General features: G+C 35.7%; 2 protein-coding genes and 1 long non-coding RNA gene across 5 annotated transcripts in view; all 3 read right to left on the minus strand.

Moving 5' to 3' along the window:
- Positions 1 to 5,297: 5,297 nt before the first annotated feature.
- Positions 5,298 to 86,784, minus strand: LOC100261601 (probable LRR receptor-like serine/threonine-protein kinase At1g56140). Its single transcript, XM_019217935.2, has 24 exons — positions 86,507 to 86,784; positions 75,755 to 75,938; positions 29,904 to 29,975; positions 29,629 to 29,700; positions 28,004 to 28,075; positions 20,917 to 20,988; positions 20,727 to 20,798; positions 20,552 to 20,623; positions 20,314 to 20,385; positions 20,146 to 20,217; positions 19,998 to 20,069; positions 19,826 to 19,897; positions 19,648 to 19,713; positions 19,105 to 19,167; positions 12,336 to 12,380; positions 12,119 to 12,180; positions 11,153 to 11,550; positions 10,858 to 11,053; positions 10,606 to 10,746; positions 8,028 to 8,146; positions 7,684 to 7,894; positions 6,983 to 7,214; positions 6,196 to 6,346; positions 5,298 to 6,092 (listed from the first exon to the last, which is right to left on the minus strand). The coding sequence occupies exons 1-24, from the start codon at positions 86,619 to 86,621 to the stop codon at positions 5,724 to 5,726; spliced, it is 3,072 nt and encodes a 1,023-aa protein (XP_019073480.1). The 5' UTR covers positions 86,622 to 86,784; the 3' UTR covers positions 5,298 to 5,723.
- On the minus strand, positions 70,043 to 75,747 carry LOC132254527 (uncharacterized). Its single transcript, XR_009466817.1, has 2 exons — positions 70,633 to 75,747; positions 70,043 to 70,518 (listed from the first exon to the last, which is right to left on the minus strand). It is a non-coding gene; the product is annotated as an uncharacterized LOC132254527 (long non-coding RNA).
- A 5,778-nt stretch (positions 86,785 to 92,562) lies between the features above and the next one.
- LOC100259773 (peroxisomal ATPase PEX1) overlaps positions 92,563 to 144,179 on the minus strand; it is a 63,623-nt gene continuing 12,006 nt past the window's right edge. For 2 of the 3 annotated variants that reach the window (XM_002273731.4, XM_010647659.3), the window contains 13 exons: positions 141,631 to 142,386; positions 139,628 to 139,719; positions 128,558 to 128,631; positions 128,169 to 128,391; positions 121,671 to 121,764; positions 121,373 to 121,527; positions 105,880 to 106,110; positions 99,485 to 99,685; positions 98,635 to 98,760; positions 98,495 to 98,556; positions 95,153 to 95,270; positions 92,819 to 93,100; positions 92,563 to 92,735 (listed from right to left, as the gene is read on the minus strand). In XM_002273731.4, coding sequence (XP_002273767.1) covers positions 92,697 to 92,735; positions 92,819 to 93,100; positions 95,153 to 95,270; positions 98,495 to 98,556; positions 98,635 to 98,760; positions 99,485 to 99,685; positions 105,880 to 106,110; positions 121,373 to 121,527; positions 121,671 to 121,764; positions 128,169 to 128,391; positions 128,558 to 128,631; positions 139,628 to 139,719; positions 141,631 to 142,386 — 2,453 coding nt within the window. In that variant the 3' untranslated portion in view covers positions 92,563 to 92,696. Of the gene's footprint in view, positions 92,736 to 92,818; positions 93,101 to 95,152; positions 95,271 to 98,494; positions 98,557 to 98,634; positions 98,761 to 99,484; positions 99,686 to 105,879; positions 106,111 to 121,372; positions 121,528 to 121,670; positions 121,765 to 128,168; positions 128,392 to 128,557; positions 128,632 to 139,627; positions 139,720 to 141,630; positions 142,387 to 144,179 lie in introns of those variants that run through there. The other variant, XM_010647660.3, reaches the window with a different exon arrangement.

Consider the following 144,179-nt stretch of genomic DNA (forward strand, 5'->3'; position numbering starts at 1 on the left):
GTAGCAACCATACTATTTTTTACGAGGACCATAGATATAAAGCCTTCTAGTCACAATATGTTCTATTATGGCCTAACCTCCCGACTGAGAGAAACATTTGTGTTCTGTTGTTATAGTTGTCTTATGTTCCATCTTTGGTTCTTCTATGTCTATAGTCTAATATGGTCTTTTTTCAAAGAATTATAAATTTTCTTTTGTTGTAGAATGTAATTATTGTGGTTTGCCTCTTTATCCTTTAATCATCCACACAACTTTTTAATAAATTATGGAAATACAAATACAAATACAAATATGTCAACTTTAAGAAGGTTGCATGTGTAAATTCATCCATCGTTGGCTATGGGTTTTCTCAAGTAGAGAACAATTAGAGCTACCATACTTTGCAATTCTTTTTGGGTGAATTTCTGGCTCATTATTGACCATGTTTGTTAATAATGTTAAAGTGTTTATTCCTATGATTAGGTTGCTAAAAGGAAGCCTTGCAATCTGTCAATAACTTTGTAATCTTTCAGATCTCGAAAATACCTTGTCTTATTGTTTTTTATTCTCCTTTGTGGAATCCTTAATGAACTTTTTTTCACTCTTTTTAGCTACATAACATAGATTTTTTATTTGTGTTTGAAATTTTTTATTTGGGGTAGAGAGGATTGGAGGACTAGAGGAGTGGTGTGTGTTTGTGTAGGGTTTGAATTATAAGTGCACTTAACTTGATGTAGTGAGCTCTCTAGATATATTAACAAGTCAGTCAATGTTGCACCTAGTCAATACTTGACCCGCCCCAGCCCGCCCTACCCTAAAAACACATTTGGGACAAGGATGGGAAAAAAATTATATAATTGGAATGGGAATGGGGTAAGGGTGGCCAGTCCCAAACCCGTCCCATTGCCATCCCTAATCAATGCTCCTTGATTTTGAGTGAAATGCATTTTATGTATGAGATTATTGCTTGTGAACCAACACTTTTGTTTTACGGAAGTGTTCAATATGCTATTAAGGTATGCCATTTCCTTTCCTTGATTATTGTTGTTTTTTAGTGTGCATAGTTTATTTGAGTGTTTCTTGATTGTGCTTTGATATATTCTTTGATTCATAGTATCCACTAATTTACATATCAATTGCCATAGTTACATTAACTTAAATAGTTATGTATCCACTAATATATATATATATATATATATATATATTAATTAACATAATTACCTTAATTTAGGACTTAGAGGGGAGCTACCTTATAGTATCTTCCCAAAGAGTAACTTGACCCTTGGACTTGGATTTGGTTTTCAAATACATGTTTTTCCAAAATAAGGAGTCATTTTTTTTAGGGTTTTATTTCTTATTTTGTTTTCCCTTAAAATAAAATAAAATAAAATAAGTAGCAACTCCATTTTTTTATACAAATACGTTTTTCACTATAAAAAAAAATGTCTTACCAATGAGTAGGGACAAACATGAAAAATATGGGTCCATAGATATAATATAGTAATTGAGGTAAATATTTGTATGATTGAAAAAGTATCATTGGCATTGTATTTTTTGTATAGGAGATGTCCTACTTATTTGGGCCTTAAAGAAGCAATTTATTGTGACACTTTGATAGGAATCTTGGATTACTCCATTCCTAGGCCCTAGATCTCATTAAGTGCATGCAACTATTCTTAGGGTCACTAGATTCTATGCACAACGGAAACAAACAACATTAAAAAATTTAATAAGATATAGATTTATAAGTTAGCAGTGGTTACTGAAGATCTGGATGTTCCCAAATTAGACCCTTGAGGTAAAGAGAATCGTTGAATGTCACGATAGTCAAAGATGATATTGTAAACCCTTAATCTTCTACCCGATGATTCTTCCTTGAAGCTTGGCATTGAGATGGTGGAAATCTCTAAAGGTTAGAGACTAGGATTCTCTCTCTGGACATATGAGAGAGAATAAAAGAAGCAAAAGTTTGAAGCCCTAATCCTTATGAGTGAATTTATAGGCTTCCCATCAAGCTTAAGTGACTTAAGCCCGCCTTGAACTTAGGTCACTTAATCTAGCCCAAAAAGGGTTTCAATTGATTAATTAACCTAACGAGATTTCAATTAATCAATTAGTGCAGTCCAAAGATATCATTCACTAACTCGTGTGTAATCTTATGTAATTACCAAAACACTCTTATGCACATAAATGAACTAAGAATCGACCCAATCTTCATAAATTATGCCATCAAGGTAAATGAGTTCAAGCGGGGACCACTAAGACTCATAGGACAATATTGGTTCCTTTATAATCAAATTCTAAAGTTGACTCAACATCCTACTATAAAGAGTCAACTACACTCCTTTACTCTATGCATATTATAATGGGACACTAAGTGTTCGGGTTCGTGACCTGTCATCTATTATTTACAGTATCCTTATGAACTAGTATTTGTAATCTAATAAGGTGAAAGTTATCAACCTCTTAAGATTACTCCTATTATTATTGAGTTATACATCTTCCTATTTTGTGATCAATTGACATGTCTTAGCTTATAAACAACTTATGTCAAGTTTCACTTAAGGAACTACTATGACCATAACTTACCTGAACACACTTCCTTAAAGTCACCTAAGGAGACACACTATCTCAAAGTTCATGAAATATCATGGTTCCTCTACTGAGAATACTTGTCACTACTAGTTTATCAGCTATGACTTAATCTATAAGCAATATATGATCACTGTAGGATTTTACTCCTAAGTTATAGCCATTGCTAACTTCGGTACAAACTTAGTATTCTGTCAAAGTTGAGAGACAATACAACATAACAACTATGTGAATTTATAACTATCCAATAAACTTACATCATGACTCACCATAGGTCTTGTCTAATGTGTAACCATACACATTAGTGCATTCACCATAAAAACCTTATCCCAATACTAAGACCATTCCCCCTTCCAATTAGGAGGTAGTGCACAACAACCTCAAATGGATTGCCTAAGTCTACAAATCGACTGTGAACAATTCATTAACTTGCAAAGAAGTCATGATTTGGATCTTCTGTACAACTCCTAATGCACCCAAGTCATGTACAAGGCAAAAGATGCAGACTTGAATGCTCATAAGAATATAATGCATGAAATAAGAATATATAAAAGTGAAATTGGAATATAATTAAATAAATAATGAACTCCAACAATTTGTTACATCATGTCATGCTTTTAAGAATTCTATTTTAACAACTTTCAACCTAGGACATGGAATTTGTTTTGGCAACATCATGTGTATGTTGTGCAATTTGGCTCAAAAAATTGTCCATAAGAGGAACCTACAAAGATCTATGTGGACAAAAATCAGAGATTGCATTCTCAAAATATCCAATTTTTCATTATCAAAGAAAATACACTGATACAAGATAAGCTTATTAGAGAACCTATTATGAAAAAAGAAGTGCAATTAAAATATGTAAAGTTGCATGATCAAGTTGTTGATACTTTTACAAAGCCTCTTCAGTTTGAAGATTTTAGAAAGTTAAGAATTCTACTTGGAATTACAAATATTCAATTTTGAGGGGACATGTTGGAAAGTTAAATTACTTGATTTAGAAAGTTTGTAAAAAATAGAATTTAATTTAATTTATAAGTTGATTAGAACATATGTGTTTATTTTGAGTGTTTGATTTAATTCTAGAAGGCTTTTATATTTTTGTTACTAGGAGTGTCTATATTTTTATTTTTAGGAGTTTCTATTTTGTTAGATTTGAGTATATATAAATGAGATATCACATAATATTTTGAATAAGAGTGATGGAAAACAATTTTTTTTTCTCAATTACTTATCCTTTTTTATGTAATTATTTGTGTGTTTCTTTCAACTTCATTAGTTGACTCTCTCTCTCTCTATATACATATGAAAGGATTGCTATGTGTTTTTATGTTTTTAAAATTCGCTATCCTAATCCTTGCTGGTTTTAAACTTAATTATTGGGCTTCTGAATCACCCCTCCTTATTTCATGTTTTTCAAATGAGGACGTTTCAATTGGGCAGCTAGACTCCTGACTGTCAATGCAGCTGCTACCTATTGGGAGAACTAGTGGAGTGGATGACTATATTATGTCATGAGGTTTGGGTTGGGCTTTTTTGGATTATTTCAAGCCTCTTAAGCTTGATTAATTGTTGTTCCAGTTAATAGACAGTTCGTCTATATTATCCTTTTTGTCACTGATTTTTGTTTCTAATTACTGTCTTGCTGGAGGCTATGGGTTCATATTAAGCTTGGGTATGGTTGAGCTAATGACCACAATGGTCGTCTGGCTTAGAGGTTGCTATTAAGGCCCATGTCTTAATGTGGTGGATTTGTGAAGTTCCTTCTAGTTTGTGCTTTAGCAGCAGATATGGGTCCGTCTTTGATCTCCTAGCTTAATCTTCCTCTCAGAAAAGGGACACCAAAGTCGAACCTCAAATAAATAAAGAGTTGAGTCTCCTTTCAGATGCCAACAGACAAGCTTGGGATATTCTATTCATAACACAACCTTAGGTACTGTTGGGAATTTCTAGAAGGGTTACGAAACTATATACCCATTTGGAAAGCAAAGTTCAACCTTCCCGGATTGTGATAGTCTTACAGTACTTCAGTGATGCCAATCACGTGTAACTCATATTGTGTGTTACTAACAAAACAATCACAATATTTTCCACAGTTCAAAAACCTTCTTAGAGGGTCACTAGGAGACTAAAACAGAGATTGGAAATTTTGTTTTCAAATAGTAGGAACTTATTATCGAATCCCTTCTATTATACTTTAACGTAAAATAAAGCTTTCAGGTTACCTTTTGAGATGCCCAAGAATCTCCATTGGTTATTTCATTAACCAATTTTCTTGCCTCAAGTTAGGAATGATATGAGAACCACTCTATTTCCACTCTATTTCCATAGTTCTTGACTTTTGTTTCCGTAGAGAAAAAAGGAAAAAAACTTCAAAAGAGAACCATTTTTTTTACAAGTGTGTTCTTTTAGATTGTCACAGAGAGAGAGAGTCTTCTCACATACTTGATAGAAGGAGTAATTTTAATTGTGCTCACAATTAGATCAATTGAGAGTGATAAAGAGCCCGTTTGTTAGTGATTTTAGTAAGTGTTTTTTATCTTTCTAAAACTTAGAAAAAAAAATTATCATTCAAGTGTTAAAAAGTTTATAAACGTTTTCTAAAATTACTATCAAACGCACTTGAAGTTTATCTCAATTACTTGATAGTGATACTTCTATTCATTTGAGTTTCAACTTAAGCCCATTAATCATTGATGCTCCTCTGGGACAAAGCTCCAAGGGAAAAAAACAAAACGAGTCCTTCATTTTTGACAGATACACAAGGACATAGAATCCCATCCAACCCAACCCTAATCTATATGGAGTTTGTTGAACTCGTCATTCCATACTACTAGACCACTTTCTATATGGAGCATAACCTTTTCATGACCATAATCATCAGATGCTTTTGTAATCTTTTCCAAAATCTACTTGTGTTTGTAGCAGAAGTTAATATGTGGTCTACCAATCTGATAGGACATTGATACACCCATACATATGACTAGCTGAAATTTAAAGTCTAGCAGTCTTCAGAAGTACAAAAAATTCCTCCCTATGATATATTAACAGGCTCCTGATAACAATATGACCAGAAGCAGTGACAGAAGTTCATCACCAACCTTTTCCCGTAGTGCCATGGTGCATGGATACTGTGGGATTTACAGAAGGCATTAGGTCACTGGCAGATGCAACAGATATTTATCTTGACTGCAAAAACTCCTATCTATCTCTTTGAAATCCCAATCTATTGGACTGCTTGTGGATGCCACAGATGTTTGAGTATCTTCACTCAAAAAGGTGCTTGTCTTATCTTTGAAATCGCAATCTGTTAAATAACTGGGTTTTGATGTAACTGTACTTACTTCAATGTCTCCGGAAAGCATTGCAACAACACGGGACATGGTTGGCCGCAACATTGGTGATCCCTGGGTGCACAAGAGAGCCACTCTTACCACTCGACTGACTTCATTTTCATCCAATGCTGTTAACATCGGATCAACCAAATCCAAACTTTGGTTATTTTCATGTAATGTCCATGCCTGAAAACAGTATAGAGATCACCACAGAAAGAATACGTTATTTAGCGATGCTGTTTTGGAAAGGTCATGAAAAAGGGAAAATGAAACACCATTTTTTATATACCCATTCAAGAAGATAGATCTTTTTGGCATCCAAGCTCTTGTCTGTGTTTGGCCTCCCACTAAGGATCTCTAGAGCGACGACACCAAAGCTGAAGACATCAGCTTTCTCTGTCAGGTGCCCAAGCATTGCATACTCTGGTGCTAGATAGCCACTGGAAGGTAAAATAACAATGGCTTAATTGTATAGTTGAGATCAGTTAGATGATAGTTTGTAGAACCACTAAATTAGGAATTCAATAATGACCCCTTTAAGTCTTATATACATTAGATTTACCAAAAAGGGGGAAGGAATTCAAATTTCATACCATCATATATCAGAATTTGATTTCTTTTTATTTTCTGGTGCATGACCCTCAATTTGATAATAGATAGAGAAATGAAATAAATCATCCTCAAAATAGATATATATATATATATAACCAAATCGTTACCTTTCGAATCCCTCATCTCAACCTTCTAATATATGCAATGAAATTTAAGTTAATGGATGAGGATACAAACAAATGAAAACAAAGTATAACTGTATTAGTAAATGACACTAGAATATAAAGCCATGGGACAGAAGAAAAATTAAGGTGTATACATGTGGTGCATTCTCGATAAGTACAACAAGAAGTACCATTTACTATTGTATTCAGATCCTAATACAAGATCGACATAGTTTCATTTCTGTTGAGAGACAAAAGATATTGTATATATTTGCATCGTTTCATTTATTATTATGGAGAATAATATAATGCTAAATTAACAAGTAGAATTTGTAGAAATGGTCCAAGGAGCTTGCTTACATGGTTCCTGCAATTTGGGTGCTGATGTGTGTTTTCTTGTCATCGTACAGCTTTGCTAATCCAAAATCTGATATCTTGGGACAGAGTTCTGCATCAAGCAAAATATTACTAGACTTCACATCCCGGTGTATGATTCTTGGATTTGATTCCTCATGAAGATAAGCAAGTCCTCTTGCTGTTCCCAAGCATATACCGAAGCGGGTTGGCCAATCAAGAACCAGACCACATTTTCCTGCAAGCAATACTCCCTAGCTGATCAGAAAGCCTAAAATGAGTCATTACAAAGATGAGGGAAAATCTCGGACACCAAATTCATTTGCAGCAAAGAATACTTTAAGATTTTCTGAAGAACATGTATTGAAAACATATGAAGTGAGCACTTAATAATCATATGTACTTCAGACAGATCTTGAATAGCATGACAATTATCAGACAACTTGATAGCTTTCATAATATTGGTAAATTGGTGAATTATGCAAGCTAAAATAAGGTAATGTAGAGTTATGTTTACGCTTTCTGTATCCTCTATTTTTGTTGCAAAGGAAACCAACAAAAAATGATCCTCAAATCTATTTATTTGTTGTCCGAAAATTTTTCATCAGCCATGTACGCAGCAGAAACGAATCAGTTTTAATTTGAGGCTTCTCATGAATACACAGAAAATTAAATAGTGCAAGAAATAGTATAGCAATTTTCCTTACCAAAGAGAACATGATCAAGGCTCTTGTTTTCAAGATATTCATAAACCAGGAGCCGTCTACTCCCCTTGATGCAGAATCCATACAGTTTCACAAGGTTTCGATGTTGAACTGCAGATATGGTAGCAATTTCTGTAATAAATTGACTTTTTGCTTGATAAGACGCTATTGAAAGTTGCTTCACAGCTACAGCCCTCCCATCAAGTAGAGTGCCCTATGAAAAAACAACAATTCAATAATATGAAAAATTTTCTTTGTTTGGTCAAATGCTCAAATTGGCTTGCTTAAGCAATTATCTCACTAACAAAAGCTATTGTCATGCATTATTTGAGTGTATAGCAGATTACCTTGTAAACGGTTCCAAATCCACCCTGCCCCAGCTTATTTGCAGGACTGAAGTCTTCTGTAGCAGTTCGCAGCTCAGCATCGCTGAAGGTGTTCAGCTTGGGGCCTATCTCAAGAAGCTCTACAAAATTCATACAAAATTATTGGTAACATTTGTTTTCCAACATGATAAATACAGCAAAATATTTTCTTTGTCATACTTTTCTAGTATGATAGACAAAACGTTATCAAAGGATTTTCCAAAGATAATAATAATAAGGTTGTTCTCTTCTTGCCAAGTTATTTGGTAAGTACTGTCATCCTGAGTGTAATAAAGCAAAGCCATTTTACCTTCATTTTGGACAAGTATGTATGTTTTCATACCATGCACTAACCATGGACAATGAATATGTAACACAAATTACATAAGAGAAATGTGGAAAACCGTGCCTACCTTAATGGACCGGATAAGATAAAGATTCAATTGAGAATCGTATGAACACTTATAAACACAAAGAATTTAAACCTCACTCTTAATATCCACACCCAAATACAAATTCAAACCACGATTACTTCCATGGATGAAACTTAGATATAAATTTAAAACATGGTTAATGAAAAAAACGAAGTCTAGTAAGGAAAAACTTAGGGGGTGAACAAGTGTATTTTAAAAAATTTTAAAAACTAATTAATACCTTTACCCAAACAACCAATTATGAGATTAATTTAACCCATTTTAAAAATAACTTAAGCCTATGAGACAATATGAATAATCAATGCAAGAAACAATCACATAGGGGACATAATTTCTTATATGGAAAACCCCTACACTAATTGTGGATATAAAAAACCATAGGACTAAAACCTCAAATCTGAAGCCTACTATATAATATCAAGTCACACATAATTACCTAATAGCTTACCCCTCAGACTTACTTTCCAGAACTTACAACTTGATCCATATCTATGACGTTGCCATCTCCAATTACTCCGATGAATTGTCCTTAACCCAATTGAAGGGATGTAAGTCTTTTAACAACCCAAAATTCAAGTATTGGATCTTTGAGGGAATTTGGAATGATATGACAAGTTAGGGTGGAACAATTTTTGAGTGATCCCCAACTTGAGGTATAACAAGGTATATATCGGACCCAAAGCCCTAGAAGACCATACTTAGAATTTTCCAAAAAGGGGAAATCTACCTGAATGGTAGATTCTGGAATAGCCACTCGAGTGGCCTTACACTACTTGAGCACCTTGGGTGCTCGAGTGCTAGGTCCAACACTTGAGTGCTTTGGTAGTTTTACAAAACCACAATTTAATTCGATTTAAATTAAAACTTAACCAATCCTCATAAACCTTATTAAAACCACAACTTGCCAAAGACACTTACCAATTTAGGCGTACATGTGTCTATTCGATTGAGCGAGCAACAACCTTGAATCTTAAAGGAGAGTAAGTCATTATCTAAATGGTTCCTATGCCAGAAAATATTAGAACAAAATTGTCAACTTACTATATGCTAGGTCCATAGTCCTAATAGTTACTGTCATCCATACCTTAAATTACAAAAAGTAGACAATTCAAGTCTCACTTCTATGTTCTAATATCTACATCTTAATTGAATAGTAGACGCTTGAAGTCTCACTTTCAACATCTGCATTTGAACTCAAGCCATGAACAAACTCATTTTCCATACTTTTAAGCAATGAAACAAACTTATATCCATACCTTAAATTAGGAAGAGTAGTAGACAATTCAAGTCTCACTTCTATGTTCTAACATCTACATCTTAATTGAATAGTAGACATTTGGAGTCTCACTTCTAACATCTACATCTAAGCTCAAGCCACATGAACAAACTCATGTTTCCATACGTTTAAGAAATGAAACAAACACTTATATCTATATATATATATATATATATATATATATATAGGTGTTTCCTTTGTCTTTTTCATGTCTTCAACTTATGTTGTCAAGTTATTTCTGCAGTTCGCTCTTAAAGCATTAGAATATGTATAGAAATTTTAAAAGTAATTTCTGGTTTGTTAACAGATCTTGTATATATAAACAATTCTATCCCCGCAGGAAAAAAAGCTCAAGGTAAGTTTTGAGTTTCAAGAAACTTTAAATAAAAGTGATTCCAATAACATTTATATAAACTAAACGAAAGGAAGATTTTGAGACATTCTAACTATCTACATTGTGGCTCCCCTCAATTTAAGCTTCCATCTTTCCTACTACTTCCAGAGATCAAGGCTATATTGTCTTTGATACATTATGGCCAAGGCCAATAATAGCTACTCTCCAGAAAAATTGTCTTAATAGTACTCTTTGTTCTTTCTCAAAATGATCCTCATATAAATGCCTCACCCAAATACCTACACTCATTTTGGATAAATGTTTTTCACCAAATTAGTAACTTGAGATGGCATTCAACAACATATTTGACATTAACAAAATACCTATAGTTCTTAGTGCTCCCAGCACAACTCAGAGCTTTCATTTTCCATTTGAAGCATATATTTGTGCCAAACACCAGATAATAATAATAATAAAAAAAAATTCCCATATATTTTCAAACGGGCTATATTATACCTATATCCTCGTTGGCATGTAGACCTTTCCTTTTCATATAACAAGCTGCCAATACAAGCATAAAGCTTACGATCCCAGCAGCGGCTGCAAAACCAATAATCAACCCGGTCTTGTGCTTCTTTGGTGGAATTCTTGTTAAATCTTAACCAAATAACGGTACCCAGTTGTCAGCCATGATAAGAAAACAGGAGCATCATTCAGAAAAGTTTTTACATTAAATGAAAATGATGAACCATCATTCAAGTGCATTACCTGGTACAACCGTAAGGGCCGAAATGGATGGTCCATAGTAACCTTGGACAGGAATACAGCAGGTCCCTTTACCAGCCCAAAACAGATGGATTTCAAGATAGTTCTCTGACACAGTAGCTTTGAATTTTTTCTCTAGTGCTTTCTCAACCCCACCTGCCTCTCTTGATATGTCAAAGTCCTTATATTCAAGCATCCCCTACAGAGGCAATCAAGAAGGATTGAAACAGATCTTCCTCTTTGCATCTGTGGAAAGTTCTAAAAGGTTACAGTTAATGGTGTTAAATATAGTTCTTGCCTGAATATAAATATCAAAAACACGCCTTCCTCGACTCTGCCATGTTTGTGTACTCGGATCTTTAAAAGTTGTTTCTGCAAATAACAAGCTTACAGTGTAAGGTCCATTTACCAGGCCTAGGCCATAGTATCTAAGTGAACCCGGCGATATCCTTGAAGTCTCGAAAAGTTTGGGGTTTTTAGTGCCTTTCACTTGTGACAAGGCCTTCTCTACAGATGACGTATTATATTCAGATCTGTCATTATATAAGCCCACATTGCTAACTGCCCATCTCTCCATTCTGCTTACAAAATACAATGCTGAAGTGGTGCCAATAGTAATTGAGTTATCAGCCTCAAAGACTGTTCCATCTGAGGTTCTCAACTCTGGTCCACCACACTTGACCGAGAAGTTAGTATCTGTAAAATAGGAATTGATTTTACTTTAAAACGAAAAAGCAGATCTCTTAGAAGTTGTAACTTTTAACACTAACAATGGAGTTGGGTTTTCTCATAGGCCCAGCACACAGCAGTTCATAGGTTTGTTGAGTGCAGATATCAGCGAAGGAAAGAAATTCTGTTACTCAGTAACGTGCCTCAACTCTCTCCTTACAGTTTCTTATCAAATTTGTACACCAACAGTATGGATTTTTTATTAAAATTTTGACCTGAGATTTGCATGTTAAAGTACCAAGATCATGTTTTAGATTACCAAAGCAAGTTCACTCAATGAGGCAATCCCTTAGAAAGGCAAACTGAAAATGATTGTCTCATTATCCTGAAAAAGTTCATTATGCTGGTGCTGGAGGAAAATGCCATCCCTGCCCAGTCTCCCACTCTTGTCGGTCTAGCAGTATCACTATTAGAAAGAATAATGATGCTTGAAAATCCATATTAATCAACCTAAGTTGACTTTTGTAGTGTTGCCTTCTTTCTAGGTAGCCCGTCACATTAAATAAAGAAATATAGTTCAGTAAAAATCACTTACATTGTGGAGTGCCCTTATTGCATGGGAAGTCTCTCTGAAGACAATTCAATCCTTCCAAAATACTGCAAGCAAAAAATAATGAATGCTGTTCATCTACCTTGAAAATTAAAGTCCGTGTTCAACTTTGGAAACTATATTGCACGCCTACATTGCTTCTCATATTTGCTGTTTCTCTGAACTTCCCTTTTTGAAAAACATTAAAGATTAAACAACTCACCTGCTGTTTGAGCTATCAAATGTGAAGTTGTTGGCTACTAAATTCCTGCATAATGTACATTAGTAGTCAATCAGCACCTAGTGAATCTTCCATAACATATATTGAAGCAAAAAGAATTAATTAGAGATACTAGTTAGAGCCATAGATAGGAACATGATTTGATTGTGCTTCAAATCATAATGTGTTCTACTTACAGGTTATATATAAGTTCCACAGGGTAAAATAAGAAATTTCATATTCATATTGGCAAGAGCATTACAATTTATTAAGACAAATCAAAAGTAATTAGATATGAAAGGCTGCCACATTGATGGGAAGCAAGTCCGATTGTGATAAGGGAATTCCTAATGCAATTCCACAAGGGGTGCAGGAGTCCACTAATGAAAGGCACCATGACCAGCTAGATGAGATGGTGCTGGTTGCACAGGAGTACTAGAGGGGAAACTCCAACTAGATGGAAGGCTTTGCTTGGCATGGAAGTTCTAGTTTAGAGAGGAGTCAGGAACATCATATGGCTGTCCAAGGAATTGAAGGTAGCTTATGTCAACAAGGGCATCGACTTCTTTAGGTGTGGGTGGGTTTGTCAGTACTCGTTTCAGATGGTGGAGTGTTTGTGGCATCAAATAGACAAAAGCGTTTCAACACTTGGGCGGGTACAAGGAGCTGAATGCACAGGCCACACACATGGAGCACATGAATAGACCGTGTGCACGGGGCGCGAACACAATAGGTTGTGAGCACAACTGGTTGAGTGCCCACTTAGGATGCACGCATAGCAACAGGAGGCTTTTTGGGAAAATTATGGATTTTGGGGAATTATTAAATAAATCCATTATTCCTCCTTGAACACGGATGATGACTCCTCCGAAAATTTCCAAAACGACTTAAAATGATCTTTAAGGTGGGGAGAGGGGTAGCTGACTCAAGGTGAGGCATTGTGGTCTGGGCGTGACCACACCAAGGGGCCTCGATGCAAGGCCTTCGACACAAGCAAGGCACACAGGGCAAGACTTGTTGGAACCTACACATGGGCTCTACGACATATGGTGGTGTACAACCAGTGACCACAATGGCACAGGCGTGATGTAGACTCCCCTCCCAATAGTGGCACAAGGGCACAATGCCATGATCTGTTGCTTGGATGTGGCATGGAGATGCAGCAACAACGAAGCCGAGTCGAGACATGATGTGAGATGTGACACATGAGGGCATAATGCCTCATGCACGAAGATTCATGGGCTCAATGCAATCAATCGTTGTTGTGCACCAAGAAAAAGAAGGAACATGGCATAGTGCCATAGCAGCAACATGAAGGAGTGTGGGCTTGATTTACAAGCAAGGGGTGGTAGAGACTCTTGCTAAAGCACGCAATCATGGGCAAGGAACCAGGATTCAATGCAACCCATGAGTGCAATGACATAGGGCATAGGCATAGAGATGGATAGAAGCCTCGACATAGCTTTGACTCAGATGTGTGAACCAAAGGGGAACTTGGAAGGTGCACGAGCTATGTATATCTGCATGGGCAATAGCATGAGAGAGATTCTTGATGAACGAGATTTCTAATCCTACTCAAAGTCCAAATGAGAGTGGTTGGTGACACAACATATGAGGAAGAGTCCTAGTTGATCTAGGATAAGGAGTCCTAGTCTAACAAAGGGTGGGTGGTAGCCACTTTATAAAAGGGGATGAGAGAGCCTCCTCGAACATGTACATTCACACATACACACAATCAAAGGGCTTTAGAAAGGGAGATCTTGAGAGAGCGTGAACTCACCAACGCTATTGTGGGAATCTTGCTAATCTGTCTTGTATTCTTATTCAATGAAGCAATAAAATACAAGTTGGGGTTGGTGCCTTATAATTTGATGTGTGCTTGTGCTGGTTCCTTGATTTAATCTCATGTGGGTATTAGAAGGCTAGCTTAGAGGGGTGTCTAAGCATTTCACAAACTCAAAAAATTATAGGAGAGTTTTTACACTATGATAGTTGGTATCAGAGCTTGATGATGCAAGGAGTAGTGCCATGGAGGCAATTCATAAATAGATTGCACACCCGGAGGCATACGTGGGAAAATCTCTTGATAGAGACACCACTGTATTGGTAAGAACGGCTAATGCCTTCAATGAACTTAGTGTTCAACGGGATATGCTTAAGAACTGAAATAAGTTGTTAGAGGAACAAATGATGACCCTAACAACAAAATTGAAGGGTTCAAGGGCAAGATTGAGTCTCTTAAAGTGGAGATTATGATTTTGAAGTGAGTTGTTGTTCAAAGAGCACCTATTGCTTCAGAACCAACCCTACCTAAGGTGCGAGTTCTTGAACTCGAACCCTTTAACGGGGTGTAAAATGCTAAGGATTCAGAGAACTTTCCTCGGGACATGGAGTAGTATTTTGATATTTCCATATTCCTTCGAAAGAGCAAGTGACCCTCACCACCATGTATCTCTCTGGAGATGTGAAGCTATGGTAGCATACAAGATCAAACGATGATGCTGAATCAGGAAGGCCAAGGATTCACACATGGGAGACACTTAAAAAGGAGTTGAAGGGTCAATTCCTTCACTCTAATATGGCTTGGATGGCTTGGGAGTCCCTTAAAAGGCTAAAACAGATAGGAACTATTAAGGACTATGTCAAAGAGTTTAGCTCTTTAATCCTCAATATCAAGGACATGTTAGAAGTTGATAAGCTGTTCGAATTCATTCCCGAGCTATAGAACCTACCTACATCCATGGAGGCAAAAGATTGCCTAGTTGATTATTGATTGGATGCTTCATCTTCTACAAGTCACAAAGAGAAAGGACAACAGTAGAGACAAAGCGAAGAAGGGAAATCCAAAAACTCTAAGAAGAATGGAGGCAGAAAGAGAAACAAGGTTAAGGCGACTCCAGCCTAGGTGGTAGAGAAGTCCACCACGGGACAAGAAACCAAAGTAGTGGGTTGTTTTATTTGCAATAGTTCACATGGGGCTATATATTTTTAGATGACTTTTCCATATCTTATTTTTTATTTTAAACTTTCTATATTTGTAATGTGACAACTAATCAGATTACACTTATCCCATTCTTATATAATAATCATGCTAGAAAAAAATACTCAGGACTTCCTCAGCAATAGGTTTGTGATTCCCCTCAGTCTTCCACTTTTGACATCGTATCAAAGCTATATATGTCAATCTTGCCTATGTAGTAAGGGCCATCATGTACCATTTGGTCAGTAGTCTTCCAAGCCTATTCCTCTTGATCTTATTTATATGTATGTCTGAGGACCCTTTCTTATCGATTTAGTCCATAGGTTTAGTTATTATGTTATTTTTGTTGATCATCTTACAAAATATGTTTGGTTGTACCCATTGTGTTTGGTTGTACCCACTGGATCTTAAATCAGATGTACATTTGACTTTTCATCAATTCAAATCCATCGTTGAAACCTATTTCAAAATGTTTATTATTTCTACTTATATTCTAATGGTGAAAGAGAATACACTACACTTAAATATTCTTTTTCTAGTTCACTTGGTATTTAACAGCTTAAAACGTTGCCTCTCACATTCCTTAACACAATAATTTGCCAATCAACATCACCAATATATTATTGAAATTGGTCTCACCTTATTTTACAATGGCTCTTTTCCTTCTCATTATTGGATCTATGCATTTCAAATGGCATTATCTAATTAATTGTCTTCTGATTCTTCATAGCTCCTCACAATTTCAAAGGTTGTTCCAAAGTACATCTAAGTTATGGGAAATTAAAAGGTTTTTTATTGCTTATGCTTTTCATGGCTGAAGCCATACACATCAAACAAACTTGAACAAAAATCATAACCTTACATCCTATCATGCCCAACTTGTAGAAATAACCTTTCCTATATCTAATCTTTTTCCCAAGTCTCTTTCCTCTCCTCAATATGTATCTCTCATTTCTTCTCTTATTGCTCTTATCTCAACCATCTTTCTCATCCCATGTGTGGCAGGCACCTCAGCCATGTCCCATGAATATCCAGTCTCTTTCTTTCCATGCTCAGTGACATTGCTACTATTACCATCCTTTGCTCCTCTAACTCCCAAACAAGGTAATACCATGTTGCTCATTCTTCCATCTCTAAACCTACCATACCTACTAAGACCATATCCAATCCAAGACCTTCCCATTGCACCTATCCACCACCTCTTTCACCAAGCCATGGCATGGTAACCAAACCTAAAAGTAACAATTTTCAAACCTAAAACTCTCACTGCTCCTGAACCCCTTATTTTGGAATCTAATGAACCTACTTATGCAACTCTAGCCCTCAACTCCCCTTATTGGTGTCAAGTAATGGCAAAAGAACTCAATTCTCTCTTTCACAATGACCCTTGGGAGCTAGTCGCTTCAAGTCCCACTCAGAATGTTGTTGGTTGTAAGTGGGTCTTCTGTATCAAATGAAATCTCGATGGATCCATTTACTAGTACAAGGCCCTACTAATGGAAAAAGGATTTCATCAATATCTAGGATTAAAGTATCACAACACATTTAGTCCATTTGTCAAGCCCATCATAGGATGGCTTATTCTCAATATTTCACTCTCTAATGGTTGGCCTATTCATTAATTGGACATCATCAATTAATGCTTTTCTACATGGTACTTTATCTAAGGAATGTTTCATCGAACAAGCTCCTAGTTTTTTGGATTCCACCTATCCATTACATGTTTGCAAGCTCACAACAACCATTTATGGTCTCAAATAGGCATTGAGGAGTGGTACAATAAACTAAAGGGCTTTCTTCTCTCTTTTTAATTTATTAATTCAAGCAATGATGTCTCCTTATTTATTTATAGATTTACTATTGCTACAGTCTACTTTCTTGTTTATATCAATGATCTAATTATCAAAGGAAACTATGAGGGTTCACTACCCATTTTCTAAAATCTCCTTACACCAAATCTTTTATCAAAGACTTGACTGATCTTCACTACTTTCTTAGTATTCAAGTGTTCTCTACACCCACTTGTCTTCTTCTCACTTAACATAACTATATTCATGACCTGCTCCAAAAAACTAACCTGTTACGTGTGAACAAAGTCACAACACCCATGTCTACTTCCCTGCCACTTACGCTTCATGATGGATGACCTCTTTCAGATGCTACTTAGTTTTTTCAAGTAACCAGTGCCTTAACCTTACTCTAATGTGCCTTTACATGTCCTATAGAGTAAATAAACTTTCCAAATTCATGCTTTCACCAATTGAAACTCAATGGATTGAAATAAAAGGTGTACTATGGTATTTGAAGCATACATTCCAACATGGATAATTTCTCAAAAGAAATCATGGTCTTCACCTTGCTGCTTTCTTAGATTCCAATTGGGTGGCAACTGAGATGATGACGCCTTGACAACTATATACATTGTTTACCATGGTGGCAATGGTCTTTCATGGTGTCCAAAAGAAGCAAAAATCTGTTGCTTGGTCTTCTACAAAAGAAGAATATGAAGCCCTAACCTCATGTGCTAGTGAAGTTTTCTAGCTTCACAATCTTCTTAGTTAACTTGATGTGTCTCTAACTTAAAAACCCATCATCCATTGTGACAAAATTGGTGCTACTTATCTATTAGTAAGCTTGGTGTTCCATTCCAAAATGAAAATCATATCTTGATAGCTATTATATTGTATGAAACAATGTTGCTCGCAGCTCCATTGGCTTGCCCTATATCTCTTACAAAGATCACATGGCAAATGCTCTCACAAAGCCTCTATCATCTCAGTCGTTCTAGTTTTTACACACCAATATCAATATTGCTAATGGGAGTAATGTTTTGCAAGGGCATTTTAGAGACTCTCATTCTAGTTCCTCAACTCAAGGGATTTGATTTGATTTTAATTCAATTGTGTTTACATTTAATTCGAATTAGTCCATGTGATATTCTTTGTAAACTAATTTCCTAGTCTTTAGGCATGTATTCAAAGGCTTACTATAAATAGACTATAGCTTTAATATAAACATCTAGGCATCATTGAATGAATTGCATAACATTTTCTCAACTCTCAGATTATTATTAGATATAAGCTAATGATTCTTCATTGATCAAACTTACCTAAGGGAGGACCTATGATCTTTGTCCAACCCAGACGAGATCTTGTTTGAGTGATCTTCCCTTCTTATTATGATTTTCAATTGTTGTGTATAGCAAGTTAGGTTTATTTTCTACAGAGTGCAATCAATGATTGCTAGGTCCTTCTATATGTTGGTCAGTAGAAGATGGTGGCACAATTGTAACAATTGACAATGTAATAATGTTAAATGCATTCAATTATTGAGGAGGTGAACTACTACACTGGGGCGACAAGCTATGATTTCTAGTCACATTTAGATAATAACTAAGATGATACTCAGTAAGTGCTGAGCAGTGAGAGAGAAGAGGGCACGTGTAGCGGTGAGCTTCATATTTTCCTTCACAACTAGTGAATTTCACTTCATCAACTGTAAAATCCATGGATTTTAGCTCACCACTTCATCAACTATAGCTGGATGACGCCTTCTTCATTAAGATTAAGATTTGAGATTGAATTTTAAGCTTTGCAAGCCAGTAAATTGATAGGTAAAACAGCTTGATGAAGATCAAGATGCTCTTGTCTCAAGTAAAATCAGTGCAATAAAACTAAGGAATAAGAGTCTACATCAGCACACAATACCTAGCTAATTAAGAGAGCAAGTTATAGTATATATCTAGAAAATTAAGACGAAACAAAAAAATGCATCATGAGTCAGGAGACATACAATTGTAAATCTGAGTTTAGCCAAGAAGGAAAACTCCCTGATATTTCATTGTATGACAAATCTCTGCATGCAAAAAATATATTGAGAAAGTTAGTAGGTCTATAAGTGCAGCATAAACAAGAATATTGAAGATATTTGCAAAAAGGTTGTATAGCTTCTACAAAAGAGAACAAGTCAGAAAGCTTGGTCAAATGCTGACAAGATATCTGAGGAGCTGGATCTACAGTATTAATGAGGACTAGTTTCAACATCCAACAGTAACAGAAGCAGTTCATTTTGGTCTCCAGATCATTTGGTGAAAGTAATCAAATTCTAGAATTGAACCATTGTAGAATAGGAGCTGCTACCATAGTTACAATGTTAAATATCAATTAATTATTGACAAGTAACATAATAATCTGTATCGCAAATGGGAAAAGGAAAGGAAATTGAGAGAGAACGTATGTATTCATCTGCAACCAATATATTAACATCTGTCCAAAGGAGTACATATTATGCCCTGAACATACTCACGGTGAAATGGCATTAGAAAACAGCACTCACATAATTTGAAGTTTTTCACTCTTCTGTGGAGGAAGTGTTCCAGTTAGTCTATTGTTTCCAAGAAACCTGATGACCATTGAAAGAGTAGTAGAAGAGAAATCAAACAGAAGAGAATGCCGAGTCAGTGGCATAAGCAAAATCTTGCAGCTGAAGCAGTAAGGATTTATTTGATTCTTACAGGGCAGTGAGATTATTCAGCTTGAACAAAGAACTTGGGATTCCTCCTATTAAGTTGTTGAAACTTAAATCCCTACAAAGGTAAATTTAAGAAAGTATATTAAATAGATAAAATAAAACAAAGTTTGGTTAATAATTGACATTTTGAGGGTTAAATGTGCATTAGGACTTACAGTGTTTGTAAACTTTGATATTCTCCAATATAAGATGGAATACTGCCAGATATCAGTGTGTTCCTTAGAACTCTACAGGAAAAAAGATGTATTAGGGATCAGCTTAAGTCAGCTAATCATGTGGATAAGGAATGGAGGATTTTCATACAATGAGGTTAAGTTCTTCAAACCCTTAATGAAATCAAGGGATGAGCTCACTTCGTATATATCGCTTATATGCCTAAAAGATTGCTCATTGACATCAAAGAAACTAGTCACAGAGAGAGAAACAGAGAGATCAAAAAGGAAAATTTTGAAATGATTGAGGAAAACTGACAGAGTCTGCAGTGAGGCCAAGCTAGAAAGACTGGATGGTATTGGGCCTTTGAAGGAGTTCCCTTCAAGTCTCCTACAAAAACATTTGAGAGACTCATCACTGAACAATATCTCTACTAGCTAGCCATATTTGTCTTGAGAATATGGCTCAACTCTGGAGAGAATAGAAAGAAATTTTGCCATATCATCTGCAAAAAGTGCCTTAAAAGTTAAAATCAATTATTTTTCATGTAGCTTACAGAGACCAAAGCTTCGTCCAGTTCCCTATGAAGTTTGGTATTTTTCCTGTGAATTGACAGTCTGATGCCCACCTGAAATTGAAAGAGGCTACTCATACTTGGATAGGAAAAACACAAAATTCATATATAAAAGAGGAATTAAGCTTAAAATCAGAAAGTAACATGACTTTCTTACACGGTTTCCAGGTTATAGAGGTTAGCAAATGTTGATGGAATCTCACCACCTGCTCCACAGCTGTTAATATAACTGTTGAACTCACAAAACAACATATATTTAAATTCTAATCATATATATCTCCTCCTGAAAGTGAAAGTGAAATATATTTTTAAGAGATGTGTGAGAGAGAGAGCGAGACAGAGCTTACATTTCTTGAAGTTTGGCTAAATTTCCAAGCTCAGGCGGAAGAGCTCCAGAGAAGTTATTGGAACCAAGAGCCCTGCACCGAATAAATCAATAAGGTAGGTAGCACAAAAATTCTCAAGATCAATACAAGGTTTCAACCGGAATTGCTGTATTATGACTACTTCTATAATTTAATTATAAAAATTATATTTTTTAAATTCCTTCCAAACTTAACAATGCATATACCTTTTATCTTGCTCATAAAAGCACACAGAGATATAGACATTGCAGGTCATGTTGAGTAAATTATTGAGTTAATGCTGACCAACAAACAGGTTTAACAAATATAAGGTTGTGTTTGGTTGTTTAGTTTTTCTTTTTTTAAATATGAAATCTGGATGGAGTTGAACATTGATAAGTGTTTAATTCATTTTTCTTCATTGATGCTTAATATTAAGGGAAAAGTAGGTTTTGAGTCACTAATATGAAAATATATGCAAAAAAGAACCCCAAATTTTTTAAATCAATATTATCTTCATCTATTTAAAAATAATTTGAAATACATACACTCTTTAATGAGTTATTTAATTATTTTCTAAAATGTCTCTTTTACTTACCATGTCATTAACATCAATCGACAACTAAACTCTTCCACGTAAATATTTCTTTTCCTTTTAGATTTATTATTATTATTATTATTATTATTATTATTTTATTTTAGATTTTTTTTCCCTCCAAAAACAAACACCTTATAGGAACAAATATCACATGCCAAAAATGAAACAATTTGAAGAGTATGGACATTAGAAGTAGTGAAAAAAAGTCTCAAATAAAATAATAATAATAATAATAATAATAATAATAATAATAACAATAATAATAATAATAATAAAATGAAGGAAACATTCACATGAAGGAGTCTAATTCTCAATTGATGTTAATGATATGACAAGTAAAAGAGGTATTTTAGGGAATAATTAGATTACTCATTAAAAAGTGCATGTATTTTAAATTATTTTTAAATATATGAAGATAATACTGATATAAAAAATTTCAAGTTTTTTGTTTCATATATTTTCATATTAGTGAATCAAAACCCACTTTTCCCCTCCTAAATTTGTTTTCACTAATTTTGATTCATTGACTACACTTTTGTGATTTGTGGAGGTGAGAATTCCATTTCAAAAGCTTTTAACTTTTGCAATAATGTTTTCCATATCATGCCCACTTAAGCTAGTGAGGGAAATGGAATGAATATTCAACTTGGATCAAAATTGAGGAAACAATTAAATGAAATGGCTTTGGTGAATACTTTAGCTATTTGATCATGTGATGAAACAAAAAGAGTAAGAAGACCTCTAATAGCAACCTTTTCTTAAACAAAATGGTATCCAACTCAATGTGTTCTGTAAAATAATGGAACACGATATTGAGAACACGATATTGATAGTTAGGTGTAAAGAACTCTTATTGTCACAAAGAAGGTACGAAGGTTGAGTGAGATTGACAATTATACCTTGAAGCAAAAAGGATAACTAAATGAACTTAACAATCGTAGATCCCATAGATCAATAGTTGACTTCAACACTTGACCGAACTATAGTAGGTTGCTTATTTGATGACCAAGAAATATGATTTGCACCCAAAAATATAAAATAACCAGTAGTAATTCTCTTGATATTTGGACAACTAGCCCAATCTACATCACAAAAACTAGATTGTGAATGAGTTTTGAGCAATATATTGTAAGCCATGTGCCAAGTTACCTATTAAGGTAATGTAAAATCCTTCAACTTCATTTAAGTGATGAAAAGTAGGAGATTGGAAATGTTGGCACACTTGTTTGACAACATGATAAGATTTGGCTATGTGAAGGTGAGACATTGAATTGCTCCTACAAGACGTCAATATTAAATTGCATCCATAGTCTTTTCATTTTCAAAAGAGAAGAAAGATTTAGTTGCCATTGTGCAGCCATATAAGAGCACTAGCAAAGTTTAAAAGATCCTTGACATATTTTGTTTGCAATAAAAAAATTCCTCCTAAAAAAAAATAGTTTGTCGAGTTCTTTTAGAATAAACTCTTAGTTCACAAATGAGTTGATTAATAAATACCTCATTGTATTTAGTAAGGATTATATTAGCAACAGATATTTAAAAGAGCAGAATTGTAAGATAACTTTTAAACACTAAGAGAAATGAATCATCCTTACAACAATGAAACAAAACTACAAGAGAAATTGTAATAGTCAATCAAACAAGGCTTATGGAGCTTGTTCAAGCCTAAAAATGATTTTTGTAGAAGACATACATGATCTGGAAGTGATGACTTTCAAAAGCCCGAAGGTTGTTCTATTTAGACTATCTCCCTAAGATGTCCATGTAGAAAGATATTTTTTTACATGAAGTTGATGAAGATTCCAATGAGAAGTCACAACAATATCAATGATTAAAAAGACTGTTGAAGGCTTGAAAACTAGACTAAAGGTTTCATTAAAGTCTTGTATGAGAGTGTTTAAGAAAATAATTGCGCTAAAAGCCTTGCCTATATCAGTCCATCATCCTATCTTCTTTATATGTAGTTAAAAACTAATAATAATAATAACAATATTAACCCATTTTGAATTGATCACATTAGTGTTGATAGGTCATGGAACAAGAACCCATGTGTTTTTTTTATGCAAACCATCAATTTTCTCTTCCATTACGAAGAACAAGGAGGAATTTTAAGAGCTTACTAGGCTCAACACAAAAAGAAAGAAGCGTCATTTGAGACACCATCTTTGGTTTCATGTGAAGCTCTTATCTAGTAATCATTGGGTGAGTATTGATATAAGTGGGAGTTGTTGGAGCTTGAGTAGGAAGGTCTTAGGAAAAGAAAGATGATCAACAATCAATTAATAATCTTTCCATTAGGATTTTGCACATTGAATTGAATAGAAGAATCGGCATATGAGTTGATGGTGGAAGGAGTGGACTCATTACTAGGGAGCTCACTTATGAAAAAGATTGCATCATTCACCATTATATGTAAAGGCTAATCATTTATAATCTCATGATTTTCAATGAGAGTCAAGAAATCTATGGATGAATTATTGACTCCGATGCATTCTCTTTAAGCAAAGGTGAGGCATAAATCAGCTTCCTTAATTGGTTTGATGGCTTTCATAGGCGATTCATTGATTGTCTAGTCATTTAAATTTAGAAACTTAACTATCTCAAGATCTTCCTACAAAGAAGATTATGAAGAATAAGGAAATTTGTTGTCATCAACACAACATGGCCGATTAATAGTTGGGTGAAGACATGTATATTCTTTGTGCTAAGATCTGTATCCAATACAAATACAAGGCAACTAAATATATTTTCTCCATAATTAGGTAAATAAGAATAGTAATCATAGCTAAAAACCCATATTCCATTGTAATTGCATGCCTTTTATACAACTTTTGAAAATGAGTATTTGGGTACAATTTTGAAGATGTTAATTGATTAATAATATGCACAATAGTTAAAAAAGCATTAACCCATAATTTTTGTGGAAGATTAGCATGAAGTCAAATTGTGAGTACCATTTCCACCATAGCTCTATGTTTAAGTTTAACAACTCCATTTTGTTCTAGATTTCCTAAGACAGAAATTTAATGAACGTTTTCCACAATTACTTAAATGATCATTGAAGCCTTTACGCTAAAATTCACACCCACCAACACTTTGAAAATTTTAAATATGCCTATTAAACTAATTTTCCACCATCTTTTGAAATTCAAGAAAGCATTCATAAATTTCTAACTTCCTTTTCAATGGAAAAACCAAGTATGATGAGAGTAATTATCAATAAATACTTCATTGTACTTTTATTTTTATGTAGAAGCAACTAGAGCAGGCCCCATAAATCAAAATGAATTTTGTCCAAAAGAAAAGTTGAAAGTTGAAATTTTATTAGATAGTGTAAAGTGAAGCCTACAACTTTTTCCCATTTGACAACTAGCACAAACAAAAGGGTTATTAATCCAACTAGAAACATCAATAACTATCTTTTCTTTCTAGAACTTTAAAAGCATTGAGCCACGATGACCCAAGCTTAGATGTCATGTTTTATAATAGGCTTAATTTCTTCAGTCTATGCTTACAAATGCCTTCTTATAGTCTTCATTTAAAGCATATAGTTATCCTTGTTTATGCTTGTCATCAAAAAAATTTTATTGGGATCCTTTATCACAAAACCATTAGATGAGAACTCAAAAGTGCAAGAATAATCATTTGTTAATTGTCCAACTCACAACAAATTCTTTTTTCTATGCCTGGTATCCAAATAGATATAACCAATATGAGAAATACTAAGCTAGTTGTCATTACCAACGTAAATACCATCTCATTCCTTATAAGGCTGGAATTGCAAATTTTACCTGGATTGTTAGTTAAATGTGCAATTAACCCAAATCTGCATAGAACTTTGAGTTTGATTCTTCCTTCAAACTAAGATTGCCAAGTGCTAGTGAGACATCCTTCACTTAATAAGCATAATCAAACTTGTGCCAACATTTTATAACACTGTGATTAGTTTTTCCACAAATTTGACAAATTAGTTTACCATAAATATTTTCAGAGATTTGACCTAACAAATTGTTATATATCCTACTACTTGTTTGTATTTGGATTCTAAGCAGCATTGTTAGCTAGGGGTGTTTGCAAGACTTCGACTCCCTATAGGTGTAAACCCTCTCCCTTGTGAACTAAAATACTCTCCTCCCCTTCCTCTTGTACCTTGATTATTCTGTCTAAGAATGGCTTGATTATGATTCATCTGGCTTTTATTTTTTTTCATTCATTGCTACCTAAAAATTATCATGGTTTTGTAGATCCATTGAGAGTTGTTTGAATGGTACATTAAGGCAGTTTCGTCAACATGGCTATTTGAAAATGACTGTGCTTTAGTTTGAGTTCTCTACAAAAAGCAAACACTGTGTCTAGATCAAATAATGATTTGTTGATGTCTACTAAACTATCCCAATTCTACTTGAATTTTCATTGATATTCTTCCATCGATCGAGATCCTTTACTAAAGATTGCAAGTTGATCTTTTAAATGGAATTCTTGTTCCTTTGTCATGGGCAGTAGTTAGTCTTCTGCCAATTGCCATACTTAGAAGGTGGTATTGGTTCCCAGGAATAGACTCAAGGTTTCTTTGGTCATTGTACCTAGAAGCCATGAGGTGAGTAACCAATCCTTGTTAACCGACTTATGATAGTCCGGGTTTGGTTGAGGCTTTCCACCATCATCATTAATCTCCTTGGATGATTTTCTAGCATAAAAAATATGGTGAAAAATATCAAGATGTTTTAACATTGGCTAAACTTGAGAACGCTAAAGGGTGCATTGAAGGAATACAATGATTTTTTTCGTTCATAGATCGGGTATTGTAGAATCAATATCTATCTATCTATCTATATATATATAATAGAAGATATATTACACAAATTTAGGAGGCTCATAAGGAATTTTATTTCCATTTCCACTTATTTTAATCGCCTAATTTTGCTTCATCGACTATATTCCAATAATTTGTAGAGTTTAAGATCCATTTCAAGAGCTTTAACTCCTACAATATTATTGTCCTTATCACTAAGAACACTCTATTGACTAACATCCAAAGAGATTTACTAAAGCAAATATTTTTCCACAACTTGACATCACCAATCTAGGAAGAATGCCACTATCATTTCGTAGATCCTAGCTAGTATGCTTTCCAGCCTAATGATCTCTATAGTGTTCTTACTAAAACCATGAAAAGAATAGAACACTTTTAGAAAGCACCTAAGTTATTCGCATTGTTGAAAAGAGTTTCCATAATAAATCTAAAGCAAAGGGACGATGAAGGAAAATAGGATTGCAAATTTCTCATTCCTCAAGCACATGATACAATAATCTAAGAATCACTAGTATTTTAGGTGATATCCGGATTTCCAAAATAAGTATGGCTTGAGATATATAGAAGAATCAACTCTCAGAAAGGGCTTAAAGTAAAGAATTGGGGAGAATGAACCATAGAGATCCAAATCCAAATACCTTTCATATAAACTCGTGAGTAGAGGAGAGAGAACTTTCAAAGCATATTTTAATTAATACCTCATAGCGAATACTCATGGAAATTGGAAACTGGTTCAAAGTCTTTTGTAAATAAAGGGTTCAAACTTACACCAAAAAATTTTGAGGCCATCTAGTTTTACCTTGTGAAGTCCTTTTTGAGAATCCCTCACTCTTTCTTGATGGTAGTAATGTCAAAATTGCCTTTGCTAATGCCTAGGTGGATGAGATAAAGAGCCTCCCAATCATCCTTCCTTGCTACTTTCTTTAAATTAAACCATCCTCATCATCTTATGACTTCTTTTAGTCTTTCTCTAAAAACTCTTATGATTTTTTGAACCAATTAAGCAAGGGCTTTTTCCATGTGCTATTGAGGAACTTGAAATTCAATGAACCCCATTAATATCTTCTTTAATTAGCATAAAGCTTATATAATCTCCATAAAATGCTTTCTTACCTCTTCACTACCATTGCATTCACTACAATTAACAACTACTTCATTAATTAGTTTGAAACTTCATTGTCTTGACCATTTTTCCTTATTTGTCATACCAAGGACTTCTCTTAGAGGGTATAGTACTTCATTCATAGACAAGCAAGTTTCTAGACCATGACAAAAAAACCTAAAGACTAAGAATGAGAAATATGCATGAGATCTATCCAAATAGATTAGTTACAACTTACAACTTGACCTCGCAAGTTTTAATGGTTCTTCAATAACCAAAAAATAAGGTTTACCTTCCAAAAATATTTTGGTTCTCTTCCCTACTTTCCAAGTCCTACTTCCACTGTCAGAAAAACATGGTACAATGCACATCCAATACTTGAATAATTTAATTTTCATTTTGTGTTGATCCAGACTTAACTAATGACCAATGATTTCTCCATGTAATTAGCTGCCTCTGCTGTTTGATTATCATAGTGGTAATACTCTTTCAAAAAAGTATTGCAAGTTTTGTTTTGTTTTCCCACAATATTTGATAGATAGTTACAAAAGAAAAATATAAAGTTCTCAAAACTTACAGGATTTTTAGCTCTTTAAGCTTTCCAAGATCCTTTGGAATTGTCCCAGAGAATGCATTGTGGGCAATTGAACTGGTCAAGATGAAAACAACATAAGGCATCCACAGATCCAAAAAACAATGTTAAACAGAACTGTAATTTTAAATTAATTGGCCATTCTTTATTGCTCATCAAACAAGCACAATACTGAGAAAAATACATTAGCACTTACTATTACATGTCAAGTAGGGATACAGATGCGTATTAGAACTATGTCCATAACATGTATAGATCGATGCCTCACCATGATTAAAATATACATGACAAAGAAAGAGATATAAAGCAGGAGGATCTTTATATTTCGACTGGGAAACTAATAAAATTGCATCAGTACTTTCACTGAGAGGGGTAGCCAATAGGAGAAATAAGAAAGGAATTTCCAATGTCTTTTTTTTCTTTTCATGGGCTACAAGATAATTACGAATATTTACTCTTGCATGGCAAACAGTTCTATTGTTACAGATTAAGGATCTTTATTGGTTTGATTATTTGGTCATGGAAACCTTCACCTGGGTATTATATAAGCTCACATGATCTGTCCAAAAGTTGGTTTTCCCCTAAATTATGGATCATTTATAAATGTAGAAAATTGAACCACTCTCTCTATTCCTCAACTCTCTAAAACTTCTCTCAATTTTTCATTAGTTTGTGCTATTATTTTTTATTTCTAATGCAATTGATCATGACAGAGTAGTTAATTTGAAAATTTTCTTCACATGAATGTGTGCAATGCTTTACCTTAAAGTAACTATCGGCTATCAATACTTGCAGCATAGCAAGGAAGATTTTGACTGGCTATGAGGAAGACAGTAAAGATTTATAAAAATATGGTTATCATGTGTTTCTTTGGAAGTAAGTAGTAAACAACTTTTATTGCTTCGAATTTATTTCAAGGAAAATTACAACTCCCCCTCATGAGGTTTGTCCTAGTACATGAATTTATCTTCCCAAAATTAATCATCCCCTTCTCCAAGATTCTGACCATATAATATGACCTTTTCTTTTCATCCAACTAACTTTAATTAACTTATATGTGCTACAAAAGCTTAGAAGATATGAGGAAGTGTAGGTGAAGAAAACAGTAAAAATGGTGTCTAACAAAATCGAATAATACATATTTCAAAACATTCATATTAAGGAAGAACTAAGAAGGAAAAGATGACATTGGAAGAGATCATCTTCATCACACCACCCACAAAACGATCATCTTTCAAGGTGTTATGCCGTAGATGACCTCTTTTACAACCATAAACACTGATATTTTATTATGACAATTTTAGTGCTAAATTATTAAAACAAAATATCTGTTTGTAGCTGCCATTGGAGACTTGTTAAATCTGTTTAATAGACTCAAACATGATCAAAATAATTCGTATTTGATTAATGAAGTATACTAACAATTTCATTATTAGGGTAAATCAACCCACATCTTTTTTCTCCCAAGTCCTAACTGAAAAATAACCTAAAGAGTTGACCTGATTTTGGAATTTAGAGGGTCAGGTTTCCTTATTTCTTAATAGGTACTCTATTAAAGAATATGAAAAAAAAAAGTTTCTAAAAGAATGAAAAATCAAGTAAGAACTTACAAAAACTGCAATTTAGATAAATTTCCAATAAATGGAGGCAAGTGACCCGTGAAGGAATTTCGATCAAGTAATCTGAGAAAAGGAAAAAAAAATGTTAAAAACCAACTAATACCAAACCATCCATGCTAATTAAAGAAGTGTCAATTTTTTTAAATTTCCAAATGACCTTTCTCACACACTCAAAAGGGAAATCCATTGAGCTTGAAAACTTTTCACTACTTCATCTTAAAAGCCATAAATTAATGAGCAACAAAAATTGAGAAAAATATTATTACAAATAGGTGAGGTAAGTCAAAGCTGCGAGCTCTTTAGGAATTCTTCCCCTTTTGTTCAAAGCGTATATTTTCCTGAAAAGACAAAAACATATTCAAATAAAGAGGAATAGTTAGAATGCAATTTATATTTGGAAGACTTTCAAACTAACGGTGTGCTAATAATTTAAGGGTTTAAGTTGCATAGAGTTGTAATTATCCTAGTGTAACAACTCATTCCCTTCCATCTAGGTATTATCCACTTTAGGTGCAATATGTCAATACAACTTTAAAATACATCTACATAATTAAAAAAAGTCTACCACATGTACAGTGTATGAACTTCTTCCCCTAGTCGATGTCAGATATCACATTAACTCCTACCCATGTAGAAAAAATTCTCATTGTGTTTTATAGGATTATGAGGCCACTTAGATAAATAAACACCCCTTATGGGGCCAAACAGATAGAATCCCACATCAAGGTAGATGATTCGCTTTAATATCATTTGTAATTACTTACTCTCTCTTATGTAAATATTGTTTACATGATTACAAGATATCTACTACATGTAGTTCGATGAACTTCTTCCCTTGACTAGTGTGGAATATCACACCTAACTTGCTAGATTAACCATAATTATGAATAAACTCAATTTAATAATGAAAGTACCTTTTTAGATTCTTTTAAATTGATTAGTTTCAAGTTATGTGCTAGCTAAATATTTCTTTCATGATCCTTTTCAAGGAAAATAGATATAAACTAAAAGAAAATCAACTAAGAGGCTAGACAGTAATATTACTCAAGCTTTAGAAAAATCATTTGGGTATGCTATGGTTTCAGAAGTGTTATGAGTTAAAAAATTAATATTTATGTGTGTCAATGTATTAATTTAGGTTGTCAAGTTTACTCGTGTGTCGACCTATTAATTTAGGTTGACAAATTTACTCCAAAAACCAATGGTTCAAAACTACATCAGTTCTAAGATCTTTACATGTCATGTTCAAGTTGAAGACTATACAAGTTTAGGTAATTATATTTCAAATTTGAATTTAAGAAAAAATAATAGTGTGCTAAAATGCACATTTTAGTCATAATCGAGCATGAAAGACAAGCAATGGACACTTGAAAGCAACCAGAAGCTATATATAGAAAAATTGCACGTGAAGTGAGGAAAACTTGGTCAGACGCTCAAGCCCCACATAATATTTTTGTTTGGAATTTTTTAAAAGAATTGCTAGAAATTTTATACTTTTGTAAGAAGGACTTTTTTAGTTTGACATGACTAAAAATTTAAGATTTTTCTACAAAAAGAAATTGAAAAACATATTATACAACACCCTTATAAAATTCTTAGAGGCATCATTATATTGACCTGGTTTCTAAATTGTCAATCAAGAATTACCAAAGGAAATGTTGAAAATATTTTCAAAGAGAAAGGGCTAAAGTTGAGGATTTGATCCATTAAACCTAAATACAATTTTGAAGTGATCAATTAAGGAGCACAAGAGTGTATTACATCACAAACATGAAGAAAGATAGGTTTTAGACGATATAAGTCTCATAAGATAGGTAACATCCAGACCAAGTAAATTATTTAATTAATTTTCTTTCATATTTAAGGGATTATGGTTGTAATTAATAGACTTGTTTTTAGCTTAGTAGAAGTCCAAAATAGTTCTATAGGTGATTTTCTACGTATATTTTGTGACAAGTGTGTGGTTGATGATTATTGGTTCACTACTACAAAAATTGAAATTAATGACGCTTTATTTTATGACGCTTTCTAAAAGCGTCATTATTGAGGTTATACAATGACGCTTATAAGAAGTGTCATAGTTGTATTATTTATCTTGATACTTATTATAAGTGTCATTATTTGATGTCATCTTTTTCCTTATAATTGTGTATATAATGACGCTTATAAGAAGCATCATAGTTTTATTATTTACCTTGATACTTATTATAAGCATCATTATTTGATGGGTATGTAATGACGCTCCTGATAAGTGTCATAGTTGTATTGACTTTTAAAATTTTTGTTTTTAAGTTAACTTATACAAATTTTGATATTAGAATTTTATTCTATAAATTAATTATGGTAAATTGACATTAATATTAATGACATAAAGTTGCTACATTAAGGTTTTTTAAAAAAAATTGGATATAAATAAAATAAAATCCTAATAAATTATTTTTTTATTATTTGATATTAATTTTTTAAAATATCAATATTCAAATTAAACCAACATCAACCTAAAATATCAAATAATTAAACAATATAAATTCATTATGAGTTCAATATATAAAAATTATTATTGGAAGATGAAATAAAGAATACTATTTTTAATTTATTGAAAAAGGACATGCATGGTATTTTAAAATTTGTTATAAAGTCTCCATTGAAAACCCTAACTTTTGGAAGACAAGAAAGAAGGGAGAGAGCCACCGTTTTTAGTGAGAAAGAAGAGAAGAGAGAAAAACGCAAGTTTTTCTCATCATGCTCAGATTTCATCAAAGGTCCGATCCTACTTCGTCCGTGGTCCGATTGAGTTGAAATTTGGAGGAGAGTTTCGTGACTCATTTATCTTTAATCTGAACGGTGAAGATCGTATTTGGAGTTTCGGAAAGTCATTAGAAAGAAAGAGGAGAAGAGAGAAAAACGCAGGTTTTTCTCATCATGCCCAGATTTCATCAAATGTCCGATCCCACTTTGTCCGTGGTCCGATTGAGCTGAAATTTGGAGGAGAGTTTCATGACTCATTTATCTTCAATCTGAACGGTGAAGATCGGATTTGGAGTTTCGGAAAGTCATTAGAAAGAAAGAGGAGAAGAGAGAAAAACGCAGGTTTTTCTCATCATGCCCAGATTTCATCAAATGTCCGATCCCGCTTCGTCCGTGGTCCGATCGAGTTGAAATTTGAAGGAAAGGTTCATGGCTCATGTATCTTCAATATTAACGGTGGAGATCGGATTTGGAGTTTCGGACAGTCATTAGAGAGAAAGAGGAGAAGAGAGAAAAACAGCGGTTTTTTACATCATGCCCAGATTTCATCAAAGGTCCGATGCCTCTTTGTTCATGGTCTGATTGAGCTGAAATTTGGAGGAGAGGTTCATAAGTCATTAATCTTAAATTTGAACGGTGAAGATCGGATTTAGAGTTTTGGAAAGTCATCTTTCAGCCAAAAACATAACCTTTATTTTGGATGGCTAAAAGTGTCATTGTTGCCTAAGACATACAATGACAGAGGCGAAGAGGACGCTTTAGAGAAGCGTCATCTGTTACCTTTCTTGACGCTTAAAAAACGTCATTGTTTCCCATTTTTCTTGTAGTGGCTTATTTGATTTATCATTGAATACCTATAAGGCTATCTCAATAATCAATTGATGTTTCTTTAGAACATTTTTTCTGTTGGTTGAATTTTAATATCATAATATTACCTGAACAAGAGTTTAGATATTACCTCAAGGATCTATAATTTTCATGATGATTTATAGTGGCCTTAAATTTTGATCTTACTTGATCTCTAAAATTTCTACCCTAAGGTTTTTTAATTTTCATTAATAATTTGCAACATTTTTCAAGGTTTAGGTGCACTAAGAAATTTAGTTTCCCTCAACCACTTAATAAGAACAAACTAGATCTTGAAGAATTTTTGGCAACATGAAATATATAAAAACACATAAACAAGGCTAGGGTTTGGAGAACTACGAGAGAAGACTTTGGAAAGAGATAAAAATAATAACAATAAATAAATAAATTCTAAAATTTCTTTCTCACTTCTCTTATATAAACAATCTAGAGAGTTGCCCCAACCCACAACTTTATGGATCTTTCCTAATCCAACTAATATTCTATTTATTTTAAAATAAGATACATATTTTTCTAATGCAATATGAACTCATAATTAGACTAACTTGAAACCTTTGTTTAAATATTTGATTTGTTCTCTGAGAACAATTTGTAAAAGTCTCCAATTCAAATTTTCAGATAGATACTTAACTTTATGCAAAAAATCAACAATTTATTTAATCAATCCATAGATAAATTTCAACAAGATCTCTCATGTCTAATCCATACCAACACCTTTCGTAACCTTTACCAGCATATTTGAGGAAAAAAAATGCTCCAAAAAAATGCCATATATGAATATAAAATTAATGGAACTAAGAGGAAATCCACCTCTACTAGTGTGGGACAAAATTCACTAAGTGTACTACATAAAATCCACACCTTAAATTTGCCTAAGGTGAATTTTGCTAGAGAAGGGGATGGATTTGGCTGCTTCTTTTCATTTCATCCCCTTTTGATTACAATTGTGATCCCATGTGTTCTTGAGTGTCCTCAATAATCCTCTATGCATCTTCTATGCATAAACATCATTTCAAAACCTCTGTATAAGTTGTGCACTAAACCATATGAAGACAACTAAAGATCTAATCGTCCTCTTATGTTTTGGTTTTCTATTGAATATCAACATTCTAACCAAACTTAATGGTCTTGTTGGTACTAATCATAAACTACAAACATATTCTATTAAAATGTTGTGGTCACATTCCAACACATAATGAAATATAATGCTAAGAACCCACTTGTTAGATAAGTAGAAGCATACCCCTTCATGATAATAATCAATGTAAGGGAGTTTAGAATTATCTTCTTTATTAACTTATTACCCATTCATTCTTAAATCCATGTCTCAACCATGTATTGTCACTAACATAGAACTCAAAATCTTTTTTTAGAAACTATGTATCCTTTATATGTATAATAGAAAAAAAAAATCATAATCCATTTTCCCTAGATGACACTACTAAACTCAAATTTCTATGATCATACATCACAAACCAAAAGCATACTTCTTGCATGGACTCGTTATATGAATCTAAGAAAATAAGGCTAATCTTACATTAGGAAAACACCTAAGAGATGGGATGAATTGGGTTTTAAAAAAATCTTTTTAAACACAACAAATTCAAGCAAAAGAAGTAAAAATATAAAGAGATAGAGTTAGAGAAAGCAAACACAAATTTTATAGTGGTTCGACACCCCTTGCCTACGTCTACTCTCCTCAAACTCCTAACCGAGTGAGAGTTTCACTATCCTTGAAGCTTCAACCAAGCTTCTAACATCTTTACACTTGGATTTCAGCTCCAATGAGCTCTTACACAATCCTTTAAGTATTAACCAACTTGAAACTCTCTTTTCATACAATCTCATTTAAAAATAATGATGGAAACTCTCAACCTAGCTCAATAGAGGCTCAAATACAACATAAATGCTAGGACGAATGACAACGGTGCACTAAAGAGTATGCAAGTGAGGATTTAATGCACCAAGGAGAGAATGAGAGTTTTTAAGAGAAGAACAAGTAGTTAAACAATTGAACGCAAGTGTTCTCGTACTCATAAATGAAGTGGAGCTCTCAATTTATAGGTTTCTAGCCTCAAGAGCCAAAACTACCAAAAAGTAACCTTGATCGGTCGCGTTGTAGGTCGATCAATTGACTATTCGTTGGGCAATAAATGCATGGCAAGTGACTGTTGGGCCTCGACCAATCCTTGACCGAACCTCGATCGGGAAGACCTACCCATCGATTGGGAATGAATAGCTACTAGAAGAAATAAAAGATTTTTTGCATCCCTCGATCGGTTCTCGATCAAGAAGGCATAACCAATCCATTGGTACCCTAACCGATTGAGTCGATTGACTAGTCCCTTGATCAGTTCACCTACTTTGGCCCGAAAACCTGTCTTTTTCTATTCCTCACTACAAGAAAAAAGGTCATTGTTGACATATATTATCTTGACTTAAGGTGATATGTGTCAATGTTGCTATTTTAATGAACAACTATGACATATACAACTTGTTTAAACCAATAATGACATATATAAAATTTGTTGAATTCTTTCATGACTTATATAATAGAATCTTGACAGATAATTTATAAGTCAATGTATTCAAGGTACTTAAATAAAAGCAATAATGATAATAATTTGTTTGATATGTGTATATCTAATTTACTTACTAAGTATTATAAATTGAAGTGACAACAATCAATTTTGATTAAGGAAGTTAATATTTAATAAATTTTTTTAGTAATGTTAATATCAATTTTCATTATGAGTTTAATATATAAAAATTATTATTGGAAGATGAAATAAAGAATACTATTTTTAATTTATTGAAAAAGGACATGCGTGGTATTTTGGAATTTGTTATAAAGTCCTATAAAAAGAGAAAGGAAGGGACGGAAAGACATATTTCATACTTCAACAAGCCTTTACCATTTTCTTTACTGAAAACCCTAAATTTTCACTCTCCATTGAAAACCCTAACTTTTGAAAGACAAGAAAGAAGGGAGAAAGAAGGGAGAGAGCCACCGTTCTTAGAGAGAAAGAAGAGAAGAGAAAAATGCAGGTTTTTTTTCATCTTGCCCAGATTTCATCAAAGGTCTGATCCCACTTCGTCCGTGGTCCGATCAAGCTAAAATTTGGAGGAAAGTTTCATGACTCATTCATCTTCAATCTGAACGGTGAGGATCGGATTTGGAGTTTTGGAAAGTCATTAGGAAGAAAGAGGAGAAGAGAGAAAAACGCAGGTTTTTCTCATCATACCTAGATTTCATCAAATGTCCAATCCCGCTTCGTCCGTGGTCGGATCGAGTTTAAATTTGGAGGAGGGGTTCGTGGCTCATGTATCTTCAATATGAACAGTGGAGATTGGATTTGGAGTTTCGGACAGTTATTAGAGAGAAAGAGGAGAAGAGAGAAAAACACAGGTTTTTTACATCATGCCCAAATTTCATCAAAGGTACGATGCCACTTTGTCCATGGTCTGATCGAGCTGAAATTTGGAGGAGAGGTTCACAACTCATTAATCTTCAATTTGAACGATGAAGATCGGATTTAGAGTTTTGGAAAGTCATCTTTCGGCCAAAAATAGAACCTTTGTTTTGGTGGGCTTTTCTCTCCGAACTGTTTTGATCATTAGCTTTGATCGAGGTCAATTCGTGGTCCGATTGAGTTGCAATTTTAGGAGCACGTTTAGGACGCATTAATCTTCATTCTAATAGTGGAGATTGGATTTGGAGTTTGGAAAAATGGTATTTCAGTCCGAGAACCTTGACAAAAGTGAAAGAAACATTGACATATGTCATAGTAACAAAGATTTGATCATTGGTAGAAATAGAAACAACCTTGACATATGTAAATGTCAAGGTAGATTTAAACTTTTCTTGACACTGGCATAGATGACATATATAAATAGTAACATACCTTAACAGATATACCCTACCTTGATGGTGAAAAACTGTCAACGAAAGGCTTTTTTCTTGTAGTGCCTTTCACTTCTAACACTTAGGCAAGGTCTTTAGGAGTATTAATAAGACAAATTTGAAACAATTTGCCTAAAGTTTTGTATAAGAAAACTTGAGTTTTAATGGAAATTTGACTTTAATGCATAAACTGAGTTTTTAAAGATGTATGAAAAGATATGAAAATCCTAAGTGCACCCATGCATTCATCTTACATATGTTCCCTAAGATTAAAGGTCTTCTATATGTCTCGATCTTGCATCCATTAGGTCATTTGATGAATTTCTTGTATATCCTTTTGAATTTCCAAACTAAAACTTTAAATTCTTTAAATTCAAAATAATTAGCAACTTAACTATGGTTTGTTATTATCAAAACACAATTAGGAGAACCCTTGGGTTAACAATTTTTTTTTTTTATGATGACAAACCTTGGTTATCTAGGATGAAAAGAATCTCCTTCTCAAACCCAATGTTTTCAAAAACAGATCAGACATTGAATCGAAAAAGTTACTGGTTCATAATTCACTATTCGGACCGATGATCGGACCACGGTTGAACCAGTGACATCATAAATATATAAATTTTATTTTATTAAAATTAAAATAATTATAAGAAAGTGAAATATATATATATATGTCAAACTTTATATTACATAACTTAAATATTAAAAAACATACTTATAAGGAGAAACAGGGGAAGTAATATCTTACAATGGATAGGATAGGAAAGCTTATGAAAAAGCTTTGGCTTGGGGATCTTACATCATGAGAGAGGAAGAAGAGAGAAGGAAGAGCTTAATATAGAGAACGTGGGAAAATTAACCGTGCTTACAACTGAGGAACTAGCCTCCTTAAATAGTTGAAAGTAAGAATCTTAAATAGTACAAAGTAGATGATAGGGCCCTGAATACTCTTTGACTTTGGCTATGAATAGTAACCATTTGTGAAGTGAATAGTGAATAGTAAAATTGACTTTTACTGTAGCACTTTTGACTTTTCAGCAAACGAATCTTGCTTTCGATGGAATACTGAGGGCTGTTAGACTACTTTTGAACTATCAAATCACATGTAGGAGACAAACATGCTTTTGGTGTTGAAATGGCTTAAAGCTTGTTGGTGGAGAATCACCTTGTCGATAGAGAGTCACGAGAAATCTTGAATGAAGTGTGCTTAAGGGAGAATATAATCTCTACAATGCTCCTCAAGTAACTTGACGTCTTCAGTAACAGACTCGGTTGGTAAATGATCAATTTTCTTGCTGCAGAAAATCTAATGAAAGAAATCTGAAGCGATGAGATTACCCATATTCTTAAGATACGCCTCAAAGTCTCAACTGATAATCCTAGCCCTCTAGAATTTGATATGGTTAATAAGAGGTTCAGCACAAATATCCAAATGTTCAAGAAGATAGACAATAAGGTTGGCCTTCTATTCTGATAATGGAGAGAGATATTATGTTGCGCTGGTAACAAACAACCATCAGAAACCCATTCAAGAGCTTTGTTAATGATGATGGTATCAACAAATTTTTTGTTCATCTTAAAGCCCTGTAAAAAAACCTAGGTCTAGCTTTCTCCCAAAATTAATAGTATGACTAGGATCAGAACAAACTAGTTGATGAACTAGACCATAGTCCAAGAGTAATTCTGGGGTTAGGATTAAATCTTCACCTCTAAAAGAGAGACTGATTGGCTTATAATACTACAAGTCTAAACAAACTTGACTAATAGTGAAATTCGTGTTGCTTTTGCAGAATAGTTGTTTTGAGCCTTGCTAGTAAAGAAGAGGATCTTCAACAATTCGACAAAACTTAGAATTGTCAAATTCCATATCTTTGACCAATTTTAAACTTAAGACGCGAAGACCAAGGACGACTAAGAGGTAAATATTAAGATCTTGAAGATATGAGGAGATAAAAACTTGTTTTTCTTCTACCATGGCATTGATCTTTTCTTGGATCAAGAAACGGACATCCTATTTAAGATAATACAACATCTCTTTCTTATGAAAATACATCCTTATTTTAAAGTTATTCCACTCATCCTCACTTAATTTTACTTCATCCGCCAGTAGGGTGGATTGCTTATTTCACCATTTTCCAGTGGGGAAAAAAGGGCTTAAATCTTAAGCATATTTTGCTGACCTTGGAGAAAGTCAACTATTTCTAGTTTCCTTTCCAAAGTTTTACATCTTTCCTGCAAATCACAAAGACTTTTGAGATAAAAAAATAAAGGGTTAGTATTATTAGATAATCGATTTGTAAGGAAAGAATCCTCCACAGAAGGCAGAGAACTCGAACTTGCTCCTTTATCCCTATTAAGAGATAAGGAAATCTTAAGAGTTTCTGAAGGAAGAGAATCTTTGGAGAAACTGCAGAATACTACAACATCAAAATATTCATAGTATAATGGCATGAATTTTTCAGAAAGAGCTAAATAGGACTTTTTAGAGTCTGAGGATTTCTTAATAGGCTTAAGAGGTTGTTTTTCTTTTTTGGGGGCTATGGTCTTATGAATCCTACAAAAATTCATGAGTAAAGAAATCAGGGATTGAGTTATTTTCTTCTTTAATATACTCAATTTGAAAATCAAAATTACTTAAAATAGTTTGTCATCTAGCAAATATATGCTTAGAAGCTACATTCTTAACATCCTTTTGTAAAACTGATTTTACAGATTTGTAATCAACTCTTAACAAAAATTCTTGGTTTAAAAGATCATCTTGAAATTTTGAAATGCATAAAACAATGCTTAAAATCTCTTTCTTAATGGTGTTGTAATTGAATTGGGCTTTATTCCAGGTTCCTGAAGTATACCTAACCAATCTCTTAAGATTACCATCTTTTTTCTTAAGGATTCCATCATAACCTATATCTGAAGCATCAGTTTCAACAATCTTAAAGGTTTTAGGATCAGCTAAGGCAAGACATGGTAGTGTCTTAACTCTAGACTTAATGGTCTTGACAATCTTAGTGTGTTCCTCGTTCCAAGGAACTGGATTCTTCTTAAGTCTTTGTCTTAAAGGGACACATAACTGGATTATATCCTTAAGAAAATTTGATACATAATTAAGGTTTCCTAAGAAACATTGCAATTTTTTTTTTATCCTTAATTTCATCAGGAAACTTATAAAAAAAACTCAATTGACCTTTGAATTGGGGTAATGGTTACTTGGTAAATATGATGACCTAGGAATCTAATCTTAGTCTGAAACAGGTTAATCTTAGTGGTTGACAAGCTTAAACCATTACTCTTAACAATCTAAACGAACTTATTGAGATGTTTCCAATGTTCCTCTACAGAAATAGAGTAAACCAAAACATCATCAATATAGACAATGATGAAATCAGAAAGCTGGTTAAAGATTTCATTCATTATGTTCTAGAATTCTGAAGGGGCATTCTTAAGACCGAATGGCATTACGTTCCATTCATAATGTCCAAAGGGTACTATAAAAGCAATCTTATATCTATCTTTTTATGCAATCTGGATCTGCCAAAATCTTGATTTCATATCAAACTTAGAAAAAACTTTATACTTAACTAACCTTTGAAGTAGGTCTTTCTTATTTGGAATAGGATACCTAATCCATCTTAATGCATCATTAAAAGGCTTGTAGTTGATAACTAGTCTAGGTGTTCCTCTTTCTAATTTAGTTTGTTTCTGAACATAAAATGTTAAACAACTCCAAGAGGACTTAGACTTCCTTATCAACTTTTTATCAAGAAGATCCTGGATCTCCTTTTCACAGTAACTTAATAATTCCTTATTCATTTGGATAGGTCTGGCTTTAGTGGGAATATTCTTCTCACTAAAGTCTGGCTCATAAGGTAACTCTACCTCATGTTACTTCTTATGCCAAAACGCATTAGGAATGTTAGAGCATATTTCTCCAACAATCTTAATGATTACTACTCAAAAAGTGCTATTTCATAGCTTGTAATTAACTCTTTTAAACACTTTTGAGTAGTAGTTATCACCTTTTAACCCAATTAACATATTAAGGACCCTTGCAATCAATTCTAATCAAATTGTGTTAAGTTTTGGTGTTTTGATAGCTTTTTTATCACCAAAGCAATCAGAGATTGAGGAGAGTTCTTTGGAATCCATGGCAAAGCAATGGAAAGCTCAGAAACATGAAGAACCGAAGCTTTGAAGTCCTTTTCCATAAGCAAATCCGGAATGCAAAGAGTATAGGATTCTTTTTATCGGAATGACGTAGCAAGGCTTGTGCACTTTAGTCAATGTTTCATATCCGGACAACATATCCGGATAGGATATGCTATCGTCCGGGGTATGATGATCGCGAGTGCCGTGTGCTTCTCCCTAAGGGAGTCCGGATAGGGGAGCGCACCACATATCCTCTTAGAGAATCCGGATGGAGTTGCTCCGCCGACATTCCACCCGGATGTATCACATCCAGAATTTTGCTCCGCCGACATTCCACCCAGATGTCTCACATCCGGAATTCTTCTCCGCCGACATTCTATCTGGATATTTCGCATCCGGCGCTTGACTCCGAATGGGAGAGGAGGGCGTTTCAACTTCCCCGGTCAGACGTATCCGGATCCTCTGATAGCGCTTATCCGGAGAGTTTCGCAGCCATTTTGCACAGTGCCGCGGTGTTCTCCTGAAGCTTCCCGATATGTCCGACCGACATTTTGAGATATTTTGCTTTAGATATTTGATGTCTAAATCCCCAAACTTTCCTTGTAACCCGCAATTATAGGATTCCTTAGTTATTAAGTTTGGAAAAAGGGTGAATAACCTCTTATATATAGTTTGTAATTTCCTTTACAAAAGATATCGAATATATATCGGTCATAATATCGATCATAAGATGTAGAATCTCTCGGGAGCTTGTTCTCAGAGAGATGACGCATCTTTTGTACAGTTTTGCAAGGAAGTAAAATACAGAGCCTTTGCTCTGCATTACCTTCTCGTTTTGATTGTATTGTATATTATTTACTTTTTCTTTCTAGCCAACCAAATTCTAAGGATTTTTTCTCAGAGGATGAGGGGCTAGGCGCTTTGTCTCTTGGAGTGAAGAAAGCCGGGTAAGTTTCCAAATGCATAAATTGGAAGTTTTGTTGTTTTAGTTTTTAATGAAGAGAAAGTGTGACCCGTTAATGGTTTTTATCTTTTAGTTAACTTAAAACGCCATTAAATCACCTGGGCCAACACTTGGTAAGGCAAGTGATCTCCATCCATTGAGATGCACTAGTTTACCTCTTGCGAGCCTTTAGGAGGTGGTTTGAAGGTAGGATTTTCTAGAATAGCCAACACTTGGTAAGCTTTTGGACTCTAAGGAGACATCCATTAGTTATCTCTTGCGAGCTTTTGACGGGTAATCCAAGGTTAAAGATCACCTTGAATGGTAAATGCTAGGTGAGAGGTATGAGTCATTGCAAGATGCATCAATGAGAGGGATTTAGTGTTTGAACCCATTAATGGGAAGCATATGTACCACACCGGTTAGAGAATTAACTATATGTTAATTCTCTAATGCGGGGAAAAGAAACAAGTGACCGGAACTCCCTTTTTGTATAAGGAACCTGAGCCTAGTGATCTAAACTCCAAGAAACACTTTTCTTTGTAAGTAAAATCAGTTACTATTTTTGGTTAGTTTAAAACCAAACTTTTTTCATTCAAACATCTTTATGTTTTCTTTTAAAGCTAACCTTGAAATGAAAAAGCACCAATTCATCTTTGAAGTAATATCAATTGTGGAGTGAAAACTCATCCCAGTGAACGATCCTAGAGCCACTATGCTATAGTAGCTTTGTCTTTGCTACCCTAGTTCATGGTGTAATAGGTTATAAATTTTGTTGATTACTCCCTCAATCAAGGAGCACCAGCTGGACATGAATCAGCTGATACACCAAGTGGGCACGAATCACTTACTCTTAAATTTTTCTATCGCATCTTGAGTTTTCTTAACTTTTAATTGCTCTTCAACTCTTACAAGATTAATTTCTTGTTTTAAAAGATTAACTTGGTTTTCCTTAGCTTCAATCACTTGATCTCTTAAAGTATTTATATTTCTTTCATCAGGTGGATTAGTGAATTCAAATAAAACTTCTTTATCTAAGAGCATTGTTCTTAGACCTTGCTCGTCTACCTTAATAGGATAGATAGAGTTCGAAAATGGGACTCCAAGAAGAGCTTTTTCCTTTAAGTCTCTAACTAGGATGAAGGTTTACTTAATGCAAATGCCCTAGTTACAAATGTGAGTGTTTGACCACTTGTACTTAAATTGTAAGTCTTTTACTATTGGCTCCTGAAAGAGTTTGCCTAGTTTTCTCAAAAAACCGGGTTGGTATAAGACCTTCTTGTAGGCAATTCAAAGTTGTTCCTAAATCAATCAAAGTAACAATATCAAGGATAAATTTATCCTTGATTACTATAGTTAGGAAGACTTCCCACCTTTGGAAAATAACGCTACTAACATAATTAAAGAATGCTTCTACCACTTCATCATTAGCTTGTGAAGATTCTGGAACTACTTCAAGGTTTTCCTAGTTATCAACAAGGTTTCCTTGATTAATAACAATCCTATTAATTTGTTCTTGGAGGTTTGTAAAACCTAAGCTTGTGAATTGTCTTAAATCTTTAATTTTCTTCTTATACTGTCTTACCTCTTCTTGAAGATCCTTAATGGTTAAGTCTTTAGGAGACTTTTGATTAAATCTTGTCAAGATTTCATTTAGATTATAAGGGCTTACTGTCTTCTTAACCTCTGGCTTACTGACAGATTTCTTAAAGACTTTAAAAAGTTCTTGCTTAACTTTTTCATCTTCTACTTTTCTTAAAACATCTAAAACTAGCTCTTGATCCTGGCTTATGACATTTATAGTCTTAGGTTGGCAATCAGAATTACCCTTAATGCAATCATCTTGATCACTAGAAGTCTGGCTTGAAATCTCATCACCACTATCTAGTTGATTAATATCGTCTTCATTATCTAAATCAGACCTTGATTCAAACTCTGAGGAGTTTAACATTACTTCATAAAACATGTCTTTTAAGTCTTCTGAGATATTCAAGTAATTAATTTTCTTTCTAACCTTACAATCTTTCTTATAGTGGCCTACCTTACCACACTTAAAACAAACTGGCTTAGATTGTGAAGGGGTTTCTAACTTTTTTTAGGCTTCCTTGTTCATTCTTCTTTGAATGTGTGTTGATCTCTTGGTTTTATTCATTTTGTACTTCCCATGAGTACTTCTTTTGTTGTGATAAAACTTTTTCTTACTAGGCTTTCTTCCTATTTGTTTTTTCTTGCATTACTTAGAGGGAAGGTTAGTTTCTTTTTGGCTAAATCCAAATTGGCTACAGAATGAACCAAACTTATTCTTGTAAATCCTTTGTTCATTTTTCATTTGTTTCTTAAGCTTAAATTCATTGCATAGGTTAATTCCTTATGTTGTGACAATGCTTATAATTTCTCCATAAGTTAGCTTATCATAGGGGATTTGACTATTAAACTGGTCCCTTATCTTAATCCTAATCCTTTCAAAGAAAAGTCTAGGTAGTCCTAAGATGAATTTTTCTTTCCAAAAAGACTGATTACACTCTGATCTTAGCATGACTTTGGTTAAGAAAACATCCCCATACCATCTAAAGTCATGATGCTTGGGACACTTAAGGTTGGTTAAGAGATCTGTAGTCTTGTCCTTAATCTTTTTAGGATCTCCAATGAAGTGTTTTGATATTGAAAAGATTAGAGTAGCCACCGCATCCTCTATATCTTGTCCTTCTTCGTCCTTAACCACTTCATTTTTGTCATTAATCCTATAGGCTTTTAGGATACCATTCTTGTCATCAAATGTAAGATAATTATCTCACCATCCTTTTAGCTAACCTATAAACCCAACAACAAGTGTCTAAGCTACAACATGATATGACAGTTTATTGTTTAACTTATAGGTTGTACTAACCATGGTCATTTTTTAAAGCTTAGTGAGTATGTTATACTCGGTCATACCATCTATGTTCCATTCATAGATGGTTCCACTAGTGTAGAAAGCTTGAGTGTATTGATTTCTTTCCTCAAACTGCATATCAAGAAAGGTTGGCCTAGGATAGAAATTCCTAGTCTTAAGGGAATTTGGTTATGGATAATCCTCAAAACTCTTTGATCTGGTGGTCCCTCAAAGTTTTTGATTAGTTCATCAGCCTCTACTTCAGAACTAATTTCTTCTTTAATAACATTGATTCTCCTATGAGATGGCTGACGTGTCTCAAGAACAATTAAGTTATCTTTAACTTTTTGGCTAATCCTTTCTATCAATGCTTGATCAATATGAAGATTTCCCTGGAATTTTTTAGAGAATTCAAACGGCTTATTATCATTCTTAACAAACAATGTCTTAATGTGGTCTTGGGTTTCAATGATCTCCTCAAATCTGTTGAGTTGATCACCTAGAGTCTTAAGTAAAATGTTAGTGTAGGTGTTTTGTTCTATGATTTTTCTAACGTCTATAGCACCATCAGTTCCTTTATTCTCAGGCTTAGTCTTAAAAGGTGAAGCTTTTATTATAGTTCCAATAATATTATTTTCTATCTTAGCTTCTAGAGGGTGAATGGATTTTATGATAGAGTCTTCACTAGTTTTCCATACCTTAATTTTTGTAGATGTGTTATTAACATGCTTACCTAGGTAATCTAGGCATTCCTCATGTTTGAAGAGTTCAAACCAGATCCAATACTTAATATTTTTCTTTTCTTGTCTTAAGTATGTGTAGAATTCTTCTTGGTATACGGTTCTAAAGACCTTAGGGACTCTGTTAAAGAACCAATCTCTTCTTTCCTTGTTAGCTTCAAAGTAGAAGTTTTTTCTTAAGAGATCCTTGTTAATCTCAAATCCCTCATTCTCTAGGCTTACAGTATTAATCATTTGTGAATATGTGGGAGACATATCCGGGGATTCATCCTAATGTGATCCTTAGGTAGACTCCTTTTCCTCCGTGTAAAAGGGTCTAGCAAGGTTGGTGTGACTTCTAACACCTGTTAGCTTAATATTCTTAGGATTTGCTTAAGAGGATCCTTCTTCTATCCTAGTGGTTCTTGCTGGGATAGATGATTTTGTGCCCAGTTGGTGTATGTCCTATTGATTGGTTATCAATCAACTGGTGTACCTTGATTTCGGTCCTCAGACGGGAGTAATCAATAAAATTTATAACCTATTTCACCATGTACTGGGATAGCCTCAGCTAGCATAACATAGTGGCTCTAGGATCGTTCATTGGGATGGGTTTTCAAATTACAACTGATATTAATTCAAAGTTGAATTGATGTTTTTTCATTTCAAGGTTAGCTTTAAATGAAAACATAAAGATGTTTGAAAAGGTTGGTTTTAAAGTGAAACCGATAAAGTAACGGAAATTACTTACAAAGAAAAGTGTTTTTTAGAGTTTTTGGTTCACTGGGCTCAAGTTCCTATTACAAAAATAGAGTTCCGATCACTTGAATCTTTTCCTCGCATTGGGGATTTAACATATAATTATTTCCCGAACCAGTATGGTACAGATGCTTTCCTTTTATGGATTCAAACACTAATTCCCTGTTACTGAATCATCTTGCAATGGTTCATACCTCTCATCTAGTATTAGCCATTCAAGGTGATCCTTAACCTTGGATTACCCGTCAAAAGCTCGCAAGAGATAACTAATGGATGTCTCCTTGGAGTCCAAAAGCTTACCAAGTGTTGGCTATTCTAGAAAATCCTACCTTTAAACCACCTCCCAAAGGCTCGCAAGAGATAAACTAGTGTATCTCAATGGACGGAGACCACTTGCCTTACCAAGTGTTGGCCCAGGTGATTTTAAGGTGTTTTAAGTTAACTAAAAACATAGAAACCATTAACAGGTCACACTTTCTCTTCATTAAAATTTAAAACAACAAAACTTCCAATTTTTGCATTCGGCATCTTACCCAGCTTTCTCAACTCCAAGAGACAAAAAGCCTAGCCACTCATTTTTTGAGGAAACATCCTCAGAGCTTGTTTGGCTAGTGAAAAAAATACAATCAAAATGAGTAGGTAAGGCAGAGCAAAGCTCTGTGTATTACTTTCTTCAAAACTATACAAAAATTGGTCTCTGAGAAAAAACTCCCGAGATATCTTTAAAAGAAAAATTACAAACGATTATATAGAAGGTTATTCACCCTTCCTTCTTACTTTTTAACTAAGGAATCCTATGATTGGTGGATTACAAGGAGAAAATGGGGATTTAAACAACAAATATCTGATGAAAAAATCTAAAAGAGTCAGTCGCAAATATCTGGGAGCACACAGGTGGATTTCGTAGCTTGCAACATGACCTATGAAAATTTCGCAAGCTGAAAGTGTCCATTTCGCAAGAAAAGGTTGATTTCGTAGCTTGCACTTTGTGATTTCGCAGCTTGCGAAATTGTCTTTCAGCTTGGTGTGATTGTCTTCCAATGGCCATAACTTCTTCATTTCAACTCTAATTTGCACACCATTTAAAGCGTTAGACTCCTGACTTCCTAAGCTTTGAAACGATATATAGTATGCATAAAATAGACTCCAGGAAGTTCTTGAAATGTGTCCTACAGCTGCTGTCCTCTTGGATTTCTTCATGTTAGATTCCTCTCTCTGTTTTTCCTCCTTGCATTCTTGATTTGATTTTGGAAAAGGACTACAAAGCTCCAAAGCTTGGATTCTTCATTTAAATGAGCTTCCATTTGCTTTGCCATGGATTATACAAAACTCTCCCTCAACTTAGGTTGCTTTAGTGATCAAAAAGCTATCAAAAACACCAAAACTTAACACAATTTGATTAGAAACGATTGGAAGGGTCCTTAACATGCCAATTGAGTTAAAAGGTAATAACTACTACTCAAAAGTGTTTAAAAGAGTTAATTACAAGCTATAAAATAGTACTTTTTGAGTAGTAATCAATAGATGAACTCGAAGCTCTAGAGGGTTCATAACCTGAAATTCTAGGATTGCTAGAATGTCTAAAAGAGTTAGAGAAAATCAAATCTCCTCCTCCATTAAGATACTGAACAATCTGTTCTACTTTTTCATATCTTTGCTCTAAGTCTGGAACAGCATTAGCAAAATGCCAAGTTTCAGGAAATTCAACCTCATTCCACATGATTCTTTTGGGGATTATGAAATTTGATTTGTTTAGGACATCTGAGTGGAAGAGAATTGTTTCACCCTTAGGACTGGTCCACAGTGCTCTAGATCCAACGCTTGTGGTCATACTCTTATAGGAAAATCTTGTGATGATGGAAACATGACTGTTTTCTTCCTTGAATTTAAATCTATGGGTCTTAACATGGAAGACAACTGGAAGTAAATAGGATCATCATTGAATGGGTCTTAACATGATTGTTTTAACATGGAAGACAACTGAATCTAAGATGTCGGCATCTCTTAATCTAACTGTGAAGTTAGGGTAACACTGGAAGTAAATAGGACCATCATTCAATCCTGCTTGGACAACCCCAACAATAGAATCTCAATAATCAAGATGTCTATTATCCCTTAAACATATGATAATTGAGGTATTTAAACCTATTATTGTCAAAGGATTAGCTGCAACTTGATCATACCGAAGTGTATGAAGTTGTAGTCTTTCTTATGTCTCTCTATGGATTTACTATCCAAGAGTCTTATCACTTGATCTTCCTTTTCTATGCTTATGGTATGTTCAAGAGTCTTGATGGTGTAATCTGTAAAGAACTTAAAGGTTCCTTTCTTATAAATTTCTTGATTAGATACCTTGGGTAACTTCCAATCATCTAAATCATTTTGGGTCATAGGATAATTGATCTCTTCACTGTTTACTATAGCATCTTGAGAATTTGTGAATTTCCTAGACATGGTTCTGATAATCGAACTCATTTTAAGGTCTTAATCTAGAGTCTAATAGTAGATTGAAAAACCTAGTGAGTAATCACCCCAACCCTTTTACAGCCCTAAAAAGGCCTAACATAGGCTAACAATGGGCTCAACCTGGCAGGGATCACCTCAAGTAGACTGCTACTTTTCCTAGGATATATTAAAAACTTAAAACAAAACCCTATGATTCGTCCCTAGCAGCGGAAGTGGCAATGGCACCATCTGATTCGGGGTTCGATCCCCGGCAACGGCGCCATTTGATTCGTGCCCAATTGGTGTCTCAGCTGATTCATGTCCAGCTGGTGCTCCTTGATTGAGGGAGTAATCAACAAAATTTATAACCTATTACACCATATACTAGGGTAGCAAAGACAAAGCTACTATAGTATAGTGGCTCTAGGATCGTTCACTGGGATGGGTTTTCACTTTGCAAATGATATTAATTCAAAGCTGAATTGGTGCCTTTTCATTTCAAGGTTAGCTTTAAAAGAAAACATAAAGATGTTTCAATGAAAAAAAGGTTTGGTTTTAAACTAACCAAAAATAGTAACTGATTTTACTTACAAAGAAAGATGTTTCTTGGAGTTCAGATCACTAGGCTCAGATTCCTCATACAAAAAGGGAGTTCCGGTCACTTGTTTCTTTTCCTCGCATTAGAGAATTAACATATAGTTAATTCTCTAACTGGTGTTGTACAGATGCTTCCCATTAATGGGTTCAAACACTAAATCCCTCTCACTGATGCACCTTGCAATGGCTCGTGCCTCTCACCTAGCATTTGCCATTCAAGGTGATCTTTAACCTTGGATTACCCGTCAAAAGCTCGCAAGAGATAACTAATGGATGTCTCCTTGGAGTCCAAAAGCTTACCAAGTGTTGGCTATTCTAGAAAATCCTACCTTGAAGTCACCTCCCAGAGGCTCGCAAGGGGTAAACTAGTGCATTTCCATGGTTGGAAATCACTTGCCTTACCAAGTGTTGGCCCAGGTGATTTAAAGGCGTTTTAAGTTAACTAAAAAGATAAAAACCATTAACCGGTCACACTTTCTCTTCATTAAAAACTAAAACAACAAAACATCCAAATTATGCATGTGGAAACTTACCCGGCTTTCCTCACTCCAAGAGACAAAGAGCCTAGCCTCTCATCTTCTAAGGAAAAATCCTCAAAGAATGTTTGGCTAGCAAGAAAATGAAAATGAAAATGAAGGAAAAACAGAGCAAGGCTCTGTATATTCTATATATTTATCTATCTATTTCTATATTACATACTTCTCCGAGCGTCTTTTTATAGTGGATGCAAGAGAGTTTATATAGGAAGGTAATTTACCCTTCCTTGGACATTTCCTAGCTAAGGAATTACATGAGTGGTTGAATACAAGGAGAAAATGGAAATTTATACAAAAATATCTGAAGAAAAATATCCAAAAGAGTCGGTGGCAAATATCGGGAAGCACTAAGGACATTTCGCAGGTGAAAACGAGGTCTGCGAGATTTCGCAGACACTCAAGAGGGCTGCGAAATATTTTCGCAACAACAAGTTAAACTCGCAGGGCTGCGAAATTGGCTTCCACCTTGAGGTTCTTAGCGTTCCAGCTTGCGGCATGTATCGGGTAGCTTCAGGAGGAAATCCACAACACTGTACAAAAAGGCTGCGAAATTCTCGCAACAAAAGGCTGATTTCGCAATACTTTAGAGTGATTGACTTGCAGTGGCTATAACTTCTTCGTTTCAACTCCGAATCGCGCACCGTTTAAAGCATTGGATTCTTGACTTCCTGAGCTTTGAAATGGTATATAGAATGTAGAAAATGGACTTCGGGAAGTACTCCAAAAGTGCAAAAGAAGACTGCAGCTAGCTTTCCTCTGTTTTCCTCACTCTGTTTTTCCTCTCTGTTATTCTTTCCTTGCATTCCTTTGAACGACTTTGGCAAAGGGCTATGAAGCTCCAAAGCTTGGTTCTTCATGAATTTGTGCTTCTCATTTCTTTGCCATGGATTCCAAGTAGCTCCTCCATCATTTGGCATGCTTGAATTGATTCATAAGCTGATAAAAACATGTAAACTTGCCACAAAATGGTTAAAACCAATTACTAAGGACCTTAATGAATTAATTGGGTTAAATGAATATGATTACTACTCAAAGGTGCTTAAAACCATTATAATTAGGTCTACAAAATAGCACTTTTTGGTAGTAATCACCCTACTTTCTTTCCCGTGGCTCTGATACCATAAACACCCAAGACTATCACACACGCATCCATTAGTTGGGCTTTGAACCCAATTGCCCATACAACCACCAAGGGGGAGCTAATGTGTGTCAAGAGCATATCTAGGTACCTATCAAAGTCCTAGGCAACCCCCGTTAGAGGAATTATCGTCACCAGTGGGCGGAGAGCCCCACTTCGCTCCAATAACCTCTAGGTCATGGGTGAGAGTTCCCACTGGTGTCACGCCTGAATTTGGCACGTCAAGTCGAGGGCTTTGATACCATAGGCAACTTCCCTTCCCGTGGCTCTGATAATGGAACTCTCACCCATGGGATATATATATGTATATTATTAAAATTCTTAATAATATTTCAAATTTTATATTTGATATATTAAATTAAAAGATAAAGATAAATATAAATGTATTAATATGTTAAAATTTATTAAATGGAATAGGTATAACATTTAAATATGAAGATGAAAAAAAAATTATAATATTTAATTTAATTATATATCTATATATTTTTTATTTTAAAAATTATTATAATTTATATTATTTTCATATTTATCATTAATAATTTTACAAAATAAATGTAAGTATAAATATTTATATTTTTTTAGATGGATAAAAATTTAAAACAATCATGTATATAATTTAGATCTTTGCCTAATTAGATAACAAAGGGATGAGTAGCAAAATGGTTCACTACACATTTTAATAGTAACAAATCCTAGGTTCAACTCCCTACAATGCAAAGTTTCCTTTTAATAAAACCAAACTACCTGTCCCACATTGGAAACAAATGGATTCCAAGTGTGGAATAAATACACAGGCCTCCTCAAGCTAACTACAAGTGACGTGTTGGGCTTGCAAGGACGGGCTTGGAAGGAAAGGGAGTGGGCTTTGTGGCTCTTAAAGCCCAATAGAATTTTGGTTAACCAATAGTTAACCGGTTTGCTGGGAAATGGACAGTCCGTCCAATTCAATGGTCTGACCGTTGGTTTAAGCGGTTCAAAGCTGATTCAGCTGTTGAATGGTCTCACACTCCAAACCACACTGAAAATACTACCAGTAGACGGTTGAACTAGTTGGACCAACCAGTCCAACCCGGTTTTCAAAATAATGTTCAAACCAATCATAGATCATTTGATATTAAGAAAATTTAAAAACAAAATGATCAAGCATGTTAAAGATTATTGCAACAAGAAATCATCAAACAACAAGTCATCCAAGCATCCAATGTAACTCATCAAATCTATATATAGGCATATCATATATATTAAGTGTATCAATCAGTACATCATATGTCCAACAAGCTAAAATATGAAGGATAGCTTGTGTTATACAAAGGTAAGCAATATGATCCAAAAAGCATATGTCAAAATGCAAAATGATGATATATAAACATGTATCCATCCTATCCTCCTAAAACCTAATATATCTCCCCCTTTGGCAACATAAAAAATGGACAATGGGGATCACAACGAATAGTCAACGTTGTGAAGAAATAAGAGAAAACACAGAACGCAAGTAGGTCATCATCTCCTCATGCTAATGCTCCATGCGATCATCAATATGATTGATCCTCTGCTATAGATACTTGAACTGAGAAGTGAAGCCACTCTGATATTGATCCATCTGATCCTCCATAGAGTAGAAGCAGGTGTCATTTATCATTGACAACTCCTCCATATGAGTACCAAGTGATCTAATTTGGGTCGATAAGTCCATCCAAGGAGCATGGTTAGGAGCAAAAGGTGCCTGAGGTGGTGGTACCTCAATAGAGGTGGGCTCCGAGTATGCTGGTCCAAAGAAGATAGGCTCAGTGTATAATGGTTGAGTGAATGGTCCCTTTGTAAAAGAAGGCTCAATCATCATGACTAAAAAAAGGTAAACTCAAATTAAACATCCCCAATCTGTGAAGGAATCTTTGTCTAAAGTGGGTGGATATTAAACTTGGGCTCACTCTATTGGTCACTCTGAGGGTCTAGGCCTCCCTAAGGGTTGACCCCACCCTCCATCTATTGAATCTCTACCTTATCCTCAACTCCAAGGTGTCTTTGTCTCTATCCCTATGGCTCTATAGGTGCCTGTGCCTATGCCTATGTCTATGTCTATGCCTATGATGGTGCTTTATCTACTTTCCTAATATAAGAACCGTCTAAAGCCTTCTAAAATTCCATCATCCCCATGAACTGATCATTATACATGTCATAGATACTAGGTGCCTCGAAGTCCGTTTCTCTACTCAAATCTATGGCGGCCTCCTTAAATACTAGAAAGAGAAAGCATCCATAGGGGAATACCCTGGTCATGCTCTCGCAACAAGCGATCATATGCATCATCATAAGGTTTCTTAAATGAAGTTGTCTCCTTATAAGGATCAAATCCATTAAGAAAGCCTCATAGTAGGAAACCTCATCTTGGTGTCCACACCGTGGTAAGAAAGTGAAGCATAGCATATAATGGATTACTCTGCATATGACAATTAAGTTGTGTGTTGACCACTTGCCCATGCCATGGACATATGGCTATCCACAAATCCTATGAATAGCCTCCTTAGGCTCAAATCCCGAAATAGTAGGCCACACCTTGGACTCATACATCTTCAATCTAAAAGTATCCTAGAATCCGGTAAATATCATCCTCATCAAGCTCAATCTCAACTCTCTAAAGGTACATGAAATCAGACCTCCAACGTGATACCTTGCCTGGCATAGAATGCCCAAACAAAATTCAGAAAGATAGGCTCAGACAGTGACACAGTTGGAAGTCATCCCATCCTTATGAGAAAGTCATGAAATCTAAAGTAGCTCAGTTGAGTGATTACTACTCAAAAAGTGCTATTTTATAGTTTGTAATTAACTCTTTTAAACACTTTTGGGTATTAGTTATTACATTTTAACTCAATTGACATGTTAAGGACCCTTGCAATCATTTCTAATCAAATTGTGTTAAGTTTTGGTGTTTTTTATAGCTTTTTGATCGCCAAAGCAATCTAAGATTAAGGGAGAGCTCTGTATAATCCATGGCAAAGAAAATGGAAGCTCATTTACATAAAGAATCCAATCTTTGAAGCTTTTTAGTCCTTTGCCAAAAGCAAATCAAGAATGCAAGGAGGAAAAATAGAGAGAGGAATCTAACATGAAGAAATTCAAGAGAAGAGCAGTTGTAGGACACATTTCAAGAACTTCCTAGAGTCCATTTTATACATACTATATATCATTTCGACGCTCGGGAAGTCAGGAGTCCAATGCTTCAAATGGTGTGCAAATCGGAGCTGAAATGAAGAAATTATGGCCATTGGAAAACAACCACACCAAGTTGAAAGACAATTTAGCAAGCTGCAAAATTACAAATTCAACTTGCGAAATCAAAGTCAAACTTGCAAAATTGACACTTTCAACTTGCAAAATTTTCACAAGTCATGTTTCAACTTGTGAAATCCACCTGTGTGATCCCAGATATTTGCGACTGACTCTGTTAGATTTTTTTCTTCAGATATTTGTTGTTTAAATCCCTATTTTCTCCTTGTAATCCACCAATCATAGGATTTCTTAGTTAGGAAGTAAGAAGGAAGGGTGAATAACCTTTCTATATAATCTATTGTAATTTTTCTTTTAAAGAGATCTCGGGGAGTTTTTTCTCAAAGACGAACTTTTGTATAGTTTTGAAGAAAGGAATACGCAGAGCTTTGCTCTGCCTTACCTACTCATTTTGATTGTATTTTTCTCACTAGCCAAACAAACTCTGAGAATGTTTTCCTAGAGGATGAGTGGCTAGGCTTTTTGTTTCTTGGAGTGAAGGAAGTTGGGTAAGGTTCCAAATGCAAAAATTGAAAGTTTGTTGTTTCAGTTTTTAATGAAGAGAAAGTGTGACCCGTTAATGGTTTTTATCTTTTTGGTTAACTTAAAATGCCTTAAAGTCACCCGGGCCAACACTTGCTAAGGCAAGTGGACTCTGTCCATTGAGTTACACTAGTTTATCTCTTGTGAGCCTTTGGGAGGTGGTTTAAAGGTAGGATTTTCTACAATAGCCAACACTTGGTAAGCTTTTGGACTCTAAGGAGACATCCATTAGTTATCTTTTGTGAGCTTTTGACGGGTAATCCAAGGTTAATGATCACTTTGAATGGCTAATACTAGGTCAGAGGTATGAACCATTGCAAGATGATTCAGTGACAGGGAATTAATGTTTGAATCCATTAAGGGGAAGCATCTGTACCACACCGGTTCGGGAAATAACTATATGTTAAATCCCCAATGCAAGGAAAAGATTCAAGTGACCTAAACTCTCTTTTTGTAGAAGGAACCTGAGCCCAGTGATCTAAAAACTCCAAGAAACAATTTTCTTTGTAAGTAATTTCAGTTACTTTATTATTGGTTTCACTTAAAAACCAACATTTTCAAACATCTTTACGTTTTCTTTTAAAGCTAACAGTGAAAAGAAAAGCACCAATTCAGCTTTGAACTAATATCAGTTGTAATTTGAAAACCCATCCCAGTGAACGATCCTAGAGCCATTATGCTATGCTAGCTAACGCTATTATAGTACATGGTGAAATAGGTTTATAAATTTTGTTGATTACTCTCGTCTGAGAACCGAAATCAAGGTATACCAGTTGATTGAACACCAATCAACAGGACATACACCAGCTAGGCACGAATCATTGAGCGAAGTCGATATCTCTCTCGAGTACCACACGCTTGTGAGAGAAATGTTGCTTGTACCACTGGTACTTCTCCACAACATTGAATAAGAAGTTTTCAAAGCGCGTCTTTCGGCATGCTTCCCTTTGGGAAGGCTCAACTAGGCGCTTCCCTTGAGCTCTAGTAGTCGTGAGTCTCATCTAGAGGCCATGGAGGATAAAGCTAGAGCAAGGAGAAAATGAGAAACTGGGGGAGAGAGAATCTCACACTTGAAACCTTAGACACACTAAAATGGATAGGAATCAGAGCCGAAATTGGTTATAAAGCTTAGATGGAGGAGAAAACGACCCAAATCCAAAACCCTAACCTCCAAACTCCTTAAATCTCTCCCCAAATCAAGTTAATCAGTCCAAGGCACACTAAAAATAGTCCTTAAACATTCACAAGCAAGCACTAGATCATAAAGAAATCACCCCTAGTTTTCTTCTAATATCAAAAAATTGTTCTTCACTTAAAGGTTTTGTAAAGATATCGGCAAGTTGATCTTTAGTGCTCACAAATTCAAGTGTTATGTCACCCTTTTGTGCACGATCTCTAAGAAAGTGATGTCCAATCTCTATATGCTTAGTCTTAAAGTGTTGCATGAGATTTTTTTATATACTTATGACACTAGTATTATCACATTTAATAGGAACATGCTAAAAAAATAAACCAAAATCACTAAGTGTATGTTTCATCCAAAGAATTTGAGCACAACATAAATCGGTTGCTATGAATTCGACTTTCGCCATTGACAAAGCTACCGAATTTTGCCTCTTTCTATGTCATGGAACAAGTGAGTGTCCTAAGAAATGACATGTGTCGCTAGTACTTTTTCTTTCAACCTTACAACCGATAAAATTGACATTTGAAAAACTAATTAATTCAAAGTTATTACTCTTAAGACACCACAAGCCTATGTCCATTGTCCCTTTTAAATATTTAAGGATTCCTTTTACGACACTTAAGTGAGATTATTTAAGACAATATTGAAATCTAGCACACAATCATACACTATACATAATATCGGTTCTACTAGGGGTCAAGTATAGCAAAAAAGCTATCATTCCTCTATACATAGTTGGGTCAATAGATTTACCTTTCTCATCCTTATCAAGTTTGATGGATGAGCTCATTGGAGTCTTCATTGTTTTGGATTCCTCCATGTTGAACCTTTTGAGAAGATCTTTGATGTACTTTGCTTCATTGATGAATGTTCCTTCCTCTAATTACTTGATTTGACGTCCAAAAAAGAAGTTGAGCTCTCTCTTCATGCTCATTTAAATCTCACTATGCATGAACTTAGCAAATTCTTTACAAAGACAGACATTAGTAGCACCAAATATGATATCATCAACATATATTTGAACTAAGAGTAAATCATTTTCTTTGGTTTTTGTGAAAAGAGTTGTGTCAATTTTACGCATTTTAAAACCATTTTCTAAAAGAAATTTATTCAATCTTTCATACCATGCTCTTAGTGATTTTTTCAAACCATAAAGTGCCTTTTTAAGTATAAAACCATGGTTAGGAAAATTAAAACTTTCAAAACTGAATGGTTATTCAACATAAACTTCCTCATTTATAAAACCATTTAAGAAAGCATTTTTCCTATCCATTTGATATAGAACAAAGTCCTTAAAACATGCAAAGGGAAATTGATTCACCTTGCACTTGTTGAGGAGGGGGTAGTGTCAATGGTGATCTTTCTTCCTTGGGATCCACTTCATTCTTCTCTTGTGATCCTCTATTTTCAATTTCCAATCTTCCCATGTAGGTATCCAAACCTAAATCATCATCAACACTCTCTCTTTTTTGGAGAGAATTGTTATATTCATAAAAAATAACATGGATGGACTCCTCTACAACCATGCTTTTTTTTTTTGTTGAAAACTTTAAAAGCTTTACTTGAAGTTGAGTAACTAAGGAAAATTCCAACATTCGATTTTGCATCAAATTTTCCAATGTTGTCATTGGTATTTAAACTAAATCATTTGTATCCAAAGACTTTGAAATAACTAATGTTGGTTTTCTTCTTTTTCCAAAGCTCATACGAAGTTTTCTTAAGTATGAGCCTTAATAAAATTCTATTTAAAACATAACAAGCAGTGTTAACCGTTTTGGCCCAAAAGTATTTCGGTACATTGTTTTCATTTAGCATGGTTCTTGTCATTTCTTCAACAGTTCTATTTTTCCTTTCAATTACCCCATTTTCTTGAGGAGTTCTAAAAGCCAAAAAATTATGGTCAACTCCATCCTCATTGAATTAATTTTCAAAATAAACATCTTCAAATTCTCTCCCATGATCACTTCTTATGCAAGTAATTGCAAAACCTTTTTCATTTTGAACCTTATTGCAAAACTTTGAAAACTCATAAAAAAAACTTCATTATTTTGGCTTAAAAACAAGACTCATGTGTATCTAGAGAAGTCATCGATAATAACATAAGCATAAGACTTTCCTCCAAGCCTTGGTGTCCCAAAGGGACCAAACAAATCCATATGCAACAACTCAAGTGGCCTAGTTGTGGAAATGAAGTTTTTGTTTTTTAAAAGAGTTTTTTATTTGCTTTCCCACTTGACAAGTTTCACAAAATTTATCTTTCTAAAAATTTATTTTGGGAAGGCCTCTCACAAGTTCATTTTTGTTGAGTTGTGAAATCAGATCCATGTTAGCATGTCTCAATCTCCTATGGCACAACCAAATTTGATCATGCATGCTTGAAAAACATTTATCATGGTCATCATATTTTGAAATATTTATAGTGTAAACATTGTCACATCTATAGCCTATGAAGATGGTTTTGTCATTTTGAATATCCTTGAAAATGCAATGAGATGCTTCAAAAATCACTTTAAAACCTTTGTCACAAAGTTGATTATTGCTTAAAAGATTATGTTTTAAACCATCTACTAATAAAACATTTTCAATGAGAAGATGTGTTAGCACAAATGTTTCCTAGACCAATGATTTTTCATTTTGCATTGTCTCTAAAAGTAGCATATCCTCCATTTTTCCTTGCAAGGAAAGCAAACTTGGATTCATCTCCAGTCATATGTCTTAAGCATCCACTATCCAATAAAAACTTGTCTTTCTTTGAGCCTTACAACATATAACTCAAGTTTATTTAGGTACCCATATCTTTTTGGTTCCTTGAGGGTTAGTGACCTTGGATTCTTTTAACCTAAATCTTCTTAATTTTTGCATTTAAATTCTTTTGAAAACCATTTCTTAGAGAGCATGTGCTACTAATGTGTTATCCTCTTCCACAAAAGTTGCAAGTAGTGGAAGGACTTGCATTTTGGATTCATTTACAAAATAGTTCTTAAAATACTTTTGATTCTTTGAGGATTTGAATATTAGCCCTTTTTTTTTTATCAAAGATACATTTTTGGCTAGTTAGTATCATTTCAAAATATTTTTGTCCACAAGAAAAGATTGAAAGAAAGGAAGTCAACCATTCATTTTTCTTTCTTAAAATCTCGTTCTCTTTTTTAAGATAAGTTTTAGAGTCTTCAATATTTGAAAATTTTTCTTTTACTTCTCTAAGTTCCTTTCCAAGTTGTTGGACTTTCTTTTTTAGAGAAGTATTTTTCAACCCAAGTTTTTCAAAATCCTCATACAACTCTTCAAAAGCATCATGTATATCATCATAACTAATGTTAAATTTTACCTCATCAAGTTCATCTATTTTCATGAAGCACATGTTTGTCATGTCTCTCTTTTTCTTCTTCAAATGATTCATCTTCACTTTCACTTCAAGTGGTCATCATTGCCTTTTTCTTTCTCTTATTGGCTTTACTTTGGTAGAGAAGACAACCATATTTAATATTTCCCGATTTCTTGCACTTGAAGCATACCAAGTCCCTCTTCTCCTTTCATCTCTCCTTCTCACCATTGGATGAAGATTCCTTTTTAGAGGAGTCTCTTCTAGAAGTGAACCTTCTTCCTCTAAACTTTTCACCCCTCATGAACTTGTTGAACTTTCTTGTGATAAGGGCTAAGTCTTCATCTTCTTCAATTTTTTTTTCTTCTTCAACTTCTTCTTCTTCCTTAGTAGTAGCCTTGAGAGCTATGCTCTACTTCTTTTTGTTTTCCTTTTCTTGTTGCTTCTTTGCCAAAGTGATCTCATATGTCATCAATGACCCTATGAGTTCCTCCAAAGGTCGCTTGGTCAAGTCTTTGGCTTCTTGAATTGTGGTGGCCTTTGCATCCCACTTTGATGGAAGTAACCTTAAGATCTTCATCTCCTTTTCCGATTCCTTATAGGCCTTTCCCAAGGCTTCAAGACCATTGGTAATATTGGTGAACCTAGGAATCATCTCAACAATAGTTTAATTATCTTTCATCAAAAGCAATTCATCACTATGAACAAGTAAATTGATTTTTGACTCTTTAACTTGATTCGTTCCTCATGAGTTACTTTAAGTAATCTCCAAATTTCTTTAGTCGATTTGCATTGACAAACTCTATTGTATTTTTAATAGGAAACAACACATGTATATATTGATAGAAAATAAGTACAATAGAAGGATAAGGAATCTTCCCACCAGAGATGAAACTAAACAACACAAAAAGATAACACAAAAAGATAACAAGACACTACACTAAGAAAACTACGAACAATCTTCCTTGACTAGACCGTCTCGTTGGAACTACACACTGCTAGCCAATCTAGTTGTAACACGATAAGGGGAATGCCTTTAAAAACCACGGAACAAAATGCCCAAAGAGAAGCAAGGAAATGAATTAAATCCCAAAGGTTCTCTGAATTCCTAGCTTTGTCCTCAAATATCCTAGCATTTCTTTCTCGCCACACAACCCAAATTAAAGCTATGCATGCATTCTGCCACAAAACCATCCCTCTCTTGGAATTTCCAAAACCTTTATAGCTGATGGACATCATGTCTGAAATGCTTCTTGGATGAACCCAATCCATCTTAGCTAACTGAAATAATTTGTGCCATAACCCCAACGACACAGAACAATGAAGGAAGAGATGATATGCTGATTTTCCTTACTTCATGCACAACTTACAAATGTCAGGACTAAGAGCTTTGTGGGGTCTCCTCAATTGTAGCAAGTCATTAGTATTTACCTTCTTGTGTGCCACAAGCCAGAAAAAGGCCTTAACTTTGAAAGGGACTTGAGAATTCCATACAAACTTAGTAGGGAAAAGTGGAGATAATCTGGGCATTTGTGACAAGGGTATAAAGAAAGATTTGACAGATAAGGACCATGATCTCGCATCTGAAGCCGAAGTGGATATATGCATACAATCAAGAGATCGCATGAGACATTCTAGATCTTCTATCTCAAAATCAGAAAGATTATGACGAAAATTAAAGTTCCATGCGAAAGAGCGATCAGAACCGAGAATTGAAGATATAGGAATATTTTCATCCGTGACTACTCTAAATAGCCTTAGATATTGGACTTTGAAAATTTGATCCCCCCACCACAAATCTTCCCAAAAATGAATTCTTACCCTATCTCCTATGACAAACCGATACTTGGAAAAATCTTGAAAGTCTTATGCAATAGCCTTCCAAGGACAACGATGTGACCATCTGACTAAAGTGTTGGCATCCCAACCATTTGAGTGTGTCCCGTAAATGCTTTGAATGACCTGATGCCACAGAGCTATACTCTCCCTAGGAAACCTCCACAACCACTTCCCTAAAATGGCACGATTTCTTAAAGGAATCTTCCCAAACCCCAAACCCCTTTTTACCCTTGGCTTACACACCGCATCTCAACTAACAAGATGATCTCTTTTACCTTCCCCAACCCCTAACCAAAGAAAATCCCTTTGCAATCTCTCAATTTTTGTAACCACTAAAGCGGGAATCTTAAATAGAGAAAGAAAGCAATTGGGAATATGGGAAAGGCATGAGTGGATAAGAGTTATCCTACCACCGAAAGATAAATAAGCCTTTTGCCACCCGTCTAATCTCCTAGAGATTCTCTCAATCACTGGGTCCCAGAATCCACAAGCAACTGGATTCCCTCCCAAAGGAAGACCCAAGTATAGTATAGGTCAATAAGAAGCCTTGCATTCAAGCAACAAGGCTAACCTAGAGAGATGATTCTAATAAAGGTTGATTTCAAAAAGATTATTCTTGTCAAGATTGACTTTAAGCCCAGAAATTTGCCCAAACACTAACAATAAACTCTTAAGAGTTTGCAGTTCCTCCACGCAAGAGTTAGTAAAGAATATGGTATCATCTGCGAATTGCAGATGGGTCACCCTAACTATATTTCTACTTACCCTGAAACCCTCCAGCACACTTCTTTCCTCAACTTTCAACAACATTCTACTTAACACATCCGTAACAATAGTGAACAGGAAATGAGATAAAGGGTCACCTTGCCTTAAACCTCTAGATGTCTTGACCCATCCTTTAGCATTACCATTCACTAGAATAGCATAAGAGACTGAAGACAGACAACCTCATCCAGCTCCTTCATTTAGAACTAAACCCCTTCTTCTTCAACACGTGATCCACAAAATCTCATTTCACATGGTCATAAGCCTTTTCAAAGTCAATTTTGACTATAACTCCTTCTTCCCTTGATCGCATTTTCTCATCCACTATCTCATTGGTTATAAGAACTGCATCCAAAATCTGTCTCCCTTGAACAAAAACACCTTGAGTAGAGTGGATAGTTTCGTGTAGAACTCCTCTTAATCACCCTGACAAGACTTTTGCTATTACCTTATAGAGGCAAGTGATCAGGCTAATAGGTCTAAAATCCGAAATCTTCTTTGACTGACTCTTTTTGGGCAAAAGAACTATGAAGAAAGCATTAGTGTTTTGATTAATAATCCCGCTACTATGAAACTCTACGAACACCCTTACTGAGTCATCCTTGATCACATCCCAACAATCTTGAAACACTATAATGGTAAAACCATCAGGCCCCAGTGCCTTATCCCTATCTAACTGAAAAATGGCATTAAAGATCTCTTCTTTGAAGAAAAGGGAGTCCAACCTAGAAGCACTTTCTTCTAATATAGGGGACCAATCAATGCCTTCTACTCTCCAAGGCTCTCCAGGAGGACTCGAGTAGAGCTTTTTGAAATATAGTAATATCTCCTCTGTGGTGCTCTCCGAATTATCCAACACCAAACCTCTTTCATTCTCCAAGAACTTGATGAAATTCCTATTTCGTCTTCTATTAGCCACTTTGTGAAACAACTTTGAATTGCAATCTTCGTCTTTAACCCATTTCACCTTAGCTTTTTGTCTCCAATGAGTTTCTTCCCTCAAAATTAATTCCTCTAGCTCCCCGTTTCTTTCAATTTTTTGAGCAGAAAGCTCAGAAGAGATAACCCAATCTTATTCAATGACATCAATGTTAGCTATCTCATCCAAGATGGTTTTTTTCCTTTCCTTTAGCAATCCAAACGTATTCTCATTCCAATCTTTCAATTTTGCCTTAAGAAATTGTAACTTCCTCATGAACTTGTGACCTTCCCACCAATTTCCATTAAATTCTCTCCACCAACTACTAAAGCACTCTTTGAAACCTGGATGTTGCAACCACATATTCTCAAACCTAAAAGGTGTTGGGCCCCACTTGAAAGGATTGGTATCCAAAACAATTGGCTAGTGATCCGAAATCCATCTAGGAAGAACTTATTGAAGGCTTTGAGGGAACGAAAGCTCCCACTCCTTTGAATAGAGAAACCGATCCAATATCTTACACACTGGTGACTCTTGCATATTTGACCAAGTAAAAGGGGCATTCCGTAATAGGGAATCAAATAGTTCACAATCTCTTATAAAACCATCAAAATCCCTTATGCTGGAAGTGACACAAGAGCCACCCAGTTTTTCAAAACTACTCTTTATAACATTGAAGTCACCTCCCACACACCATAAAGGAAAAGTAAGGCCAAAAAGGTCTAACAGCTCCATCCAAAAATCCTTCCTAACTAAGGGGCTATTTGGGCCAAAAAAATGCGGACAACCACAATGGTCCACATCCATCCAATAAAAACTTGACTGAGACAAAAAATGATCCAATTACCACCTCCTTGCTGCTCATTTTCTTTGAGTCCCAAATGATCAAAATCCCTCCTGAAACTCTGCACGCCGGAAGAACAGCCCATTCCTTATTCCTAATCGACTAGACACTACCTACAAACCTTCTGTCGCACACCTCTCCTTTTGTTTCCTGAAGTATCACTACATCCGGATTCTGGAGCCACAAAAAATCCTTAACCACCATTCGCTTTTTCCTAGAGCCCAAACCCCTAGTATTCCAACTTATGATCTTCATAAAAACACCACACTATCCCTAAACATCCAAACCAACACCAACGGATCTCAAATATATGTGGCAAATATGTTCTTTCGCCTTGAATACACCTTGATGTCCAAGGATCTTAAGACCTCACATACTGTAGCCATTTTGCTGGGGGAGAGACCTTCTATTTGGAACCCACCCATCGGGGGTAACTCTGCAACCCCCTGGCTAACAATGCCCAGGATAGGCGTATTGGGCTTGGTCTCAACAGATTTAAAATTCTCGGGTAAAATATTCAAACTAGCTAACTGGGACACCGCAACAACACGATTAGGATTGCCAACAGACCCAAGACAAAAAGGCCCAACGTCATTTTTTGACAAAATTTCTGAAATTACTCAATTGTTTGTAGAAAACTAAGACTGAAAGGCTAAAGTGGAAAGATCGGGAACAAAAGGACTCGGATATGGAAGAGCCAAGCCAGAGAAAGGAGAAAGAAGAGGCATAGATGGTTGGGAAAATTGATAAGAAAATACCTAGAAATTTTCCACTGTCGTCGTTCCACAGTACCCCCCAAAGTTAAGACATTTTTCACTGGTTGTAGGAAAATACGGAGAAACTGTGACTGAAGATCCACGATGAGAACAACCCACAAAACCATTAATACCTATTTCGTCTACATCTTTAGATAAATTACGCATTTTCTCATTTCCCTTTGAAAGAAAATGAGCCCTAGGAAGAGTCATTTGATCCCCTTCTCTTCTCGTCGGTGACGTTCCTTCCTCGGAACACCTTTTTCAAAACCCTGACGAACGTTTTGGACTCGCAATGAAGCGTTGATCCAACTGTGTTCCCGCTTTGAAAACATCTTCCATTGGAAGAGCATCGCTAACTGACTGCACTCTCTCAAACGTTAGAGGCTTACTTCGACTTCAACCCCCTTGTCCGCATCCAAGACTTAGAGGAAGCAGGACATTCCACAGCTTCTTTGAACCACACTTCAAAGCGGAGCCCCTCAGTTGAGCTTCAGCGTCCTCAAAGTCTACCTTCGCCTTCCCCTTTGCAAAGAGATCAACACTGTGTAAAGGGCCCTTCGCAAAAAAGGCTTAATTGCCTCCCAAATCTCGGCCCAACAACCGAATCAGGCCTTTTAAAGAGGTTCACCTCTTCCAGCCCACGTCAAATTCAGACAGTGGACTGGGCTTGCGAGAAGATTAGGCCCTTCTCACATGTTTGGTAGCCCAAAGCCCTACCTCAATAGTTGATTGGACTTTGTCCCCTCTAGTCTATGCTCCTCCAGCCTGCCTTGGCTCATCAGGCCTTACTCTCAGAAAGTTTGAATTCAAACTGAAAGATAGTGGAGATTTGGACCAGTTGTTCCCCACTATCGGTCTGTTCACTCCACGCGTCCCCACAGGAGCATTTTCATCCTTTTGACAAGTTGTCCACTTCTTCGTGCTGCCAACTGCCCCAACAGAAGACCCCCCTCCAACCATTGATCTAGCCTCCTCAGCCCTCTTTCTGCCATCTGTCCACATGTGAAACTCAGATTTCTGCCGAGTTGACTCACCCATCTCTCCACCTTGCCTGTCGTCTTCCTTTCCAGCCACTGCAACTAAAACCGTGAATTCTCATCCCCCATCCAACACCTCAATCAAAATAGGGAGAACCGATCGTTCTTTCATTACAACTCTTACCCTTGCCTTACATAGATCAAACAGTTTCAACGTTTGCCAGTTGATCTCTGTCACAGTCTGATTACTACCCAAAAAGTGCTATTTTGCACCTTTAATTCATTATGTTTTAAGCACTTTTGTGTAGTAGTTCTCCATCTTTATTCCAATTGGCATGTTAAGGACCTAACAATGACTTCTAATCATATTTGTGGCTAGTTTTAGTGTTTTGACAGCTTTTTGGATCATTAAAACAAGCCAAGTAAAGGAGAGAAGCAAAGAGGAGAAGCAAAGAGGAAAACAGAGTGAAGAAAATAGAGGACAACAGCTGCAGTCTTCCTTCGCACTTTTGGAGAACTTCCCGAAGTCCATTTTTTACATGTTATATACCATTTCAAAGGTCAGGAAGTCAAGAATCCAACGCTTCAAACTGTGTACAATTTGGAGCTGAAATGAGGAAGATATGGCCTTCGGAAGACAACTGCACCATGCATTGCGAATTTCGCACAACCAACCATGCATGTGCGAATTTCGCACCAGCCCATGCGTCTTTGGTGCGAAATCTCCTCTGTTCTGCCGACTCCACATTAGATCTTTTCTTTTGTATTTTTTGATGTAAATTCCTTTCTTATCCTTGTAATTAGCCAATCACAGGCTTTGCTTTTGTAAAAACTATAAGAGGGGTGGAAATCATCTCTCGAAACACACTAACATATTGTATATTTTACACTTAGTAAAATACAGGGCTCTCTTTGCTTTCCTTTTCTCTCTACTATTTTCTTTTTCTTGGAAGCCAAACAACCTCTGATGATGTTTTCCCAGAGGATGAGAGGCTAAACTTTTGGTTTCTTGGAGTGAAGGAAGCTAGGTGAAAAGTCCAGATGCTAAAGTGGAAAACTCTCGTGCATTAAATACAAGTAGTTGGAGTTCATAAATGGCTTTTAAATCCAAAGTTTTGCTTTAAATCCCTTAGAATCACTTTGAATGGCCAATACATGATAAGCTTTAGGTCTCTGTGGATACTTATTGCTAGATCCACATCAGACCATTAGTTATCATGTACGAGCCATTGGAAAGTGGCTCAAGGTGAAGACCCATAGTGTCTAAAGCCATTAATGGAACTTGACTACCATTTCTATTGACTTTTTATGGATTAAATCTTCATTGTTAAACCCATACCGGTTCGGGAAACAACCATCCTTTATGTTGTTGTCCCCAATACGAGATGAGAAATCCGGAATTTCCACTTTGCATTCTAAATTTGATCCTAGCAACCTTTAGCTCCGGGAGACTTTCTTTCTTCCATTTTTACCTAGTTCTATATTAGTTTAGTTCCAAACACCACTTTCAAAACAAATTTTATTTTCTTTTAAACTTTAAGTTTTTGACAAAGGAAATCATCAGATTCAATTTCTAATCTTGAGTATATCACTGGTAGAATGAAAACCCATCTCAGAGTTCGACCCTAGAGCTGCTATACTATAGTAGCTTTGCTACGCTAGTATGAGGTCATAGGATTTATAAATATTTTTTATTAAAACACCCGACTGGGCACGAATCACCGTCCCCCATTGCTCCATAATTTTCTTCCAAGTGTACCTCAGACCATAAATGGAATGGCAAACCCCTTAATTCTACCCAATCTTCCTTAAATTTCCCCACTACTTCTGAATTTTCCTTTGGCGACCATCTTCTCAACAAGACTGTAATCTCACCCTTAATCCTGATGAACCATGAAACATGTAGTGAGAAAGCTTCCTCTAATGTTTCTACAAAAGAAAAAACTTTTTCCACCGGCGAAGGGGACGATAGTCACCACACCTTTATGCCCTAGCCTTTTCGCCATAGCCCTACCGACCTCAACCCAGTTAACAGAACTAGCAAGACACTCGCACACCATAGCCCTCGCCCATCTCTCAACTGGAACAAGGCCACATTTCCTTTGTCTTTCTTCTCTGACTACATTCGCGAAGGACAGGTACAAAGGACTCGCATGACTGTGAAAAGTCCCTTCTTCCCTGCATCTTCTTTCCTTTTATTCAAAACTTGAGGAGGGGACCACCAGCATTGAAGACAACGCGGACTTTAAGTGTTGCCATCCCCTACCATTCTCTCCCTTGGGTATTATCAGGAAAGTTGACTTCCTGTTTGAGGTGAACTCTGATAACCTTATAAACCTGCCATGAACGTTGAAACAAACCTCCAATAAATGGACTCTGGTCTTTCCTCTGAATTTCTTGTTGAAACCCATAAAATTCTTCATCTTAATGGCCTTCATCAAATGTTCTATCAACCATCCAACATCTTCCTTCTCAAAGCCTAAGGTGAAAACAGAGCCTTTACTATGCTCTGTTATCAAACACCAGCTTCCCCCGACCTCACCATTCTTTTACTTTTTAGCAGAATTATCACTTCTCACTCTTGATATAAATTTGAAAAACTCTATTGTATTCATTTCAATCTATACCATATTTCCAAGTATAAACAGCTCTAGCATTCAATTGAACATTTCTTCTATCACACTCATCCCATTCTTGTTTGGGTTTTGGAACCATGACCCTGTTAACAAGTTTTGAAGGAATAGATGGGTCATCTTCATTGACATTCCATAAGTCTAAATTGGTTGATTGTAAAAACCAAGTCATTTTAGTTTTCCAATAGGGATAATCAATTCTTGTAAAGAATAGAGGCCTATTGGATGCAAAACTTTCAATATGAGATGAGTTTGATGAATTATCCATTACCTCTTAGATGGTTAAGTCTTAAACAAGAGGCCCGCCTTTGATACCAATTAAGAAAATAAAGCTAATCCTAATTAGGAAAATACCCAAGAGGAAGGGTGAATTGAGTTTTTAAAAATCTTTTAAATACAACAAATTCAAGCAAAAGAAGCACAAATATAAAAAGATAAAGTTAGCGGAAGTAAACATAGATTTTATAGTGGTTCGATACCCCTTGCATATGTCCACTCTCCTCAAGCTCCTATTCAAGTGAGGGTTCCACTATCCTTGAAGTTTCAACCATTCTTCCAATGTCTTTACACTTGGATTCTAGCTCCAGTGGGATCTTACACAATCCTTCAAGTATTCACCAACTTGAAACTCTTTATTCATACAATCTCACTTAAAAAAATGATGAAAACTCTCAACCTAGTTCAATAAAGGCTCAAATATAACTGAAATGCTAGGAAGAATGACAAAGGTGCACTAAAGAGTATGCAAGTGAGGATTTAATGTACCAAGGAGAGAATGAGACTTTTTAAGAGAAGAACAGGTAGTTAACCAATTGAATGTAAGTGTTCTCATACTCATAAATAAAGTGGAGCTCTCAATTTATAGGTTTCTAGCCTCGGGAGCCAAAATTGCCAAAAAGTCGCCTCGATCGGTCGAGTTACGAGTAGACTAGTTGACTAGTCATTAGGCAATAAATGCATGGCAAGTGATTGTTAGGCCTCAACTAGACCTCGATCGAGAAGTCCTACCCATCGACCAGTAATGCATAGCTACTAGAAGAGATAGAAGACTTTTTGCATACCTCGACCAGTCCTCGACCGAGAAGGCATATTTTCGACTAGTACCCTAACCGATTGAGCTGATCGACTAGTTCCTTAACCAGTTCACCTATTTTGGCATGAAAACCTATCTTTTTCTATTATTTTCACTTCTAACACTTAGGCAAGGTCTTTGGAAGTATTAATAAGACAAATTTAAAACAATTTTCCTAAGGTTTGTATAAAAAAAAAAATTCGAGTTTTAATGGAAATTTAACTTTAATGCATAAACTGAGTTTTTAAAGATGTATGAAAAGATATGAAAATCCTAAGTGCACCCATTCATTCATCTTACATATGTTTCCTAAGATTAAAAGGTCTTCTATATGTCTCAATCTTGCATCCATTAGGTCCTTTGATGAATTTCTCAGATATTCTTTTGAACTTCTAAACTAAAACTTGAAATTCTTTTAATTCAAAATAATTAGTACCTTAATCATGTTTTGTTATCATCAAAACACGATTATGAGAACCCTTAGGCTAACAAAATCAACAAACCCATAAACCTAATTCATTGTACACCAAACAAGGTATGACTATACATCTTACTATTTGCATCAAAGTAAATAAAACTATCTTGGACTAAGAGCACTTATTATTGTCAAAATATTGTGTGAATGGTCAAATACCTTGGCCTTGAGTTTTGTATATTACATATAGACTTTACAAGGATGCTATACATGGGAAGCAAATAAAAGAAAATAAATTCCCACATGATTCTAGCCCTATACATGTAAACTATAACCTGTCAAATAATGTATGCTAACTGTACAGAATAATAAATGAAGAAATAAGGAAACAATTGTGGGCTAAAATAAGAAAAGAAGTGTGGACAGCAAAGCTGTCCTTTGACAACCCCCCTCAAATTGATGCAGGTTTATCAACAAGCATCAATTTGCTACTTAGCAAGCAATGTCGATGACGAGGGAGAGCCTTGGTGAAGATATCAGCAATTTGTAAGTCAGTGGAAATATGTGGAAGAGTGATAACACGAGCTTCAAAGGCTTCACGGATAGAGTGACTGTCCACTTCAATATGCTTTGTGCGCTCATGATAGACAGGATTGGTCGTGATCTGAATAACACTTGTATTATCGGCATGTAGAGTTGTAGGATCGGTCTCAGAAAAATCTAACTCCGTAAGTAAACCTCGAAGCCAAATGATTTCAGAACAAGCAAGAGACATCACCCGGTACTCAGATTCCGTAGATGACTTAGAGACTCTGCCTTGCTTCTTACTTTTCCAAGAGATCAATGCATCACCTAAGAACACACACTAACCAGTGATGGAGCGATGGGTATCCGCACAACCAGCCCAATCAGCATCACTATAAGCAGCAAGGCGAGTAGAATTGCCTGCAGGGAAGAACAAGCCACGAGTAGAAGTGCCTTGAACATATGTATGATCCTACAGACAACAGCTAAATGAAGATGGCGAGGAGTCTGAAGGAACTGGTTGACTTGCTGTACAACAAAAGAAATGTCCAGTCTAGTAATGGTGAGATAAACAAGGCTACTCACCAACTTCCTATATAAACTGGGATCAGCAAGTAAGTCCCCTCCTCTTTACGAAGCTTGACATTTAATTCCATGGGAGTATCAATAGAAGTAGCCCCTTGTAGACCAGCGGTAGCCACCAAGTCACCCGCATACTTATGTTGATTGAGGGAAATACCATAGGGACTATGATGCACCTCAAGACCAAGAAAATATGTGAGAGACCCAAGATCTTTCATATGAAAGGACTCGGAGAGATGAGTTTTGAGTTGACCAAGTAAAGCAAAATTAGAACCAGTGATCACAATATCATCAACATAAACTAAAAGAACAACAATACGCATGTCTGATTTCCGAAGAAACAAGAAAGTGTCATACTTGCTCTGCCTGAATGAAAATTGTAATAAAGTGGTGCGGAATTTATCAAACCAGGCCCTCAGAGCCTATTTGAGACCATAAAGAGAGCGACAAAGCTTACACACATGTGAAGTCGGAAAGGAAAACAATCCCGGGGGTGGCTTCATATAAATACACTCTTTAAGATCCCCATGAAGAAAATCATTTTTTTACATCCATCTAATGTAGTGGCCAATCACTGGAAGCAGCAAGAGCTAGAATCGTACGAACAGTAGTCATTTTAGCCACAGGAGCAAAGGTCTCTTCATAATTGACACCATATTCCTTATTATTCCCAAGTGCAACAAGTCGAGCTTTGTAACGATCCAAACTTCCATCATATCGAACCTTGACTAAGTAAACCCATTTGCAACCTAGAGGAACAATAGTGGGAGGACAAAGCTCAATGTCCCAAGTGTGATTGGCCTCTAGAGCGGCAATTTCTTCCTGCATAGCTTGTGGCCAACATTCATGCTTGGCAGCATGTGAGTAGCATGTGGGAATATCAAAATTGGACAATCCAGCAGTAAGGGTTGAAATAGAATTGCCAGAACTGGAAAAGGGAAATCCATACCTATTCGGAGGTACAGACACTCGAGGAAAGCGACGTACTAAAGGTGCTGGAGGTATTGCAACTGACTGAATCTGGAGCGTGATAGGATCAGATATCGGGTGAGCCATCGAAAGAGACTATGGGCGGGAGCGTCTTGTATACACAATACCTAGTTGAAAGCGAGAACTAACTGGATGAAGATCTGAGAACTGCTGCTTAAAGGAGGGGAGGACCACAATAGAATAGGATGGAACAATAGAAGAGGATATAGGAAATAAATGTTGATTTTCAAAGAAAATAACATTCTTAGAAATACATGTACGATGTAATGTAGGATCATAGCAAAAAAATCCCTTTTGACACATATTATATCCCAAGAAAGCACATCAAATAAATTGAACAAATAATTTATGTCACTCGTGAGGAAGTAAATGAACAAAGCATACACAACCAAAAATACGAAGGTGATCATAACTACGTTGCTTAGCAAATAAGCGGAAATAGGGAGACTCCATATGTAGGACTTGAGAAGGTAAATGATTAATCAAATGAGTAGCAGTTTTCAGAGCCTCTACCCAAAACATGGATGGAACAGAAGATTCTAACAAGATAGTATGTACCACATCTAGGAGATGACGATTTTTGCGTTCGGCAACTCCATTTTGTTGAGGAGTAGAGAGACATGAACGTTGATGAATAATACCCTTAGAAGCCAAGAATGCTTGAAACTCAATAAACAAATACTCACCATCGGAATCTGTGCATAATGTCTGAATAGAAGTAGAAAATAGATTGTCAACATACGCTAAAAACTTAGTGAAAGTACGAAAGACCTCAGATTTAGAGCGAAGAAAGTAGACCCAAGTAAATCTTCTATGATCATCAATAAAAGTCACATAATATTTAAATTTCTCATGTGAACTAACCGGGGAAGGTTCCCAAACATCACTATGGATAAGATCAAAGCAGTGAGATGCTCTACTTGCATGCAAAGGGAAGGGAAGAGTTTTACTTTTACCAAGTTTGCAAGAATCACACTCAAGAAATAAAGAAGAACGATCCTTATTACCAGGTAAATCAGAGTTCAATACATGAGATAAGATTTGAGTATTGGGATGGCTTAAACGACGATGCCACACCATACTAAGATCTAAAACATTATTACAAGCAAAAGACTTAATAAAAGAAAGTGGAGAAAAATCTGGAACAGGTAAAAATAGTGGAAACAAGGGCCCCACTTTAGGTCCCTTCGCCATCGGCTCCCCCGTTACCTAGTCTTACACAACACAACCATTACTAGAAAAATTAACAGCACAATTGTTATCAACTAATTGGCCAACAGAAATAAGATTCGTGGAAAGCTGAGAAGCAAGAAACACATCAGTGAACTTAGAAGAGGCATCGCCGATTGCAGTTATAGGCAAAGAGTTGCCATTGGCAGTCTGAATGGAAGATTGACCAGCGTAGGGCCGAACATGACACAAAGCGGTGGGATTATTAGTCATGTGATTAGAGGCCCCCGAGTCCACGTACCAGAGTTTAGTAGAATTGTTACCTTGGAACCCCATTGCTGATAATGCTGAAATTAACATCTATTGCACCATTTCTGGGGTGCAGTAATATGGTGTAAGAGGTACAGGAACAGATCACGCAGCTGAAGGAGAGTTGTGTGCTGCAGAAGTTGCTACAAGAGGGACAATAACCGAAGTCTGAAATGCTTGGGCCTGACGATTTTGGGGGTGAATACGACATTCTTTGATAATGTGACCACCCTTCTTATAATAAGAACAAAACTTCTTAGGACAAGTGGCAGCAATATGCCCATATTCCTTGCAGCAGAAACACTGCAAGTTTTTAGAATGCATAGGTGGTCCACGTCTTTGGGCAGCATAAGCTACAGTTGCCGTCCCGGAACTGCCATGAGATTGCTCCAAAATAGCTTGAGTACTAAGGCGCTGCTCTTCGCGAAGTAACTCACCAAAACAAATATCAAGAGAGAGAACAGTAGATCTGTTCAGTAAAGAGGAGCGGACAGATTCATATTCCGGACATAGTTTCATAAGAAACTGATCACGCTGGGTAGTCGCGTGAATAGTCTGAATAGTTGAGAGAACGGCAATAGGAACATTCGCTGTAATCAAATCAGCATATTCATGCCAAAGAGTTAGAAATGTCGAGTAGTAGTGATGGAAAGACTACTATGTTGAAACATGGCAATCGCATGTTCTAACTGAAAGCGACGAGCATCGTTATCCTGATGATAAACTTTCTTCAAGTAAGCCCACATAGATTGAGAGAAGCGATGGAGCCGCAAGTGGGTGACAATATGAGGCTCCACTGAACCAAGAAGCCAAGACATGATGCGTGCATCAAGCACAACCCTTGAAAGAGAAGAGCCAACATCCTGAGATTTGTCAAAAGTGGATGGTTTTTCAACATCCGTGCCATCAATATGACCCCAAAGGTCTTTTCCCTTGAGAAAAAGTTCAAACTGAAATGCCTAGGTAGAATAATTTGTTACTGTAAACTTAACACAGACAGGTGCGGAATCCATAGAAAATAAATAGAACCCGAGACAAAAGGATGGACCAAAACAATCCCAAAAGAAAACTGACCCACGATAGCCACAGAAATACCGAGAAAAATGGTTGTGGTTGGGTGCAGCACGGATCAACATAGACTTGACCGAAAGACACGAGAAGCACCTCCAAAACCGAGAAGACAGAAAAGAATTTGATGGAAGAAAAATTAGCAACCTTGCTCTGATACCATGTCAAAATATTGTGTGAATGGTCAAATACCTTGACCTTGAGTTTTGTATATTATATATAGACTTTACAAGGATGTTATACATGGGAAGCAAATAAAAGCAAATAAATTCCCGCATGATTCTAGCCCTATACATGTAAACTATAATCTGTCAAATAATGTATGCTAACTGTACAGAATAATAAATGGAGAAATAAGGAAACAATTATGGGCTAAAATAAGGAAAGAAGTGTGGGCTAAAACAAGGAAAGAAGTGTGGACAGCAAAGCTGTCCTTTGACAATTATAAGAATCGTTTAGTAAATCTATCTATTAGGTGATCCCTATCCAACACACAAAGTCTTGATGCACAAGTAACGAACTAACAAAACCACACTTATGACTAAATGAGTTCATAATATAAGTGTAGAAACTAAATACTACAATTGACTAAATAGATTGTCCATTATCATTTGTAATTGTGAACAAAGCTTTAATTTGGAAAGAGGTAACAACCATGAACCTTTATATATATTCTAATTTGCACTATACACCAAAATATATACGATCCAATTAAACTTTAAAAACATTAGTGCATTAATTGCATAGGCATTAAAATTATTACACATTCACCCATTATATGCTAATTAATTCATAATAATCAAATTATTAATAAGATAAATTTATTTTGAGGGGCCTATAATAATCTTAACCATTTTTTTTCTCTAGATAACTTAGTTAAGAGAAATAGTAACCTTTTGATGTAAAATTATTTTGAGTTTTCGTTCTCTTACAACTAACATTTTTTTTAAAATTAGAATATCATTAGTTGATAAAAGTTATATTTTGATCAATATTTTACAGTTACATAGATTTTTTATTGTCTCATGGCTTTGAAGAACAAATACAATATAATCTATCACTAAAAAGGTGTAAGAGACTAAAAGATAGTTGCAACAAATGAACCATGTCAAAAATTAAATCCTTGATAATAATTTTAGTCATTTTTAATAAAATAATTTTTTATGTTAATATTTTGTGAATGTTTCTTATTAGTACTCTAATTCTTATGTAAAATACATTTATAAGAGAAAAGATGAGAGAAAGAGAATACATACAATTCAGTTATATGGCAAGTAGTATGTGTATTGTAAGTACAATTACACTTGATAGTTGGGTTAATAGTTTGGTCCCATATATAAGTTTCATCTATGGCAGATCCGCTGCATGGCTCCCCACTTATGTTCCATAGTTTTGGTGCTTTTGTACCCCATTGTTGGAATATTGAGTTTAATGCTTTTACTGTATCAACAATCACAATATTAATATGCACAATAAGTAGATGCATTCATATATAGTATTTTTACACGAAAAAAACTTCAAATATGTTGAAAACCAAGTAAAGAAATATATTAAACAAAATAGAAGTGTGATAAAAAAATTCTCAATTATATGAATTTATTTTTATTTCAATCCCCATGGCACCTTTTAGAGGCTCAAAAGCATACCATTTTTGTTACTAATTTTTACAAGGACAATAATACATAGAGGCAAACAACTCTTCATAATTTCTATCAAAACATTTATAACACCCCCTCTTTAATGATCAATATTACCAAAAGAATATACCTTCTTCAAATCTTACTAGTAAAAACCTAATGAGACAAAAAAACTAGTGAAGGAAAAATAATGTAATATTCTTTTAGATTTTTTAATGCTTTAGATTATCAAGATTGTCTAATTAAAACCCTTGTTAGTAAAATGTAATGAAACAAAACTTTTCCAAAGTTGAAAGATTGCAACACACTAAAATTCCTTAGTAATTCCTCCTCATGACAGCATGATTAGGTTTTCTTAAATAAATTTGCCTAAGAAATCTTATAACTTCCTCTCATGGTGTCATGACTATTGTTTCTTAAATAATATTTCTTAATAAATGTTCGAGTTAATGTAATTCAATGTTATGTATTACCTTCTTCAATACAATAGTAATGCTTCATGAATAAATATGTTGGATTATCACTTAATTATATCTATTAAACATCAAGTATGTTCTTATATTAGAACAGAAGAGTAAAACAAATTAGGTGAAATATGTTTCATTTTGTTACCTTTAATATATCTTCCTTTAGCATGGCCTACATTATCTTCATATAATATTTTAAAATTGTCTTTAATCAAGGATAATCTAATGATTTTCAAGTACTTCTAACCATAGATCTTAACCATATGCATTCATGAGTTATCTCATCAATTATGAGTATGTTTTAATAATTTGAAGAATTGACAACTATTGTTAGCTTTACAGATCTCCATAAAATGAGATTATTGACATACATTTTCTCTTTAAGATTGTGTTTTGTGAGATCTAAGAGATAATTAGCTTGTACATATTTAGGCAACTAAGACTTTTGTCCATGTGAAGAACATAAACCAATATCAATTATTTTATATAGGTAGTCAATATAAATTTATATTATTCCAATGTATTCAAGTAAATGTAGAGTTGTATCTGACAAGTAAACTAATATTGAATGCTATATCTAATTGTGTATAATTTACAAAATAAATAAGTGTGCTAATTTTACTAAGATATGGTACTCTAGGGGTAAATAGTTTCTTATATTTTTTATGAGGACAAAAACTCTTTTTCCACATCAATTGCTTGAATAACAACTAAAGAGCTTAATGGTTATGTCTTGTCTATATAAATGCACTTCAAGACTTTATTTGTATATGTTTACTGATAGGCTAAAACTCCATTTGGAAAATGTTCAATATATAGATCAAGAAAATTAGTTCTACTTTCAAGATCTTTTATTTCAAATTCCTTTCTTAAGTAAATAGAAATTGTTAGGAGTTTAAATTAATAAGATTCAAACAATCTATTAGATTGAAATAATTACAATTACAATAGTTAAGTTCTTAATCAACATACATGGAAAAATGAGATTACTCATATATACTTCTTGTTAGGACTTTGAGTCTTGTTTGTATGTTGGCAACTTTGTTCCTTTTAATATTTGGCCATAAAAGTCTTTTTTAGATAGTGACTTACTCTCCATTGAAGATCAAAGGTTGTTATTTATCCAACTGGGAAGTCACAAGTATGTCTAAAATGGTTTAGCTTGTGGCAAGTTAGGCTCCTTTAAGGTATAGAGAGAATCGGTTTTGTTTTCTTTTTTTTTAACCTAAAATGCTTTAAAATTATTGTTTTGAAAAAGGGTAAGACCGCTCAAGTGACCTAAAGCGCTCAAGTGTTGAAAACTACTCAAGTGCCCAAGATGCTTAAGTGGTGTTTCAGTTGGCTCAAGCGGCCATGCTGATTCTACTAAGATTTTTCACACAAATTTGATTTATAACTCTTCCAAAATCGAAACTCTTCAATTTTTTGCCTATAAATACCTCTCTATAACCCCTTCAAGGGGTAAAAGATCATTAAAAGATTGGATATTTTTCAGAAGAGTCTCCTAAGGAGAAAGCCTAACGAGCCACATCATTCCCAATCTCTCATTCAAGGATTCAATCTTTGAATCTTAGGTTAAAAACCTTCATCCCTTCAACGAAGCCAAAGTGTATTCACTAAAGCAATCAGAGGTTGTTGCGTTGAGGGCATGGATCAAGTTCTAGGTACTAGAGAGTAAGTCTTTAGGGTAAAGTGGTCAGGTAAATCTATGTAACTTGATCTCATATAGTGAATTTAAATTAGTGGTAATAGACCTTGTGATTTTTTATCTCCACGGTTAGTGTGGGGTCTTCCACATAAAAATCCTTGTGCCTCATTGTTAAATATTTTGATTATTATTATTATTATTATTTGTATTGCTTATATTTAATTGAATTTAGAATCCCTAACTACTCATAGGGAAACAAATTGGTAATACATATAAATATTTATTTAAATTTTTAAATACACCCATTCACCATTTCCCTCTTTAACTGTTACTCTATCGAACTTCAAGGCTTTTTCAATTGGTATTATAGTAGGATACAAATTGATTTATTTTTGTTCTATTGATTAAAACTCAAATTTTTATTGATAATTTTGGTTTTTATTAACCATATAGGATAAAAATCAAATTTTTATTGATCCTATACATCCAGTATGGAATAATAAAAAACTAGGGCATCTTTGAATAGTCCACTTTAGTTTTATGGGAGTAACTATCCCCACTAGAAAGCCTAAATGAAGTTTTTTCCTACAATGCAAGGTGAACAGGTATAGAATTTAATGGAATATGGATGGTGACCTTCACTGATTCTAGATGTTCATGGAAGATCAACTAAAGAACTAAAACCTAAATGAGATTGGGACAAAGTTGATAATGAAGAAAGTGAAGCCAATGCTAGGGTTTTGTTTAGTATCTTCAATGGAGTTTATCCAGATGAGTTTCGTAGGATTGAAAATTATACTCGTGCTAAGGAAGCTTAGGATATTCTTCAATTCACTTATGAAGGTAAGACTGTAGTTGAAGTTTCTAAATTGCAAATGTTTACTAATAAGTTTGAGAATATTAAGAAGTATGAAAATCAAAACTTTTCTTCCTTTTATTCTAAACTGAGTAATATAGTTAATTTATCTTTTAACCATAGAGAACCTATTCAAAATTCAAAGGTAGCTAGAAAAATATTGAGATCTCTCCTAGAGAGATTTAAACCTAAAGTTACTACCATAGAAGAGAGCAAGGATGTTGATTAGATGAGAGTTGATGAACTTGTTGGTTCCACACAAAAATATGAAATGACCCTACGTAGTTCTCAAAAGCCTAAAGATTCTACTTTTAAGGCTTCTAAAAAAGAAGAAAAATATATTGAAATACCATATAACATAACTAGGGATGAATTGGCTCATATGGTTAAAATAATTAAAAAGGTCATGAAATTCAATAAAAAGTTTTACAAAAAGTAAGAATCTAGAAAAGGAAAAAGACCTAATGATAAATCCTCTAAAAAAAGGATAAAGATTCATCCAAACGTAAGAAAGTTGAATGTTTTAACTATGGAGGTCTGGGCCCCAAAGATATCAAAAAGTCTATGCAAACTATGTGGAGTGATTCTGACTCTGAAGAATGTGGTTCCACAACTTTTGAAAATGCAAGGTACGATCCTAATGATTATTTTAGCCTTTATTGCATCTGTGGAATATGTGCATGATGTGATTGTGATAGTAATAGTGATAATGAATTTATTGATGATCAAAAGGCTGTTTCTTAGATCATCTAGTTGTTGAAAATGAAAAACTAATAAAAAAAAAATATCTAAGAGACCATGGTATACTTGAAGCTCATAAATCTAAGATTGATGTGCTAAAACAAGAGATAACTAATTTACTTGAAAAAAAAAATAGATTTCTTAAGTATGAACAACATTCTTTCTTTGAGAAAAATAATGCTATCACTCAAGAGATGAAAAGTAATAAGCCTACTTCATCTGTGAATGAGATCTTTTACCCTAGAACTAAAATGCTAAATGAAATACTAGATAAATGAAAAACCTATGGTGATAAAAGATGTTTGGTTTACATTAATAAAAATGAAACTCCCTCTAATGGAGAAACTATGTTTGTCAAAGGAAAAGATGAAATCCCCAACCAAGTAGCATCCTTTAAAAATCCATCACTACACACATTGCAAGAAAACAAGGCACACTCAATATAGGTGTTATACTAAATTCCTAAAGAGATTTGAATCTCAAATGAGTAGGCTTATGAATGATTTCAATTCTATTAAAAATAAAATTTTGAATCATGGGAAAGGGAATAAAACAAATCAAAAGCCTAGAAGTCAACAAATCTTACAATTTCCCGTTTGATGGCTCTCTCCTAGACTTTGGCATATGAGAATGGTATAATCCTCTTTGTAGGGATAGAGGCTAAAGCTCTCTCTCTCTCTACAAGATAGAATCAGTAAAAATGTTGCCATAAACCCTTAAGGGGGTTTCTATAAGTTTACTTGTGGGCTTAAATGACTTGAGCCCATCTTAGGCTTGGGTTACTTAATTTAGCCTAATGGGTCCTTATTAATTAATTAGTCCTATTGGATTCAAATTAATTAATTTATCCATTCAAAAAAGACAATTTATAAGCTCTTGTACAACCTTCCATTTTTATCAAAATGCTCTTATGCAAACATATGAATAAAAACCTCAATTATCCTTAAAATAATGTTCCACCTAGGAATAAGAGCTCAAGTGGGGATCATTAGGACTCATAGGAAAATATTGACTCCCTTAGAATCCAATTCTAAATTTGACTCAACATCCCACCATAAAAAGTCAATTGCACTCAATATCCTATGATATTAAATTGACATATGGAGTTTAGATCCGTAACTTACTAACCACTATATGAAATCTCCCCATGAACTTGTGTTTATAATATAACAAGGTGAATGATATCAACCTGTCAAGATTACCTCTCCAATCCTTGAGTTTCAAATCCTCCTATTATGTGATAAACTTACTTAGCTCTCTTAGGGCATATGTCAAATTTCACTTAAGAAATTACTTCAACCAAAGTTTTGATAATCATATGTCCTTAGGATCATCCAATGGGATACATTGTTTCAAACCCATGAGATATCATGATGCTTATCTTGAGAAAAATTGTTGTCACCTATCTTAATCAATAATGACCTAATCCAAAGAGAATATATGACCATCTTAGGGTCACCCATAACTTGGATTTTTCGTACAACTTCTAATGCATGCAAATCATGTACAATGTAGGTGAAGCAAGGCTTGAATGCTTGATATAGATAATGCATGAAAAAAATCATAAAAGAAAAATTGGAATCACAATCTGAAATTAATGAAGACCATTTATTGTTATATCGTGTCATGCCTTTAAGGGTTCTATCCTAACATCTCTAGTATCTAATACATGTAAGGTAAATAGTGGTGTTAGCATAAGACAACGATTGATTCCTCTATAATGTTCTCATCTAACCTCTAGGAGTTGGCTCTCACGTGGTTTAATTAGGCACCATCCCACTCCATCGTAAATTTCACATACTTGGGCACTATCTTTACTACTTAGTATATCCATTCTATATAACAGAAGAAGAGGTTGTAGCATTCTTCAAAGTGCACAATTAAGAAATAGTAATGGCTTCCAATGAGGGGCTACCAAAAGGGTTGAAGCTATTGAGGTCACTTTCCAAATGGCTTTTTTTTTACCATAGAAGGGTTATTCGTTAAGGCTAGAAAATATGTAATGCTAGAGGACTTGAAATTATTATGATCGCATTAATCAACCCTTGTAGTGGATTTGTCCTCATTCACTCCTTGTGATGGAGGTCAATAAGACCATGGTACCCAAATAAAAGGAAGATCAAGAAGAAAAAAAAGGATTGCAAAAGATTACCTATAGGAACACGATAAGAAAATGGGAAGGCTCAAACCCTAACTCAACTATACTTTTCTAAAGATGTTGTATTGAAAAATCTTATAAAATATTAACCATTGAGAATAATCCTTATAGAATTCAAGAGACAGTTGTTAACCTCGCCTATCTTAGCCAAAGCCAAGCTAAGGGACATCTTATTATTATACTTTGCAGTCTCCATGGTCATGGTGAATACAATTCTAGTTCGTAGGACCAAGGTGAATGCAAATGATTGTTTCTTACATCAACAAAGTTCTCAATGGTGTTAAAGCTCAATATTCATATATAAAAAATATGGCATTGTCCCTCAAGATAGCAACTAAAAAACTATTACATTATTTCAAAGAATACATGATTAAGGTGGTCTTTAAATACCCACTAAGGATAACCTTGCGAAAACTATACCTCTTTATATGTAAAGAATTCAAAGTAAAATATGTTACCCAAAGGGCATCATAGATATTAGAAAATGAGAGCAAAAATCATAGATACTAACAAAATTCTTAGTGAATTTCACAAAGGAGAAAAAAAAAAGTATTGGAAGCTTTAGAAGATTAAATAAAGAACATATGGATACTCAAGTTTAAGGGTTCTCCACCATAGAATTTCCAGGAGCTGAAGTTTTCCTCAACTCACCTAATGAGATCCAAGCACAACAATCTATAATTCTAGCCCTTAAGGCCACAAACAATTAAGTTGAATATGTTGTATTTTTCATAAGATTTTGGTAGGTAGAAAATCTAGGAATGGAAAACTTAAAGATGTACAGTGACTCGCAATTAGTGATCAAGCAAGTATTCGAAATTTTTAAAGCCCAAGGACCTACCATGGAAAAATATTTTTATCTGGTTAAATGAAAATTGTAAAAATGTGTTAATATGATGATATCCCATAATCTATAGAAAAATAAAGAACTTGATAACATTGGCTATTAGGGCCTCAAGGGTAATAAATGCTCAAAGAGTTCATTCTATTGGAGCTACTAAAACTACCAAGCATAGTAGAAGCACAAGGGATACACTATGTGTAGAAGAGGATCAAGGGTAGAAGGAAACTTCTATCTAACTTTTAGATACAATTAAGAAGCTAAGGGGTTGATAAGGAACTAAGAGGTTGCGGAAAAATGCCACTCGCTACACCTTGATCAATGGAGAATTTTATAAGTGAACATTCATTGGTCAAGTATGTACTATATTAAGGTACAATAAAGTTGCTCTTAAGCTTGGGAATGAGTAACCCAAATTATGACTCTTACATTAGGTGTGTGGGATATGATGTTGAATGTCATAAAAGGTATAACCTACCCTCACTAGTCACCACTTGGTTTTCAAATGAGATGATCAAAACCTAATCCAACAATTGGTATCAGAGAAAAAGGTCATAGGTTTGGTCATAGGAGCATCATGTTGGGAAAGGGATTGTTTACGTGCAACAATACCACTCTTAAGCTAGGAGATGGTTCACTCAAATGATGGCTCTTAAAATAGGCTCATAGGTTGTGATGTTAAATGCCATAAAAGGTTTGACCTACTCTCATTGAAGATCTATTAGTTTTTGTATGAGATAATCAAAGCTCAATCCAACATATTGATGGATATCCATGAATTTATATGTTGAGAATTTTTATTTATTTTTATTTTTTAAAAAGGCACTCATTGGCTCACTAAGCCCTTTCTTAAGGGTATTACTAATCAATCATGCTAAATGATGTCAAGCCATGTGTATAAAATTGCTATAAGAATTAAAGATTCACAATTATGTTGTGAGCGACTTTAGAAAAGCTCTCACCCCTAGCAACCCCTAGCCATTTATTCAATTGGGTTAAAAGTCATGGAAATATATATATTCCACCAATATCTTTACAAAATGGGTTGAGGTTGAGTTTGAGGTTAAAGCTTATCCTCATATCAATGGTACATACATGAAGAAATTCATGTGAAAAAATAGACTCCAATCAATAATAATGAGGTTAGTTTGATTTCAAAGAATTCAAAAAGTTTTACTAAGTGCTCAAAATCATAAATCTCTACTTTAACCTCAAGTGCTAATGTTAACAAGCATAGATGATCATAGATGATCCTGGGCAAGGAGAAGGTAGTAATATTTAAATTCATAGAAAGAGATTCAATAATCAAATCCTCTAGTCAAGCAAAATTTAGAGCTCAAACAAATCTATATCTTCTACCAAGCAAGGGACAGGGCATAAACTAAGACTTCTCCTTATCACCAAAAAGAAGAAATAGTGATTAGAGATTGATTTTTAGCTCCTTAAAATAGATCATACAAAATAATATTCCACATAAATGTCCTTTTTCTCTACACTAATAATAAGAGGATCATAACAAAAGTAATGAGTCTCCTTCCTTAGTTGCAACATCAATAAAGCATGAGGAGGTCAACAAAGTGGGTTGAATATTGATTGAACTTCATTAGGCTACATTTAACCTCTTACTATTCTTTCAATGTTTCATAGATAATCTCTTATCGAAGGATGGGAGACTTAGGGATAAGCTATGAGGTGTCACTCAATTTCTTTACCTTCCTCTTCTTGGGAAGGGTACTAACCTCCCTTAAGCCCATTCACTTCCATGAGAAGAGAGAAATAAAAATCTTAAGGATTCAAGAAAATTAAGGATAAGGGTATCCATCTACTTAAGAGGAACACCCTTATGGAGCTAAATAATGAACTCTTCAAAGTTGAAAATAAGGCCAGGAGATGGATACCCTTATGGTAGTTCAAGTAGTTAAGCCATGAATTAAACTCATAAGGACATGCTCTCAAACATAGGGAACCTTGCTAACTTGGTTGTTTAAGCTCTATTTGAGGACAAAGTGGTAGCAAGGTGTGTGGAAACTCATTACATGCCATACCTGATGAAAGTAATCATGGATAAGATGAGCCACTTGATAACCTTAAGACTACAAAAATAAAGAAGGTTAGAAAGCAAAATGAGGTAATGAAAAAACATATAGGAGGAGTGGAAAGCCATCCTACCTTCACCTCCCTCTCCTTGGGGCATCTATGGTAAGCTCCACTCACCTACCAAGCCCTCTTAATTTCCCACAATCGGCAAGTAGCCTTGTTCCTTCCATTTTAATTTCCTACTAGAAGCTAGAATTTTATTTTTAATCAAGGGAAATATACTAAGTGCCAATGTTATGCTTCCTTTTCTAGCATAGGAAAAGAACCTTTCCTAGGTTAAAACAATATCATAGGGGTTAGGTTCAAGATTACCATGGCCATTAATATGTTGATGACAATATGAAACCCCAATAAAGTTGAAAACGTGTCACAACAAAGAAGGCAAGGGCAATCTCAACCTAGACTTCAAGTGCCTTATAACCCTCTCTTGGATTCAATGGTTACACTTATCCTTATTGAAGACTTTGAGCACTAAAATAGATGAGAATATGAAACCTCTAGATGTAACATGAGAGGTCCTTAATAGACTTTGAAGCCATATCAAAGGAGAACTTGAGCAAAGAAATAACAAGTTGCATAGGACAAGAAATGCGAGAGATGACAAAGCAAAAGAAGAAAGTAATTCCAACATTTAACGTACTTTATATAGGCATGGGGTAGCATTTACATTAGTAATTATGAGACATCACTCATCATGGAACCTCCATCTAATCTCTTAGGGGGTCACACTCACGGTAAAAAATATGCTTTGATTTTCCTGTCTAATCAAATTTCTCATACAAGAAAAGGGAGCAGAGGAGGAATTGCAGGAGCTAAAAAACCAACTTTACATGTGGTATCAATCACGATGTGCAAAAGATAGGCAATAAGAAACAAGAACTCCTTGAACGACCACTAATAAGGCTAGCCTAGAAGAACAAGCCATGGAGAACAATTATCCCTACACAACCCATCCCCCAACCCTCTTCTCAATCTAAAGCATTAATTGCAAAGTGATTGTGTTTAAATGATCCAGCCTTTAATTATATGTGCAAGAAGTCATGCCCTAAAATCAAGAAATAATGATTCATTACATGGGGAATATTAATTAATAATGTTGAGCTTCAATTGGGCCATTAACCTAACCCTATGGCACACCGTGATTGGACACCTAATATAGATAGCCCATATAAATATCATGGGAAACTCCAAGATATCTCTGAACACCTTTGCATAACTAATGCCCTTATCTATTGATCCCCTTACCTTAACCATCATGTTTGACCTTGTAGTCAAAGCGAAAGCGATCGTCCTAGCCCCTCTCTATTGATCGTACCTTGTTTAGCTTATCATCTTTCTACAGCTACCTCGTGACATCTACTCCTTGATTATATTTGGATTTTCAATTAAGACTAGCAAGTCTGAACAAACCATAACTGACCATCCCTAAATGCAAGAGTTGGAAGGATTATAGAGAAGAAATTGCAGATGAAATGAAAAGCCATGGTGCTTAATTATCACACCACCACAAACCCAAAAGATTCACATTCAACCATGTTTGGAGAAAAAGAGATTGATACGGACCTTCAGATGGGTGTGTGGTAGCATTTTGAGCAGTGGATTTGTCAAACCAGAGGAGGAAGAAGCACAAGTGAGGAACAAGTGAAAGAGCTGATGCCCTTATCATTCTAAGCTTCATCGTCAATGCTGTAGGTATATTCTCAAAAGATTTGAATAAGCCTGAGAAGGGTGGCCATACTTGAATTAGATGAAGTCAATGGTCCAAGGTCAAAGTGAGAGAAGATTTCAGGTTGGCGTTCCACCGAATATTTTCGTCGTGGTCAGCTTCAAGACTCGAATTTGTGTTGGGTGTACCTAACACGCGGTGAATTCCCCCAGTTGTCAAAACAGTGTAAAGATATTTCCATAAACAGCCATTCACGCCGACACATTTGATTCCTTTTTGTTGACTTATTTTTCTTAGTCGAGAAAAAGTTTAGTATTACTATAAAATGAGTAAAGTAACATCACATTGAATAATTAGTACAATGTGTAACTAATTTCAATTTTAGATTTTTAACTCTCTACCAACCTTTCTCCTTTACATTTTTAATATTATTCAAAAGGAGATTAAAAAACAAAGCTTACGATTTTGAAGTATTGACAAACTTTAAAATTTTAAAATTTTTTATGAAAGTTTAAAGATCTTGATTAGGAATGCCTAGCGAGTGTGAATAGGTCTTAGGAATTTTTTAACCTAAAATTAATTATTTTTATTTCTTTCACTTTCTCGTTTGATATAGGGAATAATAAAAATAAATAAATATATAGGATATTAAGTTTGTACAAAATCAATAGGAGGCTTTGACCTACCCTAAGGTGATCATAAATCCCTACAAATTGGGTCACTATTGATGAAGGTTGATGGTACGCAATAGGTATTCTCAATAAAAGTACCATGATATTTCGGAATTAAAACAATGTGTCCCCTTAGGTAATTTAAAGGATATATGATCATAAAATTTATCATCGTAGTAATTCCATTAATGAAATTTGATATATGCTCCTTAGAGATAAAGTATGTTAATTGATTATATAATAAGTAGGATCTGTAACTTAAAGATTGAAGAGATAATTTTGATGGGTTGATAACACTACCTTGTTAGATTACAAGCATTAACCATGAGAAGTCTACATGCAATGAATAGTAGATCATCGACCCAAGCTTTGGTTTTTGTAATTTCATAAGATACTAGAGTGCAGTTGACTTTCTTTAGTAGAGTATTAAGTTATCTTTATAGATTTTAAGGGAGTCAATATTTTTCTATGAGTCTCAATGGTTCCCGCTCCTCAAACTCCTATTTCTTTAAAGGTATCTTAGGTGTGTAATTTCATAAGTATGCATAAAGGCGTTTCAGTAAAAATATAAGATTGCACTAGATCTTATAAATTATCCTTTTGGATTGGTATGATGTGTTAATTAATTAATTGGAGCTCACTAGAATTAGAACTCGAATGAGTTGGATTAGGTGACCTAAGCCCAATTTGGGTTCAAGTCACTTAAGCCCACAAGAAGCCCTTTATAAACCCTCTTAGGGGTTTAAAATTCTAACTTTTATCACTTTCACCATTGTCTTCCAAAGAGAGGAACTCTAGGCACCCTCTAAAGAGAGAGAGAATCCCACCCTTCTCTCATGCCAGAAACCATGGAGGGAGAGATTGGGTGGAAGGCTCTTGCGTAGACGAGTTCTATGGTGCTTTCAACATCTCCACCGGGTTGGATTCAATCTAGGAACATCTAAATCATAGGTATGAGTGTTATATATCTAGATCTTTGATTAATAATGGTTTTTATTGCCATTTTATTATGCTACAATAGACTTAGAGAATCTTAGGAAGATCCAAGGTTAGGTAATGGAGCAATCCAACATTCCCAACATGGAAAGCATCACTAAAGTTAAATTTCCACTGATTGAAACATCTAGATTCCAAGACTTTTGGACATGACCATAACTCTATTAGATGGATGGACTAACCTTTTATGTAAGGTATTAGGACTAAATGAAATACAAGACCCATGGCAATAAGCATCCTCTTTTTGAATCAACTAAACTTTAACCAACAAAAGGAGCAACTAATGGATTCATAAAGGAATGAAAAATTGACTTAGTATAGTTTTTAGTCTTGGGAATATGTAGCTTGTAGAGTCCATCTTCAAGATTCCCTTAAATAGCTCTGGTGGTGTTCCTTATCCTTCACAAAACAAAAATTCAGAATGAAATCAACAAATACTCTGCTGTCAATAGTTAAACTAGTAATTCTTAACAAGCTCCTTTTAATATAAGGAACCAAAAGCATATTTATCAAATAAAGCCAAGAGGATAAGAAAGGTATTTTAGCATGGCCAATTTGTAGTGAGTTTATTATTGTTGTCAACTGCTAGTTTTTCCTCACCATGGTCTTCAAATTTCAGAGAGAGGTTGCTTAGTTTTGTAATAACATTGCTAATGGCTCCACTATCAACATTCCATGATAATTCAAGAATTAGCTTCGGTTTGGCAACGAATGTAGAAGCTTGGTTGTTTTTAGAAGTTTGGAAAGCATGGTCAAAATGATAGAAGCAAAGAATAGTACCGTGCCCAACTTTATTGTAAACCTCGAGCACCTTGTCCACACTCACCATGGCTTCATTTGAAGTTGTTCAATTTAGGTACTCTTTAACTCTTCCATTCATGTTCCAATTGTTGTTACCTCTAACATCCTAATTAGAGGCATAGTTAAAGAAGCATTTGACAGATCTATTGTTATCACAATATTCATTTAATCTATGCGACTCTCTTAGTTCAATAGAAAAGCTTAAGCTTCTTGCCAGGTGGTAGAAGCATGATTAACCACGACACAACGCTAGCCAAATTATGAAGAATGAGGTCCCTGTTTGATATCAGATGTCCGACAATTATGAGGTTGTCAGTAAGCACCTTCATTTCGATAAGATAATTGTCAATGGACAATGACCCTTTTGCGGGTTGTCTAAAGTTGATTTTTTACTTGCAAAACTCTAGAGCGAGTCTGGGATGCATACACCATTTCTAGTACCTTCTATGTCTCATGAGTTGTTGAGAGGCCCACAACTTTGGGCAAAACATTCTCTGAGATGGAGGACAATAGCTAACGCAATAGTTTTTCATATGTTCAAACCTATTTCATATAGGTTAGGTTGATATTAAATCAGTTGCAGAGATTATCTTTTTTGGGATGGGTTGCGTCTAAAAAGTGACCCTCCAAGTCATACCCATTCACAGTTGGAATGATAGACAATTTCCAAAGTAGAAATTTATTCTGATCAAGTTTTATCGACAAGCTATAACTCATGACACTATTGAACAGAAAGAAGTTGTTAGCAGTGGAGGATTGAGGCAAGTCAATATTGGGTGCTAATTGAGTTGGATCTGTTATCGTCAAAGCTAGAGGAGGTGAGGAAGTTGAAGTTGTTTGAAGGTGCTTAAGAATGTTGAATTAGTCATAATTTTTTATTAATGGTGCCTAGTGGCTTTGATACCAAAAACAAAATAGAATTTGGAGCAAGAAATTTTTGGGTATTTGAATACAACTCAACATTAAGATGACTAGTCCCTGTTCATTCTATTTATATGACAAAGAAGATACATTAGGGTTTCTACACCACTACAATCGTGTATCATAAGGTTTCTATTCAATTTTAATAATAATAATAATAATAATGAAAAAAAAAGAAATAAAAAAGCTTTAGGCTCAGTTACAACCAAGGAAGAAATATCGGTGATATTTCTCAATAAATCGACAATTTTTCCCGATATATCGCATGGTCAACGCGGGTCAACGAAAGTCAAACGCGCTACAGTGCTCTCCCATTTACTTGCTGCCGAGGGGATTTAAACCCCAAAAAGGTTTGGGGTTCACCTGCATACCACTTGGACAAACTTGCCCTTTGATATATAATATGCAATAAATTTATATATACTTAAACTCATTATATAAAGAAAGTATTAAAAGAATATTTTAAAGAGCAAATTAATTATAATTATTTTATTATTAAATGCAAAATCTTTTAATTAATTACCAAAAATATAAAAATTATATAATTTTCTTCATAATGTTTTTAATATCATTAATAATTAATTAAATATTAAAAAATTATATATATATATATATATATATATATATCATAATTTATTTTATATTGTTTAATACAATTGAATTAAATGGATCATATTTTAATACTAATATATATTTTAAAATTAGACATATTATAATTAAATATCATAATATTATGTGTAATTTAATAATAAATATACACTTATAAAATTCATATTTTTATCGATGCATACGATATTATTATCAAATATGATAAATCATGTTATACATATATCAAAATTTTCAATAAAATAACTTTAAAATGTCTATTATACTTCTAATTATATTTTTATGAGATTTTCCTTACATTTTCATGAGTTTTAACAATTTTAAGTTTATCGATATTTTTTTCAAAATATCCGTCGATATATCTCCGATATATCCGTAAAATCGAAGTACCGATATATCCGTAATTACCGATATTTTCATCCATGGTTACAGTTAACAAGTGAAGTTGTTGGTTGTTGGTATTAGTATCATCTCAAACAATTCCAAGCATGAAGAAACAAGAAGGATACTGACCCATAGAAACAAATTATATCTTCTCATAATTATTGTCTTTTGTAGTGTTTTCAAATTTATAGGTTTAAAAGGTAAAAAAAGGGCAGGATGATATACGGTGAAACTACACAAATGCAATGTTTTTGTTTAGACAATGCATCCCCATTAAGTGAAGGCAAAAGTTTGATTATCATTTGTCATTGTTTTTATTTTAGTGTAGGTAATTCTCTTTACCCTTTTCCTTTCAAAATAGGGTAGTTTAGACTATAATACGAGATAACATTCAAAGGGTGTTTTTTTTTTTTTTTTTTAACTTTTTATTACAAGCAACTTATTTTCATACTTCAGATAGTTTGTTCGATTGTTTATTTGTTTGTTCTTTTTGTTGCTTTTTCTTGACTTATTATTATTTTTTAAAAAGAAAATTGAGTGAATAAGAAAACTAAAATATTTAGTTTTTTTCTAAATTCTAAAAGTGAACCATCATAACTGTAGTGAATTTATTGATTTTTTTTTACTTCTTAATATTAAATATAAAAATAATATTAAAAAGAAATGAAAAACTTTATACTTAATATTATTAAACACTATTTAATTTTAAGTTCTATTTAAAATTAAGCGAAAAAACCAACATCACCTTTAACTCATGTTCATTTGGAGCAAGTTAAAATTTTTTACATTATCAAAATTTGTTCCCTAAAAAAAAAAAAAAAAGAGAGTGCAAAATAAAATCTTATAGTTATCCAATCAATTATTTTGCATTGTATGATGGTTCATAACTTTTATAATTATAAATCATAAGATAAATTAATTATAAAATATTTTAAGAACATAATCATTGGATTATGAGACTAGTTTTGCAACCACGAACATAATCCAATTTTTCAATGAAGGAAATAAGTTTTCATTTAGATATATTTCATATTTTTTTTAGATAAAAGATATCTATATAAAAATAAAGTATCATATATATAAATTTACCTTATATTTTTCAATTTTAAAACTTGAGATAGCAATTTTTTTTATACATCAAGTTTTTAAGCAGCTTGAAATTTTGAACACAAATTTTTTAAATAATTTTTAAAACTATAATTTCTTTTAATATGGGTTTTTAAGAGTTGTTGCATCTTATATAAGCGTTACTATTTTTTATTTTAAAAACAGAAAATAGGAATTCAAATACAAACAACATTGAGTGAATCATCATACAAAGCACACAATTGTTGTACAAGGATTCTAAAGAAGACTTATGCACCATCAAGCTCTTCCTTCTAATGCACCTGATAATGTTGTGATGTAGAGAATGGGCATGGTACCAATTACAAAAAGGGGTATAGAAATAAAAATTTTGTTTTCATGAAAATCAAAATCTACTCATGTCAAGATTTTAATTCATCTTTTTTCACATGGTAATGTGATTCATTTCTATTTGCAATCCTATTTCCATGTTTGAAATGCACTCTCAATGCATAAGCAACGTTTTATTAGGAATAAGCTGCTGAGTTGCAGTGAGTTTACATGGTGAATAATCATAGGTATGGAGGAAATATTAGAAACATATAGAATACAAAATTGATCGTTATTCTCAAGGAACAATTTGTTATGCTAGGGTTGCCCTTTTGCCTTTTGCATCCCTTGACTGCAGAGTGAAGCTTTCTGTTAGCAAGAGTACAATGAGAAAGTGTATTCATGACTGTATATGATAAGAGGGGAGAGAAAAACCTGTGCAGTTGATTTCTTTGAATCTAGAAACTGGTTGTAAATGGTATACAATCTCTCCTTCTCAGCATCTGAGACGGATGGTCTTGCTTTGGAAGCAACAGATTTCAGAAGGGCATCCGTAATGACTGGCATTTTTCCAGGCTCTTTGTTATCTGCAGTCGCCAGAACCTCATGAACTGCTGCTAGCTGTGCATCGGAGAGAAGAGCTTGGAGATCAGCTCCACTGAATCCTTCAGTCATATAAGCTATGGCATCCATGGCAACATCATCAGCTAATGGTAGCTGCATAATCCATAAAAAAATAAACATTACGTATTTCGACATTAAAAATGGGATAAACCAACAAAAATGAAGAGTTTTATGACTCACTACTAGAATTTAATTTGTGTGTATATATATATATATATATATATATTTGTCATGACCTAGGTCAAGTGGGTGAAGCTTTTAGAATATAGGGCTACAAGTGATCCAGTAAGACAAGAATGAAGCAGAATAATTGGTTTATTATCCATCTTCTTTCAGCAATGCACTATCTGATAACCTTTATTCCTGGAAATATGAGAAGTAGCATTAAAAATTCAAAAATGGTAAGGTTACCTTTTCCTCATGAGGTAATAATATTATTAAATTTGATAGCAGGCAAATTAGAAAAATATTGTTACAGTAGTCAAAAATCAAAACAAAATTATATAAAGCCATGAATCTGCCTTGTAATATATATCTTGGACCTCAAGGTATCATCGAAATGGTGCGTTTTTTCTGTCTGATTGATCCTAGGGTTTTGGTTTCTCCATTGTTTGGTTTCCAAGGAATAGCCAAGAAAAGGTGACAAAAACAAGATGAGGGCCTTGTGTTTTCTTATTGCTGTTTTGCTTTTTCTTAGAATAACAAACTCAATTCAACAGACCTTTCTTTCTCTACTTCTTTCCCTTTCTTTTCACTTGTTACTCAGTAAGGTTCAAGATTTGAAATTTTTGATTTTTTTTCTTAGTTACACTTTTCTTGGCAACCAAATGGAGCCTAAGTTACTTCTTCGGCATTCCTTTTTTTTTGTTCTGTTGCTTTCTAGGGTTGTTTGGTTGTTGAGGAAACATATGAAAAGGAAGGAAAATAGAACTAAATTTTCTTGTATACAGCTTCATGAGAGTTTCTGAGTGCTTATGCATTCAAATAATATTAGATTGGATGTATAATTTTATATATAATAGATAAGTGCAAAAAGAAATTATTTCTTTTTGGTAATCCCTAGTCAACGATAGGCTGTGTAAAACTCCTGACAATAAGGATTAGAATAATGGGAAATAAAGATATGTGATAGTAGATAGTGATCTATCTTGATTCTATATTTTTATACTTTTCATTAATACTTAATGAAGGGAAACAAAAGAAACAAGGAATCTTATTATTCTTATATATTCATTAGTAACATTCTCTTGATACTTTCCAAGGGTGTTGCTCATATTTTGCTTGTGCATAATGTTTTCTGATTCTAATAAAAATCTTATAAGAACTTGTTTTGTTATAAGCATTTTATTAGTAAGCAACGGTGTTGGACCAGAATTCTTTTTTGACTCTGCGCCAACAATTCCACTATTATTAGTGAGTAATAATGAAAAAAATTCCTTCACAGTAGTTGTTTTAGTTCATTTTGTTAGAGTGCATCATATATATTGCCGGTCCAAATCCTATATGTTTAAGTTTTTAAGAAAATTTGTGTTCAACATGGTATCAAAACTTTATTTGGTGGAAGGTCAAGTGTTCAAACCTTGCTATGACCTTGCTATGCATGTATATTTACCCATTTTATTAAACCCACTTGCAAGCCCAAAAATGGAGGTTACAAATGAGGGAGGGTGTAAGAGTGCGTGATATACATTATGGGCTCAAATCCTATAAACTTAAGCTTTTAGGAAAATTGCATGTTTAGTAAGCTACGATTAAATGGTTTGATCAACTAATCCTACATTTTATTAGTAGATGCATCAATATGCTTATCAGAACTGGATGTTTTCAATGTTGACTCCCTATGCCTCAAATACTTAAATTATGCATATTGTTGCAATGCTATTTTCAGAATTTTCACCTTTCTTTGCTAATTTCAACATTCTTTTCAAATCATCATTGATATCAAATATGAATTTTGATTTCTCCATGTTTTGGATCCATAATTTGATCAACATCAATAATCTTTTCATGGTTCACAGGGTTCCCACCACATCTAGAAAAATATGATTAAAATTAAATAGCAGCATGTAGAACTAAAATAAACTTTGGGATCTGATGCATATCATCCTGCATGAAATGAAGCATTAGTTCAATAGCCTTACTAACCTTTCTAGAAAGAACTGTAAGAATATCCAACCTCTCACGCCGAGATGGGAAATCACAGAAAAGAAGGCGATCTAGCCTACCAGGTCGCAACAGTGCAGCATCAAGTAAATCTGGTCTACTGCTTGGTATGAGAAGTGCAAAAGATCAATTTGTATCAAATACATGAAACTGGTAAAAGGAAAACAAAAATAATATAAAACCTATGCTGCAGTGAAGAAAATTAGAAATCTAATAATGACAATATCAGATAACCAGACTTTTGAATAGTTTAGAATAAATTACAAAAAATATCCATCAATCAAACACATTCCTAATTAACTCTTTCTACATTGCCCGTTAACATTGGAGTTTTGGCACAAACTATTCAATCCAGCCAACATGGATTGGGTTCCACCTAGAAGTATATGTGACATGATGACTATCTCATTTAGAGGTTTGGGGAGTTCCATCAGAGGTTGTTCCCTATGGCAAATCGCTTGTGTGATTGTACCTTGGATTGTGTGGCAAGAGAGAAATGCTAGGATCTTTGCAAAGTGGAGAGCAGTAAAGATGTTGTGGGATCTACTTAACTTTTATACCTCCTTGTGGGCCTCTTGTAACATCACCTTTCGGTTTGTAAATCAAATGGGGTGGATTCTAGTTTTGAGGAGATGTTTACCTTTTTTTTTTTTCCTTAAGGGGCCTAAACCTTTATCTACGGTTCTCCTTGTATAGTGGAGATGTTTACTCTCTCTTTGATCAATTATATATATTTCGTGGGGAGGATCCTTCATCCTTCTCTTATACTTTTTTCATAATTAATATATCTCTTGTTTCTAATAAGAAAAAAACAAATTGCTAATTTATGAAATCTCATTCCAATTGTTTCTCCTGATATTAGTTGGAATCTTGCGTCAAAGGGACGCTGTTTTTCTGGACATATAATTTATGCTATGCAATGACATTACAGACGACCTCTTTTTTTTTTGTAAGAGAACATTTGCTATTTATTTTATGCCATGCAATGATATTACAGACCAGTCGTTTTTTTTAATAAGAGAAAACATTTAGGAAATAACCTTTTCAAGATTGATTTAATCAAACTAGTGTCATATGTCATGTTTTTATATTCATTTTAAATGCATTTTTCAATATTTTGTAATCATGCTAAAAACTAGTCCATTGATCATGTAATATGGAAGCAACTATGCATGTCTAGTACAAGCATGTACAGAGGTTAAGCTGACTTAGTTTTCTGCTTTTTCTACCTTCACTTAAAATAGAGCTTCTATGTAAACAGTATAAAATAGTATGCTCAATATGGGTTGCTTCTATTTCAAAATATGGAGACACAATAGAAACATGATAAAAAAGTATGAGAATAACATTACATATCACATACTGTTTATATCTTTATCAATATCTACAATTCGGAGACCAATTGATAAATAGTTCAACACAAATACCCACATTAACACCTATAATAGCATTGAACATATGTTTAGAATATTTTTGGATACTGAAATTTGTGGCACTAACTTGATCTGAAGCATTGAACCTTGATATCCATGTTTAATTTCTTATGTCAAGAAGCAATTAGTGAATAATTTTTTCTTTTTTCTCTTGGACACAGCTACCCCATCCGTGCACAGCAATAGGTTATCTGACACATCTCATACCCATATCTATTGTAGTTTAAATCAGTAATTCACAGATTACGAAGAGATCAAGACAAAAGTTGTATATGAGCAAAACAGAGTCATCTAAAAACAAAATCTATGACTGCACAAGTGTTTTAGTTTAAGGTGTTGGCACTAGGAAACAAACTGAATATCCCCCGCAGCCAACCCGAAGTTGGATAAGTCTTTATTCAGGTAAGAGCATAAGAGATTCAAAAATTAACTAATAAATCATTAAAAGTTTGGAAACAAGTGAACTAAATTGAGTTATTAATCAAAATTTAATGATCTAATCCAAATGTCTAGTAGTGAATTTTTTGAGATAAGGAACATACCCCCTGTACCTACCAGATATTTCAAGCAAGTGTTTTCTAATGATTATACCAGTGAGTACCGTGCGTTCTCCTACTAGTTTTGTGCCTCTACTAGGCTCACTTATAGCATGATCTTACATCATGAAATTAAAAAATGAGCAACATCTTTAGGTAGGCTTATAAAAGGAGCCTATACAGCTATGGTTTATTTAAAAAAAACAACTTTTGCATTGGACTATACCCTTAACGTTGTTGAGATGAATGCCTTCATCATGAAATGAATAAATTTAATATTCAAAATTGTGCAATTTTAGAGGTAGCAGCTTCCATTTCCACAGCTTGTCTTATTTGTTTCTGCTCCTTCTTCCAAGACAGTAATAAACTACTAACATGAAAAAATGCTGTCTATTTGTCCCCAAAGTAACTCAGGTAATCTTCACATTTTTATCACAAAAGCAAGATAAAGCTCACTGCAACCGTCAAGCTTAATAACAATGCCTTCGAGTTGAACCATATCCATCTTTAATTCTCAATTTTCTGAAAATTAGCAAGTTGTTTGAATAATACATTGTTGAGATTATTTTCTTGAGTTTATTTTCTGAAAAAATATCACTCGGTCATCCAATTCTCTCATCTATGAGTTCATAAAATCCTGCAGCACCCATTGATTGATTTGGGTAGTTTATCTCTGCCTTCTTTTTAATTGATCAAGTACGAAAAAATCCAGTTTATTACGGGACTTTATAATAGAGGATAGTCCAATAGACTGGGAAAGCTTAAGTTAAAAAGGAAAACAAAACCACTTGAAAGTGATCCTAGGCCGAAAGCAATTTCTTGATAGTTAAGGGATAAAGTTTATTCTTGCCCAGGAAGTGCTTTCTAGAAACATAAAAAGCACTCATTGACGAGAAGCTAATTTCCTGTCATGGCCCACTATGTTGACCAGTAGTCAGCCTCTATGACCAACCCTCCACTCAGCAACTAATCACTATAGTTCTCGACTTTTGGTCATAGTCACTGATCAAAGGATGCCCTCCACCACTCCTTTTCTTCTTGGTTCAGTCACCACAGTTCACTAAACTGTCTCCAGTCAGCTTTCGCTATTGAACTAATCTTCTGAAAATAGATGATAGAATTTATGGTCATTTTCTTTGTAACCACCTGATCCCTGTAATCTCTGTGTGCTTGTGTCTAATGTGAAGGCCTTGCTTATCCTTTCACCAACTATCTAGCCTAAAACCCATCTTATGTAACTGTAAAATCCAATTGTCATACTGAATGTAATGATATTTGCAACCCCATTGATTATAGGCACTGACTATCTAAAGAAAAATCCTTGAACAATGCTATTACTCAGTAGAAAAACTGACCTAGTTGCAGCAAACACAAAAACACCAGTCAAAACTTCCACACCATCCAATTCAGTCAGAAACTGCATAAATGGAAGAAAATCACTTTGAGAAAACCAATTGAGAAGATATCATAAGGGGAAATCAAAGAAGAGACTGACTTGATTAACAACACGATCAGTGACTCCAGTGTTGTCATGCCCCCTTTTTGGTGCAATGGAATCAAATTCATCAAAAAAGAGAAGGCATGGTGATGCAGCAGATGCTTTTAAGAATATGTCTCGAACCTGAAAACAAAATATGAGGCATTCAGTAGCATGTACTAGAGTTGCTGTTCTATTGTACACAATGGAAAGCCAGACATGCATGTATATATAACTGTGCTTCAGCTTCATAAATAAATAAATCGACATGTTTCCAGAATGGAATTCTGGAAAGCATTCTATTTTAGAAACCACTTGCTCAATTCTCATGAAGCAGTGAACAAACATTCCAATTTCTACCTGCATTTTCTATATTGTTTTTAGGACATCCACATATCCAATTAGTTTTGTCCCTGGAAGATAAGTCACATGCTGTTCAGGAAAGTACTCACATATCATTGGAAATCATGATCAATCAGCTGAGGTATCAAATGGTCACCTTACATGAGTCAGAGAAACTCCAAAACAGCACTAAGGAAAATTCCCGATTTCAAGTACTCATTACAATAGTCTTGAGATCAACAAACTTGAGATGACTTTCCTTGGTGCATATTATTTGTGGATGATGCAATATCAGTTTAAGGCAGCAACAATAAGGTATATAAATAGTGAATTGGTACAGTCAAGACATAGTTTTCCAATCTACAGGTTGAGAAATGCTGAACCTAAATAGCAGCAGTGTGGCATTCTACGGCCTCTGAAAATTGGCAATGAATGGCTAAATATGAACAAAAATATCAGAAACTAACATTATTTAGAAAGGAATTTAGAGAAAATAGTAGTAAGGAAAGGTTAATTGCTCACTTACAGCTTGCTCAGAAGCACCAATATATTTATTCAGAAGTTCAGGCCCTTTCACTGATATAAATCTTAATGAACAAGCAGCAGCAGCAGCACCAACAATGTGTGTTTTTCCACAGCCAGGAGGGCCATATAAGAGAACATTTGACCGCAGCCTTAAAGGGGATTGTGCAAAGATACTTGGAAATTTTGAAGGTAATTCAATCATCTGAAATTCACATAAAGGGATTATAGATAGAAAATGAAGTTCTATATCAAACAAATATGTGCACTGGAGAGACAAGTAGAAAAAGTGCAAACAGCACAAGGATGACAGCAGGTTATGGCACCTATGCAGATTTACAAAACTAGAAAAAATAGTACTTTACCAGTTTGCGCAGTCCCAAAACTAATCATTCAATTGAAACCAACTAGAAGATAGAAGGCAAGTTCAAAACTATCTTTGATTCATTGAACAAGAGAAACCTTGAGGTATAAATAGATCCAAAGCATATAATGGGAAAAATTGTTCAGGAAAGCACAGGCCAACCTCATTTATGCAGGGTGACTGTAACTGTCTTATTCTAGTTTCACATATGACAGAGCATTCATCCCTAGCTTCACTGCACGTTCAGCTAAGAAACAGAAAGATTTCAGGCCATGATTTATATCCAAACTTATGGAATAAATGAGTTTTGAGATGAGCATTAGACAAGCTCAAATGTGTTCAAGCCCCAAAGCAAGTACAGGATCAGCTCACCAGTTAAAACAAAAAAAAATGGCCTCAGCTAAGATTAAAGAGTTGAATAAAGCAGAAGTCAACTACCTTTTCTCAGAACTCCTAAGACCAAGCAATTTGACCCTCACAATGAAAATGGAAATTTTCTAACAGAAATCTCTCCTGATTGTTTCTATGCAAAGACCATATTTCCCTTTTAAATCTACCAAGATAAAAGTAAATTAAGGTGTTACAAGGACTTGAGTTTAAGTGTCATGAGTTTTTGAGCCTCAAAAAGTTAGATTTGTTTATTTTTTATTTTCTTTTTTTTTTTTTATTATATGAAGCAACAATGAATTATATTAAATTAGAAAACAGGAAATACAAAAGAAGGATGAGGAATCCTCCCACAAATGAAAGCTAAACAAATTGAATACAAAAAGCAAAAAGTTATTTAGTAATTACAAAAAGCAGCCTCCCCTTACTAACCCACACCCTTGAAGCTACACACCGCTAGCCAATCTAGTTGAACCAAATCAAGGGGAATGCCCTTAAAAGTTGTGGTGCAAGAAGCCCAAAAAGAAGCAAAGGAGTGAATAGTGTCACAAAGAGCCTCTGAATTCCTATTCTTGTCCTCAAAAATCCTAACATTTCTTTCTCGCCACACAACCCAAATTAATGCAATACAGGCAAATTGCCACAATACTAGTCCCCTCTTGGACCTTCCCAATCCCTTAAAATTAATGGTCATCATGTCAAAAATGCTCCTTGGGGGGACCTAATCCATAACCTATGCTACAACCCCATCGTTAAAGGACAATGTAAGAAAAGATGATCCGTTGATTCTCCATGCTCCATACACAACTTAAAAATATCAAGACTGAGAGCTTAGGGTCTTCCCAACTATAGCAAATCATTAGTATTTACCTTCTTGTGTGCCACTTACCAAACAAAAGACTTGACCTTAAAAGGGACTTGAGACTTCCAAACAAAATTAGTAGGGAATGTTAGAGATGAATCAGAAAGGTGGGATAAGACTAAAAAGAAAGACTTGACTGTAAATAACCCGGAAGTAGATAAAGACTAGGTTCTCGCATCTTGAATAGATGGGGTTAAGTGCAAACAAGCAAGAGAAGACATGAAGCTTTCTAGTTCTTCTATCTCAGGCTCGGAAAGGTTACAATGGAAATTAAGGTTCCAAGAGAATGGATGAGTAAACCCAAGAATTGAAGAGATGGGTAGTTCTTTTATAGAGTTATTTCTATGACAAACCTCATCGTCTCAGTTGTCCTTAGTAATTCCTATCCACTTTCTTGGAATTTTAATTTTCGTCGTAATCTGACTGATACAGAAATTGAATTCCTTCAAAGACTCGTGTCCTCCCTTAGTTCAGTGCATTTTTCTCCTTCTATGACAGATTCAAGAACTTGGTCTTTGTCCTCATCAAGTTTGTTTACTGTTAAATCTTTTTTCTTGTCTTTGTCAAATTTCTCAAATCCTATCTTGTTCCTTCTGGCCAAGTTTATGTGGAAATCAAAAGCCCCTTCAAAGGATAAGGCCCTTGCTTGGTTAGTAGTACATGGGAAAGTAAACACCAATGACAAGCTGCAATTGAGAAGACCTTACAAATCCCTTTGTCCTCAATGCCGCATTCTATGCAAAGGAAATGGAGAATCGATTGACCACCTTTTTCTTCATTGTCCTTTAACTCTTGGGCTTTGGCACAAACTCTTCTTTTTAGTAGGGTTGGATTAGGTTCCACCAAGGAGTATTGAGGACATGATGATTATTGCATTTAGATGTTTGGGAAATTCGCTTAAGAGGCAAGACACTTTGGCGAATCGCTTGCCTCACTTTGTTGTGGATTGTGTGGCAAGAGAGAAACGCTAAGATTTTTTAAGATGAAGGAAGATCGGAAGGAATGTTATGAGATTTACTTCTCTTCTATTCCTCTCTTTGGGCCTCTTGTACTACAGCTTTTAGAGGAGTTCCTCGTAGTATTTTACAACTCAATTAGACTACAATTTGTGATTCAAAAGTTTGAGATAGTTTTGTATATTGTTTTCTATAGTAGGGTGCTTTCTTCTTTGTTCAGTTTCTATTTTTTTACGGAAGGATCTCTCATCCTTCTCTTACTACTATAGAGGCTTCTTTTGTATATTTACTACTATTAATACATATTTCTTCGTTTCTAATTAAAAAAAAAATGAAGAAATGGGAAGATTTTTAACTGTGACTATTCTAAAAGGTCCTAGAATTTGGGAGCTCAAAGGTTGGTCCTCCCACCACAAGTCTTCCCAAAAGAGGATTCTCTCTCCATTTTCTACCACAAACCAAGTATAATACCTAATAAAATCTTGAAAAACCTATACAATAGCCTTCCAAGGGCAACGATATGACCACCTGACTATAGTGTTGGCGTCCTAACCATTAGCATGTGTCCTATATATGCTTAGAATGACCTAATACCATAGAGAACTCCCCCTAGAAAACCTCCATGGCCACTTCCCTAAAAGAGCACGATTCCTTAAAGAAATCTTCCCAAACCCCACTTCCCCTTCCACCTTCGACTTGCACATTAAATCCTAACTAATAAGATGGTCTCTCTTACACTCCCCAACCCCTGACCAAAGAAAATCCCTTTGCAATTTCTCAATTTTTCCAGCCACTGAAGCGGGAATCTTGAACAAATATAGAAAGTAGCTAGGAATGTGCGAGAGGCATGAATGGATAAGAGTTATCCTTCCACCTAATGATAAATAGACCATTTTCCACCCATCTAATCTTTGCAAAACTCTTTCAATCACTAGATCCCAAAACCCTCAAGTCTTTGGGTTCCCCCTTAGGGGAAGACCCAAATAGGGGGATAGGCCAATCAAAAGCCTTGCAATCAAGCGTCAATGCCAACCTAGTGAGGTGATCTTGATCGAGGTTAATGCCAGAAAGGGTACTCTTGTCAAGATTAACCTTAACTCCAAATATTTACCCAAACACTAACAAAATAATCTTAAGAGTTTGCAGATCTTCTGTTCGGGCACTAGAAAAGAAGATGATATCATTTGCAAATTGCAAATGGGATACCTTTGTTCTATTCCTGGCTACACTGAAACCCTCCAACAGACTTCTCTCCTTTGGCCTCAACACATCAGCCACAATTGTAAAAACAAAAGGGGATAAAGGATCTCCTTGTCTTAAACCTCTAGATGTTTTGACCCACCCTTTGGCATTTCCATTCACTAGGACTGCGAAAGATACTGAGGACAAACAACCTCTCATCCAAGTCCTCCATCTAAGACTAAACCCCTTCCTCTCCAAAACATGGTCCAGAAAATCTCAATCCACATGAATCATAAGCCTTTTCAAAATTAATTTTGAAGACTACTCCCTCCTCCCCTAAGCGTCTTTTCTCATCCACTATCTCATTGGCTATCAGAACTACATCCAAGATTTGCCTCCCCTGAACAAAAGCTCCTTGAGTCATGTGGATAGTTTCATGGAGCACATCTCTTAATCGCTCTGATAAGAACTTAGCTATTATCTTGTAGAGACATGTGATCAAGCTAATAGGTCTAAAGTCTGAAATTTTTTTGGTCCGAAGCCTTGCAATTAAGCGTCAAAGCCAACCTAGTGAGATGATCCTGATCAAGGTTGATGCCATAAAGGGTACTCTTGTCAAGATTTACCTTAAGTCCAGAAATTTGCCCAAAAACTAACAAAATGATCTTAAGAGTCTGCAGTTCTTCCACATGGGCACTAGAAAAGAAGATGGTCGACACCCTTGTTCTATTTCTACCTACACTGAAGCCCTCCAACAGACTTCTCTCCCCTGCTCTCAACATCATCCTACTCAACACATCAGCTACAATAGTAAAAAAAAAAGGGGGATAGAGGATCACCTTGCCTTAATCCTTTGGTTGCCTTGACCCACCCTTTAGCATTTCCATTCACTAGGATTGCAAAAGAAATCGAGAATAAACAACCTCTCATCCAGGTCCTCCATCTAAGACTAAACCCCTTCCTCTCCAATACATGGTCCAAAAATTCCTAATCCACATGATCATATGCCTTTTCAAAATCAATTTTGAAGACTACTCCTTCCTCCCCTGAGCATCTTTTCTCATCCACTATCTCATTGGCTATCAGAATCGCATCCAAGATTTGCCTCCCTTAAACAAAAGCTCCTTGAATAGAATGGATAGTTTCATGTAGTACACCTCTTAATCGCCCTGATTGGACTTTGGCTATTATCTTGTAGAGACATGTGATCAAGCTAATAGGCCTAAAGTTTGAAATTTTTTTTGTCCGACTTTTTTTGGGCACTAGAGCTATGAAGGTTGCATTAGTACTTTGCTTAATTATCCCACTCCTATGAAACTCTGTGAACACCCTCACTAAGTCCTCCTTGATCACATCCCAACAATCTTGAAACAATGCAATAGTAATACCATCAGGCCCCAGCTCCTTATGCCTATCTAATTAAAAGAGCTCTCTACAAATATCTTCTTCAGTAAAGGGGTTGCTAAAATAAGACATTTTGGCCCACTAAAATAGAAAATAATCTTGCCATCAACCCAAAACTATATTCAATACTAGAAAACGCATACCAAACACCACTTAAGAAGCTCAACACTACCATGCATTCTAATGTGGATCCAATTACTTAAAAGGCAGCACCAACTAACAGTAGAAAGGAGAAACACAACCATTACAGAGAAGGAAGAGGACAGGATACTCTAAACGGTTCGTGACTGCTCTTATTATAGCTCACAATAATTTAGAAGCCATTATGAGGTATCTAATCACAGAACTGTTTATGGGGTTATTACTGAAACTGTTTACCCTTAAAAAGACAAGAACTTTTATAGAAAAACCTTAATACAGGAAAATTTATCCCCCAAAAAATAAATAGGGAAATAAAAGGTTTCATACCCAAAACATAGATTTTATGGCCTTTGCTTCCACCCCTAAATGAAAACCATACACAGTCTCAAGATCCTCAGATGCACTGTGGAGTTGGGTTGAAAGCCCACTCCTCGTCTTCAGAATGGTGTCAAAAACTTCTTGTTTTGTTCAATAAAACAAGGATGATCTTGCACAGAAAATCCCCAATGGCTCATAGTGATTTAAGGGAAGAAATTTGAGGAACCAGTTGGAAAGAAAAAGGAGGAAAAGCAGCAACAGGAAAAAGAAAGATAAGGTAAAATAATTTATTCAACTTAGATCTACTTCTCTGATACCATTTTATTGTATTGCTAACACAAAGGAGAAAAGGGGAGAGAGCAAGAACAGAATGAACGAAAATTTTCCAAAACTACACTGTGAACCCAATATTTTGTAACAATTACAGCAATGTGCCAATTGTTCATAACATCTTCCATTAAGGAAATTACAAAATAAAATAGGTGGGAAATTTAACTCAAGTCATATGTAATAAGCATGTATCATATTTATCTTGAGAAACCAAGAATATAGCAGGTAACTGAAAAGACCATTATACTTTCTGCAACTAAATAACAACCATAAAATAGCATACCAAAATAATACCCAAAAGAACCTACACCAACTTGAAAATCAAGATCTAAAGTTCTCCCAACCATGAAAGCATGTTGTTTTTCCTTTTCAACTTAGCTGAAGGGAAACTTAGGAAACATAATAAAAGTGGAAAGATGTGATTTAATGCAGCAAGTACCGACAGGAAATTGTACCTCTTTAATAGCATTTCTAATATCAACAAGACCACCAACATCCTCCCACCCAGAGCGACCACCTTCAGAGGCAGATTTAGTAATATCGCGCATCGCAACTGGCAGAAACTCATGCATTGCTTGTGAAAAATCATCCCGAACTAATGTAGGCTTCTCAGATTTGTCAAAAGCCGAATTAGAAGGAAAAAAGCGACCAATAGCAGCATGAATTGTCCTATCAACCAATATTTCCTGTAACAATTAATTTGCTTCATAATTAAGATTGCTGTTTTAGAAGTGTATAAAGATACATGGGTACATGTACTAAGATCCTTTCTTCATTGATCACACGTTACAGAAATTTGCAAATTGCAAACCATTCAATCAAAAAGATATCAAGAAGAAAACAAACAGATATAATTATGATAAAAAAATATCAATAGATATAATTGTAAGGATATTGATGTTGCTGAGATATGATTCATGATCAGCATTATAAACAGAAGAAATTGAGTGGACCAAACAAAGCTTTTTGATTAAGCAATAACTCTATCTCTTTTAGCTGGAGGTTGGCATGGATGAAAATCAGCAACCAAAATCAAGTTGGTTTGAGCAAGGCAAAAGCCCTTTTATTATTATTATTATTGAAAAACAAACAAATTCATTGATACGAATTTATAAGTATAATAAAGGACGAGAAATTCTTTCAAAATTTACGCAAGCCTTAGAAAAGGAGAACATAAATGAACTGCACAAAAGGAAGAGAAAAACAGCTGCACAGCAAGATGCAATAAACGTATGGTCCCAAAAACTCTAAACAGGTGGGAAAAAGATCCCTATAAATAAAACCCACTGCATCACTTCTTATTTCACTAGTTGATCTACAACCACATTAGCTAAAAGCAGAGTTTAGGAAGAAAGGGCAACTCAAGTTTGTAGTAACATCTACAATTTGGCAAATCTATCCATCATACTTCCAGGGCCCTCCACCCAACATCCATGCGGTCACCAAAACAGAATCTTCTTCCACCAAAATGTTCGGGGGTCAAGCCCTGTACAACAACAACCCCTTTAAAAGAAAATTTCTATCTCAATTGCAAACACTTCTCTCACCCGTTATGAAGATGTCTTCAACACTATGCCCAAAGGATCTCTAACCACACCTCCAATCCCTAGCTTTCCTAGGTTACCCAAAGTGCAGCCATCACAATTTAACATGACAAAACCAACTGAAGATGGAGTAGCCACTGAATCAACTCCATGCCTAACCTCTTGGACCTACAAATGAGATTTCAATCAAGCTGAAGCATAATCAAAGAACCCACAAAAGCTTCAGAGGTAGAGGCCCAAAGAGAATAATAGAAATGCACTATTTCCTAAATAGTCATGGCCATCTTGACTAACATTCAATCATGTGAGATAATTAGTGTTTAAAAGGAGGGTTTTAAGAAGATAGTTGACTGTTAATCTTTCTTGCTAGCTCAAAGGAAAGCTAAATTCTTTTAATGGGACCCTTTTTTTTATATGCACTTTTTAATGGGAGTGATTCCAGCACTTTTTAATGAATTGTGAAGTGTATTTTCAGCAAGTTATACAGGTAAATGATGTAACAATATTGATTTAAGGAAGTTGAGAAGATGCCTTAGGAAGTCAATAGGATCACTTGAGAGTGATTCCAGCTAAAAGGAACCCAAGGGTGGAATTTGAAGTCAAAATGGACCTTAGGCTGTTTATGAAGCAAAAAGGAAGAAGTTGTATAATGAAAAGGAACAAAAGGCGAAATTACAACCCTCAATAGATCCAGAGAGCAGTTCTGAAAATACAAAGCGCCTTAAGTATCCTTATTTCCACCCTTGGAGTGGTCTTCACCATAGTTTTAAAAGGTACGCTTTAAGTGTGCTTAGGCTCAAGGCACTACCACTTCCTTACGCCTTGTCGACCTTACTCTTCATTTTTAAACACTTTTATTCTTAAAATTTCTAATTGTATATTGAAATTTAGAAAATTTCATTACTTTTTTATTGAATGCTTCTTTTAAATGTTTGGAATCTTAAATTTATTATTGATTGGATTAGATTTTGAATCATTTTTTATAAAATTGATATGCATCCTAAGTTGCATTTGACTTAACTGAGGTGTGCACCTTATGTTGCACCTTGCATTCTTTTAACTGTGGTCATCCAACTAATTATTGAAATTTCATCATTCGAAAAGTGAACTATGATCAATTTAAGAGCATTTAAAAAAAAAACAAAAAAAAAAAAAACAAATTTCAGCTAATATTTCAGTGAAATTTTTTTAAATTTTGAGCCACTTTGATACCAAAATAGGTCCATAAATTCGGCCAACCCAAAATGGCTAATTTGTCACAAGTTTTCTTTATGATTTTAGTTTCTCTAATTTAATTGCGATTTGGCCTTTTACTCTGATTCTATTGCCACATTACCTCTTTAAAAATGAAGGAAAGGGGTACCAAACTCAAACCTTAGCTTCATGCATAGAGAGATGGAGGCCTTCACCACTAAGCCAACCGTGACTTTATTATTACTAATGCACATAAAATATATAAACTTTAATCTGCCTCCCCTAAAACTACATTATTAATCTTCTATCCCCATGCATAAAATAAAACATCAATAAATACAGTTTTTGATAGGTAAATTTTTGTCCTCATTGGGACTTGAACTAGGAACCTCCCACAAACCCTCCTCATCCCTTTACCACTTGAGTCAAGCCTCAAGGGAAAAACTTCAATAAATACATAACTTTTAATTGTATTATTTTCAAATTATATTAAAATAGTCAACGAAAATATAAAACTATCATGATAATCTTCTTAATGAGTTGTTCATATTTTTTGAATAGCAATCAAATACAAGAGAAACATAAATCAGTAAACAAAATGATAAACATTTTTAAACAAAAAATAAGCATACATATTACATTATTTCTTTTATTAAAGACATCCAAACCAAAAAGATGATTATTCTAGTAATAAATATGTTTTCAAGTACAGCATATTATTGTCCAACATTACAAATTTTATCATATATATATTGTTTTTCTAAAAAATAAAAAACTACTTCGTTATATGTATTATTGCTTGTTTTATCATTTCTTAGAGTTTTTCTAATATTTCTGTGTTTTGATCAATCTTTGTCTCATGGAAAAAAAAAATTTCCGAGATCTTTATCTAATATTTTTTATATTTCCATAAAATCCAACCACTTATATTCCATGAATTTTTTATATTTCATCCTTGTTTAAGAGTGGGTGAAGGATTGGTTCTCTAGAAAAATATTAGTCGTGTAAGTTGATCCTTGGGGATGATAACATGATACACTATACTTGTCGCCAGACACTTTCGTTTCTTTTTCAACCAAAGCGTTGGTTGATCCCATCAAGAAACGATACAATTCGCTTTTGATTTCATTTACTTCAAAAAAAAAAAAAAAAGAGGCAAAGGGAAGACTTGATCACATCTATCGTCAAACATCATCACATTTCTCTTCCTCCAAATTATCCAAATCAAAGGCCAGTCACAACCTAAAGGACGTTGGCTTCAAAAGAAACTCTAAAACCCTTAAAGGAGAGATAATCATCATATCTATCATACCTCCAGAAGAAATCCAGTTAATCCCATCAAATCCAAATAGCCTATGCCGAAGCCTCAAAGCCAGTGGACAATGTTGAAAAAGATGATGAATTGATTCACCCTTCTTTATTGCTTATTGGGCAATAGACATAAGTTATAAAAGCCCTAACCTTAGGTGAAGCTTTGGCTTTTTAAATGAAACTAACAAAAATAAAAGTATCTAGAGCCTCATATTTACATAAAACCTAAAGGTCATATGGAGTAAAACCCTAAAGGAGTTATCAACCAAACTTTGATATCTAGAAAGGAGGGCATCAAATAAATAAGAAGCAACGAAAGCAAAATGAAAAAAAGGTCATCAAATCATGAACCAACAGGTGGTGAGGAAAGATAAAATTCCACAATTTAGAGGATGGAGAATGACCTAAGATGGTAAAGAATGACCTAAGGTGGTAAACATGGGCATTCATTTATTTTCTCTCTTTTCATTCTTTTGCTTCTCTAGCATATTTCAGACACATGCTGTAGGACAGAGTATTCTGGTGGGGGATGCATGTCAAAGAGATGGTAGAGAATGTAACATATTAACATAATCCCTTGACAAGTTTACTTGTAATGGCTTTCGGGGAGCTAGTGTTTACTGAAATCATTGTATAGTAAGGATATTCTTTTAGTAGTTAAGGATTTCATTTAAGTATGGGTAGGACCTTGAAGGTCTCAGTGGAGAGGAAGACATTCTGGGTTAGCTTTGAGGGAGGAATCGGAGGAAGATGGTGTTCAATAACAGAGCACAGTAAAGGCTTTGCCTTCGTCCTTGGTTTTGAGAAGGAAGAGGTTAGCTGGTTGATAGAACAACTGACAAAGGCCATTGAGATGAAGGTTTTTATGGGTTTCAACAGAAAATTTAGAGGAAAGAACAGTGTTCATCTATTGGAGGTTGGCTTCAACGAGCATGGCAGGTATATAAGATTATCAGAATTTGCATCCAGAAGGAAGTCAGCCTTTCTGGTTATACCTGAGGGGGACAATGGCAGGGGATGGGAACTTTTGAAGGAAGCGTTGTATTCAATGCTGGTGGTCCCCTCCTCGGGTTTTGACGAAAAAGGTAGGCAGAGCAGGGAAGGAAGGAATCTGCACAAATTCGCGGGTCCCTTGCAACGGTCCTTTGCGAATGTAGTCAGTGAAGAAAGACCGAGGAGAGGCAGCCTTGTATCTGTAGGGAGGTGGGCGAGGGCCGTGGTGTGTGAATGTCAAGATGATTCTGTTAAATGGGACGAGGTTGGTCGGGCTTTGGCGAGAAGGTTAGGACACAAAGGCGTGGTGACAGTGGTTCCATTCGCCAGAGGAAAAGCATTGTTTTTTGTAGAAACCTTAGAGGAGGCTGTAATACTACACGAGTCAAGGTTCATCAAGATTAAAGGAGGAAATACAGTCTTGCTGAGGAAATGGTCGCCAAAGGAAAACTCTGAAATAGAGGGGAAATTCAAGGAAGGTTGGATTGAGTTAAGGGGTTTACCATTCCATTTATGGTCTGAGGTTCACTTGAAGAAAATCATGGAGCAATGGGGGACGGTGACAGAGATAGATTGGCGTACACTGAAAATTTTTGATCTAAGCAAAGCTAGGGTGAGAGTAGTTATGAAAGAAAAATCGGTGCTTCCCGCTTTGATTGAGGTGGTAGACGGGAGTTGGGACTTCACAGTCTCAATTACAGTGGTAGGGAAAGAAGATGGCATGCAGGCTAGAAAAATGGGTGAGTTAACTCGGCATTTGGATGAGGCTCACTCGGGGATAGCTGGCAGAAGGAGGGATGTTGAAGATAGATCAACGGCTGGAAAGGAGTCCATGGCTGAGGCAGCTGACAGACTGATGGAGTGGAGAAAGGGTCAAAAGGCTGGAAATGCTCCCGGGAGGACACGTGGAACGAAGTGGACAGAAGAGGGAAACAGCTGGCCTCCTATGTCTTTTAATTCAAAATTTAAAAGTCTGGAGGCAGGAGGTGTTGGGCCAAAGCAGGAGGGCAAGGTCAAAGCCCAGTCAAATCTCACGGATGAGATCTGGGTCTCCAAACATTTGTCAAGGGCCCAATATTTTAGTAAGCCCAGGCCTATGTCAGAAAGTGATGTGGGCTGGAAGAGGGAAGCCCCTGGGAGAGGCCCGATCCAGCAGATGGGCCAAGAGTCGGGGGGTAAGCAAATCAGATCGAGGAAGGGCCCGACACACAGGGCTTCTATCGCTGCAAAGGGGAAGGCGAAGGTAGGTTACGATGACTCTGAACTTCAATGGAGGGAACCCACGGTGATGCGTGGTTCAAAGAAGCTGTGGAATGTCCTACTTCCGTCAAGCTCTGAAAGCCGACAAGGAGAACGAAGCCGAGAAAAGCCAGTTACGGCTGAGAGATCGCCGACAGGTAGCGATTCTCTTTCAGTGGAAGAAGTCGCCGAAGTGGGATCTATATTGCTTCAAGGGGGACCCGAGGAAGGAATGAAGCCGACGGAGGAAATCGTGGAACAAAGGAATACTCCTAGGGTTCCTTTTATGTCAAAAGAGAAGGAGAGAATGCGCAATAACGTTATAGGAGAAGACGGAGAAGGTGGTAAGGGCTTTGTGGGTTATTCTCATAGTGGTTCTTCAGTCGCGGATCACCCTTCTTATCACGAGAACAGAGAAAAAGGGCTTATCTTTGGGGGGGACTGCGGATTGACGAAAGGGGGATCTTTCCAGGTTTCTGTTCATCTTTCTCCTCAACCTTCTCTGCCTTTACGGTATCCCTTTTCTGGTGTGGCTCCTCCACACCAGAGTCCTTTTGTACCCGATTCTTCCATTTCAGCCTTTCATTCCCAGTTTCCTATGAAAAACCGAGTGTTAACTGAAAATTGCTTAAAAAAAAGAGACGATGGGGATCATCGTCTTGGGTATGCTGGCAATCCTAATCATGATGGAGTGGAGTCCCAGATGGCTGGAATGAATCTGAAGTCAGAGAGCCTTAACTATGACATGACCAATTCCAGCTCGTCTCATGGGGTCCCTATTATGGGAGCAGTAAGCAAGGGAGTCTCAGATTTTTCCCAAACGAGTGGATTCCATATAGAAGGTCTTTCCCCTAGCAAGATGGCTAAAGTCTGTGAAGTCTTGAGTTCCTTGGATATTAAGGTGTACTCAAGACGAAAGAACAGAATTGCCATAGGCAATTGAGATTTGGTGGTGATGGTCTGGTTTTAGGGGCAGTGAGGTGTTTTTATGAAGATCATAAGTTGGAATATAAGGGGGTTGGGTTCTAGGACAAAGAGGAGGGTGGTTAAGGATTTTCTGCGGCTTCAGAATCCGGATGTAGTGATGTTTCAAGAAACAAAAAGAGAGGTGTGCGACAGAAGGTTTGTAGGTAGTGTCTGGTCGGTCAGGAATAAGGAGTGGGCTATTCTTCCGGCGTGCGGGGCTTCAGGAGGGATTCTGATCATTTGGGACTCAAAAAAAATGAGAGGTGAGGAGGTGGTAATTGGTTCCTTTTCTGTCTCAGTCAAGTTCTTGTTGGATGGAAGCGGACCATTGTGGTTGTCTGCAGTCTATGGTCCAAATAATCCATCAATTAGGAAGGAGTTTTGGGTGGAGTTGTCAGACCTTTTTGGTCTTACTTATCCCTCATGGTGCGTTGGAGGAGACTTCAATGTGATTAGGAGAAGATCAGAAAAACCGGGGGGATCTAGAGTCACTTCCAGCATGAGGGTTTTTGACGGTTTTATAAGAGAAAGCGAATTACATGATCCCCCATTAAGGAATGCCTCTTTTACTTGGTCAAACATGCAGGAGTCACCGGTGTGCAAGAGATTGAATCGGTTTCTCTATTCAAATGAGTGGGAGCTTTCCTTCCCTCAAAGCCTTCAAGAAGTTCTTCCTAGATGGACATCAGATCACTTGCCGATTGTCTTGGATACTAATCCGTTCAAGTGGGGACCAACACCTTTTAGGTTCGAGAATATGTGGTTGCAACATCATAATTTCAAAGAGAGCTTTAGTAGTTGGTGGAGAGAATTTGAAGGAAATGGTTGGGAAGGCCACAAGTTCATGAGGAAGTTACAATTCGTTAAGGCAAAATTGAAAGATTGGAATAAGAATACTTTTGGAATGCTTAAGGAAAGGAAAAAATCCATTTCGGATGAAATAGCTAACATAGATGCCATTGAACAAGAAGGGGCTCTCTCTTCTGATCTTGCAGCTCAAAGAGCTATAAGAAAAGGGGAGTTAGAGGAGCTAATTTTAAGGGAAGAAATTCATTGGAAACAAAAAGCTAAGATAAAATGGGTTAAGGAAGGGGATTGTAACTCAAAGTTGTTTCATAAAGTGGCTAATGGGAGACGTAACAAGAATTTCATCAAAATCTTGGAGAATGAAAGAGGTTTGGTGTTGGACAGTTCCGAGAGCATCACAGAGGAGATATTACTATATTTCAAAAAGCTCTACTCGTGTCCTCCTAGGGAGTCATGGAGAGTAGAAGGTATTGATTGGTCCCCTATTTCAGAAGAGAGTGCATCTAGGTTGGATTCCCCTTTTGCCGAAGCAGAGATCTTTAATGCCATCTTTCAGTTAGATAGGGATAAGGCGTCGGGGCCTGATGGTTTCACCATAGCAGTATTTCAGGACTGTTGGGATGTGATCAAGGAAGACTTAGTGAGGGTGTTTGCAGAGTTTCACAACAGTGGGATTATTAATCAAAACACTAATGCTTCCTTCATAGTCCTTTTGCCTAAAAAGAGTCAGTCAAAGAAGATTTCGGATTTTAGACCTATCAGTCTGATCACTTGTCTATATAAGATAATAGCAAAAGTTTTGTCAGGGCGTCTAAGAGGAGTTTTACAAGAGACCATCCACTCCACTCAAGGCGCCTTTGTACAAGGGAGACAAATTCTGGATGCAGTTCTTATAGCCAATGAGATTGTGGATGAGAAAAAGCGATCAGGGGAGGAGGGAGTTGTGTTCAAGATAGACTTTGAAAAGGCTTACGACCATGTGAATTGGGATTTCTTAGATCACGTGTTGGAGAAGAAGGGCTTTAGTCCTAGATGGAGGTGTTGGATGAGAGGTTGTCTGTCATCGGTTTCTTATGCTATTCTAGTGAACGGTAATGCTAAAGGATGGATCAAGGCAGCTAGAGGTTTAAGACAAGGTGACCCGTTATCCCCTTTCCTATTCACTATTGTTGCAGATGTGTTGAGTAGAATGCTGTTGAAAGCTGAGGAAAGAAATTTGCTAGAGGGCTTCAGGGTAGGTAGAAATAGATGTAGGGTGTCCCATCTGCAATTCGCAGATGACACTATCCTATTTGCTAGCCCTAGAGAGGAAGAAGTGCAAACTCTTAAGAGTTTATTGTTAGTGTTTGGTCAAATCTCTGGGCTTAAGGTCAATCTTGACAAGAGTAATCTTTTTGGCATCAACCTTGATCAAAATCATCTTTCTAGGTTAGCGTTGCTGCTTGATTGCAAGGCTTCAGATTGGCCTATTCTTTATCTGGGTCTTCCTTTGGGAGGGAACCCAACTGCTTGTGGATTTTGGGATCCAGTGATTGAGAGAATCTCTAGGAGATTAGACGGATGGCAAAAGGCTTACTTATCTTTTGGTGGTAGGATAACTCTCCTACACTCTTGCCTTTCCCATATCCCAAGCTACTTCCTTTCTTTGTTTAAGATTCCAGCTTCTGTGGCTGCAAAAATAGAGAGGTTACAAAGGGACTTTCTATGGTCAGGGGTTGGGGAAGGTAAAAGAGATCATCTTGTTAGGTGGGAAGCAGTATGCAAGCCGAGGAGTATAGGAGGTTTGGGGATTGGGAAAATTCCTTTAAGGAATCGTGCTCTTCTAGGGAAATGGTTGTGGAGGTTCCCTAGGGAGAGTACATCTCTTTGGCATCAAGTCATTCTTAGCATATACGGGACACACTCAAATGGTTGGGATGCCAATACTATAGTCAGATGGTCACACCGCTGTCCTTGGAAGGCCATAGCACAAGGCTTTCAGGATTTTTCCAAGTATACTCGGTTTATCGTAGGAGATGGGGAAAGAATTCGCTTTTGGGAAGATTTGTGGTGGGAGGACCAAATTTTAAAAGACCAATATCCAAGACTATTTCGAGTAGTAATGGATAAAAATACTCCAATATCTTCAATCCTTGGTTCGTCTCGCCCTTTCTCATGGAACTTTAATTTCCGTCGTAATCTAACCGATTTTGAGATAGAAGATTTAGAGCGCCTCATGCACTCTCTAGATTGTATGAACTTATCCACTTCCGCTTCAGACGCGAGATCATGGTCCTTATGTTCTTCAGGTTTGTTCACAGTCAAATCTTTCTTTACAGCCCTGTCCCAAATGCCTGATTCATCTCCATTTTTCCCCACTATGTTTGTGTGGAAATCTCAAGTCCCTTTCAAAGTTAAGGCCTTTATCTGGCTTGTGGCACATAAGAAGGTGAATACCAATGACTTGCTACAATTGAGGAGACCCCACAAAGCTATTAGCCCTGACATATGTAAGTTGTGTATGGAACAAGGAGAATCAGCAGATCATCTCTTCCTTCATTGCTCAGTTACGTTGGGGTTGTGGCACAGACTTTTTCAGCTAGCCAAGATGGATTGGGTTCCTCCGAAAAGCATTTCAGACATGATGTTCATCAATTACAAAGGATTTGGCAAGTCCAAGAGAGGGGTAATTCTATGGCAAAACGCGAGTATAGCGTTAATCTGGGTTGTGTGGCGTGAAAGAAACGCTAGGATATTTGAGGACAAGGCTAGGAATGCAGGGAATCTTTGGGATTCCATTCATTTCCTTGCGTCCCTTTGGGCGTTTTGTTCAGTGGGTTTTAAGGGCACCCCCCTTAACGTACTACAACTTGATTGGTTATCAGTGTGTTGTTCAAACAGTTCTATTGGGACGGTCTAGTGCTTTGCTATTTTTTCTTGTTGTCTAGTTTTCTTTTGGAGGGAGGATTTCTCATCCTCCTTTTGTACTTCTTTTCTATCAATATATTCTAGTGTGGTTTCCTATCAAAAAAAAAAAGAATGACCTAAGGTGGTAAAGATGCAAGAATCTCTAAACTTAGAGAACACATGAGATTAGGAAATTCATAATGCAAAGATTGGTCTCCATAGCAAATATTTTCTTGATCACAATTGTGTGTCATCTCTAGCACCAAAAAAAAAAAAAAAACACACCCCAAATGAGTTAACAAAGATTTATTTAATAACGTTCTAATATAATCACTTCCTAATTTTCAAAGATAGAAGGTGCAACGCAATGCGCACACATGAGCAAATTGGGACACAATCTAAGGGGCATGACAATTTTATAAAATGTTGTAAATTTAGACATGCAAAGATTTAATATACTTTTCATAGGTCACAATATATGATTCAATATTCTAACCTAATCAATGAAAAAAGAAAGATTCTAAGAATTTAATGAAGCATCCAACAAAACATTAATGCAATTATATAAAGTTTCAATATAGAGTCATACTTTTGAAAAATAAAAGTCTAAAAAGAAACAGGAAAAGAAAGACAAAGAAAACAACAAATCAAGGCAGATCTCTCCAATGAGTTGCATGCCACAGCCAATGAAGTGCTATAGTCAACAAGTTGTTGTGTCTTGGGCCTAGGCGCACCTAAGGGACACCTTTGACAACTATGGACCACCTAACCTTAATCATATGTTGGAGTGTGATCTATATCCTTTTAATAACCCTATCCTAAAGAGCATCACTCTCCCTAAGAAACCTCCATAACCGCTTAACCAAGAAAGCTCCATTCCTCAAAGAAAACTTACCAATACCTAACCATCTAATCCTTTCTTTCCCACCCTCTTATCAGATGGAGGTTTATAATAGCCTAATTCTGATGATCATAAAACAAATGGGATTAATGACTTGATCATAGTCCACTGATTGTGGACAGGTTGTATTCTTAGGGAAGACTCAAGTCAATATGATCAAGCCTAGTTCAAATGAGCACCTTCAAAATAAATAAATAAATATATATATATATATATATATATATATATATATATATATATATTTCATTCTCTCACTTGCATTAATCCTCATTGAAGTACCTTGTACTTCTTCTAAATTCACTTTCGCCAAAAGCCTGCTTTGTAATCATATGGTTGCTCCTTGGAAGTGTCTTTGAGAGTGTGTGTGTGAGCTCTTGTTCTTGTAAAGGTCCAGTGGTACCTACAACCAAGTACAAGAATCCTAGATATCCTTGGTTCAAGGAATTGAGGTACTGGAACACCTCAAAGGTTTGGGTAGAAGCTTAGGGTTGTGGAAATAGGTAGATTTGTTGTTGAACCATGTTAAAGCTCTATTTTGGATTTTTGCATTACACATCCTCTTGTGCTATTAGCTCCCCCCCACCAACAAAAGTAGTAAAAAATAAAATAAAATAAAATAAAAAATTCTTCTCATTTTCCCCATTTTCCTCGAGACCACATGCTTAATTCAATGATTCAACATATTAAATGATCTCATTTACCTAATTGGACCAAAGGATATCCCATTTAATTCTCACTATGCACAATATTACCTTAACTTGGATCTTGAAAACTAAAAGAAAGTACACAGAGATGTGAATTGATTAAGATTGTACCATACACACATGTAGAGGATGTCCAAATAAGAAAAGGGTCAGTTGGAACTTGTGTAGCCTAATGTGGGGGCTAACCTATTAGGATTTTCAGTGTTGACATTGATTACAAAAAGAATGATTTTATTAAGATTGATCTTAAGCCCTAGCAAACTTACTCTCTAAATTAATCTAGCAATCTTAGGATATTATAACATAAAATTGTACAGGACCAAAAAATGTGCCATCTAAGAAAAGAGGTTATTTGATCATGGTTAGTCATGTGAGTCACGCATTTAGAACATATTGTGAAAGGTTCTAATATCCAACCTTACTTTCTTCACAAATGGCATGTCCTCAAGTTGAAAAATCAAGAAAGTGGCCATGAATGTGTTTGGAATACTCCTAAGTGGCATCCTCCAAGGTAAGCTCATCCATCGACTTAAAGTTATATCATAGCTTGATTGTGACACTTAATGGATTTTGCAAGTTATACATTCTTAAAAAGGGTGAAATAGGGATACTAGTTAAATCCATACAAACAATGATTAGGTTATCTTGCAACAATGTGAAGGCTGAAAAACTTGGGCATAACAGATTTCAAAGTGGTTGACACTAATTGGTAATGGTTGAGTATGAGTTGACAATAAAATGAGGAGTGATATGTGCAATGGAACCATCAATAGAGAGAAAAAAATCCCAAAGTAAAAAAGCAATTCTGGTTTGAGGAGGGCTAGTTTGTTTGCACAAACACTTGCTAGAGTAATGGCTTCTAACAAGGTAGCCAGTCAAAATTCATGATGGCTTTCCTCCTTAAACCACTTAATAAAGAATCTAGGCAATTGGCCCAATGTTTTGACTTGTAAAGTCAAACTATTCAAACCAAGGTGTGGCATCAACTTCCAAGTTAAAGGAAGAGATATACTTTAGTGTTCCCATAGCAAACAGAAAGACAACCTAGATGATTTAATTGGGAAGTTCCCACCTGAAGAACCAATATTTATTTAAAAGCTAAAATGCACCCCAATGAAGTTGGACACATCTATAAATAAGGCCAGGGATCATCTAAAATCATGGGAATCATCTATCCTAAATTAAATCTTTAACACGCTAAATTAGAAGGTAGGTTCCTAAGATCTTAGTTTATTCATTCTCTAAATCAATCCAGCAATCCTTGGACATTATTGTGTAAAATTAACTAAAATCACAAAATGTGTCATCTAAGGTGAAAAGAGTTTTTACCTATAAAAAAAATTGTCTTTAACATAGAGAACTTATTCAATTATGGTTAATCATCTAAGCTATGCCTATGATGTATATCATAATAGGTTCTCATATCCAACGAAAAATCCCAATTATTCTAGAACTACACTTTCTCTTTTTTTTTTTTTATAGGTAAATAAGCAAAATATATTAGTAGCACTTGAAAAAAGGCGCAACAAAGTACATATAGAGTATACAAATACGGCCCATAGGCAAGCAAGAGAAGAAGAGAGAAAGATTTAAACCCACCTTCCCACCAACACCCAACTCCCACAAGGGCTGGAAACCCCCCAGTGAAAACCAGAAAAGAGAAAAACAAAAAAACCCTACCCAAAATGAACAAAGAACCCCTAGCAAAACCACCAGTGGCCAGCAGAGACCCCTGCCACTAATTCCCCACCCCCCTCCCCTTTCCTTTTACTGTGGAATGATCCCTTTTATAATTAACTGAACACTCGAGCCTTCGGATTTCCTTCTCAAGTCGCGAAGAGGACAAGGATTTTCACCTATCCCCTAACACCTTAACCCCACAACCTTTCTTCGCTTCCGGTTTTCTAAGAGGATAGTTGATTTCCTTTTTGAAGCCCAAAACTGGCATCCCGAAACAATTGGAGAACTCGACAAAACCTCTAGGTAGACACGCAAACTCCTCCCCCTCCGCTACGCCCCCCAAACCCGCATCCATAGGAGGATCCACCTCCTTAATTCTGACCTCCAAAACTGATGTTCCCTTTGTCATCTGCCCTGAAAGCTCCAAGGACCCATCTTGCACCCACAACTTTAAATTTGGAGTCACAGTACCCGAATAAGAGGGCGCAGAAGAAAATTGTCGATTTGCCTCCGCCAAGAGAGCTTTGTCAGTAATTGCTACCCATGAGACCACCAAAGACGCTGAGAGGAGAAAGTGCTAGGACATTTTATCAGATCATCCTCGCTGCTCCCCTCTTTCCTTTCTATCATTACAAGCACAGGATCCATGGCCACAACCCCAAAAGACCTCTAAACTGTCGCACTGTCCCCCTTCTCCCCTCTCTCAGCCATCGCGACTTTGCCACTCCCTTGAACCAACTAGCGAATCGCAACTTGACAAGATAACGAATCCTCAAGAAAAGGCTCGCTGCCCGTCACACAGGAAAAGGACATCAGGACCAAGGGGCAGCTCGACTCTAGTCTCCTCAACCAGGGCCGTACCCTGCTCTCTTCTCCTGACTGAACCGCCAACATTGTCCCCTCCTCTGCTCTCTTGCACAAAAAGAACATGCCCCTCCTGCACCTTCTCAGCAGAAGAAAGGAGCCCTAGCAAGCTCGCTCCGCCTTTTAAAGCTCCACTTAAAGGCCCATCCTTCGCAAAGGCCTTTCCCACCTTAGCTTCAGCACAAGCTTGGGCCAGGCCCAAAAACTGCACTTTCTCTTTATTAACAGATTCACAGCCAACTTATAATATTTTGGTACCTCCTGCATTAATATCAGCTCCCTCTTTAGCAAACCAAGCAAAAAAGTTATTGTCTTCTATAACGCACTAAGTTGCATTTTCCTTGGGCTTGCTTGTATGTAGTTTCCAATTAATATGTTGTATCATCATTCAAAGTGGTCAATCAAAGCTTTTCACGAAAATGATGCAAAAGTGTTTGCCTTTGTTTCTTATGGGTTTGTTCCTAGCCATCCAGAATAACATACAGTAAAGGATAATCAATATGCATCAAATGTCATCACAAGTTTAAACAGTGTTTCATGATATAGAAATAATGAAGATACATAACCTGAACATAAGAATGTAATGATGGACTTAATGCAAAATGATTATCAGTATTTTCTACTGGAAAGGAAACCAAAAATATTTGCTTTAAAAATTGCCTATCAAAAAATTAATAAATAAACATTTGCATTAAAAATTGATCTTCACAACTGAGACAACTGAGATATAAATGCAATTTTCAAGCTATACTATCAACAACCACCAATACTTCCAAATAGAAAAGCAACCATCAGTATTTGCACTTAAAGATGATTTCACAATTGAAACAATAATGCAATGCTAAAAATAGACAAATACCAAGTCATATGCATCATATCCATCACATTTTGAAGCTACATCTGACAAGATATCATCAGCACACTGTAACGAACGCTTCTGGATTTCATGCTTCAATATAGCCATCCGTTCTGTGGCAGCAGGAGCAGGCAGTTGCACATGAAAGTCAAACCTTCCTGAGTTGAAGTCAAACCAAATACACATTCAGAATATTAAAATCAAGAAAGAAAAGCAAAAAACCTCCTGTACTAGCTCTTTTTGAGTTTAATGTTAGAAAGTATTTAGATGTTACTTGTCCTATGAGCATAGAGAAACCAACCTGAAGAGCTCAAGGACTGTGGAACATTCTCAAGAGACTGTGCAGAAGCTATGAATGCAAGAGGACCAATGCCACATGAGTTCTTCCGCTTTTCCTTTTCAGTTTATAAATAAAATCTTTTAGCTGACAGATTTAGAGATTAAAGTGGCCTAACCATAGCTAAATTGGACAATTTGAAATAACATTGAAATCAAAATGATAAATCCTACGAGTACTCAAAATGAAACATACAGAATCATAAGTCAAATTCCTTAACAACACCAATCTTAGGAAGGATTTTTGGTTGGAGCCCTTGGATCTTTTTGGTTTAACCTTCCTGAAGTGGTGTCGGTGAGAGAGGGGGGGGGGGGGGGGGTGAGATTTTAAAGTCATAAGGAGATTCTCAGAAGAACTGGGTGATTCCCTATTAACACCTAGTATGAGGTATTTTGATGGTTGTGTAAGTGAGTGTGAGTTAATCGATCCTCTCCAAAGGAATGCTTTTGTTACTTGGTCAAATATGCAAGATTTCCCTATAGGTAAGAGATTGGATAGATTTTTATATTCAAAAGAGTGGGAGCTAAGATTTCCCCAAAGTCTCAAAGAAGCTCTTCCTAGATTAACCTCTGATCATTGTCCAATTGTCATAGACACCAATCCATTTAAGCGAGGACCAACTCCTTTTAGATTTGAGAATATGTGGTTGCTCCATCTAGATTTCAAGGAAAGATTTGATGTTTGGTGGAGATATTTTTAGAGCAACGGATGGGAAGGGTATAAGTTCATGAGGAAGCTACAATTTGTTAAATCAAAGTTAAAAGAATGGAATAAGGTGTCCTAAGGATTGGTCTAATCTAGAGTGTTAGCTTGTTTTACTGTGTACTTTCTTATTTTTGTATTCTTGTAGTTTAGTTTTCTTTGGTGGGAGGATTTCTCATCCTTCTCTTGTACTTCTTTTTTCTATCAATATATCTCTTTGTCATTTCTTATCAAAAAAAAAGAATGGAATAAGGCGTCTTTCCGAGAGTTAAAGGAGAGGAAGAAGAATATCCTTACTAATATTGCTAGCATTGATGCTATTGAGCAGGAAGGGAATCTTTCTCCTGAGCTTTCAAGAAGTTGGAGGAGTTATTGTTAAGGGAAGAAGTGCCTTGGGGGCAAAAAGTGAGGGTGAAGTGGGTAAAAGAAGGGGATTGTAATTCTAAGTTTTTCTAGAAGGTGGTGAATGGTAGGCATAATAGGAAGTAAATCAAGGTTTTAGAGAACAAACAAAGAACATTTATAGAGAATATTAATAGTATTTGAAAGGAGAAATTACAATTTTTTGAAAGGCTATATATGAATCCCCCCTAGAGAGTCTTGAGGTTAGAAGGTTTAAATTAGTCACCCATCTTAGCAAAGAGTGTTACTTGGTTGGAATGTCTCTTTACTGAAGAAGAGATTCTCTAAGCCATTTTTCAGTCAGATAAGGACAAGGCTCCTAGGCCTAATGGTTTCACCATTGTTGTGTTTCAAGAGTGTTAGGATGTGATTAAGGAGGATTTATTGAGGGTGTCCTCAGTCGGATAATAAATCAAAGTACCAATGTCACCTTCATTGCTTTAGCACCCAAAAAGAGTCAGACCAAAAAGTTATCTAACTTTAAACCTATCAGCTTGACCACAAGATTGTATAAGATTATAGCCAAAGTCTTATTAGGATGTCTACAAGGTGTCTCTATTTTATGCTATTCTCAGTCCCATTCAAGCAGATTCACTCCTAGAAACTCCCCTCATAAGAAACAAGAAAATAATCTGAGAATGAACATTGATCTGAAAAGAGAATCTATATAAAATCAAGCATTCATTTTGAACCTATACATAAGTTTTGCACTATTTTCAAATCAGTACAAACACAAAGCAGCTGAAGGATGAGGGCTGCATTTGATTGGGACTCTTTATCATATTAAAAAATAAAAATAAAAAATCTGCACATGCAACCATAGGTTAGAAGAAACCCTCATAGGGGTAGTAGACCTGTTGCTTATTACTTTCAGAGGGTTTAAACGGGCACAAAAAGGCTTAATGTTTTAGAAAGGAGTCATATTTTCTATGCTTTGGGTTATTTAGTTGGAGAGGAATGCAAGATTTTTTTTCAAGACATGGAGTTCCTTGCAGGATGTTATATATTACTTTACTTCCTGGTGGGAGTCTTTCCATAGTTGTTCTTGGGCCTCCCAGTTGGCCTTATTTTGGTTGATTAGAGGGAAGCATGAAGTAGTACCAATGGCAGCAGAACTCAGACATGGGTTGCTGTAGTTTGCAAACCCACACCTTTAGCTTGCCCTGAATTTAATTTCACAAGGTTTTCAATGGAAAAATCTCACCAGTTATGGATTGGTGAAGTTCTCAGAGATCATTGTGGCAATTTGATTGATGTAAGGTTTGAAATAGAGACTAAGTGACAGAAGTCTTGAACAAGGCAAAGTCTATAAGGATTGGTTACTTTCCAGTGGAAAGGGATGAAGATATCACTATTTCATGGATTTCTCATAGTTCTTGCCAGGGGTATAAAGATGGGAAGTATGGATTAGGAAGATTTTAGACGTTTCAAGAGGGATGGATGCCTCTTTTAAATGAAGACCTTGATCCACCACTCAGACAGCATATCTGCTGGCCAAGAGAGGAGTGCAGCGCAAGAGGATTTTGTTAGGGACTGGCTTCCACCCTAAGCTTTAACATGTATCTCTGGTTTTCTTATTCATATTTATGGCGATAGAGACTTGAACGTTCATGGTCCGTTGGATTCTTTCTTTGTAGACTTTCTCTTCAATGTTCTTTTGAAGAACAGCTCCTACTTTAGTTCAGCAATCTTCCTTTGTTGTTGCATCTCTTCTCTCTTTCCTTATCCTTTCTACCAACAAACTCATCTTGCCTTTCTGCAACCTTTAAGAAAAAGCAGGAAACACTGCATTGATAGCATCAACATTACCAGCTGGAGGAAAATAAATAAAGATAACATCCTACCTAGTAATATTGAAATGGAACAACAAGCATCAAATCCTTTGTTAGGGGGAAGAAGCCAAACTTCATTTGTTTTCAGGAAACCAAGATTAGTGCTATGTCTACAGAGATAGTGAGAAGCTTGGGGATGAGTAGAGTTTAAATTGGATTTCCCAAGATGCTAGGGGAAGAGCAGGAGGGATCTTGGTGACGTGAGATTTGAGAGTTCTGGAACGTCTGGGTTCAGAGGTGGGAGCTTATTCTCTCTTGTCTTTTTAGAAATTGTGGGTGTTCTTTCATATTTATGGCCCTTTGAGTGAGAGAGAGAAGGGAGATGTGGGACAAGATAGGTTCTATCAGAGGGATCTAGGAAGAGCCCTGATGCTTGTGCAGGGATTTTAATGTTGTGTGTTATCATTTTGAAAAGTGGAACTGCAATTAGCTGTCTTCATCTATGAGGGATTTCTCTGGATTTATAAAGGAGTTTGATTTGGTGGATCCGCCCCTTGTTGAGGGAAATTCATGCAGAGTGAAGGTCAAAATGGAAGTTCCAAATCTCAGTTGGATGGCTTCCTATATTCTGGTAACAAGAAATAACATTTGCCTGTGCCCCAGAAATTAGGGGAAGAGAGGGTCCCCTTGTCTCAAACCCCTCTCAAGTTTCGAAAAAAACCTTAGGGAGTGTCATTAACAGGAACATAAAACTTTGTTGTAGATATGCACAACTTCATCCAACATATCCATTTCCCATCTTATCAAGAATCACTAGCAAATATTCTCAATTCACATGATCATACACTTTTTCAATATAAAGCTTACACAACAGTCCCTAGGTATCGTTTTTCATTATGGAATCAATAGCCTACTTGGCTATGAGCGCTACATCCAAAATTTGACTTCCCTAAACGAAAGCATTCTAATACTTTGATACCAATTTCCGCACTAGCTTCTTGAGTCTATTAGTCAACACTTGCTAATATCTTATAGAGGCTTCCCACCAAGCTTATCAACCTCAAGTCTATTAGATCTTCCCGCCTCCATTCTTTGGGATTAACACCAAAAATGTAGCATTAAGGCTTTCTTCAAACTTACCCTGATAATGAAACTCTAAGAAAAATCTCATCACCTTGTTCTTTACAAATCCCAACTGAACCGCCAAAAGGCCACAGAGAAACTATTCAAGCCTGGAGCTTTGTATCCACTCCAACCTAACAAGGCGCTAAACAACTCTTTCTCTAAGAAAGGCACCTCCAACTTTTCTACTTCCTAAATAAAGCCTTAAAAGACACTCCATTAATGTTAGGTCTCCAATCCCTTGGTTCAAATAAAAGAGTGTGGAAAACCAAGGCCACCCCTTCTTTTATCTCATTTCCCTCAATTCACCATCCCCCATTCACTTTAATCTTGGCTAGAAAATTGTCTTCTGTGAGCATTGGCCTAGTTATGAAAAAAACTTAGTGTTTTTATCCCCCCTCTTTTAGGCAAATCTCCCTTGATTTTTGCATCCAAGAAGCTTCTTTCATCAAAGCCTACTTTCAATGATCCTTCCTCACTACCCTCCTAGCTACCACCTCTTCTTAAGATAAAGCACCTTCCATCTCCTTGGAATCCCAAAAACCATCCAAGTTAAATGTCATTTCCTTTTGAATTGAAACATTATCGAACACCTCTTTATGCCAACTCTTAAAGTTTGACTTCAAAGCTTTTCAAATTTGTGGCCACAATGTAACTATGGGAACCTCTAAAATTATACCTCGTCTAGCACCTCTTAACCAAATCTTTGTATCCTTCCTTCATTCACATATTTTCAAACCTAAAAAGAGTAAAGCCTCTTCTCAATCCACCACCATCTAGTAGGATAGTCAAGTAATTTGTAATAGGTCTCGATAAAGTACATTGGACCACCCCACTAAAATGGCTTTCACACCCCTTAGACACCAAAAAACAATCAAATCTCAATAAGATTGATTGTTCAACCCATCACACCAAGTAAAAAGACCCTCAATCAGAGGGAGATCCCATAACTCAAGCTTCTCAATAACATCTGTGAACCTAGTCATGGAAGAAAATATCCTGAAGTCACTGTTGTGTTCCCTTGGAAATCTGACAATAATTTAAATCCCCTCTGATGCACCAAGGTTCATCCCACAACCCCTTGATGAACCCCAACACCACCTAGAAGCCCTCTCTTTCGCTCCCCAAAGAAGGCTCACACACCCCTGTGAAGAACCACATGATGTCATCAGTCATCCTTGCAGTTTTAAACCAGCACGAGATTGAGAACTCACCCACATCCATACCAACAATCTCAAAAACTCTATTAGCACAGAAGACCAAGATCACACCAACAGCAGCCCACTCTAAGAATCTGCCCACCCTTAAACTTCTCACTACCTCTATCGACATCAATTTAATTTTTGTTTCTTATAAACAAACTAAGTCCACTTTCTGCACCCTGATCAATGACTTGATAACCTTCCTCTTGTCAATATCATTTGCCCCTCTCACATTCCAAGACAAAAATATTAACTTTATTTGCAAACTGTAGCCGACACACATCCTTGCCAAAATCATCCTCACTGGACTCCCACCAAAAAGCTAGGATGCAGCACCAAACTCCTCCTCTGGCTTCCTTTGATTCACATCCCTCCCCTCAAGGATCTAAAAAAATCCCCAACCTTAGAAGAAAAAGCAAGAGAACCCCCAAGAGAACATAGAAGAAGGAGAGTAACATGGAAATCTGGATCCTTTAGTGATAAGAGGTTCATCAGCAAGCAACTAAGTTTTCAACAAAGTCCAGACATAGTGAAAAACCTTCTCCTAGGGTGGAAGACCAAGGGGATGAAGAAAAAGGCAAAGCAAGGTTTGGTGTATGGTTCCCTTATGTTTTTTTACTTTGATGCATTTGGAAAAAGCATAATCAAAGGATATTTTGTGAGAAAGAGATGCTAGATCAAAGACTAAAGGAGACTTTTTTGAAATGCTTGTTGAAGTAGTCTCATAATGCAACAGAGATAGAGATTGCCATAATGTTCGATTTTTTAGATAGCCTAATTGAAAATAGCTAGGCTATTTTATGGACTATCTTGTTCAGTAGCTTTTCTATCTTTTTTTAGCCTTTTGTATACTACTGATGTACACTGAGTGCACTTCTCTTTGTTAGGCACTATTCTATTAATATATATTCTATTTGTCTATCAAAAAAAAATTGCTACAAGATAGACTTCATCTAAACTTAATTTGCTTTTGAGTTACTTGTTGCAACAAAATTTTATCTTCTTTTAGAAAGAAATGAAATAAAAATGTCAATAGTATAACATTACACATAGTATCCTATCAAAAAAAAAAAACATTACACATAGTAGAAGCCTTAACCAAGATTTTTCTGTGCTCACATACAAATTATCAAATTATTCCAACAGTAGCAAAATTATCTAGAGAAATCCAATGATGCATAAGCATGCAAAATTAAATGAGAAAATATGCTCATACCAGCTTAAATACGATAATTATAGGGAAATTAGCAGAGAAATATTACCCCATATTCGTCCAAGATATCTGTCAAATATTCAGTAAGTGCAGTGACAGAGGTTGAAGGTTGAGATCCTTCCAAGTCAGAGGATGATGAAATAATGAGATCAAGGTCATCAAAGATGACCAAGGAAGGTACATGATCCAAAGCATCAGAAAGGTAGCTAGAAAGTGCTTGACGAATGGTCACAGCCTTCTCTAATGCAAGTTGAGAACAAGATACAAAAACTCTGCATACACAAAAATCCATTAAAGTGCCATCACAGATACAACCTCTCTATCATGATAATATTAAAGTTTGATCAGTCTCAGTACTCAACTATTATAATTTCAAAATATACCAATTACCAAATAAGAAAAGGAAAGGTGACATGTTGAGAAAATTGCACTTCATACATGTGTGTCAAAAGGTCTTCCTGTTCTTCGAGGGCTTTTGCAACAGTTCTTGCTAACAATGTCTTTCCTGAACCCTAATACATAAACAAGACAAATTAAACAATGAAACAATATACTTATCATGTCAGGCATGTTTCATAAATATAATTTTTGTTTAGGAAAAAGAAAAGCAGCATCAAAAGTGATAAATTATTGTTAATCCAAAAATCTCAAGGTTTAAAAATAAGCCTAATAGAAATGAGGGTGTTATGCTAAAGAAGTGGTAAGATAAGAAATTGTAGGCATATGTGAGAATAATCGCATATTGATTCGAGAAAACCTTGTACATCTTATAGGCAACTATACAATGAAAAAAGAAAACAAATTAACTCCTAGAAATATGTCCCAAAAATCATGGGAGTTCTGATTCTGACTTCCTAATTAAGAGGTTGAATACCAACTATTATTTCCCTATTAAATAAGGGTCATAAAGGTTGATTAGTCAACTACTTCCTCTTAAGTTGGTGAATAGATGTATTTCATTCTAAGCTTGTTAGTAATCATCAGAAAAATCCAAATTGAAAGTCCCTTAAATAGGATATCCGCCAACTATCTTTCTGTTGAAACATAGGGAGTACAAATTAGGCCGTTGTCCAACTTCCCTTTGATGAAGTGTCTATCAATCTCCACACACTTTGTACAATCATGTTGGACAAGATTATGGGCAACGTTAATAGTCAACTTCTTGTCACAGTACATCTTCATTTTTCCTTCCCATTTAATCTTGACATTATCAAGAATGATTTCTACCCAAAGAAGTTCAAATATTCCTTGTGTTATAGCCCTAAATTCTGTCTTTGTGATTGACATGGCGACAACAACTTGCTTTTTGCTTCTCCAAGTAATTAGGTTTCCTCCTAGGAATGTACAGTAAGCTGAGGTAGATCTTCTGTCTACAACTCACCCTGCCCAATCTGCATCAGTGTATACTTCCAAATTCAGCTTCATATTCCTCTTAAACAGAATATCTTTTCCAGAAGTGAGTTTCAAATATTTGAGAATCCTATAGACTGCATCTAGATGGTTATTCTTTGGTGAATGGATGAATTAACTGACCATACCCACAACATAGGCTATATCAGGCCAAGTGTGTGACAAGTACATCAGTTTCCCTACTAGTCTTTGGTACATACCTCACTCCACTACTGTCTCATCCTATCATCCACAATTCTATGATTCAATTCAATGACAGTATTTGTTGGCTTACACCCCAACATCCTGATTTCCTTAAAGAGATCAAGGACATATTTTTTGCTATGAAATAAAGATGCCCTTATTCAAATGAGTGAGCCCAATACCAAAGAAGTACCTCAGCCTCCTTAGATCTTTAATGTCAAATTCTGCAGCATGATGTTTTTTTAAACCATTCAATCTCTTTTAAATCATCCCTGGTCACAACTACATCATCCATATAAATTAGAGTCGTGACTTTTCCAGATGTTAATGTCAACTAGATCATATACTCTATTAAACCAAATGTTAGAGTCTCAATATCACTTTACCAAATTTCCTAAACCATGCCCTATGAGATTGCTTACACCCATTTAGCGCCTTCCTTAATCTATTGAAGTTCCAAATCACCATGTAGAAAGGTATTTTTAAACATCAAATTGCCACAAAGACAAACCAAGGTTTGTAGACAAAGATAATAAGACTTGAATTGTGTTCATCTTTGCCAATGGTGAAACAATTTCTTAGTGATCCACTCCATAAGTCAAAGTATATCCTTTAGCTACTAATATACCTTTGTATCTTTCTAAAGTCCCATAAGATTTGTACTCCATAGTGAATACCTACTTACATCCAAGGATGAAAACATCAATTTTCATGGATATATCGATAACCTAATTTTACGGATATATCGGCATATATCGGTGAATATTTTGACACAAAATATCGATAAGACAAAAATTGATCAAAACTCATGCAAATGTTGGGAAAAATTCTAAAAAATGATATAAGTAATAATAGATATTTTGAAGTTGTTTTGTCAAAAAATATCAATGGATATTTTGACACAAAATATTAATGAAACAAAAATTGATCAAAAAAGTTGGTTGAATGAAAATTGATTAAAAAAACTCATAAAAATATTAGAAAAAACTCCAAAAATGATATAAAAAAAAATTAAAAATACATACATCAAAGTTGTTTTAATTTTAACAAAGAAATTAATATATATTGAGTGATACAAAAAAAATGTTAATATATATAAGTATTTTTTATTTTAAAATATTGATAATTTTCTTTAAAAATTTATATTTGTCTTGTATTCAATTATTATATAAAACACATGATAAGATAATTAAAATTAATTAATTTATAATAATTTATTTTAATTAATTTATAAAATATATAAAAGATAGAGTATAAATATATAATTTTATTTGTTTATAAGATGCAAGCATTTGTGGTCCAGTGATTGAGATAGAACATGTTTTGCTAAAGGTCTAAGGTTCAAATCCCTTCACTAACACCTTAAAATATTTTTCTATTCATCTTTACAAAAATGCAATCCCAATCCCACATTAGAAGTGGGAGGGAAAGCAATGGCATATTTATTAGGTTAGTACCCATTACATCATCACAAGCATTGCCCATTGCTATAATTAAAATTTTAAGGGAATGACCAAATGGTTGCTAACGTGGCAACCAAAAAATCGCCAATATGTCCAATATATTGGTGAAATTTCAAGATTTCACTAAAAAATTGGTGAAAAGAGTGGAGAAAAACCGAAAAATCTCTCATTCGAGATTTTGATGCTAAATATCTATCGACGTGGCCTAATGCATGAAGTATCGGTGATATTTCATCGATAAATCGCGACATTTCAAACCTTGCTTACATCTAACTAGTCTTTTCCCTTTAGGAAGTTTTACAATCCCATGTTTAATTTGTTTCAAGTGCTCTCATTTGCTAACTCATAGCATTTCTCCAATTCTCATCCATGTGTCTCTTAAACAATTTTTGGGTTTTCTAAGAGACTTGGGTGACTAAGGTTGGCTTGGTGTGAGGGTGACAATTTGTCAATGGAGACAAAGTAGGAAATAAGGTGTTATGTGCATGTACAGGTGTCTTTTCTAATGGCAATAAGCAAATTTAGATCATTAAAGACAAGTTCATCCACATGCTCTTCCATAGGCTAGTCAATGAGTGGTAAGAAAGGTGAATTAGGAAAGAGAAGGAGTTTAGTACCTATGACAGGATACAATGATTGGACCTATTGGTGCTTAGGGCAAGACAACTTCCTTCTTGAATAGACTTGTAATGATGCAGTGACAATATTGTTGGGTCTCTTTTCTTCCAATGGTGTCTTAGAGATACCAGGTGGGTGAAGGGACAAAGAGGAGGTCATGATTAAGTAAAGATTTGGCAGATCTAGCAAAATGGGAGACTTAGTTTCTAACAAAGCTCCCCTTAAAGATAAGTTTTAGGGTAGAAGGGTTGGCTTTCCATAAAGGTAACATCCATGGATGTGAACAATGTTTCGGAAGATGGGTGATAGCATTTATACCCTTTCTTTGTTGGAGAGTAGCCAATAAAGATGCACTTAAGGCTCTAAGATCCAGCTTACTATGACTTCTAACTAATACCGATTTTTTCTTTCTGCAACCCCATTTTGTTATGGGGTCTTAATGTAAGAAGATTGATGGATAATAGCTTTTTTTTGGGGAAAAAAAAAAGGTGATAGGACCTGATTAAAGTATTATCTCCCATTGTCTGACTTGACAACTTTTATTCTTACTCCAAACTAATTTTCAATCATTTTGTGAAATATAGGGAACACATTGCTCATGTTAGACTTGTTTTTCAGCAAATAAATCCAAGTGACCCTAGTACAATCATCCATAAATGATACAAACCATCTAGAACCAGAAATCTTTGGAATTCTTGAAAGAGCTCATACATCAGTATGAATTAAAGTAAACAGATGAAATTATTTTTTACTAGTCAATGGAAAAGAGGTTTGATGGTATTTAGCCAACTTATAGACTTCATGATAGAATGAATTGACATCTCCATTTTCAAACAAGGGAAGAAACATTTTTTCAACAAAAGAAAGGGTGGATGTCTTAAGTTTGGTGACACAACCAAATTTGGTCCTTGTTGGATTAAAGCTTTTCAAAGAGGTAATAGAGTGGCAACCTATCACTGTTTCCACAACAAGCTTCAAGGTAAAGTCCCTCTTGTTCTTTAGCACTCCCAATCATCTTCCCTGTAGGTTGGCTTAAAACGGATAATGAGTCATGAAGAATGTTACATGACATTTTAAATTTTTGGTGATTTGATGCAGTGATAAAAGGTTAACAGATAATCTTAGGACATGTAGTACTAATTATGATGATAGAGTGGGTGACAAATTTATTGTGCCCTGAACAACCATTGTGGCCAATGTACCATCAGCAACTTTAATCTTCATATTTCCAGGACAGGAACTTATTAAACCCGAACAGTTATTCAAAAAAAGCCTAAACTTTTGATACCATGTAGGCATATGTGAGAATAATCATATATTGATTTGAGGAAAAACTGTACATCTTATTGGCAGCTATACAATGAAAAAAGGAAACAAATTAACTCCTGGAAATTTGTCCCCAAAATCGTGAAAATTCTAATTCTGACTTCCTAATTCAAATTGTCATATACAACTATTGACTTTCCTATTAAGAGGTTGAATACCAACCATTATTTCTCCATTAAATAAGGGTCATAAAGGTTGATTAGTCAACAATATCATTGCATTTTTCAAAGGCACAGATAGCATCAATGGAGGACAAGATGAGGGAGAATGATCTAAGGTAGGTTTAGAATGTGCAATGGAGACAGTTTACACTAGTAAAGAGTAATTTGATTTGAGTTGAAAAGCCCAAAGGACAAGAGGAAGACCAAAAGAAAATTAGGTCAACAAAGGAAGAAAATACATGATTCTAATTTCACAAAGGCTCGTGACCTAGCTAGAGTTGAATAGCAATCAAAGATTTTAGACAGCAATCTTCAAATAGTTCAATTTTAAGGCTTCATTGTTGCTCCTTTTGCCTTTCATTTTTAGATAAAAACTATTGTGTGCTTTCTAAGTATAATCATTGCAATAAATAATGAGAGTAGTAGTTATTTGATTCACAATGTACCATTTAAAAAATCTGAAGAAAGTTTTAATACAAGGATGATGGTTAGCTAGGAATTCCCTAATCACAAAAGCGATTTAAGGCAAATAACAATTGGGACCTCATGTGATGAATGATATGGTCTACTTGTGGATTGGGTTACAATCAAGGTAGTCTTGAATGTGAGGAGATTTTAAGGCCAGACTCACTTGATGTGTGGAAAACTGATAGGATGAGGTTCTAGAAAGACAAGAAGCTCAGAGGCAGGCCACTCTTTGATAATCATCCGACAATATATGCCACGATGAAGATCAAAGAAATAGTAACAATAGCCATTACCTTTTGAGAAAAATGAAGTGATTTGAATCCATAAAGTTGATTTGATGGAAGTTCTTTAAAAGCTAAACAGTGAGCAGGTTAGAAGGTCAAAAGTTTAAACAAAGAGCAACTCCTCATCAACTGGTCAGTCATTAACATCTTCTTTCAAACATAGAAACCTACCTTCAAAGGAGCCTTTGAACCCCCAAACATACTTCACAAGAAACACACTAAGGAGCTAACAGAAGCCAAGGAATTGGACAACAAATCAACAAAGAACCAGTTATTTTCTCCTCATCAGACAATCTGAAGAACAACTTTAATACCCACCAACTGAATACAGAAAAAATAACTCAACCCCTCCAGCTCTGATTCATAAAAATTCCTTTGAAATGAAGATTTCTAGAAACTTGACTCGCCCTTTCAATGCTTAAAAACTCCATCCATGCATATTTGTGAAAAGCAATGTTGAACAAACTACGAAAAGCATCTTTCAACAGTGAATTCAACAAATTTAGTCAGAGTTCAAAGCCACTCATGGCAGCAAGATGGTAATGGCAGCACTGTTGGTGGGTGGTGAGTGGTGCCATCAGGCAACAGTGGAGATGACAGAAGGGGTGCTGAAAATTCAGAAACCCTAGCAGCAGCAGCAGTGGCAGGGGCAACAGAGGGACCATGGTGTAGTAGCAAGGATAGCGAAGTGGTAGATAGTCACAATGACAGGGTCTCAGTTCTTTTGTTGTTTTCCCTATGTCTTCACTTGAGTTCAGGTGATTAGTTTGCAAACGCTCCTATCCAAAAAAGGAAAAAAAAAGTTGGAAATAACACTCTGCTTTTGGAATTTATATTACTCCTACAATTAAATTTATCTCTTGGATTTGGGCTGGATTGTAATTCAAATTCAAGGGTTTCACCCCCCATTCCTTGAACCAAATACATCCTTGAGGATTTTTATCATTTATGATTTCAGAGTTCATAAAATAAATCAAATTTTAGCCATCTTAAATGGACTTCATATTTGCAGCTCGTGATTTAACAAATAACAACATGAAGACTAAGTGAACCTGACTTTGAAATTGGACTTGTACCAAGGACTTCAAATCAGAATATTATTACACAAATTGAAGAGTTCTAGAAGCATCAAATTGAGGCAGACTAATTGAGAATAGAAGCAATGTAGGAATGACCCATTACAGTTCCAATGGAATAGACAACAAAAATGATAATAGTAAAGTTTAACTCGCATGCTTCTCACTGCATTTTTATAGAAATCTCCCAGAGAAAGACATTTCATAACTAACTAGGAGAAGTAAAAGGTTCCTGAATTTTTTTAACTCTATAAGCATCATTTGCACTAGTGCATGAAAGGAAGATGGTGATGCAATTCAAATAGCAAAATCATAGTTATTTAAATTTAAGGTGGGGGGGTGAATGAAAGTAGGAAAAGGAAGGTTATTAAGTCGGTTTTTAGAAAGCAGAAGGTGGATCTCTTTTGTATCCAGGAGACAAAAATTCAGATTATGACTGAGAGGGTGGTGAGAAGCCTAGGGACGGGCAGATTTTTAGAGTGGAAGGTCCTGAATGCGTGTGGCTCGGCTAGGGGTATCCTGATCTGCTGGGATAAAAGAGTTCTGGAGTTGCTGGAGTGGGAGGTGGGTCAGTTCTCTTTATCCTGCAGATTTAGGACAATGGAGAATGGGGTGATTTGGGCTTTTACGGGGGTTTATGGTCCGTTTACTAGGCTTGAAAGGGAGTGGCTGTGGGAAGAAGTAGGGGCAATCAGAGGAATCTGGGAGGGGCCCTGGTGTCTAGGTGGTGATTTCAACATTACTTTGGCTCAAGGGGAGAGAAACAGGCAAGGGAGAATTACTTCAGCTATGAGGAGGTTTGCGGAAGTTGTAGATGATCTTGGCCTTGTGGACCTCCAATTGCAAGGGGGTGCATTCACGTGGACTGGGGGTCTGAATAACATGTCAAGGGCTCATTTAGATAGATTTCTGGTTTCTCCTTGCTGGCTTGATCAATTCAGCAGGGTGAGCCAGCGGAGGCTTCCCAGGCCGATTTCGGACCACTTTCCAGTGTTACTTGAGGGGTAGTTGGAGGAGAGGGCCTACCCCTTTCAGATTTGAAAATATGTGGTTCAAAGTCGAGGGGTTTAAGGATTTAATCCGGAGTTGGTGGCAGGGTATAGAGGTCAGGGGAAGTGCCAGTTTTAGATTATCGGCAAAATTGAAGGAGCTGAAGCAGAAGCTTAAAGTTTGGAATAGGGAGGAGTTTGGGAATCTGGAAAGTAACAAGGAGGCTGCGATTCGGCAAGTGGAATATTGGGACAGAGTAGAGGATGAAAGGAGCTTGTCAATGGAGGAATTAGCTTGTAAGAAGGAGGCTAAGGAGGTTTATGCCAAGTGGGTTGAACTGGAAGAAACTCACTGGAGGCAGGCGTCTAGGGAACTCTGGTTGAAGGCAGGTGATAGGAATACGAGGTATTTCCACAGAATGGCGTCTGCCCATAGAAGAGTTAACCACATGGACAGAATCAAAATTAATGGGATTAGATTGTCAGAGGAGAGGGAAATCAGAGAGGGGGTAGTAAATGCTTTTAAGCAGCAATTTTCCGAAAGTTCGGGATGGAAGGCGGACATTGGAAGTCTCTCTTTTAATCAAATTTGTGTGCAAGAGGCTGAGATGCTGGAGGCTCCCTTCTCTGAGGGTGAAGTCCTGACGGCCCTGATGGAAATGAATGGGGATAAAGCCCCAGGTCCTGACGGGTTCTCGGTTTTCTTTTGGCAATGTTGTTGGGAGTTCGTTAAGGAGGAAATTCTGGAGATGTTTAAGGAGTTCCACGACCAGAATACGTTCCTCAAGAGTATTAACAACACATTTCTGGTGCTGATTCCTAAGAAAGGAGGGGCTGAGGATTTTGGTGATTTCAGGCCCATCAGCCTTTTAGGGGGTCTCTATAAGCTGTTGGCAAAGGTGTTGGCCAATAGGCTTAAGAAGGTTATAGATAAGGTTGTCTCCCATGATCAGAACGCGTTTGTTAAGGGTAGGCAGATTCTTGACGCTTCTCTGATAGCAAATGAAGTGATTGACAACTGGAATAAGAAGGGGGACAAGGGGGTTATCTGCAAGTTAGATAGAGAGAAGGCCTATGACAGTATTAATTGGCAATTCCTCTTGAAAGTTATGGATAAAATGGGATTTGGCGCTAAGTGGCTAAGGTGGATGTGGTGGTGTATCTCCACAGCCAAATTTTCAGTTATTGTGAACGGAACGCCAACTGGTTTCTTTTCGAGTTCCAAAGGGCTGCGTCAAGGAGATCCACTGTCCCCTTATCTTTTTGTCATGGGGATGGAGGTGCTAAGTGTCCTAATCAGAAGGGCTATGGAGGGGGGTTTCATCTCAGGGTGCAAAATTTAGCGTAATAGAGGTCGGGCTGTCCACATTGCGTATTTGCTCTTTGCCGATGATACTATAGTCTTTTGCGAGGCAAAGAAGGAGTACTTAATGAATTTAAGTTGGATCTTGTTCTGGTTTGAAGCCGCGTCTGGGTTGAAAATTAACTTGGCTAAAAGCGAGGTTCAAAGGATAGAGGAGATGGCTGTGGAGTTAGGTTGTAGGGTGGGAAAGCTTCCGTCCGTGTATTTGGGGCTGCCGCTGGGGGTGCCTAATAAGGCGGCCTATGGATGGGATGGGGTAGAAGAGAAAATGAGAAGGAGGCTTGCTCTTTGGAAGAGCCAATATATCTCAAAGGGTGGGAGAATCACGCTAATTAAAAGCACTATGGGTAGTATGCCAGTTTACCAGATGTCGTTATTCCGTATGCCCATGTCTGTGGCTAGAAGATTAGAAAAATTGCAAAGAGACTTCTTATGGGGGGGGGTCTCATGGAGAGGAAAACTCATCTGGTTAAGTGGGGGGTGGTGTGTGGGGATAAAGAGAATGGGGGGTTGGGAATAAGGAAGTTTACTATCATGAATAAAGCGCTTCTTGGTAAGTGGACTTGGAGATTCGCTTCGGATAAGGAGGCCCTTTGGAAGCATGTGCTGGAAGCATGTGCTAGAAGCAAAGTATGGTTAGGAGGATCATGGTTGGAGGACCAAGAAGGCTGTGGGTGCGTGTGGTGTGGGGGTGTGGAAAGAGATTTTAAAGGAAGCCGGTTGGTGCTGGGACAAAATGGGGTTCAAGGTGGGGAAAGGTAATAAAATCAGCTTCTGGACTGATGTGTGGTGCGGGGATTCAGCGCTGTCCCAAAGGTTCCCGCATCTCTATATCTTGGCAGCCAACAGAAATGCAAAGATTGAAGAGCTGTGGGACCAGAATGTTGGGGAAGGAGGCTGGAATCTGCGTTTTATAAGGGATTTCAATGATTGGGAGGTGGTGTTGGTAGGTGAGTTGCTCCAAGCGTTGAGAGGTGTTAGGATTTCTTGGGAGGATGACTCTGTTTTTTGGAAAGGAGGGGGAAGTGGGCAGTTTAGAGTGAAAGATGCATACAGCTGGTTGGATAGGCCTATGGATGTCAATTTTCCAAAAAACAGGATTTGGGTGGGTAGAGTCCCAACTAAAATCATGTTCTTCACGTGGGAAGCAACTTGGGGAAAGATCTTGACTCTTGATAAGCTCCAAAAAAGAGGTTTGCAGCTCCCGAATAGGTGTTTTTTGTGTGCTTGCGAAGCGGAAAGCGTGGATCACTTACTTATTCATTGTACAGTGGCTAGAGAGCTTTGGGATTTAGTGTTGGGATTAGTTGGGGTCAAGTGGGTGTTCCCTAAAACTGTAAAGGAGGTCTTATATAGTTGGGGGGGTTCTTTTGTGGGGAAAAAAAAGAAAAAATTTTGGAGTTCCATTCCATTATTCATTTTTTGGATGGTTTGGAAAGAAAGGAATAGATTAGCCTTTAGGGGGGGGGGGGGGGGGGGTCTTAACAATTCAAAGGTTCAAATATTCTTTTGTTTGTTATATCTGGGGTTGGGCTAAATTGTATATGGAAGAGAAGCCGCTTTCCCTTTTAGATTTCCTGGAGTGGATTGCCTCTAGTTGAGGGGTGGTTTGTTTTTTGGTTTTTGCTTGTTTTTGGCCTTTGCTGCCTGGTATACGTCCTGTATACGTTGGGGTTTTTAGCCTCTTTAATGAATTGTGTTTACTTATCAAAAAAAATTTAAGGTGGACTAAAATATTAAGGGACAGCATGAAAGCCCAATAAACAACAATTGAACATAAGACAATTTGGAAATATTGACGTATATGCAGGTCATTGACTAACAACTTCAAATATTTTTTCTCCTTTTAGGCATGTGATGACCTGTTCTGCAACCAAAAAAATCAATTCATATGCCACATGCTATAATAAGAGTAGAACTAAATGCCAGGGAAAAAAGGACATATACACAACACCACAAATGCATTATCATAGCATAATAAAACATTAAGCTTGAAACAATAGCCATAAGCACTGACCCACAAAAGAGGACAACAATATAGACTGGCCAATCCACGTTAGATAAAGAAAATATCTGTATTTTGTTCTTTACAGCAAATATTACATCACCAAAACAAACGAAAAAAGAAAAACAAAAGAAAGAAACAAGGTTGGAGTGCTGAACATACAGGAGGTCCATATATTAGAACATGTCCAGGGAGAGGAAGATTATAAGTACTGAACCACATGCCAGAAGCAGGAGATAACAACGTCGTCAATCCTGCAATGTGAAAATATGATATGTTAAGGAAACCCAATGCTTCCATCAGGGGTAGGAGATGATGGTTTACAGTCCCCACACTAGTAGATGTTTTAAATGGCAGAGGAAAACCAAGTATCACAAATATATTACAGATGCAATCTGGTATCAGTTGAAAAGTCTTAAAGCTATACAACAGGGATGTTTTTATCAGCTGGAGGTAGAAATCAAGAAGAGCATTGTGGCAGACTGATGGAAAAGCTTTTTCATAAGTGAATAAGTGTACACGGAAGAAATCAAATTGGGAAGATTAGATGCAGATGGGAAAATAAGCAAGTGGAAGTTAAGCTAGGGTTCAGCAGCTCTTTCAGAGACTATTTAGTGGACACTGAGAGGCCTAGATTGGCTTTCATACTATAAGTGATGCCTGCAGGGATTGGCCAGCAAAGAGATTTTTCAGGAGGATGAGGCACTAAGAGAGCTGCATGGAGATAAGGTGAACAGTCTAGGCGGATGGTGTTTGTGTTTTCAGAAGTGCTGGAAAATATGAAGTTTTCTTGGGTGTTAGGTCAGATTTCTAAGTCAAAGCAGTTCAAGCAAATCTTAAATGCCATATTTACTTCCTTGGCTTCTAAGGAGGGATCTGAATGCATTAAAAGCTTAAGACAGATAAGTTGGGCAGGAAGTGTGTACATGATTTCAGCCAAGGTGTCAAATAGAGTAAGGAAGGTATTGGGAAAGGTAACCTTTGCAACACAAAATGTTTTCATTGTGGGTTGTCATTCTTAAATGCAGGGCTAAAGGTGAATGATTGTGGGGACTCTAGACTCAGGAGTAGGATTCCAACTTTGTTCCATAAGCTGGACAATGCTGAGGTGTCTGATCATGTTTGTTGGGATTTCCTACTTTACTTGATGGAAAGGATTGTGAATACAGAAAGGTGAAGAAGATAGGTTTGGACTTGCATCTCAATGATCAGGTTCTCTACCTCAGAGGATGGTTTGCTTGATGGGATTATAGGAGAATTGGGTATAAAAATAGACTCCAAGTAAGCCTATACACAAAAAGGGAAACTGCAGCATAACCTTGATCCAATTTAAGAAGCCAGATAGGAAATGACACTTAAAACACCCATTACACCGAACTTCAAAAATGCCTACCTTCCTCAAACATTTATTAGATATATTTACTAACACTTCCCTTTTATAATACACTTCCTCCAATGCCTCCTCATCACAAGATGCAATCAGGGATTAAGGGACAGATTCTAATACACTCCCTCCAATACAGTCATCTTATATACTTTATTAGGTAAGCAGATTCTAATTTTCCTCACAAGCAGGTTACCAACACCTAGGATTAATGGGGAACACCAATTTATCAGATCCACTACTCACCCAGAACTGTCAGGTCATGCACCCTGAAATAACTCAATCTTTTAAACCAGTCCTCCCCCACCACACACACACACACACACACACACATAAATAGTGTGAGAGTATGTGCGAGCTCAGGCACCTAGACACAAGCATCTGGTGGGGCCACATAGGAATCTAGACTCCAGGGTATTCTACCTTAAACCATTTTTTCTTTTTTTTTTTCTTTTTTTTTGACAGGTAAATAAGCAAGATATATTAAAAGCACTTGCCAAAAGGCACAACAAAGTACATACGGAGAGATGAACAAAGCAAGATATATTAAAACACTTTCTTCATGAGAGATCAATAAATTAAACTTTGGTGGTATTCATACACAACGTTATTCTACATTCATATAAAAGAACAATAAAGATTATTTAATGTTTTGGTGTGTGATGCAGTTGAAGGTTAGGATGTTCTAGATGGTGTGTTAGTATGTATATTTGTATGTGAGTGTAACTCGTGACAACTAAATACATTAAGGTGTAAAGAATTATTAAGTGAAAATACCTACTATTGATAATGTCAGAGGCAGCTGTTCCAATCCAGCTCAAGGAAGATGCTGTCAGGCTAAAGCCTTTAGCTGAGGTTCTTTCTTTCATGCAATAGAAAGACACAGGCTCACCCAAACGCAGATTTCCAACCAACAATTCCAAGTTTCCCAAATTATTATTCCTTTTATTTCTTTCAGGAAAGGAAAGCTCATATGCATTGAATTTTCCACTATGTTGAGATTCCTCAGAAATGGCAAGTATGTATAAGATTTCCACTGACAGATCTCCATAACTACTTCTGTTTTTCGAAGAACCATTAGATGATGCCTGAAATTTCCCAAGAGTCCCAAACTTGTCACTTGTTACATTAAAGTGGAGCAAGGTTTCATTACCCACAACCAATGAATCAATTTCTGTTCCTGCATTTGAATTAATGGCATCAAGATGTGCAAGAAACCATGCTTGAAGTAGACTTTGTAATCCCTTTCTAGAGCCAGATTGTGAAGAGGTTTTTTCATCCTCACTACCAGGAGATTCAAAAGAAAGAGCTGCAGCAAATTCCTCATGAGTTGACCAATCAGATATATTCATATAGGTGTCTGAGTTAGTCTCTAAAAGCATGGATTTTGTCTTATGATTTGTAAGGCTATCAAGCACTTCTAAACCATTTTCCTCAAGAGCCTTATTCTTCTCAAACATCTTAAATTGGCAAGGAGAAAGAGACAGTAAGGAAATTTCCTTCTTCAAATTAATATCGCATCTCTTCATATAAACCCCTGCAAGTATGAGAATATTCTCATTTCAGAAACCTGATTGTTTTTGTTGGAAAGAAATACGAAAAATATACTAAAAACCAATAAACAATAAAGTAATCAAGAAACGGGAAGATTAAAAGCATTGACTCTAGTATGATCCTCTCATCAATTAAAGATAGGAAGGAAAAGTGATAATCTGACACCAAATCATGAAAATACAATGTTCTAGTAACTTATAAGAAACAAACATCAGATTAGGGATAGTACTTAAGAATGATATCATTTGAGTTATGATAAGAACATATCACAAATTAGCAATCTTAATGCAATTACCAGTCAACATAATTTTTGGTTAAAATAGCTAAGCAAAATCAGGACACCAGCAACACAAGCACAAGATAAAAAAAAAAAAAGTTTCGACATTAGCGAAATCATAGAGTACAAAGAAAGATGCATAAATCTTGTTTAGGATTAACAAGTTAACCTTTGAGAACATGTTTAAACTGTCCATGAGAAGGCTTTGAGGGTTGTAGAGCAACTACTATCATGATGAGAAATCTCATAAACATGATACTTTATTGATAAAAACAAAATTTACTAAAAAAGAAGTGATATAAATAAAGATGGAGAATGGAATGTCTCAAAAACAAGATTTCAGCCTACGGAGGATTTCAGCCTATGGTGAGGGAATGGACTACCTAAGGGGCAAGGGATCCTATTGGGATGAGCCTACAGAAAGATTTTTTTTTTTTTTTTTTTATGATGAATAAAAAGCAATATATTGAAAAGAAAAAGGCACATCAAGGAAGATTTCAGCCTCAGATTAGCTATGTGAATCAGAAATGATAGACGTACAAGATTTTGGTAAGACAGATGAGTGGAGGAGTTTAAGTTAAAAGACACATTCCCTACACTTTTCAAAATAGCCTACTTCAAAAATGCTACAATTGCATATTTATGGGATGCAAGAGGTGCTCATAGGGAGGTTCAATAGAAAACCCTTCCAAGATTGGAGATAGAGGAGGTGACTCAATTTCTAAAGTTTATGTGCCCTTTGAAAGTGCAAGAAGGAGAGGACGCTTTACTTTGGAAAGACAATAGAAGGGAAATTTCAGTGTCAAGTTGTATTACAAATCCTTAAGTGCTGAGAGTAATTTAGTATTCCCAACTAAAAAGATTTGGGAACTCTATGGAAAGCCTCAAATTTCGAGTAAAGACTGGGATTTCAAGGGTGGACAGCAAGGTTTCAAAGGAAGGCAGCAAGGTTTCAAAGGCAGAAAACAGAGAACTCAGGCAAACTTCACCAACTCTCAAATTAATGAAAACCCTTTACAAGAGAGGGTGAATTCTGGTGGCATTGAACATGCTGAGCTTAACAAGTAAGGGATTAAGGAATTGAAGAATCTCCTGGGAACCCTTGTGAATCCTTGTGGTGTTTCTCTTGCTCAGTCAAGTAAGTGTTCCCCTTCTCTTGACTTTAGTGTCTCGCATATGTCTTTCCTAGGCTCTTAGGTCATCAACCAAGGACCTACAAATCATATGACTCATTCCTCACAAAAGTTTAGTACCTATAACCCACCTAGCAATAAGAAAAGAGTGATTATTGATGGCTCTATAACTTGAATAAATCCATAGTTTTGAAAAACATCCTACACGTATCTAAGCTTTCCACCAATCTTGTTTCCATTTATCGACTTACGAAAAAATTGAATTATCATGTGATTTTTTATCCCTCTCATAGTGTATTTCAAGAATAGGATACAAGAAAGATAATTGGACATACTAAGGAAAATGGACTTTACTATCCTAGTTGT

This window comes from Vitis vinifera, chromosome 10, assembly GCF_030704535.1.
Source record: "Vitis vinifera cultivar Pinot Noir 40024 chromosome 10, ASM3070453v1".
Taxonomy (NCBI): domain Eukaryota; kingdom Viridiplantae; phylum Streptophyta; class Magnoliopsida; order Vitales; family Vitaceae; genus Vitis; species Vitis vinifera.

Coding starts and splice junctions, on each gene's coding strand:
- LOC100261601 (XM_019217935.2), bottom strand. CDS start 86,621: ATGAAGCTTAGAATGATAAGGGCATCAGCTCTTTCACTTGTTCCTCAC. Junction 75,939..86,506: donor TACCACACACCCATCTGAAG/GTCCGTATCAAT, acceptor TTGTTGATACAG/TAAAAGCATTAAACTCAATA. Junction 20,218..20,313: donor TTGGCCTCACTGCAGACTCT/GTCAGTTTTCCT, acceptor GCAATCTTTTAG/GCATATAAGCGATATATACG.